Source organism: Cervus elaphus, chromosome X, assembly GCF_910594005.1.
Source record: "Cervus elaphus chromosome X, mCerEla1.1, whole genome shotgun sequence".
Taxonomy (NCBI): domain Eukaryota; kingdom Metazoa; phylum Chordata; class Mammalia; order Artiodactyla; family Cervidae; genus Cervus; species Cervus elaphus.
In genome coordinates this window covers 59,567,135-59,684,368 of record NC_057848.1, presented here as the reverse complement: position 1 = coordinate 59,684,368, position 117,234 = coordinate 59,567,135, and the positions used below count along the sequence as shown (strand labels likewise).

Sequence of the window (117,234 nt, the reverse complement as noted above, 5' to 3'; positions counted from 1 at the left end):
ACTGTGGGTTTGACTGCAGACCATGATAATAAATCAAATGTCAAAATAAAATGGGTCATGTGAATTTTTTGGTTTCCTGGCAGATATAAAATTTATATTTATACTCTACCATGGTCTATTAAGTGTTCAATAACTGTATGTCTGAAAAAACAATGTACATGCCTTAATTTTAAAGTACCTTATTGCTAAAAATTGCTAACCATCATCTGAGCCTTCAGCAAGTCAGAGTGTTAACATCAGAGACAACTGATCACAGTTCACCATAACAAATAGAATAACAATTAAAAAGTTTGGAATATTTCAAGAATTAACAAAATGTGACACTGAGACCCAATGTGAGAAAATGCTGTTGGGAAAATGGTGCCGATAGACTTGTTCGATGCAGGCTGGTCACAAACCTTCAATTTGTAAATAACCCAGTATCTGCAAAGCACAATAAAGTGAAGCCCAGGGCTCCGGCGGGGTCCAGAGTCCGGCATGGCCGCGGGGGGCGACCGTGGCGGGCGGGAGGCGGCCTGCGGGCACGACAGCTACCGCTCGCCGCTTGCCTCCGTTATGCCAGCCCGGAGATGTGCTTCCTGTTTAGCGACAAGTACAAATTCCGGACCTGGCGGCAGCTCTGGCTGTGGCTGGCGGAGGCCGAGCAGGCACTGGCTTTGCCTATCACAGATGAACAAATCCAGGAGATGAAATCAAACCTGGACAACATCGACTTCAAGATGGCAGCTGAGGAGGAGAAGCAGTTACATGATGTGATGGCCCACGTGCACACGTTTGCCCACTGCTGCCCCAAAGCTGCTGGCATTATCCATCTTGGCGCCACCTCCTGCTATGTGGGAGACAATACAGACCTGATTATTCTCAGAAATGCATTTGACCTGCTTTTGCCAAAGCTTGCCAGGGTGATCTCTCGGCTTGCCGACTTTGTCAGGGAACGAGTCGATCTCCCCACCTTAGGTTTCACACATTTCCAGCCTGCTCAGCTGACCACAGTTGGGAAACGTTGCTGTCTCTGGATTCAGGATCTGTGCATGGATCTCCAAAACCTGAAGCGTGTCCGGGATGAACTGCGCTTCCGAGGCGTGAAGGGTACCACTGGCACCCAGGCCAGCTTCCTGCAGCTCTTCGAGGGAGATGACCAAAAGGTAGGACAGCTTGACAAGATGGTGACAGAAAAGGCAGGATTCAAGAGGGCTTTCATCATCACAGGGCAGACCCATACACGAAAAGTAGATATTGAGGTGCTCTCTGCTGGCTAGCTTGGGGGCATTGGTGCACAAGATTTGTACCGACATACGACTCCTGGCAAACCTCAAGGAGATGGAGGAGCCATTTGAACAACAGCAGATTGACTCAAGTGCAATGCCAAACAAGCGGAACCCTATGCGCTCAGAGGGGTGCTGCAGCCTGGCCCGGCACCTGATGGCCCTTGTCATGGACCCCCTGCAGACGGCCTCTGAGCAGTGGTTTGAGCGCACGCTCGATGACAGTGCCAACCGGCGAATCTGTTTGGTGGAGGCGTTTCTCACTGCAGATACTGTACTGAATACGTTGCAGAACATTTCTGAAGGATTGGTGGTATACCCCAAAGTAATTGAGCGGCGCATTCGGCAGGAGCTGCCTTTCATGGCCACAGAGAACATCATTATGGCCATGGTGAAAGCCGGGGGTAACTGCCAGGATTGCCATGAGAAAATCAGAGTGCTCTCGCAGCAGGCAGCTGCCGTGGTCAAGCAGGAAGGGGGTGACAACGACCTCATCAAGCGCATCCAGGCTGATGCCTACTTCAGTCCAATCCACTCCCAGTTGGACCATTTGCTGGATCCTTCTTCTTTCACCAGCCATGCATCCCAGCAGGTACAGAGATTCTTAGAAGAGGAGGTGTGTCCCCTGTTAAAACCATATGAAAGTGTGATGAAGGTGAAGGCAGAATTATGTCTGTAGAGTTGGAAGATAATTAAACAAAAACCACTGTTGGCTCTGTTAACTTAAAAAAAAAAATAAAGTGAAGCCCAACGAATAGAGTTCTGCCTGTATTCTCCTATTGCATATATGGTACATATTATAAAGTCCTTTTTGGATAAATGTCCTACTAATAAGAGACATTTCTAATTATTAAAATGTATACCAATTAATAAGCCATAAAGATATATTGTACAGCACAGGAAATACAGCCAATATTTATAATAACTTTGTTTTTCTTAATATATATATTTTATTGAAGTATAGTTTACTTACAATGTTTCAGGTGCACAGCAAGGTGATTCAGTTATACATATATACATACATTATTTTTCAGATTATTTTCCAGTATAGGTTATTAACAGGATATTGACTATAGTTCCCTGTGCTATACAGTAAACTTTGTTGCTTGTTCCATATCTATTTTTTAAATTAGAAATCTAGCATTCTTTTCATACCAAGTCAAACAACTGGAATCAAGACATCATAAATGTTTTAGCTAGGTAAAAATTCATAAGTTTTCTAAAATATACATTATACGAACTTTTTTTTTTTTTGAAGTAAGAGAAATCATTTTAATATATACATTTTCACTTCAGTCAATTCAACAATGATTTCTAATAGGCATGCAGACCCATTTAGTTTGCTTCAAATTTATTTCTCAACATGCAGCAACCTTCCTAATGAGATAGTTGAGCTGAACTACTTATTCCTAAAGAGTACAATGTACCTTGTCCTCAGAGTTTTATCAACGTTAACATTTTCAAAGAGCCCTATGAGGCTGCTCAATATGGTAGTTTTCCCCTGAAATTTCCTATTTGGAGGATGGCAAAACAGTCTAGGATCTTTCCCAGTCTACTGGTTGCTTGTATTCATATCACAGCATGGCTGGCTAAGAGGTAGAGACTGAATAATATGTAGATAGCCTTCAAGCCCAGCTGAGTGAGACAGCTTCGTTTTTAGAAAGGAAACCAAATCATGAAAACCCTCCTAATAGTATGATTTGTTCCAGGGTTCTTTTAAGAAGGGACGTAATCCTCATGCACAGGACTCTTTGTGGCCTTCTAGAGTTTTCTGCTCCAGCCAGTGTTCTCTAGCCAGGTGACTTATTGCGCTTGCTGCAGAACTGAAAGCATGACGTCTCTGTCTACTTGCATCATTAGAGGTGGTGTTCGTCTTCTCATTTCCGGCCAAATGGATCCGACCACACTTTCAACCCTGGTGGCTGCACGTCTTCTTGAACAATACCAGCTCGATTAATGGCTTGTTCCTTCTCTCTGTCCATGGCCCCACGTGGGGATGATGAGGGAAAGCGGGAGAGTTACTAGGGCCAGGCGGCCGCGTGGGGTCAGATATCACTGTCAGCGGGCTCGGGACGCCGCGTGGGGTCAGAGGTCACTCACTGTACTCCTCCAGCCGCATTAAGGGCCGGAAGTAGATGGGGTAGAAGGCGGCGCCGATCAGGGAGATGAAGCCACCGAAAATGAGAGCAGTGCGCAGGTTCCGGGACATGGCTCCAGCCGGGGTTACCCGGATTCTCCGAGTGCCCCGGACTCTCCAAACCCGGCTCCCGCCGGCTGGGCCGTGACCCCGCTCGGAAGAGGAGGAACAGCTTTCGCTTCCGGGCCTTGGGGGCGAGGCTATACGAACTTTTTGTATATGTGTATACAAAAGCTTTTCTACTACGCTCAGAAAGAACATCAAAAAAAGCGAAACTAGAAAACATAAGTAAATGAAATGGGAGCACTGAATATGAAATAGAAACAGTGAAACAAACTAGATAAAAGTAAAAGATCCTCATATAGTCCAGTTGTTTTTAAACATGGCTGCTGATTAGAAACATATGTGGAGCTTTGAAGAAAAAAAGCCATACTTGGGCATTTATATTTTATCTTATATTCCAAGATAATTCTGATACACATCTAGATTTGAAAAAGTGATTACAGATTTTTCTATTTAATGGTAGTTTTGGTGGTCTAGAATATAATAACCTTAAGTGGAGTAAAATGTATAAAAATTTTGAATCACTATGTTGTACACCTGAAACTGACATTATATTGTAACTTAACTAAACCTCAGTAACAATTATTTAAAAATACACATCAAATAAGCATCTTAGTCTCTCAAAACATGATTTAATTAAACTGCTAATGTATAAGCCATATGTCTGGTCACTGATATGAGTGGCGTGACTCCAGAGGCTTATCAACACATCACTTGCGGATGAGATTGTTTTTAACAAGAACATTGTAAGTTTCTCTTTTACAAGTCCTCGTCCCTGGGCCAGTTTCCCTGCTGCCCCTGCCCCTAGAAAGGCAGAGATCAACTCTCTAGGGCAGAATTAGTTCCTCCACACTCAGCAGCCCTGTTATTCTTGTAGATCATCTTGGAAATAGAAGAGGTGTGGTCCCCAGAAAACTGAAAAGTGAGCTGTCAGTGTGGACTCGGCACACATGCCCTAAGTTGCCTGCCTCACGTTTTGACAGTGATATTGAACGCTGACATTTATTAAGTGCTAACTATGGCTGGCATAAGCCTTTAACCATTTAGTGTTCAAAAATAACCTTATGAATACGGTTATCCTTCCCATTTCAAAGATAGGGGAAACAAGGCAAAGAGAAGTAAAGTGACCTGCCCGCTGCCGTCTAGCTAGAGCCTAGTAAGACTGGCAGCACTTGGCCTGAATCGTGATCTACCGCCTCTCAGGAGGGGCTTCCCTGGCGGCTCAGTGGTAAAGAATCTGTGTCAGTGCAGGAGATGCAGGTTTGATCCCTGGGTTGGGAAGACCTCTGGAGTAGGAAATAGCAACCCACTCCAGTACTCTTGCCTGGGAAATCCCATGGACAGAGGAGTCTGGCGGGCTACAGCCCACAGGATCACAAAGAGTGACACAACTGAGTGTGCATGCGCGCACACACACGCGCACACACACATCCCGCCTCTCAGGAAGCAGGAGCACGAAGCAGCGCGGTGAGTTCGAAGTCAGCTAGTCAAGTCCAAGCTCTGTATCCTAACAGCTGGCTGTGCTACATTTGGCAACTTACGCACCCTCTCTGAGCCTCGGTTTTCTAATCTATACCGGGAGGATATGACTACTCGCTCTGCGCACCTCACCCGTTTGTTGGGATGATCAAATGCGATGTATTCTAAACGAAGGCTTAAAACGACATAGCTCTGTGCAAACGCGAGTAGGTGACACTATTATTTTCGCAGAACCTCACTCGGCAGAGTAGGAGCCCAGCACCGCTGATGAGGGGGTCTCAGCGATCCCGGTCCATGCTCTGGCGACACGATCTGCACTTTGTTGTTACTCTCCGCTTAGGAATCTGTCCGAGACTTGTTCCGGACTTGTCAATTCTGTCTCCACAGCACCTGACTCAGTCCCTGGCCCTGAGAGAAGCCTAGGACATGGTACTAGTTTGTGGGGGTAACAGTGGCAGCGGCAAGAGGAGGAGAGGCCTTAACAACAGCACTTTGAAGGAGACACTTTCTGGGCGGCTACAGCACCAACCTGTGGCCAGCAGAGGGCAGCAGAGACCCTTCCGAAGCCCAGACCGTCTCAGCGCAGGCCCTGGTACCCCGCCAAGGAATCCGTGCATCTCGGACCTTGCTTGAGATTTAGCCTCTCTCTAGGGAGGCCTGGTGTGCTGCAGTCTATGGGGTCGCAAAGAGTCGGACGCGACTGAGTGACTGAACTGAACTGAACCAAGGGGTGAAAATTGCGCTCCGTTTGACTAAAATGTTTCCCGACCCTTTAGCAGTTTGCGAATTTCGGCCTGAAACTAGGGCAACAGGAGTCGTTTTGGTCACCAAGGCCATCCCCAACGTTCGCTAAGCCACCGCATCCATGAGCTCTGAAACTCTCCGCGAAGGGACAGTGGTGCTGCCCGCTTCCTTGCCACAGAGCTCCATGCGTTTGAAAGGTATTATCAAATTTGGAAAGAGTTCCTGGCTTTAGAAGATTGAGAACCGGAAACTTCTTTATTTTTTAATAGTGTATTCAAAGTCCCTTAGAGAGAGCTGCCATCTACATATTATTTTGATGTTCTATAGTTAATAGAAAGGCTCATAAGTCCGCATTGGGAGTCACTTAAAGTGGTTGAATGGATGGTAATTATTTTAGCTAGCAATGGAAAGAAGAGCCCAGCATACTGGTAAAGTGGCCTGCTTCTACTAATTGATGGGCCAGCCTTATTATTTTTTCCATTTGACACCAAAAGGCTGCTGGGACTAATGGCCTTTCAAGAGAAGGCAAAAGCTTTCTATTTATTTACCTTATTCTCTGGCTTTTACAGGGTCCCATTTTAATACCCCTTAATTACTCTATAGCAGTTGAGTGAAGGGGTTAAGAGTAATGGGCTTTGGAGTCAGACAAAACCGGGCTTGAATCCTGGCTCTAACAGCTGCCTCAGCTGGGCCACTTATGCGACCGCTCTGAGCTTTAATTTCCTTATCTGTAAAATGGCAACACTAATTCCTGCCTCGAAGGGTTATTGTAAAGATTCAATGAGATGATGCATCTAAAGCACTTAGCCCAGAGCAGGACCGATGAGTGCTCAGTAAATCATAGCCCTTGATATTACTCAAATATTGTAAGAATGCTAAAACACATGCATGCGCAATTATGAACTCACATTGAGGATAGTCAGTGACCATGATAAAATGCTCAAATCAAACCCTCATAAAGTAATGAGGTTCAGAGGGATGAGGTAATGCCCCAAAGTTGGTCGGAAACTGCTAGAGATGGACCTTAAGTCCTGTCTGTCTGAGGCTAGAACTAAGTTTTTCATGTCAACTTTCTTCTGGAAGGGCAATCAACTCTTCCCTCCAGTCTGAGATGTCTCAGAGCCCTGCTGTAAGGGGCTGCCCTGCATCCCCATGGACATCCATCCTAGAGACCATGGCTCTAATTGAGGCTGATTCCCAGGAAGCCGAATTATTTGTCTAAAGTCACACAATTGGCTGAGCAAGGAGACCTGGGCAAAGAGTAGGAAATCCATTGTTCCTTAGCCTTGACCCTGTAGTTCTGGAACATAGAGTATAATTAATATTCAAGGCATCCAGTCATTCATACATATGGCACTGGGGATACAGTGATGATCAGGACAGACCCAGTTCACTGTCTAGTGGGGAGGACAGACAAGGGGATAGTCAACTGGGATAAACACGGGGTGGCCAGGGCTGTGATGGCTCCCAGGGAGCCATGGGAGCTCAGAGGAGGACAGCTAATCCAGACATTGGTGGAGGTGAGGGTGTGGGCCCAGGAAAGATCTGTTCTTTTTGTTGGCCAAGAGTAACATCAATTGGCCAGTGACACAGTGCTATTTGCATTCATTTTTTGACCATTTACTGAATGAGGTCCCTGTGCCAGGCACTGTGCTAGGCACGATAAGATACAGCGATTACTCAGCCCTGGGTATTGCCCTTCTGAAAACTGGCGTTTTCCTTTAGGAAGTAGGAGGCATGGTGCTTTTCAGTTTATTCAGAATTATCAACTCCCTCACCTTCAGGAAACAGGGAACAATAAGTCTGAAAAATTCATTGGTTGGATTTCTGCCTGGTTAAAACATCTGTTGATTATTTGTTCTTTTTGCATCGCAAAATGTGTTATTTTGTGAGCAGGAAAGTGCACCTGAATTTCTGGAACTTCCTGCACGGTTATAGGTTGTGATATTAACTCATGGAGTCTTGAACACTGAGCTTTGCCTTTTGAGGATGAAATCAAACTCAACATCAGTGATATTAAGCAGACATGTTAGCACTGAGGTTTGTCTTTTGGTTTTGGCTTCCATTTTTAAATTCTAGTTTTATTCCATTTAGAACCGTGACATTTTGCACCATGGCTTTGTTCTACCTAGGTATATAAATTTTTAAACCATATATAAATGGAATCTTGCGACTTCTTTTGGAATTCCAAAGTATTTCTCTTTTCAGTAAAAAAGGCAATATACTCTCAGGGTACCAAACTCTTCTGACTAGAGTTGGAAATGCTTCCAATTTCAATAATTCTAGAAGTTACTGACGTTAAGCCAGTTAGAGTGGACAGATTACAATTGTAGTTAGGTTTGGGGATACAAAGTCTTAGCAAAATGGTTGGGAAATTCTGAAAAATGTATCCCAATTATCTTCCTCAAAGTCCCTTTTCTGTCATTAGTAAGTTGAGTGCAAACTGACAGAAAATGAGAATGTCATGCTATTTTGGCCTGTTATTTCAACGTATTTCACTTTTCAACTTCACAAAGAATATATTCAGAGTATTTCCAATGAAATCCTCTGCTGGTGCCTTCTCAACATGACCAAATCATTACCAGAAAACTAGGTTTTTGTACCATCTTGCAGGATCTTACTTCCCTGACCAGGGATCAAACACGGGGCCCCAGCAATGAAAGCCTGAGTCCTAACCACTGGACCACCAGGGAATGCCCTATAAATATATTCTAAGTGAACGATTCTTTAAGAAAATCTCTGTGGGCACAGGTCATTGTAGATTGTTTCATAGAGATATTTTAGGTGCAAGGAAATGGTCAGCTCCTGCATTCTGATATTATGAGCTCTATGGCTTGATTTTCACCTTTTCTGGAGAATTAGACTCAGATCCGCAATCTGAAGATTCCAGATCTGCATCGACTATGGGGTTGGGGAGGCAGCAACAAGTGTGCCATTAGAGCATCAGCTCTTTCTTCTTTCTGGGACATTGTTTAAAAGTTCCCATGACTAAGAAAAAGATTATTTAGACTTTAAAATGTTATAGAAAGCATGTCATATGAAATTTATCATCCTGTTTCTAAGTGTACAGTTCAGCAGTGCTCAGTATAGTCACAATGTTGTATTGCATATCTCCAGAACTTTCTATCTTACGAAACTGAAATTGTACCCATTAAACAACTCCCCGTTCCTCCTCCCATCTCTAACAGGTTCTATCAAGGGATCGCCACCAATCCTTTATGGGTCAGTGTTCTCACTAAAGGGAATAACTGTTGCAGAAACAGTTCCATCCCTCTCCCTACCCACTACTTGGGAACAAAAGAAAGATTCTGAAGTAGTGATGTTTTCTCTTTTATTAACGCAGATCTCAGAGCTGAGTTCTGTTTCCCACCATCATGGCCCACAAGGGCTAGGAGCAGAAGTTTTGAGACATGAAATGCAGGGTTTTTGTAAAAATAAAAAGTTAAAATTAATTTAAAAAAATTGAAATGGCAATCCACCCCACTATTCTTGCCTGGGAAATCCCATGGACAGAGGAGCCTGGTGCGTTACAGTCCATGGGGTCACAAGAGTTGGATATAAGTTAGCCACTAAGCAATAACCAAGGAAAAAGTTGCAAAGAAATCCCCTTGGGCTAATAGAACATTTTCCTTAGAAAGGGGAGAGCTAGTTTGGAATTCTGACTCTGAAGAATTTCAGGCTGTATGACTACTACAGACTGAATGTGTACCCCCAAATTTATGTTTTGACCTAATCCCCAATGTGGTATTAGGAGGTGAGGCCTTTGAGAGATTAGGAGGCCATGAGGGTGGAGCCCTCATGAATGAGATCAGTGCCCTTATGTAAGAGACCCCAGAAAACACCCTCACTCCTTCCCTTACCTGAGGACACACCAAAAAGATGACTGGTCATGAACCAGGAAACAGGTTCCCACCAGACACCAAATCTACCTGATCTTGGACTTCCCAGCTGTGAGAAATAAGTTTCTGTTAAGCAACCTGTACGTGTGTGTTCAGTTGTGTCTGATTCTTTGCGACCCCATGGACTGTAGCCCACCAGGTTCCTCTTTCCATGGAATTCTCCAGGCAAGAATACTGGAATGGGTTGCCATTTCCTACTCCAGGGAATCTTCACATTTGGAAAAAACAAATGGGTTACAAAATCCTTTTCAATTATGTCAAGCTAGAGAAATAGTTATGGAAAGGGCAGAGATTGTTTATATGGGAGAAAGATGTGACATAAAGATAGCTACTTCGTTTTATCTCTGGAGGGGTTCCTTTGTTTTGTTACACTTGATATTGATTTTTAGAATGGAAAACTGCTTCTACGCAAGTCTCAACTGGCTTTGCAAACATCCTTATTTTGAATTCTTGATAGTTTTTGCTTCCTGAAAAAAGGAAATTGTTACTTTTTATTACTTTTTTAACCCAGGTATTCAAGTGAGTTTCCAGCCCATTGGAAACAATTCCCATTCTTTCAGATCATAAAGTTCAGGAATGGGTGTGTTTAGGGGGAAGGGGTCGCAGCCAGTGAGTCTGAGTGGATCAAGCCCTTTGTCAGTTTCTCAAAACTTTAGAGAAAAATGTGTTTATGGGCTCTAGCCCTATTGGGCCCGACTTTCCAGTTTCAAACCTTGATCCACCTGATTCCACCCCTTCCCCAGCTAGCTAGCATCTCATGAGATTATCAACTGGGAGTGTAGATTAAGCCCCACAGATAATATATGGGGCCGGCCTGTGTATGTGTGCAGTCAGCAAGAGTAAAATACCAATGGTAGTCAAAGAAATGCTTTTCAAGTTAGCTTTTTGGAAGTGAGGGGGAAAGTAAGAAAGGATGGTTCTAGACAGATGATCTGGGCAGGGATTTACTTGTATCAGAGGCACTGGGGTCTTTCAGAGACAGGAGGCCTTTTCTTTCCTCTTTGTTAATGTGGGAAAATTGACTACTGCTTTCAGCTTTATATCCAGGCTGAGGGATTTTCAGGGAAATAACATCAGATTACCCAGGTTACACCAAATGCCAGCCCTCTTGGAATCATTTTTTTTCCCTAAATAGCGTAATTAAGAGTTCAACTCTGATGGTACATATTACCTTCTAACACAGATGAATCTTTCTACAGTGAGCCAAGATAACACCCTTGTATAATGATGCATCACAAGTGCTAGAGTCAGCCTCCACCCAGAATTTTCCCAACCATCACCTAAAAAAGAACAGAGACCTCTTCAGCTTCCCTTCAAACTTCAAGGATGCAGGAACCGTCCTACCTCCCAGCCACTGTCTGTGGGTCTTGCCAATGCCATTAACAGGGAAGCTGGGCATCATCTGGTTAAGGCTAGAAAGCGTCAGGCTGTTTCTGGAATCTCTCTATTCACTTGGAAGAGTGGGACAACCCCATTGGGTACCACGTGGTCAGTGTTGATGTGGGCAACCGTGCTGAGGGAGGGTAAGTTGGCCAATTGCTAAGTAGGAGGGCAGTGAACACAGAGGGTGAAATTTGTCATTTTGGGGAAACAATCTACAGGTTTGCTCCCCACCACTAAACAGCTCTTTTACCATCTTATATGTTCAAGATTCACTGAACAAGTTTAAAAAACAAAAACAAATAAATGTGCTGCGGGGCATAGGTGCCAAGAAAAAGTATAGAATTCCAGGGAGAACAGAAACTTGCTTTGAACCCAGTGCTCTTTGGTGGCAACAAGAGAAAAGGACGGTGATGTCTCCAGACTCTCTGGATTCACAGTAGAAACCCAGAAGCAGGTTCGGAAAAAGAATTCTCTTCTTTAAACCCATGTTCAGTAAAAGAACAGATCTCTTCTTCTCTCTGGAGACGGGCTTCCTGAAAAATAGAATAAACTTGATGAGGTAGCAGCTGGCTTGGTGCCCAAGGAACCCAGGTTTGAGTCTTGACCTCACCGCTCCTAGCTGTCTGACCTCAGGCAAGTTACCTAGCCTGAGCTCCCCTTTCCTCATCTGGTAAATGGGAATACTAATGATACCTATCGCCTACATGAGGTAAACACGTGTGAGGCCCTTAGAACAGTGCCTGGCACAGATAGACTCAGAAATATTTGTTAAAGAGGTAGTGTCCTTATGTGGAGTAGAGTAGAATTATCATGTGGTCACACTGCAGCTAGCTTACTGGGTAAGACCAAGAACAGAAAACTGACCCTGGCACTTACCTTGGCTCTGGGCAAGTTACTTAACCTCCCTAAAACTCCATGTTCCCATCTGTGAATGAGGATAAAAACAGCACCTGTGGTGTAGTGAGCTATGGGTTCTTATTTTACCTCATTTATGTGGTTCTTGCCATTCTCTGCACCTTCTAATGACCTTTGGTTCATGGCGCCTCCGTCAGCCATTCGCCATGGTCACACACTAGACCTTGTCATCACATACACAGGTGGCACCCCTACCATCTCAATTTCAAACCACCATCTCCCGATGTCATTGGCTTAAGCAGTCTTATCACCAGATTTTTACAGAATCTCATCCTCCAATCCATCAACCTCTACTTCCTGGCACCTTCCATCTGCCTCCATTTCCTTCTTTGAGCAGCTTAGATACCATGATCCCGTGTTATGGTCCTTCATTCATCATGCTCACTTGTCAAAATCTCAACCCTGGATAAGCCAGAGTTTGGCTTCTCTGTGCGTTACATTAACCCAACAGCCCTGGTTAAAAAAAAAATCACACAAGTCAGCCAACTGTTCCCACTTAAACTCATGATGTCAGCCTTTATAGCTGACTCAAAATCATTTGATTAGTACATTTCCGACTCCCCACAAACAAGCCTGCAAATCTAGTGGCATCTGTGTCCTTATTCCCCATCTTTTGTCTGCTTTCAATGGTAGAATGTCCCCTCCTCCGAGCAAATGCCAATGCTTCCCCACATCCTTGCAATTGTCTCCAGCCATGAAGTTATTGTCATCCTCTTGTCATCCATCTCTTCATCTCTGTATAGGCTCTATTTTTATTTTTTTTTCTTTCTGGTCACCTGAGGTGGTTTTTTTTTTTTTTTTTTGGAGGCTAATTACTTTTCTGTATAGGCTCTAATATTTGCCTTCTTTAAAAAATAAATAAATAAAAGACCCTCTTCACCCCACTAATCTCTGTAGCTACTACCTTGCTTTTATTCACCTCCCTCAATGCCAAGCTTCTCCAAGAAGCTACTGCCATTTACTATCTCCACTTTCTCAGTTGCCATTCCCTCTTCAACCCACCCCATCCAGCTTTCGTCCACATGCTATTAATGAAAACTGCTCTTAACTACGTTGCCAAAATCTCTGATGCCACATCCAATAGAAATTTCTCTGGCCTTCTCTCATTTGATCTCTCGGAAGCCTTTGACATCGGTGATCACTCTCTGTGTTTGGAAACTTTCTCCTCTTTGAGTTCCTGTAACACCACACACACTCTCTGGCTCTTCTCCCACCCAGGGACTGCTCCTTCTCTGTATTGGCCGCTCAGTTCTCATATCTCCCAACTTCTAAATACTGGCACACTCCAGGACTCTGTCCTCTGCCCTTTTCTCTGCCTGAGTGATCATTCAGTGGCTTGCAGTGTTGTTTTCATACCGAACAGTCTCAAAACTTTACTCAGGCTCTTCGCCACTTCTGAACTCCACACTTACATACAACTGTTGGAGAGAGCCATCTGCTTGCATATCTTATCATCACCTAGAGTGAATGTGGCCAAGGCAGAGTTGTGTTCTCCTACAATCTGCCTCATTTCCACACATGTACCAGTATCCAGAGTTGCTCATGCAGGTAAATGAAAACCTAAACACCCCACATATTAATAGATCTCAAACACATTCACTTCATCCAGCGTCCACGATTGCCATCTGATTCGGGCCACCATCTTGTGCTTCTGGCCTCCTAACTAGTTCTTTCTCCAATGCATCCTCTGCACAGTAGCTCTGTGGCCTTATTAAATGCAAATTGGGTCACACTTCAAACCCTGCCATGTCTCACTGAGTCACTTAGAGGAGAAAATCAACCTCCCACTATGATCCAGAAGGTGCTGTGTCACCTGGCCCCAGTTGACCTTTCCAGGGCTCACTCGGCCCACACTCATGTTTCTCCCATTCCTCACTCACTTCTGGTCTGGGCAGGGCAGCCTCCCCACCTTCATCCCAGCTCTTTCTAAAGCTCCCAGCATCCCTCAGTCCATTTGGGTCCCTGTTCACACATCACTTCATCACAGAAGCCACCCTTGACCCCCTTTATCCAAAGCTGACCTCTGTCTTGCTCTGTTTCAACACTTGGTATGTTTCCTTCAGACTTACCATAACTTGCAAACACTTTATTTTGTCCTTTTTTTTTTTTTTTTGGTGGCGTCTACCTTCCCCACTAGACTAATAACTCTGTGAGAGCAGGGACCAAGAGTTTTATACACTATTGTATATATGTGTATATATATATAAGTGCACCATGTCTGGTAATATTTTCTGTAGACATTGAAGGAATGTACAATGAATCACTATTTCTGCAGATTAAAAAAATCAAGTTCACTAAATATTTTGGCACCAGTTTTGGGGAGTCCCTCAAGAAAGGTCCCTCCAACTATGCTTCCAGTAGATTGCTCTTCTCTCCACATCGTCTCTGCCTCATGTGGGTGTGTGGTACCCACTCGAGAGGACTAGACCATATTGGAGGGGCAGGAGGGGGTCTGCCTTCCTTCAACAAATATTTATCTGGGGCCTAACAAAGGAAATCTTTCAGACTACCAAAATCCTTCCTGACAGTTTTATCTAGCTCACTTCAAAATCAGGTCGATATATGGGAACTCCCTGGCGGCTCCATGGTTAGGACTCAGCGTTTTCACTGCAAGGGCCCAGGTTCAATCCCTGGTTGGGGAACTAAGATCCTGCAAACTGTTTGGCATGGCCAAAACAAAACAAAAATCCCAAATCAGATTAATACAAAATAGATCAAGACTCAAACATATAAAGAGGCTACTGAGTTCCATGCCAAAACTACTCAACCAGGAAGTGATGGCACAGAATCTGGGTGTTTCACAAGGTCCCCTCTCGTTTTCAGCATCAGGCAAGATGGGGAAATGGGCGCTGTGCTCTCTTAAGAGTGTGGGCTTTGAGGGGTGTTCCTGGTCCTCTTTTCACCTAAGAAGTCACCCCCTTCCCACTCTTCATGTCCTGCTGCCTCCCTCTGCCCAGAGCCACAATGGCAGAATAGCCAACAGGGGGCTGTTGGCATAGCTAGGTGCCCATTCCACACTTCCTATTCTCCACATGGCCCTTTCTCAGGGTAATACTGCTCCTTTGCATGCTTTCCAAGTTTCTGCACCCCCTCATCTTACTCAGGATACTGTCCTGGCCCACAGATGGACAGTGAGCCCATATACAGTGAAGCAATCATACCAGTTGCTAGTCTTCACTGCTGTACACTTGATTTAAGTTGGAATTGTTTTTGATGATTTATTTTTAATGTAATTTGTGATGTTGATGATTATGACACTGTGAGAGCAGAGAAATAATTGTACCCCTGCCACTTGCTGGATGATATTAAGCCAAGTCCGTTCACCTGTTTGAGACTCAGTTTACTCATCTATAAAATGGGTATGTTCATTTCCTCACTCATTCAACCTCTATTTACTGCATGCCTCATGTAAGGCACCTAAGATGTCCTCATACATGAATCACAAGGTCATTGTGGGGACTGAGCTCATAGCCATCACCGACACATGGCGTTGCTGTTAATTTGGGCCTATGAGCAATTGAAAGCATCAGGCTTTTGGTAATTCTAAGGCTTACAATTGTTTTTTAATGTATAAGCTCTTAACAAGTACTTAGGAGACTTGGTAATCCTGTCATCCGTTCAGGAAGACTTCCATGAAGCCTGATGAAACTGTACTAAGGCTCTTGGATCAGTCCTAAATCTATCTCGTCACTTGGGCACAACCAATTCCTCATGGAGGGTGATTTGTGACTTGCTTGTTTCACACAACGGCATCAAAAAAATTTAATTTATACTCTATTGGCAGATAGATTTTTACCATTTCCTTTTTTGATGTTCTTTTATTGTTTCTGGCTTCTGCTCACTCATTCATTAGACACATATGTTCTGACCTCCATACCAGGCACTGCCACAGGTGCCAGGATGGGTTAGTACACCCTTCAAAGTCTTGGCCCTCAACGAGTGGACATTTTAGGGAGGTCTATATATTTTGCTCACCCCCACTCCACACCAGACTGTAAAGTGCCAGAGATTCGAGGCTGTGGTGGCAGCTCTTCCCTTGATGCCTCTCAGAGAACAGCTGAAGGCACACGGATGCCCTCCCTAAAGGCACTTTTTGCTGCCTTACCGTGTGCTGACTTACTAGAGCTCATTTCCATTAGAATTTACATGTCAATACATATATGTAAATTAATCCTCATCAGAAATCTGATGAGGTGGACATTATTTTAATCCTCCGTTTATAAATAAAGCTACTGAGGTATGGAGAGGTGAAGAAATGTGGTTAAAGTTCCTGAAGCTAGTAACTAATGAAGGTGGATTCAAACCTGAGCCATTAAGGTCCTCATGTCAAACTAGAGATTGTCCTCATTGGGCGGTTCTTACTGACACCACTTTCAAATTGAATGTGGAGCCCAGAGTCCTAGCCTTTGGTATCAGGTGGCATTTTCTGACTGCAGAGTCCTGGGGTGGCCCTGTGTTCTAGGCTGAAAACTGAACATCCAGGAAAGAGCAGGCTAACCTTCATGAATTTGTTCATTTTCCTGCATCACCTTGGTTACCTCGCTAAATCCAGCTCAGATAAAAGAACTTAATAGAATTGCTTTTACAGCCAAATTAGAAAATGGGCAAAACATTTTACTAGATACTAAGTGCATGGGCTCTTTGAGACTTAAACGTAACCAATTCTAAGGGTAAAAACACTAAATAACAGAAATGAGGGTCATTTCAGTTGCTGGAGATCCTGGTTTTTCTGGTACAAGTTTGTTCTCAGGATGCGGAGACAAGATATCAAAGACAGAAGCAGATACTCACTTTCAACTGCAAAGCTGGCACCGGCAGGTCCACCATCAGGGGGGAAATAGATTTTCTTAACTAGGAAAAAAGAAAATATGATTGGGAATGAAATCAGGGACTGGGTTAGAAAGTGCACAGTAGCCCCCCAAGGAATCCCAAATCATGTGCTCCTCAATTTTGACATCTGACATGTTTTCTTTTATCAGATGCTACAAAAACAGAGACACTTCTGTTTTGTATGCCCTTGGGGTTTTGTTCCCATATTATGGGCAGTGTTTTTGATCAAGGGTTGCCGACTTCCTCAACAGATCCTGGACTGTCAGCCACTGATTCATCCAGTGGATATCAGCATTAGTTGGAGAGTGTAAAGAGTTGGCAACAGTTGAGACTTTGGTGATGAATATTTGAGAATGCATCTAGAACTTTCGGGACTATGATAATGCCTGCATTGTGGCTTCACCATGATGTGCCTGGCATATACTAGATGCTTGCTAAATCTTTGCTAAATTTGATTTGAACTGCATGGGCTTGTTTTGTTTGGGACGCGATGATTTGAGCTGTGTTCTAACCATCCATCGAGACAGGGTTCCACTGTGTGTGTGCACAAGCATATACACACAGTTGGCCTCATTTTCCCCTCTGAATCCAGCAGGAACAGATTTTTGAAAAAGAGTACAAGGGTAGGAATTCTCATAGGTTTCCCAAGCTTGACTTTTTTTTAATTTACTCTTTTTAAGTATATTGCTAATCAAACTCTGCAAATGATGGGATGGTATTTTAATGGGAAATTTCTTTTTGACATTAGGATGGAACACGGCATCTGACTTAGGTAAGCTAGGCTGAATAGGCTTCGGTGTAACATAAATATACTTAGTTTGGAAGTAAAAGCAGCTTCTGGCAATTTCTTTCAGGCACAGACCAGGGAGCTGTAAAAGAAAACTCATCCAAGGTGCAAAAAGCCAGAAGATGAAAACTCAGCCCCAAGAAACTATGAAACATCTATTATTACCAATATTTCATGTGAAGGGCAAATCTTGTAGAAGAGTCACTTGTTTTTTTGGTCAAACTACACTTCAGGCCAATTCTTTCCCATCCTTTTACAAAGAAGGGAGTCTTGTTTCTCGATGGGTATTTTGCAACTAGTAGGTGCTAATTAAATATGTCGGGTGAGTGAGTAAATGGAATAAAACAGTGAATGAACGTTAAGGAGGTTTTCGACTGGGGGAGGAGTAGGGGTCAGGGAGCAAAAGCACCAGACAGCCAGGCACCATGAACGGTCTCCAGGCAGCAAGGGGGCGGCCTCCACTGTCGCTTTGAATTTTAATGTGTGGAGCAGATGATTGGTATAGACGGCCCTTGTTTCTACCCAGGAGTCTGGCATTATTGCAAGTTGCCAACCTGTTTGGGAGATAGTTTTGAGCCTGTAGGTGTATCACTGAGTTCTGTTTTACACATGGGTTATCTGGCAGTTCACAGTAAAGTGAATGCAAGACCCTAAGATTTTAGGCAGCAGCCCATCATTTTTCTAGGGTAAGTTCGAGTCAGCAGACCAGGGTGAATATTCTGGGCCAAGTGCATCTGGCTGGCTATCTATGCAACCCTTTAGTCATTAAATAGTGACTATAGATACAGCCTAGTGAAGATAGATGTTTTGTCCCTCAGAAGCCCCACAGCTGGAGAAGCAGCAATTAGTCTTTCCATCCCATCTCATGCCAACTCACTCTCAACCACAACCAATCAGAAGCAACCCTCCAACCATACTTGGAGGCATTTCCTTACAGTGGGCTGAGCTGGGAGGCAGGTTGAAGAGAAATCCTGTGCTTCCGGCCATCTGGGCAGAGTTGCCATCCTCCCACGAGGCAGATTCCTGAGGATGGGTTAGGCATCTCTCTGGCTGGAGGAGACTTAGGAGGGGCTCATACTTCCCCTCAGGCTGGGGCTCTGGAACCAAGTGCCCAGTGGAAAAAGCATGAGGGTAGCCAGGCTCTGGGAAGCTGGGGCTGGCGAGGGAGGAGAAATGCCACAGCTCGCCAGGCTGAATGGAGGGGCCCCCGGTCAGGGACAGTGGGTACTGATCCATAGGCATGAGACCAGATCCATTCAAGTTGCAGCTGGTGGCGCCATTTGCAAAAGATACTTCCGGCTGTGGCTTTGTCCAAGGAGCAGAGAAACGCCACTGATTTGGAGGCATGTCACTGTCTGGGAAGGAAAGATTTAGAAGACAGGTTTGTTTACTGTTTTCAAAATGGAATTAGCTTTTTTTATGGTTAACACAGGGGCTTCCCAGATGGCTCAGTTGTAAAGAATCCATCTGCCAATGCAGGAGACTCAGGAGATGCCAGTTCGATAAGATCTCTGAGTCAGGAAGTCCCCTGAAGGAGGAAATGGCAACCCACTCCAGTATTCTTGCCTGAAAAATCCCATGGACTTACAGTCCAAAGGGTTGCAAAGAGTCAGACAGAACTGAGCGACTGAACATGCACACACCTACTATGTATGGTTCATATAATGTATTTTTAATGTGAAAAATGTAGAGAAGGTTAAAAAAATCACTCTAAGCATAATATCCAGAGACTATCAGTGTCTATCTTTAGGTGTACTTCTTTCTAGGATGTTTCTATATATGTACACATTGTTTTTCCAGTTGCTCTCATGTTATTAAAATATCAAACATCCTGCTATAGCAACGAATAGAACCAACACCAGCTTTTCAAATCACTGCATGGTATGCCATCAGAAGGCAGTAACATGACTAACAAACACAATACTTAGGCAGCTCAGTTATTCCATTTTTTCAATTGACAGCATTGGAATAAGCATCTTCATATATACATCTCTATATACTTGTCTGACTAACCCCTCAAGGAAACTTCTAGAAGTAGAATTACTTGATTAAAGGTGATTTGTGTTGTTTGTTGCCATTGTTTGACTTTTATTTTATAGCTGGTGTTTTGAATACACTGAAGAGAAGAACCCTTCATAAAGTTTTGTGAAGCCTTTCCTCTTCAGTGGATTCCAAACACCAGTTGCCGGTATCATACAAGTCTGGGGTTGAAATTTCATTTTCAAGAATAGTCTGGGCCATGGGGATAAGAGACTGGACCAAGTTAGCAAAGCAGATTAGCCAAGTAGAGATCGGGGCTAGAGGGGGTCAGTGATGGGTAGGAAAATGGTTGCTTCATGTGCTCAGTCGTGTCTGACTCTTTGTGACCCTGTGGACTATAGCCCACCAGGCTCCTCTATCCATGGGGATTCAGGCAAGAATACTAGAGTGGTTTGCCATGCCCTCCTCCAGGGGATCTTCCCAACCCAGGAATCAAACCCAGGTTTCCCACATTGCAGCCTGATTCTTTACCATATAAGCCACCAGGGAAGCCCAGTTTCTTGGACTTCTTCCTATAGAAGCAAAATGTTCAAGGTGAAGCAGTGACTCAGGTTCTTCTTGTAAAATTCTTGTGGACTAGCTAATGGGGATGGAGTCTCCTTTGGTCTCAGAGACACTATTCAAATTGTGCCTCTAATAGCAGCTGAATTGGAGTTCTCAGAGTCTTGGGCAGCTTGACATGGACGGATGTTTTCCCCATTCTCAACACCCACTCAGGCAAGAGGGGAGGCGGGAGAGAGCCCTGGCAGATGGTGCTTAAAGCCTGGAGGTTCTCATCTATCCAAGATAATGAAGGGGGCGTGGGTGTGGAGACAAATGGAGACTGAAGGGCTGGAGGGCTGGAGAGGCTGTCTGGCCCCCTGCCCTTCCTTGTGCACCTCACCCAGCGCTCCTGAATGTTCAGTTTGCCTGGATCTTTTCTGATAGGTCTGCCCAGTGATGCTGGAGTGTCTCACCCACCAGCACAGCTTTTCACGTAATATAAATGGTAAGGGCAAAACAAGCCCTCACCTACATAGCACAGATATTCTGCTCAACTTTTCACATTGTTCATGAGCGATAGGCAAAGGTTGGCTTCTTTTAATGAGGCCAAGGGCAGTGAAACAATTAGCAAGATTTGTTCCTGAGGATGACTGCTACTTCTGAAAACTGATATCTGCCGGGTAGTAGCAATTCGAGGCAGTTATCTGTGGGGTAGTAGCGATTCAGGGCCCACTGTGTAGCACAAATAGAGTGATTAAGCTGACTTAGGCTAATCACTGTTCCTGCTTCATATTGAATGAGTGTACTGCATGTCCTAAGCACAAATGGGAAACAATGTTTAGCCTCTGACAACTGGGCAGTTTCCATCTGAACTGGCCTTCCAGATCTCATACATAGGACCAGGTTTGGAAGGCTTGAAATGTGGAAGGCAGGGTCCCAGCACGTTTTGAATACTTTCTTTAACTGCTTCACTTTCAGAATCGTCTGACTGAAAGGTTAAGGGGAGTGGGTGGATGTGCCTCTCCAAGGTCCCACTTGGCCACTGAGTGCACCAGAGCACAGTTTGGATGGGAGTATGTGGGAAGACATAGAGAGTCCCAATCCTGAATTCACAGTAACCCAATTGTAGGCCTTGGGAGGCCCAGAAAAGCCACCTTTCCAGGGCAGGCTTGGGTGTGGTGTCCCATGGAGTGGACACCCTGGATTTTGGTGGCCGCTTTCTCAGGCTTCTTGGACAAACTGCTCCAGTCACCACACCCATCTAGTCGGGGAACCACTGGACTGGCTCATGGTGGCCGGTGCAAAGAAGTGGCCCTGGTGATACTTCCTTACCCGAGTTCCCCCTCTTAGAGCCCCAGGCAAGACTCCACGGCCTTCTCAAGCTCCAGCCTACACTAATGAATGGAGTGCAAGCAAAGAACACTCTGGAGATATTTAGGGAAGGCTAGGTTTTTCATATTCTATTTTTTTCCTTCAGCTGTCAGTCCATACTAGGCAGTGTTTATGAAATATTAACCACCCCATATCTTATGATGTCTTAAAGTGGATGCAGCTTTAGCTTTTTTTTTTAAATCAAAATATAATTGGCTTACAATATTATTTTAGTTTCAGGTATATAACAGAGTAACTCAATATTTGTAGAGATTATACTCCATCTATAGTTATTCTAAAATATTAACTATAGTCCCTGAGCTATACATTACATCCTTGTAACTTCTGTCCATAGTAGGTTGTACTTCTTAATCCCCTTCCAGTATTTTGCTCCTCCCCTCCCCCCCAGGCTGGATCTTTCTTTCAGTAGGAATACAAAAGGCTTCCAACCCTTGGACTCCTAATCTGAGCATATAGCCCCTGCCTCTTAGTTCCATCCAGGCCTCTAATATTCATGAAGCCCCTGGTTCTAAGACCAGGTCCTGTTCAGAGAGCACAAGTCCCCATTTCCTCCCTATCCCTTTAGGATGAAAAGGTCAAGCTACTCTCCCACCTTTTAAGCAAACCCAGAGACATCACCCATGCCCACCCATAGATGCTTCTGAGAACTGCAGAACCTTCTAGAAAAGCACCTCTAGGCATCAAGGAGTTTGCTTCTACCCCAGAGGATCCTCCCTATACTCTATCCTTGCATGGTGGCCCTGACACCCTGTTTCAGGCTGGCTTCTGGACATACCAACTTCAATGTCAACCCCTCAAAGAGGCTCCCCCATAACAGCCAATGACACGGAGCACATCCCCTCCCATGGATGGAAGGGGACAATCCGTGTAAAAGGTTTAGCATGGCGCCCAGGACCTTATAGGCACTCAAGAAGTGAGAGCTGCTGCTGTGGTTAACATTATTAATTATTATTTTGGTTTAAAAACACAGCACAGGCTCACATTCACGGGTTTCTCTCCTGGCTTGCAACACTCTACAGGATCAACCAGGAAAAAGCCAAATGGTAACGCGGGGGGCCTGAGGAGTCTCTCTGCCCTCAGCCATCACAGAAGGGAGGGGAGGAAAGGCCAGAGCCAAGGAGCCTGGGAAGCAACGGTGGTGCTTCAGGGCTGATATGGAGGATGGAGTAGATACTGGCTATAAAAGAGAACTTTCCGGGACTTCCCTGGTGGTCCAGTGGCTAAGACCCGCGTTCCCAGTGCAGGGGTCCAGGGTTCCATCCCTGGTCAGGGAACTAGATCCCACATGCCACAACTAAAGATCTTGCCTGCTGCAACAAAGATCAATCTGTGTGTCACCTAAGACCCGGTGCAGCCAAATAAATAAAATAAAAATTAAGGGAGATTTCAGAAGCCTTTGCTCTGTGTGTCAATTCCCAGAAATAATCCATCAAAGGTGGGCAGGAAAGATTGTAAATCTAGAGGAGCTTTTGTTTACTAAGCACTTATATGGGTCAGGCTCTTTGTCTAGCATTCTGGATGCACCTCAGGTGAGCTTCACGGCCATCCAGATGAGAAAAGAGGGAATCAAAGTGGTTAATGTAACTCGCCTAAGGCCACAGAACTAGCAGGTGGAGAGCTGGCTGAGTCTCAGCTTCACGCTTGGCCGGCTCTGCCTCCTATTATCTTGAGAATGCAGTGAGCCGGCGCTTTCACCCACTCCCACAGCTGGAAAGGTGGCAGATGAGCATAACGGGCATAACATTTGTGGCAGCAATTTATCTGCAGATATCAAAACCCTAAAATCTGAGTGGACTTTTTGATGTAGTCATTCTACCCACAATATATTTTAATAATATAATCAATGATGCATGCAAAAGTTGAGCTGCAAGGATATTCAATGTGATATTTACATATAGTGAAAGATTGGCAACAATCTAAATGTCCAAAAATTTTAACAGATTTGAGACACCTATAAAAAAGGATACTCTTGAGGCATAAAATGATGTCTTAGTAGAACATGAAATGGCAGTAAAGATATATATGGTTTATTACCCGTTAAAAAGCCAAGTGACGTTAGGTTGTAAAACTTAGTTTGGGCGCCTAGACGTGCATGTGGTTTTGTGTCCTGAGTGCTTCTCTGTATTTTGTAAAGTTTCAAAACTTAACACATTATCGTTGTGATTAGAAAAAGTTAGTTTTGCTTTTTTTTCCCCCGAAAAAATTAGTTTTAAAGTAAAAACTTAAGAACCCACTTGACTCAGTGAACCTGAGTCATAGCTGTGAAAGGCCACTGTATAATTGCCTGGTTGCCTTCCATCTATCTTTCCTTCCTTCCTTCCTTTTCCCCTGTCTCCACCTTTAATATAAATGCTGCTTTATGATAAAGTTGAAGCCGAGAAACCTCTGAACACACACACACACACATCTTGCCCCATGAAGTTCCCAACTTTGGCCTGACTGATGTGCACACATTAACACTCCCCTCTCTGCCATTTTGGCTGGTGGCACTTGTCTCTGATTTATTCACTCCAGAAACAAAGAAAATATTATTTGTATTAGCTGAGGTTACAATAACACTAGAGACAGAGAGACAGCTTGTGGGGGACAGCTCTGTTTCAGGGCACCCAGTTTGTGTTGGGGGGGAGAGTTTCCTACTCAGTCTCACCCCCTCCTTCACAGCCACCTGTCTAGGTCCTTTGCTGATTAGCCAGGTTTCCTTTCCCAACTGAAAATGGAGATGAAATACAGAACATGTGCTTGTATTTTGAAAATGGCTAAGAGCTCTGTGCATGCGTGTTCAATTATGTCCAACATTTTTGCCACCCCATGGGCTGTATGTAGCTCGCCAGGCTCCCCTGTTCATGGGATTTTCCAGGTAAGAATACTGGAGTGGGTTGACATTTCCCCCTCCAAGGGATCTTCCTGACCCAGGGACCGAACCCGGATCTCCTGCATTGGCAGGTGGATTCCTTCCCACTGAGCCACCTGGAAAGCCCAGTAAGAGCTCAGTATCTAGAACTGAATGATCTGGTTGTGAAAAGCTGCCCCTAATAAGCTGTGGGATCTTGAACAAGTTACTTGATTCGCTGAGCTTCAGTTTCCTTATCAGGAAATGAGCATGGTGCGAGTTAACCAAAAGGTTACTGTGAAGATTCACTAAGATAATTCATGTGCCAGCCCCTGAGTAAGGGCCTGGAACACAGGAAGCACTCAGTAAGTGTTGGCCATTAGAAACATTATTAGTGAGAGTGCTAATGAGCAACGGTGTGGGTGACCTAGAGATTGTCCTACTGAGTGAAGTAAGCCAGACAGAGAAAGACAAATATGATTATAATATTGCTTATATGTGGAACCTAAAAAGAACTTATTTATAAAACACAGACTCACAGACACAGAAAACAAACTTATGGTTACCGAAGGGGAAAGAGGAAATGTAAATTGTGAGTTTGGGATTAACAGATAGACTCTCACAGGGAACTATATTCAGTATCTTGGAAGAACCTGGAAGGGAAAAGAATCTGAAAAAGAATAGATACATATTATATACTCATGTATGTATAACTGAATCATTTTGCTGTACACCGAAACTAACTCAACACTGTAAATCAACTATACTTCAATTTTTAAAATTGAAAAAATAAAAAAGAGAGAAAGAAACCCAGCATTTCTTCCCTGGATTCTGGAGGAGAGGAGGAGACTAGCTATAAGAGACCTAAGAAGGCTCAGGTTGTACAAATACCTTCTCTCAGCAGCCCTTGAGTGAAGGGAGCCAGCCCTGGGGCTGGGCTCGTGGCTGGGACAGGAAGAATACAGGTTGGGTTGTGCACCAAGACAAGCCCCCAGAAATGATAATTTATGAAGCTTCTCCAAGTTACCTACTCTGAAATCACCAATGTCCTTTTAAAAGGGAAATAATTCAGATACTTTCAGCATGTGTTTTCTTTTCTACAAGTAGGGCCAGTATAAATTATACCTAAGTAAATAAAAAAAAAAAATTGGATTTGAAAAAAGCAGCCAGGAAATTCAATGGCATTTCCTAGCCACATGGGCCTGTCAGAGCACCCTTAAAATGTGGGTGAGCCCGCCACGGGAGCCCATGAATGGGAGCCTGTTCTCAGCTTAGCTGGGGCCTCGCTGAGGCCAGGCAGCCTGGGGCAGGCCTGCAGGGGCTGAGAGGATGCTAAGTGTTGGTGATGAAGAGCCGCTTTATGGACTTCCCACCATTTTCGAAGCTGCGTGTAGTTCATAGAACACCTCCAGTTGAGAACCATTGGGGACACGTTTTCTTTCAGGGGGACCCTCCCCAGAGGCAGCAGAGCTCATGAGAGAAATTTGACTCCTAACTGTGATAAGAGAGGCCTTGAAGAAAAGAGGATTTCTCCTTCATTTGTTCAGTCAGCTGGACAAACACCAGCCTAACCCACAACACATGCTTGCAAGGGAGACCTCTTCACAGTCAGGGGACCTGTGAGGCTATCACACGGAAAATGTGACAACACAGGAGGCAGGTAGAGAAGAACGCTGCCTCTGTTTGGCCAGAGAAGGCTATCTTGGGCCAGATACAAGACAGCGTCCAAGCTCCCTTGGTGGGCAGGGGCTTCATAGAATACAAAGCGAAGTCAGGAGAGTTAAGAAACAGGGCAGTGGCCACCCAGCAGAAGCCAGTGGACAACTTGGAGGCTGAGGGGAGGGTCCTGCTGCCTTGCAATCCTGAAGGTTTGAAGGTGGGCCCTCACATCCACTGTAGACATTCAAAAAACATGCCTTGAGCCTTCACACACCACAAAAATTAACTACCACCTGCATGGCACATACTATGTGCCACTTGACATGCGTAATCTCACTGATTCCTCCTTTAGTTCAATGATACTCAGTTTTACAGATGAGGAAACAGAGGCCCAGAGAGATGAAGTGATGAGCCCTGAGGTCACATGGTTAAACAACAGTAAAGCTGACTCTGCCCTAGGGTGCCTGGGTCTAAAGCCATATACCAAATGATACTGTCTCTCCAGTAACCCCCATCAACGACAGACATCAGCACCCTGTGATCCAAAACACAATTTCATTCATTCACTAAATATTTATTGAGTACCTTCCATGTGTCGGACATTAGGGTTGGTACTTGGAAAACAGCCCTTAACAGACCAACAGCGTCTAGGGGGTAGAAGGAGATAAGAAACCCATAAAATACACAATATGCCCCATGGTGACGCACGCTAAGAGAAATAAAACAGAGTAAGACAGTGACAGGGTGGGGACTTCTATGTTTTAAATAGATTGTTCAGGAAGGCCTGTCTGAAAGATGACATTCTAACATAGATTTCAATGAAGGGGAAGTCTTGCAGTTACCTGGGAAGGAACATTTCAGGAAGAGGGGAGAGAGGAAATGCAAAAGGCCTGAGGCAGTACTGTACTTGTCACACACTACAAAGAACAAGGAGGCTATGCTGGAGTGAGGGAGGTGGGAGGATAATGAGATCAGAAAGATGACAGGGGCTCAGGCAAGTGAGGGCCCCCTGAAAGACCTTGGATTTGATTCCAAGTAAGATGAGAAGTTACTGGAGGATTTCGAATAGAGAAGTGATATGGTACAACTTTCGTTTTAATAGTATTATTCTGACCGCTACTTTGAGAACAGACTGAAGGGGAGCAACGGTAGAAGCAGACTGATGAGGAGGCAAAAATCCAGTGGGGAGAGGATGGCTTTTCAGACTAAGGGGACAGCAGTGGAAGTGGAGAGACATGTTCAGAGCTCAGATAAACTTTGAAGGTAGAACTTACAGAATTGTTCAAAGGGTTGGATGTGGGGTATGAGATAAAGAAAGGAGTTAAAGATGACTGCAATTAATTGGAAGGATGCAGCTGCCATTTATTGAGACTATGGACAGAGCAGGGTGAGGGGAAGATCAAGGGTTCAGCTTGGGGGACGTCCCTGGTGGTCCTTCCAATGCAGGGAGTGCGGGTTCGATCCCTGGAAGGAGAGCTCAGATCCCACATGCTTCTCAGTCCAAAAACCAAAACATAAAACAGAAGCAATACTGTAACAAATTCAATAGACTTTAAAAATGGTCCACATTAAAAAAAAAATCTTTAAAAAAATTCAGCTTGGGACCTATTTGGTTTAGATTCCTATTAGCTATGTGAAGTGAAGCTATCAACTAGGCAGCTGTGTAGATAAGTCTGAAATCCAGTCTGGGTAAAGATACGATATTTCATCAGCACATAGGTGGTGTTTATGTAGATGGTATTTAAGACAAAGAGACTAGAATAGATCCCCCAGGGCGTGAATGTAGAGAGAGAAATTAAGATCAAAGTCCTAGGGCCCTTAAATGTTTAAGAGATGAAGCCTTGAAGAGAAGAGGACATTCAGCAAAGGAGACTGAGAAGGAGGGGTAACCAGGGAGACAGGTGGAAAACCATGAGTGTGATATTATGGAATCCAAGTAAAGGAGGTTACTTCCAAGAGGAGGGAGCAATCAAGTGCAGCAAATGCTGCTGATGGGTCAGCTAAGATGAGGACAGAGACAGACCACTTGCTTTGGAAAGTGAAAGTCTCCCACGAGCCTGGATAAGAGTGGTTTCAAAGAGTGATGAGGATGACAGCCTCAGTGGAGCAGATCTGAGAGAGCAGGAGAGGAAGAGGAAAGAGCATGCGTGGATACCTCTTAGGAGTCTGGCTGCGAAATGAAACCAAGAAATGGGACAATAAGCAACCAAGAATTGGTTATATCTCAGGTTTGTTTACCAGGCAAGCAGGAGAGAGAAAATGAGGGACGACAAATTGCTGGTGCTGACAAAGAAACGATTGTCATATATTCAAGGCAATGTGTTTAGAATTAACTCAGAGTCAAATAGCCAAAGTGGACAGACTTAGCTATGCTGAAGAGCCTAGGATTTTGACCCTTCCTAGGAGTCAGATAAAGCTTCTGAATCCCATTGACCACATGGATGGGTTTTTACCCATGCATCAATTCCCCAAATGACTCAAGAGCAGCCATTCCTGCAGCTGCTCTGAAGTACTCAGCACACCCTTAGACAGCACCTCCGTGCTCTCCACCCAGCCCCTGGTCCCCAGCGTTAGCTTTAGTACCTGCTTCTACTATGCTCCCCTTCCACATGTTTCCTGAACTCCAAAGAGTCTCTGAGAAAAACACGTCACCTGATTGGAAAAGTTATTTCTAGGCGAGAAGCAAATTCTGAAAGGCTAAAGAGGTTAAACACGAACTCCCTATCCAGACCCAGAGTCTGACCAGTCAGTGTGATGGCTTCTGAAAACCAGTGAGCTCCTCCCCCACAGGCAGAGGCCCCCTCCTGGGAGGCATGTCCATCCTCCAACGGGAGCAGGGTATTCAACGCATAAGCTCGGCACCTTTTGGCATAGCTGTCTTGAAGTAAGTGTTTCGAGATGAGACAATGCTGTTTAAAAAAAAAAATCACCCCATAGTGTGTGCAATAGACACCCCCAGTGCTGTTAAGGGTGGGGAGAGGGATGCGGAGAGACATTCATTTTATCCGCCTCCCTCTGGCCCGACCCCAGCTCCCCACAGCACCCACTATTAACGGAGAGAAGGCTGGGTGTTTCTACAGGGGACACATATGCCCAAGTCCTTTGGTGTTCTTGCCCTGTCAGACAAAGGTAGTAATAATAATGGTACTCTCATCGCATACTGAGTGTGAACCCAGCATTTAACATAATTGAGGACACAATGAAATCGGTATATTAATTTGATTAAAGTGTCCTTTTTTTTCTTTTTTTCTTTTTTTGCCCACGCCATGTGGCTTGTGGAATCTTAGTTCCCCAACCAGGAATGGAACCCGTGCCCCCTGCTGTAGAAGTGTGGTGTCTTAACCACTAGCCCACTAGGGAATTCCATAAACAGTGTCCATTTTCAAGCGAAACTTCTGAGAAAGAGGTGTGGCTTCTCACTAAACAGCGTGATGTGCCTTTAGCAAATATACACACATCTCAGAACATCAGAACTGTCCTTTGATGATAGCCTGATAGGGAATTCCAGCCCCTCCCTCCCGACATGCTCACCATTCCTCAGCAGGACATCTCCGCTAGGGCTGGAAGGGTTCTGTCCCTGGGGGCTCTTGACATTGCCCAGAGCTCTGGAGAAGTGTTCATCCACCACACTGCTAATGTCCCCTTGGAAATAGGTGAAAAGGACACAGCGGGAATTCCATTCAGTTTTGATAGGGCTCTGTGTGAGGACGGTGGTCTTCGTCACGTCTTCCATGGTGACTCAGGGGAGAGCTGCGGAGCAAACGCAAAATGTTACTGGCACTCTTTTTCCAAGCGGTTTGGCTAAGTTGGCATAAGTGGCTTCCTTGAGGACAATTTGCGCCTAAGGTTCAGGTTCTCTCACTGGGATTCCCAGGAGCTGCGCAGTTGCTGAGCAGTCTTTAGGAAATAAGATAAAGTGCTGAAGGGGTCCTCTCTTATAAATGTGAAAGAGTGTCTGGGAACGTGATTAGAAGAGCATCAGCAAATGAAAAAAAAGGAAAGAAAAAGGACACTGAAGCCAAAGACTGCAGTAATTTGCCAGCTGGGGAAGTGCCTGCCTCCCACTAGATTCCCCTGAACAAATGCACAAGTACTCCAGTAGACCTTGACTAAGCAATCAGTGGATACTGACAATTTGTTGCCCTAGCAAGCCTTGATTTCTACCTTGCCCACTTCCGTGCAGGAGCACCAAACCCACCAAATTCTCCTGCTCTCCCTGACATGGTGATTCATGCGGGATGGGGTCCTACACCCACCCCCACCCCATCTTAGAATTAGCAATTACAATCAACCAGTCCTAAGGCCTCCAGACAGACATACTCTGCCCAGAATCACTTAGAAAATGTCAGAGCTTTAAATCCAGGTCCATATTCTGTTTTATTTCTCTTTCGGCTGCACCGCGTGGCTTGCAGGACCTCAGTTCCCCAATGAGGGACTGAACCCGGACCACGGCAGTGAAAGCCCAGAGTCCTAATTACTAGGCCACCAGGGAATCCCCAGATGAATACACTCGCCACCCAATGCAGCTAACATTTTTCACACCGATACTCTGTTGGGAAAGAGCACTCTGTTCACCAGGCTTCCTGTGCGCCCAGAGCAGTGCCTGCCACCTAGCTCAATATTGAGCAAATGATCCAACAATCATTTGCTGAATTGCCTTCAACTTGGCCTCAATGGGTCCTACCTGTGAGCTCCTTGAGGGCAGAGGCTGTCCTTTTTTGCACCCAGGCAGGGACCAGGCATGCAGACGGCACCGCAGAGAGGCCGTGGCCTCCCTTTACCAGGGAAATAAAAGGTCTGGGGGCTTCGTCACCTCTGGCCATCCAATCCAACTTGCCCAGAGTTCTGGCTAAAGAAATTTTGAATCTAGTCATTCTGATGCATATAATGCAAATGACTAGAGTTGAATAGCCCATCTCCTGGTCTAGTCTCTGAGATCCAGGAGGATGGGGGCCATTTCTTATTCATTTCTTTATCTCTAGCACCTAACACTCAGTAAACAATGGCTGAGTGATGAAATGCCATTTCGTGCAGAGAAGGCACAATGCAAGGAAATCACACCAATTAGGGCTCAGAGGACCTGGTCTTGCCCTTGACTGGGTGTGTGCCTTTGGGGAAATAACTGGGCCTCTCTGGCCTTCAGATTCCTCTAGGGTAAAATGAAGAGGTTGGGGTATAGGAATTCTGCAGCCTATTTTATTTTTCTGCCAGAAGTGTCAGTCGATTATCATGGGACCATTAGGAGGGAATCTGGGAGTAAGCAGAGGACCCTTATTTAAAAGTTCTCCTTTCAGAATCTTAGCCCCAGTCACAGCTGGATTCTGTTGTCTCTAGAAGCCTTTGATTCAGCATGTCAATCTGTTTCCCCCTGGGTGATAGACATGTTAAACATCACCAGGCACCACCCTAAAAAAAAAATGAATCCACTGTATTCTTATTTCAAAAAACATAGGAACCACCACTTTGAAAAACCATCCAGCGGTGTCTTCTAAAGTTAAACGTACGCTTACCATAAGACCCAGCAATCCCACTTCTAGGCCACATATAACCAAGAGAAACGAAAACAGATGTGTGCACAAAGACTTCTACATGAGTGTTCGTAGTGGCTTTGTTTATAAAAGTGAAAACAGCCCAAATGTCCATCACCAGGAGAACAAATAAACGAACTGTGACATTTTCATACAATGGAATGTTCTTCAGCCATAAAGAGGCACAAACTACATCCACCCAACAGCATAGATGAATCACAAAAACATTAACCTGAGTGACAAAAGCCAGACACGAAAGACTGCATATTGTATGACTCCACTTACATGAAACAGGCACAAATAATCTATGGTGATAAAAATCAGGACAGCAGTTGCCTTGAGGTAGAGCTTGGAAAAGGGTGAGAGTGGACTCACAGGGGTGCTGGAAATGTCTTACATCCTGAAGAGGGTGAGGGTTACATATGGATGCAGACGTGTCAAAACTCATCAAATTGTGCAGCTCAGATCTGCAAGTTTCACTGAAGGCAAATTATTCCTCAGTGAGAAAGCACATGATATCTTCAGATACTTGGGACTTTGAGCAATAAAGCAAAGGTGTAATCCTTGAGCACGTTATGACATAAGCCAAAGTATAATCTCACTTATCTGTGGAATTTTCAAGAGCCAAACTACAGAATAAAATGGTTGTTCCCAGGGCTGGGGGGACAGAACCAATGCTGTTTAAGGGAATAAATGTGCAACAAGCAGTGAACAAGCCCTAGAAATCTACCACACAGTGCAGTGAATCTAGACAATACGGCATTCTAATCATCAAACTTGCTAAAAGACTAGCATTTAATTATTTGAACCAATAAAAAGAAAGGGTAATGATGCATCATGATAAGAGGCGTTAATTATGGCCGCCACGATGGTAATTGTATGACAATATATAAATTTATCACATTAACATGTTGTGCATGTTAAATCTACACAATGTCATCTATCAAATATATTTCCAAAAAATAGCAAATCAAATGAATAATAAAGCGATGGTATTATGAATGACCAAGTAATGATAAGCATGGACGCGACCTTTTTGCTAAAGCTGCAGTTCACAGAAGACCTATTCTGTCCCAGAAGCTCCAAATATATTTTCTCCAAACTTTACAACCCTCAGACTAGCTATTATCTCCATTTAAAAGATGAGCAAATCTGGGCTTAGAGAAAGAGGAAATCAAGGGCCCAGGCCATGCAGCTAGGTGGTGGCAGAGCTGAGGTTTGAACCCAAGTCTCCCTGACTTCGGTGTCTGGCCTTTTCTCACCATCCCTTTCTACCTGTCGGGGCAAACAGTCCCTTCCCCTCCATGGGACTCTCATCCTGATCCAGTCCTCTGGCTCCCAGTCAGACCGGCAGAAGGTCTGTCCGCACATTCTCATGGGCGTCTCCTGGAAGCCATCACCGGCAAGGGCAGCTTAGCACCTTTGTGGGTCTTGCCCTCTTACCCTCTTGCCAGTGGCCGGTGCTCTAGCTCAGGTATGACCCAGCCTGCCACCTCTCTTTGCTAAGTCTCCCTGAAGCCATGAGAAGCAGCTGGCCGGACCCCTGAGACATCAATGCCGTGAAGCACGCTCCTAACCTCCCTGTGCAAAGACCACAGGCTAGTTCCATAGAAATAGAGCAGATCAGAGAAGGCTGTCTCGGTCCCCCTCACCTGGGGAGCTCAGACCTCACACAACTGCAGATCCTGAACAAATCTCAAGTCCTATGCATGCCCCTCTTTTCCTTGCCAAACATATGGACACATACTCTAAAGGAAAGCCCTGGAGTACATCTCTGGATCACAGCTCATGAGCAGTTCCCCGGCTGTACTCAGACCTCAGGGGATGAGGGTCTGTATTCAAGGGCTATTCAAATCTCTCAGTTGTTACCCGGTTTAATCCTTTACACAATCGCATCTCACTGAACCTCTGGAGTGACTTGAGCGGTTTCATCCCCACACGAACCCTCCTTGAAGGCTCTCTTTCCTGGGGAAGTGAATTGGTGGGGTGGGTCTGGCTTAGAATGAGGTGCCGCAAAGCTGGAACCGAGGGTAGGACTTTCCTAGCCAAGATGCTGCTGTATTGGCACCTGGCTTTGTAGCGAAAGTTTCTTGCAGACAAAACCCTTGGCCTTGGCCAAGCTTTGCCAGCTGTGCAGTTCAAATAGTGTAATTACAATATTCCCCAGTGCTCAGAAATTTAAGACACCAAGTAGGCATCGAAATACTGCCTGGTCTTCGGCCCAAATATTTTGGGCCAAGAGGAATGCAAGAGCAACAGTCTGGCCTCCATTCTACCAGGATGCCTACCTGCACACGCTTACCACCCTTCTGGGAAATGGTACCCAGCACCCCTGGGGTTGGGATGGGGAGTCTGAGAGGTTGAGTTGTCACAGTGATCACTTGGAACAAAGCCCCAAAGGCACCGGAAGGCATCTCCTTAAGCAAAGCATGTGATGCCCCCTACCACCACCACCTCCCCCCAGCCCCAGTTCCTTCTCAGTTGAATTCCCATCCCTCCTGCCTCCCCCAGAGTTCCCACCTTCTCTCACCTTAATTCTCGACCATCGGCGGCGGAGACACAGCAAGACGCTATGGCCGGGCGAAGGTGTGTTTTGCTGGCCGGCGCTGCCTGGCCTGCTTTAGAGCAGCTCAGCTCTGGTCCGAGCAGGGCCTGGCGATCTTGTGCCCTCCCCTCACTAACTTTCTACCCCTCTAGCTGAGCCTATACGAAGCATTTCCTGCTAGCTATCTATTAAGAATGCAGAAAATGTACTCCAACAAGTCAATCGGGTTGGGCACCTGCAGGAATGAGGAAAATAGGTAGTTCTTTTTTTATTTCTTTCTTTTTGCATTAAAAAAAAAGCGCTTAGTGATATTGTCTCTTAAAGTGGGCAGCCAGTTGTTTGCCTGGAAACCAAACACAGAGTAGTAGCGTCTTCAGCATCAGTGCTGGGGCTGGAATCCAACTGATGGGACTTTCAGTCTCCGGAACGGAGAGAAAGTTTGACTGGTCACTAGTTTCTTCCTCTTTTCCTGTGGGAAGAGAAAGGGAGCCCAGCCCTCTAGGATTCTGGACTTTCTCAGGCTTCCATGGGCCCAGAGGGATTGAGGACTTCTCCAAGCCTGCAATAGATGAAGCAGTTCAGGACTCCAGCTTCAGGCTCATAGCAAAGGAGGCCCAATCCACATTCTGAAAAATCTTCAATAGCACCATCATTCAGACCCCAAAGCCTGGGAGCCGTTCTTTGCTTCTCCCATTCTCTGTTTCAACCATATTAATTTAACAGATATTTATTAAACATTTACTATATGCCAGGCACCATTCCGGGAGTTTTGTTCCATAGTGAACAAAACAGACCAAATCCCTGCCTTCGGGGAATAATAAATACGTAACATGTTTTATATTTGCCTATAGTATATGGACTTGTCAGGTGTCAGTAAGTACTATAAAGAGAAATTAATCAGCCAGGGAATAGAAAGTGTCTCATTTATCTAGGATGTTCATGAAAAAATGTTCTGATGAGGTGACATTTGATCAGAACCCCGGGTCGGGGCGGGGGAAGCATGTCAATACCTGCTTGCCTGATATCTGGGGGAACATCTAACACAAAAGGTGGGATCACACCCAACCTGTTCACAGAAGGGTGAGGAGGCCAGCATGGCCAGAGAGGAGGGGAGAGGAGAGATGGGGCCATGGCACAGAAAGCCTCCTCGGCCATGCTTAGGCTGTGGACTCTTCCTGTAAGTGAGAAGGAAACCCGTTGGAGAGGTTGGAGGAAACCATCAACAAATCTTGACACATAGAGCATCAAAACACATTCCAATCCCATCCTTTTCTTGGTCACCTCCATCCTTTGTCACCACCTCGGCCCTGCTCACTCTCCTGAAAACCCCCATCATTTCTCTGCAGGACCACAGCTTCAGAACTCAGTACTTCCACCTTTCGCCCTTCTAATTCTTCATTCTTCGCCCCACGACAGCCACAGTGATCATTTGAGGATGTGCATTAAACACTGTCACTCCTTGTTGAAAAGCTTCTAGTGGTTGTTTTTTTCTGACCTTGCCCAAACCTTGCTCCACTCCAGCCCCACTCACTGCTGACTGGTCCTTGACCTGGGATGCTTATCCCCCAGACCACCTCCTGACTTTCCCTCCTCTTCAATGAAACCTGGGCTCCATCACTGCCTCCGAGAAGCCTTCCCTCACCATCCTATCCAAGCCAGCAGCCTCTCATACTCTCTGTCCTCTTCTCCCACTTCCTATTTCTTCAGGGTACTTTTCACCTCTGGATGTCATATTGCAGAGCTCTTTGTTTATAGTTGGTCGCCCCTTCTAAAATCATGCCTGGTATATGTATTACTAGGATTTCAGTATATATTTGCTGAGTGAATGAGTGAGTAGTGAGGGGAGAGAGAAATTATTCAGGTATTCACACAAATAAATAGACGACCGCAACGGTAATGAATCAGTATCTGGTGCCAGGCGAGGCTGTGATAAGGATGCCTGAATTCATCAGTGAAGGCCAAGTCGTCTTCCCTGTGCAAATAATGCTCAAGCTGTGATCCCAGAGGCTGAGAAGGAGTTAACCACGCAAAGAGGGGAGAGGTGACTGGTCCAAGCGGAGGAAACAGTATGTTCAGCAGCCCTGTGGTGGGAGGGGCCTGGCACATATGAGTCACAGGGAAAAAGGTAGGGAGACAGTGGCAGGGAGTGCCTTGCAAGGTGAGCTGGAAAAGTAAGCAGGAGCCAGAGGCAGCAGGTCTTTGCGAGCCCTATGGAAGAACACTGTCTCCTTCCTAAGAAGAAGAAGAAGCTATTAAATGGTTTTATGGAGATGTGTGTCGAGAATGGGGAAGGGGAGGGAGTCAGAAGTGAATCAAACCCACACCCCCGATAGTGAAAGTGCAGAGTCCTAACCACTAGACTGCCAGGGATGTCCCCAGACATGCATTTTGAAAACCTTGGTCCGACTGCAATATCAAGAAAGAATGGAGGGAGCACGTGGCCGTGAAGAGATCACTTTGTGGTCTAGGGTAGAGAGGCTGGTAGCTGCATCTGGGAGCTGAGGTGAAAGCAGAGAGAAGTGGATGGATTCAAGATGTATTTAGAAAACAAATTTGATACTGGATTGGATATAGGGAATGAGGGGGTCTCAAAGATGATAACTCCTAGGTTTGGAGGGTGCATAACTTCATTGATTAGTGTGCCTTTCAGAGCTATGAAATATTGCTAGTGTGTCTTCTTTAGGAGAGGAAATCAAAGATTTCTGTTTGAACATGTTGATTTTGAGGAATTTTTGAGCTGTCTAAGAAAGGATGACAGTAGTCCATAGGCAGATAGGTCTGAGTTGGAGATAGAAACATGGAAGCTAATGTTATATAAACCGTCATTAAAGCCTTGGACTCTAACTCACCCAGGAAGAGTAGAGACTCAAACATAGAAAAGAACTAAAGCACTCTAAAAAATTAAGGGAAAATAAAAGAAGCAAGACCTGTTCATGTAACTGCAACCTTTACCAGTCAGGTGGAAGTGACGAACGAACATACATTACAGAGAAAGAATGGCAAAGGAGAGAGGATAAACATCACAGGAGTGTCAGGACCCTACAGCCCAAAGAGGACCATGTTTCAAGATGGTGGAACCCATCACCTGGGTCCCAGCTGCTGAGATGTGGGAGAATCTGATGCCTGAAAATTGGGTTTAGTAACTTGGAAGTCATAAGTGATTTTAGTGAGAGATGCTTGCTGGAGTGATAAGGCCAGAGGCAGGCTCCAGTGGGATGGGAGAAGAAGAAAGTACCCACAATGTGAAGAGGAGTTTGCAGGAGTTTGGAGGTGAAAGAGAGTGGAAAGATAAAGCAGAATCCAGGAGTGGGAGCATCAGGGCTTGAATGACTTGGGATAGATTTCAACATGATCAAAGACCAGTGGAAAGGATCCAGTTCAGAGAAAGAGATTGAATATACCACAAAAAGAAGGTATTGTTAATAAGAAAATATTAGAGAAAGCAGGAGGAGAGAATGGGATCAAAGTCCAGGTGGAAAGATGGGCTTTAAATACAAGGAAGGACTGTTCTGTTTTCAGAGGAGAAAAGGGACAAAGAATGGTCCCAGACATACATAGTTTATAACTTTGGTACCTATGGTTAAGTATTTATCTAGTTATTTTCAGTAAGAGAGGAATTGGACTAAGATGTAAGAGATCTTGACTTTTGTATAAGTTCTTCCCCTAAATAGACTTATAGCCTTGGAGAAGTTCTTTCTCATTTCTTTGCCCATTTTTATTTATTTATTTATTTATTTAGTTTTTTTTTGTTGTTGTTGGTTTTTTTTTCATTTATTTTTATTAGTTGGAGGCTAATTACTTTACAATATTGTAGTGGTTTTTGTCATACATTGACATGAATCAGCCATGGATTTACATGTATTCCCCATCCTGATCCCCTCTCCTACCTCCCTCTCTATCCGATCCTTCTGGGTTTTCCCAGTGCACCAGGCCCGAGCACTTGTCTCATTTTTAAAAGGAGAGTGCTCTATTAGAAGATCTCTAGGATTTCTTACAACTATACTTACTCTAAGTAAATCAAGAGAATGTGAAATTCAAATAGCACAGTGGTAAAGAATCCACCTGCCAAGGCAGGAGACACAAACGATGGGGGTCAGGAAGATCCCTTGGAGAAGGAACTGACAACCCACTCCAGTATTTTTCCCTAGGAAATCCGATGGACAGAGGAACCTGGCAGGTGACAGTCCATGGGGTCACAAAGAGACACGACTGAGCACAGCACACACACACATACATTCAGTGCTTCCAGGGGGCCAGCTACTGCATGAAACAATTCATGTGCATTAAACCACTTAAATAATTCTGCAAGGTTGGCACTATTATTATGCAATTTCAAAACGAGTAAACAGAGCCACAGAGAGGTTAAGAGCTTGTTGGAGCCAGGCAGTCCGATTCTATAGGACTGTACACTAAATCACTGTTATCTGACCTTTCAGAAACAATAGGAAATTTCTGGAAATTATACTCTGGAACCCACATCCTGCTTACACAGGAATGGAAGAAGGATACTGGAGAAATGATTATGAATCTTCCAAATAGAACCCCTGAAAAGCTCAGAATTCGCAGGGCTTAGGAGCTAGAGTGAGTCATGAAACAGAAAGTAGAGAAGATAGGTAAAGGTCTGCCAAAGTGGCTGGGCCATTCTCCAACTCTGTGCACAGTGTCTTGCTGTAGTGTTTAGCCCTGGCCATGGCCAGTGAGAGCAGCTTTCTAAATAAAGCCCTTCTTGTGCATATAAAGGGAGCCCAGCATTGACTCCGTGGTTGGAGAGATCAGTGGGGATTGTCCAGGTAATTTGTAGACCACCATAAGGCGATGGAGAACAAAGGACATGTTGGAATAGCAGTTAAATCCTCTAAACCCTGATACATCCATTAAGACACTTTCCCCACCTCTGATTGCCACCTGTTCCCCATCCATGCCTCATAAACAGGAATCCTCCTGTTGGCACATCCTAACTGTTCACCCGCACAGCTCTGTCACATCTGAGAGAAAACGTGTCCGGTGAAGAGTGATTCACAACTGCAGAAGACTACAGATCAATTTACCAAAATGTAGCCATCTCAGTCCTTCACATGAATGGCCTGTCAGTAGACGTTTCAGGAAAACCAACAGCACAGTGGAGAAACACTAGAATGAACAAGAAAACAATTGACTTCTGAGGGGATAGTTCATGTGGAAAATGTTTTAAAAATTCTACCTTACATCCTGAGAGACGTCCAAGAGAATACTGCATTGCCAGAACAAAATTAGTCTGCTAAGAACAACAGCTGAGATAAAACAGGTCCATCACAATGGGCATAACTTGAAAATGGTCTTAGTGGCATGGAAGCCAAATCATGGAAGAACAGTAGGACAGACTATGGAATACAAAGGAGTATTTCATATTTTTTAAGGTTCCAAATCAGCAGGGAACAAATGGATGAATCAGTGGATGGTATCAAGACAACGGGTTATTCATGTGGAAACAAATTAACTTAGAGGCATATCTTAAAGTTCAGTTATCCCCTTTCTCTCCCACTTGAGTTTCTTGATCTCTATTGGATCATTTCCATCATTATTCAGATATGCCCATGTATCTCCCATTTTTAACACCTCACCCATCTCCATTTCCATTCTTTTGTTCTTTGAAGCAACATTTCTTAGACTTGTGGTCCATGATTAGTCACTATCTCTACTTCTTACCTTTCCTTTCCCTCCTAAACTCAGTCCAGGGGGGTGTCCATTCTTACCACTCCAACATATCCGCTCTTGTTGAGGCCACCAATCATCTCAACATCACTAAATTCAGAGACATCTCTCCGTCCTTGTCCTGCTTGATCTCTTACAGGTGTTTAGCAGGGTTGATCACTTGCATTCTTCAAACATCCTCCTCTGGGTTTCCATGGCACCACTCTTTCTTGTTTTCCTCTGACTTCACTGCCTCTTTTTTTCCAATCTCCTTTGTTCAACTTCTAAACTTTGGGTTGCCTCAGGGATTGCTTAGTTTTGGGCTCTCTCCTTTGATTCTATAATCTCTTGTTTGATAATCCCACCTCCAGAGTCATAAATATCTTCTATGTAACAATGACATTACATTACTTTGCCAACAAAGGTCCGTCTAGTCAAAGCTATGGTTTTTCCAATAGTCATGTATGGATGTGAGAGTTAGACTATAAAGAAAGCTGGGCACTGAGGAATCAATGCTTTTGAACTGTGGTGTTGGAGAAGACTCTTGAGAGTCCCTTGGACTACAAGGAGATCAAACCAGTCCATCCTAAAGGAAATCAGTCCTGAATATTCATTGGAAGGACTGATGCTGAAGCTGAAACGCCAATACTTCGGCCACCTCATGCGAAGAGCTGACTGGAAAAGACCCTGATGCTGGGAAAGATTGAAGGCAGGAGGAGAAGGGGACGAGAGAGGATGAGACAGTTGGATGGCATCACTGACTCAATGGACATGAGTTTGAGCAAGCTCCGGCAATTGGTGATGGACAGGGAAGCCTGGCATGCTGTAGTCCATGGGGTCGCAAAGAGTCGGACATGACTAAGCGACTGAACTGAACTGAACTGACACAAATTTACATCCCTAGCCCAGACGTCTCCTCTAATATGCACTTCAAACATCATATGTTGAAAACTGAGCTCTGAATTCCTTGTGCTCCAGTTGTTTCTTATGTCTTATGAAAAGTAAATACTGGAAGAGTTAAAGATAGAAACATAAAAATTAAACAAACTACAAAAAGAATGTGTGGAAACGTATATAGGGGATATATTACAGTAAGTATCGTTTGAGATGGGGGAGGTCTTTCAAGCATGCCACAAAGCTCAGGAGGTATAAAGGGAAAGATTTTTCCACTGACACACAGAAAACTCCTGCATACCTAAAACAAACATAGAGTTCCAAGACCAAGGACAGAGACAAACTTCTTGCAGCACATATCACAAATGGCTTCTATTTAGAATAGAAAAAGAACTACAAATCTTTGAGAAAAGCCAAGCAAGTCAATAGAAAACTTGACAAAGGATATGAAGAAGCAAATACAAGAGGAAGAAACGTCAAGAGCCAACAAGAGAGAACAGATGTTTCACTTCCCTAGTTATTAGGGAAATACAGATTAAAATGAGATCCCACTTTCAACTATCAGATTGGCAAACATTTTAAAGATGAACAACACGTAGTAATTAACAAAAATATGGGGAAACTGCACACTTTCACACACCACGGTAGTGAGTGGTGGTATGAGCTCAACATTTTTGGAGAGCAATTTGGCAAAATTTAAAATATGTACATGATTTATGATGCAGCATCCCTCCTTTATGAAATATATTTTAAAGAAATACTAAAAGATATTTAAAACTCAACTGGCATTTCACACAATGCTCTGATTTATTACAAGATAACTACAGGTCAACTGTGATCGTTTGAATGTGAACACTGTTCATCTGTGTAAACCTCCAGAGAGACTGATAATAACTGTTGGTCTTTGCTTAATTTAAAAACAAAACAAAACTAAAGCAAACTAAAGAATGTCAATCTATAGAGAGGTACAGTAAAAATTCCCTTTTTATCAGATGGGTAGAGCCTGTAGCTATTAGATAAGCAATGGTATTCTGCAGGTGTGGGGGAGGGGAGACAGTGGATAGTTATCCAAAGTATTTCTTAAAAATTTATTATAGTTTATGGTAGGAAATGAAACACATTTGTGTCACCCCTCTTTTCCTCTTTAATAAGTGAACTGCTTCCCATAATCTAAATTCACAGTTCAGAAATGGTTGTTATTCAAATCGCTTCCTACCATATTTATTTAGTAAAGCTAACACCTCATGAAGACTGCATTATCTAAAATCAGTGTTTCATTGCAATGCTTGGCAGCACAGTGGATGTGTTCATTACAGCTGTGTTAACAATCAATGTTGATCACCACGTGACCTAGTTTCTCCCGACGCCACCAGAAGAAGTGCCCTTCCTCTCCTGTTCTTGGTGTGCCTGACTTAACGCATCCTTGCAGCGCATATACTTTCCTTATGAAGCTTTTCCTGACTCCTGCCCCCTCCCCCACCCTGGAGACGGGATCAGGGTTTATTTGTGGCCCCACTGCTTCCAGGCCAGCCTTCTATCAAGACTGGCTGCACCAGCAGCACCTGGGAGCTTGTTAGAAATGCAGAATCTCAGGCTCTACCCCAGACCTAGGGAATCACACTCTCTGGGGGTGGGGTCCAGTGTTTTAACTAGTTTTTCAGGTTTTGCATACTAAAGTTTAAGAAGCACTGACCTGGGGTACTTGACCAGAGCCTCATCAATCTCTGGGTACAAATGAAGTCACATTGACGTCACTGCCCAAATGACACTAGCTCCCTTGGCTACCCACATCTGCGGGACTCTCAGATCCTTTCCAGGTCTGCTCCTTTCTCCCCCCCCAAATATTTCTGGGAGTCCCTAGGGTGTGTTCACACATGCACCAGAGTTGATCAGGACGGCTGCTCACCCCCGCTGTGCCTGATCTCCACTGCTGCTCAATAGGAAGCTTTTTTGAAAAAATAATTTGATTTATCTATTTTTGGCTGTGCTGGGTCTTCGCTGCTGTGCGGGCTTGTGGCAAATAGGGGCTTCTCTAGTGGTGCTGCATGGGATTCTCACTGCAGTGGCTTCTCTCGTTGTGGAGCATCGGCTGTAGGGCACGTAGGCTTCAGTAGTTGTGGCACCTAGTCTCAGGAGTTGCAGCTCTGAGGTTCTAGAGCACAGGCTCAATAGTTGTGATGCATGGGCTTAGTCGCTCTGAGGTATGTGGGATCTTCCCGGACCAGGGACTGAACCCATGTCTCCTGCATTGGCAGGCAGATTCTCTACCGTTGAGCCACTAGGGAAGCTCTACAGGCATCTTTTAAGCTGACAGTTCTACACAATCCACTTAAGAGCTAGTTCAGCCCCTCAAGTGAGCAAAAGTACAACTGTGCTTTGGCCTAGCGGAGTTAGACGTGGGTAACGGCTGGTCACAACATAAGGCTAAACGTGTTACCTGCCCCATAACTTGCACTGAGCAGTTGAATTGCCCAGCCAAAGGTAACTTGCTTGCATCTCTCCAACTGAAACATCCTACTGAAGTGTTTCGACCTGTAAGTAGCCCCTCCTCTCTTGCACATCCATTTCTCTGCAGCATACCATCTGCATAGTGTCACACACACTATGTGTGTGTGTGTGTGTGTGTATGTTCATTAAAAAAAAAAAGACTTCCAGTTCTGGTCTGACCTGTTAGAAATTTGAAAATCACCACTGCATCCTAAAAATAAGTAAAAAGCTACAAACTTAAAAATCAACAACTCTTCTTAGATTCATAAGACTAGTGAGGTCACAGGGCAAACTGCTGCCCCCAAATAGAAGAGACTGACAGGGGAATACAGAGAACCACAATTTACTGGAGCAGAAACCACTTAGGAAAGTGGTGCTGGGGCAGGAAAACCTGAACTGTAATCAACAAATTGCTGGAGGATCCGTATAGACAAGTCTGAGAGATAAGATACTCCAGGGGACCTAGTCAGCAGTGAGTGTCCACATTTTATGAGTTTAACCTCCAGGAATTCGACCAGGTTCTCACAGTAAATATTCGAGAAAAATTCCCTTGTGCTTCCAAAAGGGGGAGGGGAAAAGGAACCATTTTGAAAAACACCAGAGCACTCTGGGTTTTTTTTTAACAAGAGAGACAAGAGAGACTAGTTAACCAGAGCCTAACCTACTAAGGTTTTTAGTGGAGCCTAACTGACCTGAGAGAAGGGAAATACTCAACTCTAGCCCCCTCTAGCCTTCCTATCCCACCTAAGGAGGGAGAAAAAGCTGAGAAACACTTGTGAGTTCATATTCCAGAGGCAAAAGTTCACTAAAAGTCTGAGACCTAATCCTCGGACTGTAGAATGCCCTCCCTTCCCCAACACCTTATCTGCATATCACTAAAGTTCTGTGCATCAGAGTTCCTTTCATCTCATACATCGTATCTAAATTTCATGAAAAAATTCCAAGGCATACTAAAAGACCAAACACATATTTTGTTTTGTTTTTAAATGATCCTTTCAGTACAGAAAAAAATTTAATAGATTTCAACACATCTTCATACACATTCATTCTGAAGCTTTTATAACTGCAGGAAACTCAGAATGGAAAAGAACTCCCTTAATTTGATAAAGGGCATCTGTAAAACACTGACATAATAATAAATAATACATCAAAAAACAAATTTGAAGAAACAGAGCAACCATCAGAACCAGATGTTGGAATTATCAAACCAGGAATTTAAAGTGACTGTGACTAAGTTGATAAGAGCTCTAATGGATAAAGTAGACATTGTGTCAGAAGAGATGGGCTCAGTAAGCAGATAGATGAGAATTCTAAGAAAGAATCATAAAGAAATGCTAGAGATCAAAAGTTCTGTAACAGAAATGAAGAATGCCTTTGGTGGGCTTATCCAAAGACTGAATACAACTAAGGAAAGAACCTCTGAGCTTGAGGATATCTCAGTAGAAACCTCTAAAGAAAACAGGAAAAAAAGAGTGGGAAAAAAAACCAGCAGAATATCCAAGGACTGTGGGACACCTACAAAAAGTATAATAATACACACATAATGAGAATATCAGGAGAAACAAAGGAACTGAAGAATTATTTGAAACAATGATGATGTCCCCAAATTAATATCAGACACCAACCTACGCATCCAGAAAGCTGAGACAACACCAAGCAGGATAAATGCCGACAAAACTACATCCAGGTGTATTAGTTTCAAAGGACAGAAAATCTAAGATAAAGAAAAATTCCTGAAAGAAGCCAGAGGGAAAAAAACACCTTACCTGCAAGAGGTGCAAAGATAAGAATGATATCTGATTTCTCAGAAACCATGCAAACAAGAAGAAAGTGGAGTGAAATATTTAGTGCTGAGAATAAAATTCTACCAACCTGGAATTCCATAGCCTGTGAAATTATCTTCCCAAAGTGAAAGCACAATTTCTTCAATCTTTGTTTGTCTAAGAAGGTCTTCACTTCTTTTTCACTTTTGGATAAGTCATTCTTGATTCTTCTCTTGCCCTCAATCCCTACTCTATCAGCAAATGCTATCACCTCTCCCAGAGAATTATGTCCAGAATGAATGCAATCATTTCTCACCATCTTTACTGCTATTCTCCTAATCGGAACCACCATCACCTCTCACCTGGACCAGTGCAACAGCCTCTCGGGGCATTGTTTGTCCTCTCAGCAGTCAGCAGGATCTTTCTGAAGCAGAATCAGATCACATCACTCCTTTGCTTAAAAGCTCCAAAAGCTTTCTTTTGTATAGCCTGTTTCTGACAGCATGTCTTTGTGTGTTGGAAATTACTTAATAAGTAATAAGGGACTGATGTTGGGATAACAGAAACTGTGCTGGTTAACACACCGTTTTTCTAGTGCGTTAACATTTTAAAGTGATCTGTGGCAAACATCCTCACTATTACAAAGGCCTGGCCAATGTACAAAGACCCTAAGCAAAAAGCAGGAAATCTACAGACAGACTTTCTATGAGTACTAGTGCGCCTGGTTTAGAGCTCTCCATAGAGGCTGTGGTCTTTTCTGTGGTAAGCTATCTGTCTAAGCAATGAATACAGATGAAGATGCTGCAAAGGCATTTGTCTCATGGTAAAATGGCAAATAAAAAGGCTATGCCCTGGATTTCACTGGTGGTACAGTGGATAGGAATCTGCCTGCCAGTGCAGGAGACATGGGTTCGAACCCTGGTCTGGGAAGATCCTACATGCTGTGGAGCAACTAAGCCTCTGTGCCACAACTATTGAGCCCACGAGCTGCAACTCCTGAAGCTTGTGCATCTAGAGCCAATGCTCTGCAACAAGAGAAGCCTACACACTGCAATAGAGTAGCCCCCACTCATTGCAACTAGAGAAAGTCCACGCACAGCAAAGAAGACTATGTTCTGATTCATTTTATTTAATTTCACTGTGTGTCTGTGTGCTTAATTATGTCTGACTCTTTCTGGCCCCATGGACTGTAGCCTGCCAGGCTCTTCTGTCCATGGGAGTCTCCAGGCAAGAATACTGGAATGGATTGCCATTTCCTTCTCCAGGGGATCTTCCTGACCCAGGGATTGAACCCGGGTCTCCTTTGTCTCCTGCATTGCAGGCGGATTCTTTACCACTAGAGCCACCTGGAAACCTGAGGATAGTCTTTTTTAGAAGTGAATGCCCTCAAGAACTCATGTCTTGTAGAAGGAAGCTGACTCAGGGATTAAGACTGTGAAGGATTAACTGGCTGGGCTACAGAGCATAAATGCCATCAAGGCATAACTCTACTATTACTATAATTGGAATTTTGTGTGTTAGTCACTCAGTCATGTCCGAATGTTTGTAATCCCATGGACTGTAGCCCACCAGGCTCCTCTGTCCATGGAATTCTCTAGGCAAGAATATTGGAATGGATTGCTATTCCCTTCTCCAGAGTCTCTTCCCGACCCTGGGATCGAACCCCAGTCTCCCGCATTGTAGGCAGATTCTTTACCATCTTAGCCACCAGGGAAGCCCATTAGAATTGGTATTGCTTTTTTAATGTTCTGGTTACCATGTTCCTTGGGTTTTGAGTGGTTTGCCCTAACATTACATTTCCCATTGTTGATTGTTCAGTCGCTCAGTCATATCCTATTCTGTGACCCATGGACTGCAGCACGCTGGACCTCCCTGTCCTTCACCATCTCCTGGAGTTTGCTCAATCTCAAGTTCATTGAGTTGGTGATATCATCCAACCATCTCATCCTCTGTTGTCCCCTTCTCCTCCTTCCTTCAATCTTTCCCAGCATCAGGGTCTTTTCTAATGAGTCAGCTCTTTCCATCTGGTGGCCAAAGTATCGGCCCTATTATTTTTAGCACACATTTTCTGCAGAATGTGAAGTTTTTCAGAAGCATTGTTATAACATTAATAGAAACATCTGTATTTATATAATCAAAACTTCTTACCATCTTCATCCCCCACGTTAGATCTACCTCCAAAACATGTCCTGAATCCAATCACTTCTCACCTCTTCCACAGCTACGACCCAGTCCAAACCACCATCTTTGCTTCCCCGGACTACTGAAATAGGCTCCTTTCTTCTTTCTTCCTTCTAATTCATTCTCTATGCAGTAGAGGTCTCTGAGGAGATCCCTTTAAAACACAAATCAGGTGGCACCAACGCTCTGTTTAAAAATCAACTCTCTGCGTGGGGGGAGGGGGGATAAATTAGGAGTATGGGATTAACAGATGTACAACATCGTATATAAAATAGATAACCAACAAGGACCTACTACATAGTACAAGGGAACTATATTCAATATCTTGTAATAAACTATAATAGAAAAGGAGAAAAGAATATACATATATATGTAGAACCAATCACTTTGCTCTATACCTGAAACTAATGCAGTATTGTAAATTCACTATACCTAAATCAAAACCAAGGCCAAAAAATGTAAAAGAAAATATCAACTCTCTAATGGCCTCCCATTATATTCCAAATAAAACCCATTCCCTTTCCTTGGCTCTCAAACCACGCTTAGAGTCTTTCTGTTTGTTACTCCCTCTTCCTGGAACTGTCTTCTCCAACTCTTCATCTGGCAGGCCCTTTCTTATCATTCAGGTACTGGCTTAGATGTCATCTTTCCAGTGACCTTCCCTCTTTACCACACTAAAGAATTTTCTCCCCACCAAATCAACTCTAGCACATCATCTTGGTTTTACTTGCTCCCAGTATCTACCATCTGAATTCATCTTTTAAAAATATATGCATTGTCTATCGACCCTCCAGATTCCCCTTGTTTGCTCCTGTATTCTCAGACCTAAAACAATTCTTGGGCCATAGTCTCTATCTACTGAATGAAGAGATTAACTAGTACTTTTGAAAGTTGTATAAGAAAACTCCTGATTACCTGGGACTCAGACATAAAAAGTTCTAAGCTTTACAGACCTGGGACTCAGACATAAAAAGTTCTAAGCTTTACAGACCTGTTCTTGTATTCCATGGATATCCTTGAACTCTCCTACTCATTCATTTGAAGAGGTTCCTTGACTTCACTATTGTCCCTGTCATCATTCCGGGCGATTTCAACACTGAAGTGGAAATGAAGCTCAGTATCTTGGTATTAAGGCAGTGAGTTTTTAACAGAGATATTGGTATATATGGAAATGAAATAGAGTCTTCCCACCAACTTGCCCAAACCCCTGCTTTCTTGCAGTGATACTGGCCTTTGCATTTGAATCTGGCTCTTGTTTCTTCATTTTCATTAAAGATGGAGCTACTTCTCCTGTTTAGTGATGATGGGCGTAGTCAGATTGGAAGAGACCTAGTCTGTAAAGAACAACATTTTGGTAAAGTTTCCAGCTGTCTGCAGGGCTGGTAGAGAGAATAAAATGACAGGGAAGAAGAGTGTCAGGAAGTCAGAGAATGAGATGAAAGGGATTTTACAATGAAAATATTCCACTGTTCATTTGCAAAAGACACTTTATACCCAGTAAGATTTCCAGAAATGAGGATTCCATAAGCTCCCCAGTGAGAGGTCAGAATGCTTAACCTATCTTAGCAAGGCCTTTTGCTATAATTCAAATCCAGTTTTGTATGAAGATGAAGAAAAACAATGTGATAAAACTGTAATAATGAAATTTTTCATGTTCCCCAATAGAGATTAACTCTAACCATGAACCTTGTGTTTTCAAAATCTTATCTCACTGGTGTTACATTACAGATAACTGTTGCCCTACTTGAAGTTCTTCACATTTTTCTAAAAATGTGGAGATTCTCACAGAACACAACATTCTTGATTATGATTCCCAGCCCTGAAAGAATATTTGATTGTCTATTATGTGGGAGAAAGCTGTGGCTGTTACTGAGTGTGTAGGCAGCTGGGTTTTGGGGGGGGGTGGTAGATGGGAGGAGGGGGATAGGGAAGGCAAATAAACAAATAAAATAATCTGTTGCTATGAAAGGGGTTCAGCAACAATAGTATCAAGGGAGACAGGAGGGTGGGTTACAGAGGGTCAGGATTTCTAAGCAGGTGATACCTGATGGGAAGGGCAAACTCACTGGGAAAGACCCTGATGCTGCGAAAGATCAATGGCAAAAGGAGAAGGAGGCAACAGAGGATGAGATGGTTGGATGGCATCATTGACTCAATGGACATAAGTCTGAGCAAACTCCAGGAGACAGTGAAGGGCAGGGAAGCCTGATGTGCTGCAGTCCACAGGGTCACAAAGAGTCAGACGTGACTGAGGGACTGAACAACAATACTTAGATAGCCTGAAGGATGAGACCCAAATTGGCTGGGGAGAGAACATCCCAGGCTGAGGCATGTGCAGAGGTCCTGGGATAGGAATAAGAACCCAAGGTGATGGCAGTGTGAATGCGATGAATCTGGAGAGGATAAGATCACTCAGAGCTTTGTTTGCAGGCCACAGTAAGCAGTTTGAACTTTATTCTAAGTGTTACTGGAGCATTTTATTTTATTTTGTGACTGGAGCACTTTAATAGAGACCCATCAGGGCACTGTGGGCAGTAAATGTGGTGGAAATAGACATGGGATGAAGTGTTCAAATGTTGGGTATATTTGGAGTTAGAGCCAACATGGCTTGGATGTGGGAGGTGGAGAGAGAAAGCAAAGATGATTCCTAGATGTGGAATTTGGAGAGTTGGGCTGCTGAGGTGGGAGGACCAGGGGGAGAACAGGATAATTTGATATTGAAAATCACCAAGAATGATGATGAGGTAGTGGTAAAGCCAACAAACCTCTTCAAATGAATCAATGAGAGTGTGCAAGTGTATCCATAGAATAAATTCATTCATTCAACAAATATTTATTTGAGCCCTTATTAAGGGCAAGGCACTGTGCTACCATGGGCTTCCCTAGTGTCTCAGCAGTAAAAGAATCCACCTGCCAGTGCAGGAGATGTGGGTTTGATCCCTGGGTCAGAAGATCCCCTGGAGAAGGAAATGACAACCCACTCCAGTATTCTTGCCTGGAAAATCCCATGGACAGAGGAGCAAAAGAGTCAGACATCACTTAAGTGACTAAACAACTGTGCAAGGCTCTAGAAATGGTACTGATGGATCACTGCCATATTTGCTTTTCTCCTCCACACCGCACGGCATGTGGGATCTTAGTCCCCTCAACCAGAGATCAAACCTGTGTCCCCTGCATTTGGAGCTGAGTCTTAACCACTGGGCCACCAGGGAAGTCCTGACTGTCACATTTTTTTTTACTGTCTTATCTCAACATAGATTACAGCTGCCTATTGAGGAGGGTTCATGCCTACTGCTGCCTTTATTCTCATTGCCCCTTCTGTCCCACTTCATCTAGTATATTAATAGATACACATTGGCCCAATCTATACTTATTAATGGACTGAATCAAATGAAATAGATGCTACAGTGAGTGTAAATACACCAGACCAATAGTCTAAACTACTTGTATCTTAATATGGTAAACAATATATCCCTAGTAAAAAGCATTAAAATGATATACACATTTTTATTACTCTAATCTATATAATTTCTTAAGAATCTCCTGAAAACCAAAGCTTATTTTATTGGAGTATAATTGTTTTACAATATTGTGTTAGTTTCAGCTGTACAACAAAGTGAATGTTCCACGTATATATATTTTCTCTCTCTTAAACGTCCCTCACACCCCACCCCCAACCCACCTCTCTAGGTCATCACAGAGCATTGAGCTCAGTTCCCTGTGCTATATAGCAGCTTTCCACTAGCTATCTATTTTACAGGTGCCAATATGTATATGTCAGTGTTACGCTCCCAATTCATCCCACCCTCTCCCATCTTATTTATTTAAAAGATAGTTTTGTGAGTTCCCTGGCGATCCAGTGCTTAGGAGTCCATGCTTTCACTGTTGACCCAAGTTCAATCCCTGGTTGGGGAACTAAGATCCCATAAGCCACATGGTATGCCATGGCCAAACAAAAAAAAATTTTTTTGTAAAAAAAAATATATAGTTTTAAAATCATTTAAAAAGAGCTCAATATATATTTCAAGCTTTAGACATATAGTTGAGTATAAAGAAATATTTTAGAATTTATTTTTGACTGAACGGTGTCTTTGTTTCTATGCGTGGACTTTCTTTACTTGCAGCCAGTGGGGCTACTCTCTAGTTGCGGTGTGTGGCCTTCTCATTTCAGTGGCTTCTCTTGTTGTGAATGGAGCACAGGTTTTCAGTGGGTATGCTCAGCAATAAGAGCACTTTGGTTTAATCACTGAGGCATGTGGGATCCTCCTAGACCCGGGATCAAACCCATATTCCCTGCACTGGCAGGTGGACCTCCAGTCAGTGAAGCACCAGGAAGGCACCTATGCTCACCACTGTCCCACCAACACGGCACAGGCAAGTCCCTCAAATTTTAAAATAATATTTCTTTGGCTGTGCCGGGTCTTAGTTGTGGTACTTGAACTCTAACTGCAGTGTGTGGGATCTAGCTCCCTGACCAGGGATTGAAACTGGAACCCCAGTATTGCGAGCTCAAAGCCTTAGCCATTGGGCTGCCACAGAAGTCCCTACAAAATTTTACATTAAGATGTTGCAGGAAAAAAAAAAGATGTTGCAGGTGTATCCTGATTATTATTAAAGCCATTTCTATAAAAAAAAATCAGGAAATGGCAAATCAAAAAATGTTTTATTCACAGAAGTCCCTACAAAATTTTACATTAAGATGCTGCAGGAAAAAAATAAGATGTTGCAGGTGTATCATTATTATTACTAAAGCCATTTCTATAAAAGAGCAGGAAATGGCAAATCAAAAAATGTTTTCTTAGAGCTTTACTCTTCTGACATTATCATTGCTATTTTAATAGAAATGTTACAGAGGGTGCAAAAAGTAGAATGCTGGCAGCAGAAAAGCCACCTTTGTGTTGCTAAACTTTTTTATTATTTTTCATTTTTAATTAAATTAAAAACTGTCTGAGCTTTCTTTATCTAGCCTAGGACCACTGGTGCATCACTGGTAACAGCACAGATATGCCACGGATAACTAACAGCAGCCAATGTGCTGACGTTATTTGAGTGTAATATATCTAGCACCAGTATCCTCTTGGCTCCAAATAAAAATTAAAATGTACACAAGTGTCTAAAAACAGGCATGCAGTGTGCAAATCTGAGGCCCAACAAGGAAAAAGTAATGTTTAAGAATACTGACAAAGATCCACAAAGGGCACATGTATAAGCCTTCCGCTGTTGTTCAAGCCATGGCACTGTTCAAAGTAGTTAACAGCACTTTTCGTTTCTGGCTACAGCTCATGTCTTATGGGATCTCAGTTCCCCAACCCAGGCCACAGCAGCGACAGCACCAAATCCTCACCACTAGGCCGCCAGAGGACTTCGAGCAGCACTTCTGGACATTATTTGAGAAAGGTGTATTCAGATTAGCCAACTGCCACCTTCTCTCCAAGCCTCAGCGTCTCCAAATAATTTACATCAGGAAAACAGATTCCATTCTACAAAGGAAGAAGGTGGTGGCTTCCAAATTGGCCAGATTTGGGCACTTATGGCTTGAGAAAAAGCCCAGTTACTTGAGAAAGAAGAGATCCTTGGAACAAATTACTCCAGTTTTGCTGTTAGGTCTCTTTAGGAAAAAAGTAGTAATGATTTCAGTGATTTCATTGATATTGGCAAGATCAGTAATATTCTTACCTTCTAACATGAATTTTCAAGTTTGTTCCTATGTAAAGTACTTGTAGACTCAGAGGGCATGGTGTTCAAGCCTTTCAAAGGCACTCCTGAAGCAACTTTTGGTTTGTGCACTCAGAGTTGAATACATTATGATACTTATATATACAGTTTTAAGAAGCACTACTCCTTAGAAATTGTCAGGGAATTGTTGAGCATTGCTGTGCTTATCACCCACCCTTACATTTTAATTTTCTTTTAATAACAGGATGTACTGCTGCTTAACAATAAATTCCATTTTCAGGACTGTTAAAACCTGATTACTTGGAAAACAGGTGGGTGCTTCATGACTCTTAATGTCTGCTCACCAGTATCACCTCATAAATTATTCACCATTTTGCAGCTGTTGGTGAATTTTGCTTCCAGGATGTTTATGTGAAAGAGTATGAGTATTTGATATAAACCAAATTAATGAGCAGGGGAAAGAAGTTAGAATGAAAATGGCCTCCTAACAGTCTTAGAGCTAAAGTATGTTGTAGTTATGTGTTCCATTGTGTACAGAAAAGAAAGCATTCTTTCCTTTTTGTTCAGAAAAACAATTCTCCACCAAATTACTATAAACTGTAGTAAAACACAATAAAGTGTTTAAATGCTTCTGGCTTATCTTTAAAAGGAACACTATTTTGGTTTACAATTTTTGTTTAACTTTCTTCACCTCTTTCACTGATTTGTCCCTGGTGAAAAGGCTGAAGATTTTTAACAGATCCCAGACATGAACAAAAAAATTCTCAGAAAGTTGGCTTGAAGTACAAGTCTTTTCTGTCTGAAGAGGGTAATGATTACACTGACAGACGGTATGATGAAAATGCACCAATGCAGTTTATTTTAATTCTAATTTATGAGAATAACTTCTTAAGTGCAACATCAGAAGTCAGTCATCAATACTGAATTTGGAAAGCGCAATCAAGAAAAGAGCCACATTTTTTATTGGAACTACACAATTTCCATAGTACTAGGTACCACGATTCTAGAACAAAACCAAAAACAAAAATCTGAAATATGCGTGAGAAAAGTTCTTAAACTCCAGGAGATGCACATGAACTGCCCCAAACTGGATACAAAAGGTTGTGTAGTGTATGCACAGATTTTTCTGGGGAAAGGTCCTGTAACTTGAATCAACTTCTAGAGGTGTCCAAACAGTAAATGGTAGAATTCTAATCTCCTCCATTTCTTCAATAATGGAAGCTGTGGACTTTGGGAAGTTCACCTTTGCACATTTAAGAGTCAATTTTCATGGGAAGAGGGTAGAAAAAAGTAACCTGTGAGGACTGGGGAGCGAAAAACTCTGAAGAGTTCTTTACCTCATAAGTTTTAGTAACATGTTCTGGTTTAGAGAGGGGAAATGGGGATATCAGTGGTAACATCATAAAGTGGACGCAAGGAGACACCTACAGGGATTTTTCAAGTCCTTAAAAAAAACCAAACGTTAGTATGAAAAAAGCAAGAGCAAGAATTAAAAATGCAATTTAACTTGAGTACAATTTTCCATTTCTGCATATCAACAACTTTCTTTATTTCTGAATGTCACAAACTTCAATCAGAATACTTTAAAAAATATTATTTTGCATGCACTTAACAAATCTGACAAAGGACAAGGAGCAAGTTAACTTGCATTATGCTATGGAGTTTAAACTGAACAGCCAATGAACACATATTTAAAATCATTAGGTACAGATAACCATGAACACTTCACTGCATTAATCAGATGGCATCCTACCTCTATGCACACGCTCATGTAATACTACGAGTAATTACCCTGCAGCAGAGGCAAAATGGAGATGGAATCTCCCTAAAAAGCAAGTTTAAGGGATTAAATAGTGTCGTCATCATCATCATCACTACTGAGAACAAAGCTGCTGCCTGTGGACAAGGGCCCTTCCTCCTTAACATTCCCTAAACCACCCACAGTCCCTCTCTCATCAGAATCTTCAAACAATTTGTCACTGGAATCGTCATCAAACAACTTCTCATTGGAATCATCATCTTCAAACACCTTTTCATCTATGTCTTCATCTTCCTTTACATCTCCATCTTCCTCATCTTCTTTTCCGTCCGAATCTTCAAATACCTTTTCATCTGCATCATCTTCTTCGTCCTTTTCATCAGCATCTTCAAGTTCCTTTTCTTCTGCATCTTCTTCGTCCTCTTTCTCATCCGACTCATCATCAAATACCTTTTCATATGCATCTTCCTCTTCTTCCTTTTCATCTGACTCTTCGTCAAACTCTTTCTCAGAGCCTTCTTCATCAAACACTTTTTCAGAGCTGTCATCTTCGAATTCTGATTTTTCAGACTCATTTTCTTCTAACTCTTTTTCCGGAATGTTTTCATTAAATTCCTTGTCGGAGGCATCTTCCTCAAAACCTTTCTCAAGGCCATTTTCCTCTAACTCTTTTTCAGAGCCATCTTCAAACTGCTTTTCCGAGCAGTCTTCAGACTCTTGTTCTGAGTCGTCATCTTCAGAAGCCACCTTTTGGGGGCTGGCCTCCCCCTCAGACTCCTTGCCGGGGCCTTCTTCTTCAGACTCCTCCTCATGGCCGTTCTTGTCAGGATCTGTTTTGAGTTTCTTCTTTTTGGATTCTCTTTCAGGGACAGTCTCTTTTGACTCTTTGTTAGGATTACCCTCTTCACGCTCTTTCTCAGGGCTGCCTTCTCCAGACTCTCTCTCGGTGAAGTCTTCTTCACGCTCTCTCTTGAGACAGCCTTCCTTAGACTCTCTTTCAAGGCAGCTCTCTTCAGATTCTTCTTGGGGACCTTCAGCTTCTTTTTCAGGGCCACCTTCTTGAGCATCTTTTTCAGAAGCAGCTTCTTCAACTTCTCCCCCATCTTCCATTTTTTCAAACTTCTTTTCATCTATAGGTTCTTCAAATGCCATTTCAGTTGCGGCTGCTTGAACATTTGTTTGAGATGTGCCAGGGTGCTCAGAAAAATGCCTAACTCTAGAAGGCCCTGCCCTTTCTGGAGCACGGATGGAATTTGAACGCTGCAGGCCTCTGTTGGCCTCAGGAGCGTTGAGGAAAGCCTCCCATCCTCTCAGCCTTTCCTCCCTTTCTCTTGTGGTCTCCTCCACCTGTGTACACATGGAAACTGCTGTTAAGAGATGTTTTAGGCCAAAAGAAGTAACAACGTCTTGGAACATTTCTAATATTGCTGACAGTACTCTGATTTTATAAGGTATCACTTCTGGGAAATGAAAGCAATTCCCTATCTTCACTTTCCAAACTTTACACCTTAACTTACTAGCACTGACCTTAAGATCGTTTAAATAAATGCCCAATGCCACAGCACTGCAGAAATACCTCATCAATTAAAAAGTTAATCATTGAACTGTCTGTACTTCATAAGACAGAAAAGAAGAGAAACACTTTAGCTTAATGTGTTCTTTCCCTATTGCTGTTCTGAGCAAGCTCAACACTTCAGACTTATAAACTGAAAGAATGAAACATTTTTCTTTCCATACTCTGAATGTAAAGGATTATTTAAAAGTACTGTTACATTAAACAGATTACACATAACCGAAAACTTACATGAAAAACTGCTAGATCAGTATCTGTTGGAATGAAAGAGTTCATGTGCCCTTGACAGTTGCAGAACTCACCTGATAATCTGTAGTTCCATCCCACGCTTGGGCAGTGATTTGACGCCCACCAAACCACCTTCCATTGAGGGTTTCAATACAATAATCAGCTTCCTCTGGATCCCTAAAGGACACAGAGGCCACACCATCGGGGTGTCTCTAAAAAAAAACAAGGAAGATGAAAGAAGGAATGAATGAGAAAACTGAAAGAGAAATATATGCACGTGGCAAAGTAGGGAAGTAGTATTCTTTCTGATCATTTAAGCTAAAGATTTTATGTATGAAGTCTTTCTTTCCATTTACTCCAGCCAGTGACACGCAGCTAGCTACTTCTTTAGCTTAACTTTGTCTAGCAAAAACCAAGCATGATATCCTTGGAAATGTTCCTGCTCATAACTGTATCAAAGAAGAAGCAGACAGCATGGTTGTTAAGAATGTGGGCTGTGAAGCTGAACAGCCTTGGGATTAAATCCTGGCTCTGCCATTTACCAGCTAAATGACCTTGGGCAAGGTGCTCAATCTCTAAACTCCCTCATCTGTAAAATGGGTAAATAAATAAAAATGGGTAAAATAGCACCTACCTATCTCAGGGGATTGGGAGGATTAAATGAGATAACATGTAAAGTAACTGTAGTTTGCAATCAATAAGTGATGACTCTTTTATACTTTCACCTGGCCATATACATACTCAAGAGTGATGATAAAGGAAAATAACCAAGTCTATCAAAGTCTTGGCTTGTAATCCACGTTCATCTAATTGCTGCTAACAGATCACCACCACTAGAGAGCAGACCTACTACATAAAAACATTAATACAAAAACTTGGAGGCATACTGACATTTGGTAATAACTTATTAAAATGGAAAAAAAAATGCTTTAGGAATCATTTGTTCAAGCCACGAACTTACATCAAAGAGAAGGAGCTTCCTAATTTGTCCAAACTTTGAACACTCTACTCGAAGGTCTTCTCTGATTTCATTCAACACCAGTGGATCATCCTACAAAAAAACACTCAATTAAAAGGGGTTTTCCCCTTTATAAATCCTGAGAATGAAATTAATTGCTCTGACAAACCAACAAACAAAAGTTTTGCTTAAGGTTATTAGCTATGTTTGCCTGCAGTCTACAAAATTAAAAAAAATCAAAGTCGAAAGAAGTTAGACTATCACATCTGCTGCTACTACTACTGGTCTGCCTGGCTTTAAGGTGGGGGGATGGACAAGTATGGTAGGCAGCAATGAGAACATGCAGTGGCAAAGGAGAGTTGGAAGGAACACGTCAGTGAAAATCCCAAATAATAGCAGCTGTAACAGGTGAAGTCCTGTGGCACATATTAAGTCAGAGGCTGCTAATTCTTATGTTCTGCATGGGCATTACAATGACTGTGAAGATGAAAAATCTTTGCTTTGTGCTTTGCATAGATTCCTATTTACTAAAATGTTGCAAGGGGGAGACATATATCCTTTTCATTGACTGAAATGAAGTGAAGTGAAAGTTGCTCAGTCGTGTCCTACTCTTTGCGACCCCATGGACTATACAGTCCATGGAGTTCTCCAGGCCAGAATACTGGAGTGGGTAGCCTTTCCCTTCTCCAGGGGATCTTCCCAATCCAGAGATCGAACCCAGGTCTCCCGCATTGCAGGTGGATTCTTTACCAGCTGAGCCACTAGTGAAGCCAAGAATACTGGAGTGGGTAGCCTATCCCTTCTCCAGGGGATCTTCCCAACCCCGGGATTGAACCGGGATCTCCTGCATTGCAGGCAGATTCTTTACCAACTGAGCCATGAGGGAAGCCCTTCATTGATGGAGTGTCCTACAATTATTCTTTGTGCTTCTGAGATTCTATTTTAACTCATAGGGTAAACCTCCCTTATAAGGATTCCTGTTCATCTTGCCTCCTACCACACTGCAATAGAAACACACAAATTAAGGAGCTGCTGTTAACCAGACAATAAAAATATGTGCTTAACTACTGCTTTCTTGCAACTATGTCTATTAAGAATACTCAAACACTGCTGCTTCTAGTGGTCTTGAGTCCCCCTCCCCCAACAACAAAAGGACTTAAGATTTCCTGTGGGAATTAAATTTTTCTTCAAGTTCCAAAGCATGAAAAAGGCTCGTAAAAAAGTTACATTATCAACCTGAATTTCAACTACATACAAACAATACAAGGATATCCTATCTACTAATTTCTATTGAAGCAGACCTAAACACTTTTTAGGAAACATTTGAATCCTCACCAACTAAAGAGAACAGCAAAAAATGACAAGTGGCTTCTCCTTCTTAAAGTTTGTCAAAAGGCAAAAATAAACAACTGGTAGGCAGTTACTGAAATCAAATTTAAAATTAAAACTGTAAAAATCCCATAAATCTGAGGCTTCTAAAACTATAGCTGGCAGGACTCTGGATTTCTCCCACTTATAAAATCTAACTTTGGAGAATATGCCAATTTGTTTTATATAAAATTCTCAAACCTGAGAGGAATGGGGAATGGAGCATAAACTCCATACTCATTTAGTAAAGCCATGGGGTGGCTTCTAGTGATGTGTGTGTGGCAGGTAGTTCCTATCAGATTGGGTGCTTTCTGAAAGCAGGAATCTCCCTTGACTGAATTTCAAATACCTCACAGAACACAGCACAGTCTTTTCACACAATGAACAGTTGATAAAAACTTTTTCAGTTTGATAAACTGTTCCTAATAACTCTATTTTCTTTACCAAAGGAAATCAGGATTATATTAAAAACAAGAACTGTTTCAAAATATTTGACAAATTTAAGCATGATTCCACAGTAGAGGGAGGGGTGCATTACTGTCTTTCTTTTTTAAGAACTTTTTTATTTTTATTTTTGGCTGCATCAGGTTTTAGTTGCAGCATGCAGGCTTAGTTGCCTGGTGGCGTGTGGGATTTCAGTTCCCCAACCAGGGACTGAACCAGCGTCCCTTGCATTGGAAGGCGGACTGTCAACCGCTGGACCACCAGGGAAGTCCCTGTCTTTATTTCTTTATCAAAGTCTCAGTGCCCTTCCTAAAAGAACATAAAATTTCAGCCAAAGACTTCCCAGACTCCTGTTTTCATTTTTACCAGCTTGAAAAACAAATGTGTCTCTACTGCTATAGTATCATGAGACTTAAAGATAATAACCCCTTCCCCTGGTTAAGTATCTTTAACTTAGCCAAGCATGAAAATTTTCCAAAGACAGCTCTTTGCAAGCAACAGACCTGAGACTAAACTCAAGACTGTTAAGCTGAAACCTTCCGTGTTCAACACATAATTTTTTTCCAGGGTGGTGCTTTGTTTTCCCAGGAAAAAACCGTATTTCTCATTCCTTTCCAATCTAAACCTATACAAGACAGTCGCCAATAACCCCATGTGGCTGCTGAACCCTTGAAACATGGCTTGTCCAAATTGATGTGGGCTGCAGATGTGAAGTAAATATCAGATTTTGAAAATTTAGTACCAAAGGGGGAAAAAAACAATGAAACATAGCTTATTAACATTTTTATGGTATACACTAAAATCATAATATTTGGATATATTGGATTAAAGAAAATTCATTATTAAAATTTACTTCTTGTTTCATGTTGTATTTATACTGTGGCTGCTAGAAAAATTTAAGTTACATATGTGGCTCAGATTAGACTTCTATTGGACAGCCCTGTTATACACAATGAGAAATCCACCTCTGCATCTGAGTTTTGGTTTTCCATCTCTTAGTATTCAAATTTGCCAGGCATGATTTTTTTTTTAAATAAGGCTTTGAATTAAACACTGAAAACCCCTTAAAGTTACATTTAAAATACTAGCCTTCACTGTTCACCCTGATACCAAAAAGTATTTCTAGGCATTTTGCTTCTAACACTAATCTGCTGTTTGGACATACAGGCATACCTTGGAGATACTGCAGGTTCGGTTCCAGAACAGCACAATAAAGCAAATATTGCAATAAGGCAAGTCACACAAACTGTTTTGGTCTTCCAGTTATGTTACACTATACTGTAGTCTATTAAGTGTACAAAAGCAACATATCTAAAAAAAGATATGCCTTAATTAAAAAAATACTGCTAAAAAATGCTAACCATCACCTGAACCTCCAGCCAAGTCATCATAGTAACAAAGATTACTGATCACAAATCACCATAACAAATAGAGTAATAACAAAAAAGTATAAACTACTGCGACAATTACCAAAATGTGACAGAGAGAAAGAGAGTGAGCAAATGCTACTGGAAAGATGGTACTAACAGGCTTGCTCCACACAGGGTTGCCACAAAAACTTCAATTAAAAAAAAAAAAAAAAAAAGGTTCAACCCCTGGTCAGAGATCTAAGATCCCACAGGCTACATGGTATGACCAAAGAGGAAAAATAATAATAATAAAATAAATAAATTTAAATAATGACATGTGGCTATAGTCTACCACACTGGACAATCTACTACAGTGGACAGGCCTATACTGATACACTTTCACATTCAGGCCTACGAAACACTGAGCAAAAACACAGAAACTGCTGACAGGCTCTCATCAAGCTCGGCAGGCCACACAAGCCCAGGTAGATGGGCAAACAAAGACGGTACCAAGGGTTTCTCTGCCCAAGAACTCTGAAGCCCATCACTGCCCTCCCCAGCCTCTGTGGCACAGCTGTCTGAAAACTTTCCTTCATTTGCAAAGATGCTCAAGAGAAAATATTCTATTCACTGAGTGAATGAAAACACTCTGCCTTGTGAGTAAAAGAGGTTTCATTCATTCTTTCACTTCTTCAGATGAATGTTGAGGGCCTTCCGTGTGCTAAGCACTGGGAATATAACAGCAAACCAGGTAGAAAGTGCCCTGCCTCTCATGGAGCTCATATTCTAACAGATGAGATCCAATAATTTCAGATAATAAATGCTATGAATAAAATAAAACCGGTTAATATAAAGGCTCTATAATTCCAAAGTTATACTAAACCAATCAAGATTTTCTTTTTTAAACAATCAAGAACTTACATGCATAAAATTTCTATGCTTAAAAACGTCCACTGGAGGGAATTTGTAGGAGTCAAGGAAGAATAAATGTGCTTTTGGGAGGAAAGATTATTTGTTACGCTAGGAAAAATTAAGTCTGCCCAGGGTGATAGCTAGACGTAAGTGTCTCAATGAGCAAGGCAGGAGGCAGAAACAGGTTAAAGGTAATTACTCAACAGACTTCAACTTGCAGAGAGCCCGGATACTTAATCAATTCAATCTACATTTATGTTCATGTTCAAGTGTTAGGAGTATAGAATGTTGTGAGTCTAAGGTCTCCAGTCACAGAAATTAATAGGTCACCTAACTAAAAAAAACAATTATATGCCAAGGAAATAAAATGTAGATGAATCACAGGGAATTCTGGAGTTGCACCAAGTAGACTAGATACCATGATCCATTTATACATGCCTTTCAAAGACCCAACTGGGAGGGACAGCATTTCAAAAAGCATTTAGTGTGCATGTGAACACGTGTGGGGGTTTTTTGGCCGTCCTTGCAGCTTGAGGGATCTTAGTTCCCTGACCAGGGACTGAACTTAGGGCTCCCAGGAGTGGAAGCTCAGAGTCCTAACCATTGGACCGCCAGGAAAGTCCCTACATGCATTAAAAAAAAAAAAAAAAAACATAGTTCATTATCACTGCAAGTCTAAACTGGCTCTGTTGTATTTCAAGATTCTTCAGGATTCGAATTAGAAGAGACACCACACAGTACTAATAGACCACATGTATCTTCTCAATGACCTCAAAAGATACAGCCTCCATAGATGCACAGTAAATCCTATCACCTCACTATTTACAGAGAGAGAGTTTCACAGACCATTTTGGAGCTCTCTCAAAGGGGGGCTAAAATGATATTGCTACTCTGATTCTGTCTCAGTGCACAAAAGGAACAAGAGTGGGCTTTGGTAGGAACAAGAACATATGCAAACTGTCTGGAATTTTACATTAGGAACATTGCTTTCTTATGTGTAACTTGTTATCATTAATTTCAGAATCCAGGCAGAGAATAAAGAATTGTTCTTCCATGAATGATCCCATGAGTCTAGGCCAAAACACACAGAAAAGAACAAGATGCAGAATGTAACACAAGGTACCCTGATGACAACTAATATTCCTTAATCCTCTCTAGTAGCTCTGCTTCCTTTATTCACTTTTATTTGCTGTTCCTAGAATCGTCCATGGACATCAAGTATTACGAAGTCCTCCTGATAGCCACTAAAGAGTTTTGTAAAAATTAGATTCTGAAAAAAAACCTCCACTACTCAAATGTCGGGGACTGTATTTCACTTGGAGAAGGAAATGGCAACCCACTCCAGTATTCTTGCCTGGAGAATTCCGTGGACAGAGGAGCCTGGTGGGCTGCTGGCCGTGGGGGTCGCACAGTCAAACACGACTGAAGTGACTTAGCAGCAGCAGCAGCAGTATTTCACTAAGCTAAGGTTTTTTAAGGATCAAACTTTCAGCACTAAAGTGAGGTTTTCATTTCCAATTGTGAAACTGGTCCTCCCCACCAAAGTAAGCCTGTATTGTTGAACTGTACTTAACATCCACAAGTGACTCACAGAAATCTTTTCAAGACTATATTTTTAATATAGCAGCTGCCATTTGGGGCCACAGTATGGGTATTAGACTGGTTTACTTGGGATATGACTAAAAGAACACTGGACTAAACCTGGGAAAATCTGAAACCTTCAATTGATTCTTGGTTCCATTTTCCAACCATGACAACTCGTGAACATGCAGGATGTGACATGAGAAAGATGTGGTGAGGCAAGCTTTGGGTTCTCTTGAAAGAAAGAATATCTGTGTTTCTAACTGTACTTCTTCCTACCTCAAAATCCATTGGATGAAACATGTTTTTGATGATGACAACTCGCTCATGGCGCATTCGGGATGGGCCAGCTCGTCTCTCAGGTCTCCAATCCAACTGCCTAAGGAGACAAAGCAGGAACAAGAAGTTGTGAATTTCATTTCAGACTTGTTGGAGAGAGGAAAAAACCAGCTATAAATACAATCCTTTATTGAATGCTTAATAATGATTATTATTTGATTCCAAAACAATGTGTATTTTAGTCACAGTTACTGCACAGTTTTCTGAAATAAAAATAATGGGCAGGTGAAAGATGGACCCAGTATCTGAAATGCTCAGAGTAAGTATATTTTTCAGAACTGCTGTCTGGTTGCAAACATTCCAATGAGACTCCTGGAAAATTGGTAATTATTTAGTATCTACGACTATCTAGGAAGAGACATTTCGAGGCCAAGGAAATGTTCAAATTGTATTAGTTTCTAGGTATTTTATAATTATAAAGAACAAACAACTGCACTGAAATATGTAAAACTACTCTGTTACAATCTTAAATCTTACTGATTTGTCTATAAAATGCTTAGGTATCTACTTTATTCCTATAAAAACTATTGGCATCACAACTAAATTCTTTTATAACCATTTTACCATTAGTTTAAGCATAGTGTTAGAAGCTTTATTTAGAATTCACCATGATCTAAGTGCTCATCATTTTGGCTCATTTCTTAAAACCAGTATATTTCAAAAAACATTAAATAAATTAATAGAAACTTGATGACATGTGTATATTATATACAACCACATAGTACACGAAAAATGATAAAGCTTATAATTTCTAAGTTCTAACTCCTACTAACTAGTATAAATGTAAAAATTTAGCTCCTGGTACGCTGATTCCATCCACATTAAAAATGAACTAATGGCTCTCATATATAAACCTGAACCATCTTATTTAATTTGATATTCAACATTTTCTGTAGAGATGGCTTTATTTTATTTAAGTCCCTGTTGTATTAAAAATGAACACCCCAGAAAATGAAAAACACCATCACTGCCAAACATCCTATTACACAGATTACTGAAGGCTTCTGAGGATCTAATTAAAGTTAAAAAAATTTTTATTTTATATTGACATATAGTTGATTTATAATGTGTTATTTTCAGGTGTATAGTAAATGAAAATTCTTTAAAAATAATCTGCAGGCATATTTGATGGAACAAAACTATGCAGTTATTACCAAAAACATACTCTAGAATATTTATACAAAAACTTTCAAAACGGGAAAAAAAAACACCAACTTTTGTTGCATAGACAGCTTTTTCTTGTAGTCTTTGCACTTCTTCTTCTTCTTTGAGGCGTCATATTCTCCCTTCAACTGAAATTTTGCCACCTCGACGTGTAACTTGTAGCCTCTAATTTCATCTTCATCCAAAAGTTTTAATGCCAGATCCACAGATTCTCTCTTTGTAAAGCGAAAACAAATTACAATCAGTAAGTTACAAACTGAAACAAAACTTTAGGAGTGTTTTAGATGAATGATGACTATACACAAAATAAAAATTTAAATGTAACTACCTACATGGGAATAAAGAACTCCAGAATGCCTATCAGGAAACTTGTATTTAAGTCACAATTGTCCCCAACCGGTTATATGAAGCTAGGCAAGTTATTCAAGCTCCCTGAGCCCCAATTTCTTCATCTATAAAATGTGAATGGAAATGCCTTCTTTGCAGAGTTCCCGACAAAATTATAGTTATACCATTACTGGAATTGCAGTTTTGCCTTTTGGAGTCTCAATTTCTCATCTGTACAATGAGGCAAATGGACTTGCGTGATTTCTAAGGTGCATTTCAGTTTTAAAATTCTAAAAGTTTCCTACTTTTTTAAAAGACTAGATGACTGAAGAAACTGGGAATAGTTTGGTCAGCCTTTATTTTTTTTTGTTCATCAATTAAAATGTAGGTCTGTGATATACTAGGAAGATGATTATCTGACAGCTTGAGCATTACACACATTTGTGCATTCTGGGTCCTATACAAAGAGGGCCGTTGTCAGCTCTGCACTGATTCAAAGATCTGAGGAAAACTCAAAAGGACAACTGAAATCAGCCACACAATCAAATATGGATCCTGGAACAATTAACTATGTTATTCTGGAACTCAATTCACTGGTTTGGTAATCTTGTACTTTCATGGATCATAAATTTTATATATAAAGTTTATATATAAACCCTATTTTTCTCTTTAAAAAATTTAAAACCCAATGAAACCCCCTAAGACTCTTCACAGATTTTTAGTAAATCCTGAAGAACTTATTAAGTGTTCAAGCTCCTTACGTTTGAAAATTACATAAATATCTTCCTATAATGGTCATAGTCTTGTATGATCCCCATCATGTTCAAGAACAAGGTCAAAAACCTATCTTTCCCAATGCTGTCAGCTTACTCTTAGCCTCCTCTGATTTCACTGAAATGCTGTATACTCACAACACACTCGTGACGTTGGTACTGTTATTTTAACGCTTTGATTTCACTTTGTAATTATTTTCAGGTTCCAAGACATATGTAATATGCCATCATTGTGCCCATTTCTTTTGTACCCTGCAATAATGCATAGTAACACATGCTCCTAAGGTGATAGGTGTTCCAAAATTAATGGCTGCCTTGACACTGAACTTTCCCCTGTGCAATTTATGGTACCATGAATACATAAAGTTGTGCAAATGTCTGTTAATACTACCCTCTCTTCTCTCATTCAAAATATATTTCAAAGCACTAAGCCTAAATTATCACTTCCTTTATGGTTTAATTCAGGGGTCAGAAAACTTCTTTTGTAAAGGGCTGGTGAGTAAATATTTTAGGCTATGTGGGTCATGGTCTGTGTTGCAACTATTTAACTTTGCTATTGAAATGTGAAAGGAGGTATAGACAAATGTATAAATGAATCAATGGGGGCGTGTTACAATAAAACTTCATTCACAAAGATAGGCAGTGGGCAGAAGTTTGCCAAACCCCGGTCTAACTCATTCCAATGGGAGAATAAAATGTTACAGACTTTTTCTTTGTGGATTTTTTTGAATGTGTTCTGCCTTGATTACATGCATACACTCCTAAAGAGATATTTGTAGCAAGAATTCTTTTAAGACAAAAGAAGCACCTCTGTCCTATGACTTGCGTAATACCTTGACTTGGTAACATAGTTTCTTACAAGAGCAAGTAAATAACTTTATCAATGTGATACACACAAGCACAATCAGAAACAAGAGTTTTCTTCCCATCCTGTTTTGAATAGCCCTCACCCTTGGTTATCAACTATACAAAATTATAGCCCTGGTTCCTGAGCTGAAAATGGAGATAGAAGAAACTTACACGACCACATAACTAACCTTCAAATAACAGCAAAGTCCATCTCCTTTAAGATTTCCTTGATTATCTTTGTAAAGCTTGACCTTAAATTCTTCTGTTTGAGGATCTCTCATAATAATGCCAAACTTCGACATGAGCTGTATAAACTCATCCACTGTAATGTCTGGAGGCAAACCTGTGATGTTAAGGAAAAAAAATTATAAAGGCATCTATAACAAAGGTGAGGGTTACTTAAGTTTCTACTAATCCAAAATCTGTAATTTGGATGAGTGATGAGTGCACCAAAATTTTGGTTTTCTAAGTGTGTAAAAATCTCACATCTATAGACTTGAAGAAATTTCATATTTTAATGTATTCAAATATACATTAAAATCATGCTTTGATTAGGCCTTGTATCAACGAATCTGAAGGGGCAAACTGCTGAGTTACCTAAAGCCGTCAGAAAGGATGGCATGCAGTTATATACACGTACTTTTTCTTAGTTTTATTAAAAAACAACGTATTCCTCACTAACGTAAATAGCTGAACAAATAAATGACACAATGATAAATAACAGAATTCAGAGAAATGGAAATCTAAAAATAACTTTGTGAAAAACCTCAAAATCAAATATTTTCTATTCTAAATGTGGTTAAAAGGTATACATACCGGACACATAAACATTTGTATTTCTGTCTTCTTCAACATGAAACCATCCTAAAAATAAAAATCAAGTAAATAAATAAAACACATGCAAGAAAAGGTAAGAGTCCCATTATGAAATCCTGACAGTGTGGCAGTTTCTCAAAACTTCCAGAAACTTTTTCTTACCCTTAGAATAAGACAGACTTAATCAAATCACTGGCTAGTTTTCAAAGTATTTGGATCTTTGGACAAGTAATTCACTTCAGAGCCCTGTCTGAAAAAAGATGGCTAGCTTATCTTGGTTCTTTATGAATCTGATACTACCTTAAAAAAAAAAACCTTACCATTGCTCTGACTATAAGCTGGCATAGGTTGCTTCTGACTCCAATCTACTGTGTCAGACCTGGCCAAGCCGAAGCAAAATTGACTTGTTTAATTTAATTAGAAGTACCAAAAAAAAAAAAAAAAAGCAAACCAACCATATAAACAGAACTTTAATCTCCTAATAAGAAATACTGTTCTGCAAAGGAAGAAACTGAGAACTGAACTGAATTGAAACAATCCGCTTGATGCCTACAGGTTAGTGGGAGAGTCAACACATGAACCCGAATAATAATAATAATTAAAAATACCCGTCTTATGATTCTGTCAAAGTTCTAACTCTCCAAAAAGTAAATACATATACACATACTCATATTTTTAACTTTTATATTCATGTTTTGCAAGCTAAATCTACTTGCCTGATTCAGCCTTTCTCTTTTCTCCCTTCTTTTTCGGATCACTGGGTTCAGGGGGTTGTCTTTGCGGAGGTTCTTCTGCAGGCCTAGCACTGACCTCTTGGACACCTTGGACACTTGCAGTAGAACTAGATGCACCATCGTTAGAAAAGCCGTAATTGGCCTGATATGTAGCAATGAAATCTTCAGTGATCTAAATAAGAAGTTTAGTGCACACACACACAGAAATTAAAAAATGATTTCCTACTGTGAAAAGTCTACACTGTGTTAAATAACAGTATATTCAGTTATACAATGTCACATTTGAGTGTTTCTGTGGATAACAGTCATTAAAGCATATATGAAGAACAGTCACCTACGTAGAAAACTGCCAAAGAGAATAAAAAAATTAAGACATGGGTACTTGGATTATCAACACAAAAGTCTGAGATACTATTAAAGGCATTTTAAGTGACGTTGGCACCTTTCCTAGTTGTTTCAATCGTAAATTACTATCTCTGTAGTCTACTTGACTAAGACTACAAATATATATATCAAAGGAAGTACCAGATAACAATAAACAGAATAAAAACCAACAGTCAACTAATAACCTAACAACAGAATCAAATTTTCTTTTATTACACAGATGAATATAAGTGTATGCACTCTAAATATTTAAATACCTGTAGGCAGAGAACACAAAGACTAGAACTCTGATTTGATGTATAAAGGATGGGGCTAACAATTACAAAATTAAAAGCTATTTTAACACCATTACGAATTAAATCACATTATCATTTAATGTCAAAACAAATCAAGAACAAATCCAACTCACATCCATCGTCCTGGCTCTTAAAGAAAAAGACACAATTGCACAATGAAACAAATGTAGTTATATCTTCATAGCAGTCAATGTGAGGAACACATAGGAATGAGGAAAATTTAAAACTTGGAAGTTTGAAGTGGTATGGGTTCCATAACATAAAAAGATAGAGCCAAAAATTACTCTAATAGCAGATGACTGTTGAAGTACTCAGAAGGCTGAAGAAACCAAATCTGCACTCTAGCTGGCACCACCAGTAACCAAGTGAAATGTTATGTTTAACAATTCAGAGGGACTGGAACATACACACAAAAAATGGGAAATAGTTGAAATAAATAATTAAAAAAATAACACTCAAATTACACAATGCAGACACGGTTTGCATCACTGGCTTGCAAGTCTATTGGTGTGTGATAAGAATCCTGTTTTCCACGTGTACCACGAGACTTTGATTAACAGGGTACTCTGATCAAAAAGTTTACAGAACCAAGTTTAACATCGGTCATTTTACTTCCAAGCTTAAACAGAATGCTTAACAATTTACAGGTACTCTAAATAAATACGCACAGATCTTTTCCATCCAAATTCTGTGCTCTTCCTGTCATATTCCTATAGTGATATGGTTCAAATATACGTGTCTAGGACCAACTTTAGTAGGGAAGGAAAAAAGATGCAAAGTTCAATCAGTAAAAATTTACCAATTTATCAATTTCTTTCAACTCAAGAAGTTGCATTTTGCACCTACCACATCAGTTAACCATCTGAATTCCCAGGGTAAGTAAGATTGAGACTACTCGAGACTAACATCGATTGAATTTGCTCTTGGTGTTTTTCCTCTTTGCAATAAAAAGCAGTCACTGACAAAAACCAACTGCAACCGTCATAGATAAAATTAATAAGGCATAAAAAGGACTTAAGAATTACATTACATTGAAGACATCTCCCTAAAGATATCCGTTCCTTTATACGTCGGTTCTGCCACAGATAAAACAAAAAGAAACGTCACTAGCCAGAGGGGCTCTAACCCAGGACCTCAGCAAAGAAAACGTGAAAGGAGCGCCCCGCGAGGCTGGCCAGGTGGGCCCGCTGTGCAGCGGCGCCCGAGCGACTCTTACCTTGGGGAACCAAGCCTTCTTGTCGAGGTCCCACTCGTACGGGGTGTCAGTCGGCTGCTGCCCGAAAGAATCGGTTTCTGCACCGGGATCTTTCTCGGTGTCGTCGTCCTTGGTGTCTCCGTACAATTCTTGCATTCGCAACTGCTCATCAAACTCGTCGTTCGCATCCAAGTTGTTGCCGCTCATGTTGGCCACTTAGCCTAGAGGCAAGCTCCGGTCGAATGAAGAGGCCGAGCTGATGCTGGAGGGGAACAGAGAAAAGGAGGTTGGCCACACTCAGCCCGCTCCCCACCGCCCCCCGGCCCGCCTCCCCGCGGCGCCCCAGCAGCCCCCGGGAAGTCAGGGCCACTCGCCGGCCGCACCGCCCCCCCGCTCCGCCCGCTGCCCGCCCGCCGCGCGCGCGCGCGTCGCAGGTTCCGGCCCCGCCGCGCCACCGCCCACCTGATTCGCCCCGCCGGGCCTCGCAGCCGCCGCTCGATCCGGGTCGAGGCGGGAGCGCGCAGGCGCGCCGCCGCCGCCGATCGGGTCTGAGGCAGCTGCGGCTCCCGCGTCTACGTTTGGAAACCACTTTGGAAACCCGAGGCCCGCTCAGGATGACACAGTCGCCATTGTTGGCGCGTCGCGACGTCGCGGGTCGCGCCGACACGCCCCCAGTGGCGTCAATAGGGGCCGACGCGGGCCAGCGGCGTGGGGCCCCGGGGGCGGGGCTCTGGGGGCTGCGCTGCAGCAGAGCGGTGATGCTCAGCCGGGCCGTCCTGGCGCGGGGGCCGCGGGGAGCGCAGGGCCTGCGGCCTCTTGGGAACGCTGGGCTCCGCGGGGTCCGCAGCGAGCCGGTAGCCCAAAGGCGTGGGAAGATTCCCACTCGGCCAGCGCCGGAGCAGGCGTCGAAGCGGCCGCCATCTTGGGGGAGTGGACGGGGCGGGCGGGACAGGTCGCGCTGCGACAGAAAGATGCGCCTCCTTCTCCCGGAGGCCCCTCCTCCGCGTGGGAAACAAGTCTTTAACTTATTTCGTGAAGATTTCCCTAGGAGAGCCGGGTTAGCCCGAGCTCCTAGTACAGGGTCTGGTGTATAGTGTGTGTGTGGTGAGTGAATGAATGAACGAACGAATGGCGAGTGGAAGGACCAACCTTCTCTCCAAGCCTCTGCTCCGTCCTTTATCTTTGCGGTACCTTCCTCAGGCTGGAGATGACTCTGGAAAGGAAGGGCAACAGTTGCCTGTCCCTTGTTCTCCATGATTCAGACTTGCTCAAGCTCCAAATCTGATAATGTTACAAATATGTTACACTGTAACAACCAGTGTACACACCACCTTTCAGTTCAGTTCAGTCGCTCAGTCATGTTCAATTCTTTGCGACCCCATGAATCACAGCACTCCAGGTCTCCCTGTCCATCACCAACTCCCGGAGTTTACTCAAACTCATGTCCGTCGAGTCGGTGATGCCATCCAGCCATCTCATCCTCTGTCATGCACTTCACCTCCTGCCCTCAATCCCTCCCAGCATGAGGGTCTTTTCCAATGAGTCAGCTCTTCGCATGAGGTGGCCGAAGTATTGGCGTTTCAGCTTCAGCGTCAGTCCTTCTAATGAACACCCAGGACTGATCTCCTTTAGGAGGGACTGGTTGGATCTCCTTGCAGTCCAAGGGACTCGCAAGAGTCTTCTCCAACACCACAGTTCAAAAGTATCAATTCTTCACCGCTCACACCACCTTTACTGGCCCACTAACGTCGTTTTTTGATTTTTTAGGGAAAAAGTGCATGTAATAGAACTTGCATGCATATTTATAGTATAGATAACATGAGTTTTATTAGGCTCATATAAGTTTTGCTAAATATTTCTTTTAGGATCCAAAAATAGTATATAGCTGTTTTCAGCAATGAGTTTTTGGGCTTCCATTTCGTTCCTGAGTAGGTTCACAGCACAGGTGATAGTATACTAAGCAACCCTGCTGCACGTGACTCTCTGAGCGCCTGCTGTATCCACAGGCCCTTCTGAGCAGGTGGCCAAAAGTTTATGTTTAGCTCCTGTGTGACCCAGTTGGAGGCCTGTGAGGTGACTTGGTAGGGTAGCCCCGCATTCTAGACTGTTTGTCTCACTGAACCAGTAAGCCTCTCCCAGGAAGAGGGGTGAGTACGTAATGGGGGCATGGTCAGAGTCGTCTTCTGTGGCCAAGTTCTGTCTGGGTGAGAGAAGCTGAGGCAGTGATAGAGGGTCATTGAGTCACCACTGTAGTGGAGTTGGGAGCTAAACATGCTTGTATCTATGATAGCATTCTGTTTGGCCATTGGGCCCCACAGTTTCGTTGTTCCTGTTTTAAAGAATTCTATTGTCCCTGTGAGACCTGGTTCCTGTTTTTATTTCCTTGTGGATTCCTGGAATTAAACCCCTAGTAACTGAGTTAATCTGGAAGTATCTCTTTATAACCTGTTCCCATCCCCACCCCACCCCACCCCCGCAAGATTTTTTGCAAGAAATAGTCCAGGTAACAAGCAAAAGCAGGGAGGGGTGGGTCCTTTGTTATTATACAGATAGCAGGTGCCTCCTGAAACTCCAGGACTGGAATGTAGATAGGCTATACAAGGGGCTGCTGGACCCAGGAACCCAGTCAGCTGGCTTCTCCCTGACTATCCTCTTCATCCTTCTCTTGTTCTCTGTGAAGGGTGATCTGTGCAGTATTCCTGGCATAACAGGCCACCAGCTTCTTGGTGTATAAAAATTCATTAACCCACAGAAGCAGAGATTACCTGGCCAGAGAAGTCACCTACGTGGCCTTTCTGGAAAATGACTACCTAATCTTTCTGGAAAATGACTGAGTTATACCAAACTAGAGGTGTTTTTTTTTTTAATGGCCCATTCAGGCTCACTCTGTTGGGGGCTTTTCCTCTCCCCACTTTCTGTAATCCCAAGATTTAGTGCAAATAAAAGTAACTTCTTTTGACCAAAAAAGTGATGGGCCCCCTGACTTAAGATGGTTATAATTGCAGAAATTATTTAAACCCAAATTTGCTATTGTCAGTAGGAATGCCAGTGTTCAATGTTTTGTGGTACTATCAACCTCAATGACAAAGTCTTAATCTAAGTTTGTGACTTTGTTTTCCTGCTTTGTGGCAGGAAAAAATTATTATGGTCCATTATTCTAAGTCTTGGGTCAGGGCAGACTCTGAGCAAAATTGAGAAGTATACAAAATTTATTTTTCATGTGTCCTTCCCCCACTGCACCCCCAATTTGGGACCCTGTCCGAAAAAAAAAAATAAAAGAAATATCCCATAGTAACTTTTCTGAACACAATAGTCAGTGTGAAACAAACTGTGGATTTCTTGTAAGGTTAGCTCTGACAAAGATAATCTGTTTTTTTTAAAAGACCACCCCCTCCAAAACAAAAAGCAAAGCCATGAATTTTAATCCCAATTAAATCAGTTTCTATCAGATCCCTAAGTTACCTAGGGATTACTCAGGATGAAAAAAATCAAAGTTCTTCGAGCTCTAGTTTTATCAACTGCTAAAAAGCTTGCTTAGCTTTTATTATCTGATACTTTTGTCAAGTTATTTCTAAAATGTTATCCTTAGGAGAGGAAAGGTGTAATTTTTACCCAGAGTAAGGAAAATAGTAAGATATTTTGGAGTTTGGGGACTTGAAAATACCCTTTGGAGTTAAAATGGGTTCTCAGTGATATTCAGTTAGAAGTACTGTTTTTAGAATATAAAGGTACACAAAGTCATTGAAAACTTTATTTCATATTTATTTTTCTCCCCACTTATTACACCATCCACCTCAAAACAATATTAAGACAATTCTAACACCCCCTACTTTAAGTAAACCAATTTTGCTTAAATGTAAACTCTAGTGTTAATATTATATCCCCTTTACAAGCCACATCTTTAAGCAAAAATTCACAGTTACACAAGCCATTTAAGGAAAGCTCAAAGCTATCAAAAGCACACCCCAAAGTCAAGTTTTTTAAAATACAAATTTAACTATTGACAGTTAAAGGCTTTAATTTGCCCCAAGAAAACATTTTCTGAAACCACAGATCTAAAACTGACACATCTATTGACAAGTTTTTTGAAATAACATTTATTACAACTTTATAGTGTTAGCAAGTAGGAACAGAGGATAGAAAATCAGAACCTTCCATCTGATTTCCAAGAGCAGAGATTAGTTAGGTCACACTCTTATTAGAGGACTTAGGCACACATCAGGGTTAAGATAGTCAAGCAGAAAGATGATCTGATAACAACTAAACACCCAGGTGTTAGGGATTTCACGTGGTACTTCTGCATTTTTTAGAAAGAGGGCACTGCTTACCAGAAAGAAATGAAGTTTCTTAAAAGATGAATTTCAGATAGTGACAACCTCGCAGATTTTTTGACAGGGATCCTTCTTTGGAGCCCTCAAATGACACTAAACATGGCCAGTGATTCTGCCTATGAAGGAGATAGGTTCTTCACGGTATCTGTGAAAGATAACTTTGCCCAATTATCAGTTAATGGGAGGTGTAACTCCAGAACTACCTTAAGTCAGTAAGTGCTGACCTAGGAAGGCAAACACCCAGTCCCAGATCCTTACATAACACTGACCCCTCAACGCTGTCATTGCCAGTGCACAACTTTAGTTCCAATGGAATAGAGATTAATGGAGAAGGGTAGTCAAGAACAAATTGTGTGAAATTTTATTTTTTAGGACTTCATTTTTTAAAGAAAATTGCAGAAGAGATGTTTTACCTCTCTTTGATCCCTGTTTCATATGCAAAGTATAATCCCTAGATTTACACCACATAATAAACACAAACACAGTTTTATGTAAATCACAAGAGTATATGAGAAATTATAAGCATCAGAGATGTGATGGAAACATATTAGGTTTTTAAGTGCCATGTGTATTTCACTTCACCTCCTATTTGGCCTCTGACATAGACAAATGTGTCACTATACCTAGTGAGGCTCCATTTTATTTAGAAAGCCCAGTAACGTTAATGCTTGTACATTGATGAAAACTATGATTTGTCCGATCCTTCCCTCCTAAGATTTCACCACAATTTACAAACCACTGAAAGTCCTGACACCATATACCTACACATAGCTCAGAGTTGAATAGACACTCTGGGAGGAAAAAATACCATTTTTAATTGAAAAGCTAGACTCTGTCATCTTCCTTCTTCACACTGCAGCCAGTGAATAGGGACACACTAATTTCAGACATCTGAGTGCTTGCAGCACCCGGGACCCTTCCCATCACTGCTAGGTTGTCAAGAGGGGTATTAGCAGCAGGAGGGTCAGGCACCCCTGCCTTGCAACAGCATAACTGAGCTTTAAAATGCTGCTGGAAGGTATTGCTCAGCCAGTAAAGAGCAAAGGGGTTTACACAAGAATTGCTGAAAGCCAGAATCCGAGAGATGATGGTGACAATTAAGTGAACGGTAGAGGAGTCCATATAGGTTTGAGAAGTGAATGAGTGGTAGAGATACAGAAGATGATTTGGCAACCAGCAGAGAGCAAAGAGAGCCACCAGCACCAGAACTGTTCTGGCAATTCGCTTCCGGGATTCAATCTATAGAGAGAAGAAAAATGACAGCAACAACAACCAGAAACCAAGAACCCATTGACAAAACAAACAAAATACCCACAAAAAGAAAACATTGAGCTGGCAGAGATTTTAAAAAGCCATTTTCTAGATTAACTGAGAAATTTATAGTTAACAGGCTGGTGTCTCTTTGCACATGCAAGTGTGGGAAGGCAGCCTGTGGCTATAGAATACAGCACGTGAATTGACATAGTAACCTGTGATGTTGGTCTCTGATTAGCTCTAATTCAGACTCCTACCCCTGGTTTTGAGATACTCTAGGGTGTCTCTAACTATCTCAAGGAGTGTTGTAGAACCATTGAAGATTTAATTTTATTAAGAAATAAATGCTGTACAAAACTGTTTTAACTGCATCAGCAGAGGCTGACTAAGTTTGAACAGTCTTATGGGGATTGTGAAAGTTGACAAACTTGTACCTAAAATTGTTTTTATTTAATTTTTTTCCCTAAAATTGTTTTTAAAATATAGGAATTCTACCCATATAGCCCAAGGAATAAAAACCAATGTGCCATCCTTCATATATGAAAATAATCCTACCTACACTTCTTAATAAAAGAAATGACCCAAATGAAGTGAAGACATTGCCTGTAGTCACAGATAGAGCAAAAAAAAACTGTTCACGTGGGCATGAAAATGCAACTTTATAAAATGGTGAATAAATTTAAAAAATGGTGAATAAATAAATAAAATACAACTTTAGCCTCCTAAGCACCACTATTGAACCAACTGAAAGGACTAGCTTGAAAAAAAAACATTGAGTTCTCCATGTACTGGTCAAGAGGTGAATGAAATCATCTCCTACCCAAGAAAGATAGAAATCCTGTTGGGCTTTTTTTTTTTTTTAATTAAGTGGAACAATGTTTTGCCAATATTCTTTTTATCCATTCATATTTATGAGAGGCGAGCACACCTGGGTCTTGCAATGGTCTTAATCAAGCTCCTGTGAGTCACTGTGTTCTTTTGCCACTGGCACTGGGTCCCTCGAGACCTCCCCTCACCAACCAAAGTCTGCTCATCTGTGAGGAGGTGGTCTGCATTGAATAATGTTATGGCTTCTTGCCAGTTCTAACATCCTGCGTTTTTCTATCATTCTATTATACTTTCTAAAACAAAAGATGCTTCACTTTATAGTCTCACCTTGTGTGATGTTTCTCACGGTTCTATGGGGGTGATTTTTGACTTACCCCAAACTTCAGCTGCCCCTTTTCTAATAATAGCGGTCCTACCATTTACTGAATATTCACTATGCAGTAGGAACTATGTTAGGCATTTCATATATATCATCCAGTCCTTATTTCATTTTATACATGAGGAAAGTGAGGCTCAGAGAGGTTAAGTAGCTTGCTCAAGATTGTTCAGCTGGTATGGAATTAAATCCTGGGTCTGACAGACTCCAGAGCCCATGATCATAGCAAAAATATGATACTGCTATTGTATTTATTGTCCAAAGGTGCAAAAGGAGGCATTTCCCTTCTAAATACATGCATGAATCCTGATGAATACATACCTGCTTGCGGGCATGGCTGTGTTCCTCAGTAGGTATGTTCAAGGTGCTTTTGTAAAGAGTTCTAGCAATCAAAGAGTAATAGACAGAGATGATCGAGAGTGGAATAATGTAGAATACTAAGAAGGACAGCAGAGAATGTATCTCTTGCAGGAGCCTTTCAGAAACAGGGTAAGAGGCACACGCTTTAAATGTTACATTTTTGTCAGGATCTTGAAAAGTATATACATTTGAAAATATAGCCTCCGGTAGAGCAATGATCATAGACAGGATCCAGATGCAGCCAGCTTTGGCACAGGTCTTCAGGATGGCATTGGGGGGCTGACGCTCCAGGGGCTTCACAACTGCCTTGTATCTAGAAACACATAATCACAGCAAAAGGCAAAATCAATATCAAAATGACAGAATTTAAAAATTAGAAGTGACCTTAGTGATCATCCAGTTGTAACTCCTATCCAAATGTATATAACCAAGTCAACATCAACCAGCTGAAATTGGCTAGGATTTCAAATACACATAATACATCCCAATAATTTTTATTTATGCTAATCACTTTTCCCTTTTATTCACTGTTGAGATATTCCAGATTTGCAATTTATATGATTTTCTTGTAGATCCTCTATTTAGAGCAAATAAATGTTTTTAGGCATGATTTTGTGTGTGATGGAGAGTAATTCATTACCTGTGTATTACCTTAAGTGTTCTAAAAGACTTCATTTTTAAGTAAGTGACTGATATTAAATCTAATTCTCCTTTCTTTCATGAGTGAGCAGTCATCAACCTTACTAGAAAAGAATTCTATGAGTTTATGCAGAAAAGAGGAGAGGGTTAATTTCTTCCCTGTTCAAATGCTAATTTCTTGCCCAAGCCAATCTGTAGGTAGTTTCAGGGCAAGACAAGGGTGAAATCGAAAAACCCTATACCCATGCAAAGATGCCTCCTTATTCTGACAAATCTATCTCAAAATCTATAGAGCCTTTAAGTAAATCTGTCCTCAAACAGAATATAAAACCAGTCAAAGAAAAAATTTCATAAAAGACACAAGGAAAGCTTTTCTTCCTCTCAGATCCTGGAATCTGAAGAAGCTTTTCCTTCTGGTACTGCCAGACATTGATTACTTACCGGCTTCTTGCAGGCTTTTTAAAGCATCATTTTAAACATTTGGAGCCTCAATTTTTTTATGCCTTCACAGTTATTATTCTACAATAGGCACACAGAAAAACACAGTTCTTAGGCTGAAAATATCCTAACAGAGTCCAAACACCCTGACTGCCAGAGGTTCTCACACGCTTCATTCATATAGCTCTAAAAGTCAACTGGGATTAATTTATGTCTCTGGAAACGAGAATGTCATTGAACGCCTATAGAAAAAAACAAATACAATTAAGTCACGACATTATACTGAGTTACCAGGAAGCCGAAAGCCTCACCGTTTCTTCACCATTAATTAATTTGATTCATTTCAAGTAAATTAGATGCATGTGTCTTTTTTACCATTCTTCCGGTAGACAGTGATGTATATGCGGTCAATTTCACACCTATGCTGATGTTTTAATGTTGACAATATTGCACCACTAGGCTGCACTAATGTATAAAGCATAAATTGTTTTTCTTTTTCACCTGGAACAATTTGCCTTAATAAACTGAGGGGAGGGGGGAGACCGTTCCGTATTCTTTCAAACAAACAATTACAGTTCAAAGAAAATAAACGATCCCCGAAGCACACAGTTTCAATCTCTCCTCCGATGCTAACACAGAAATGTTAACATTCTGGTATCAACTTTTATTTAAAATGCCTCCCGATTTTCCAATCTCACATCCAGGTTACAGAGTGTGAGAAAAGCAACAGAGTAGCCAGTGAACACTACATACAAGCTTTCCTTTCTTTTTGTCTAATTTCACATCCTGGCAAATAGAACTGAGAAAAGAAACCCACCTGTCAGCACTGAGAATTGTTAACGTGAACACTGATACACCGACAGAAGTGAGCCTGATGAAAGACAGCACCTTACATCCAATTCTTCCGAACAGCCATCCCTCTGCCAGGTAGTGGGTTGCATCGACTGGCACACAAGTTAGCAGAAGTAAAAGATCTCCAAAAGCCAGGCTGGTGATGAAAATATTGGGAACTGTTTGCATGGATTTGGTCTTGAAAAAGACTTTGATGAGAATAGCGTTTCCAAGGATGCCCACTGAAATGATCACGGCATAAGTGATATAGATGGCACACAATGCTTCTATTCCTGGAGAGTTGTCTCCGGTCCTTCTTTTATTTGTAGAATCATTAGGGACGACGGAGCTCAATGATTCTGTGTCATTTGTGGTTGAAATTAAAGTCTGATTAGGTGACTGAGGCTGCCTTTGAGACATTTCTTCTAAAGCTTATGCCTTGAATATTTCTTCTGCTCAGTTCAAATGTAGTTGACTGTCACGTCTAGTGCCTACGTCTAGTAATGAGATGGTAGAGGAACAGAGCAGAGTGGCAGGCAAATCCAAGACACTCAGATACTCCTTTCCTTCAGTTGTTCTGTGTCTCCCAGCATGCTTGGCTAAATGCTTACAGATCTGGCACTAGAGGGTGGGAGGTGGAGGAGTTTTATTGACGTTTCCATGACAGAAGGAGGGGGGTATGGGAAATGCTCTGCAGTTGCTTATTCTTTCCTGTTGGGGACTCTTAGGACTACCCAGGTGTTATTAAATAATAGTCATTGTTTACTAGAATCACTCTGCTTCCATATCTAGCCATGAAGATCTGTATGGATTTTGTCAATTTTCATCCTTTTCTCTGCATTCAGCAGGTGGTCTAGTGCTCTCTTTTACAGGAAATAAACATGTATGTCCCCTGAAGCACAAACTTGAATCCACTCCTCCAGGTTTAATACCAGAGAGGTGCTGAAGCAACAAATCATGTCACAACCAAGGAGGGATAATTCAGGTGACCTGGGCTTATCACCTGACTCTGACGCATGGTAATGCCCAATCCTGCATATTACCAGGGCCCTGCTACACAATATCAAAGCAATCTTTAAGAGATGCCAAATCCAGGCAAACCACCGGTTGCTTTGTCTCTAAATGTCCTAATAAAACACCATTTACTGTTTGACTTGCTGTTTTAATGCCATGCATTTTTGTAAATGTTGTTTAGGGTTTCTCCCTTTAGAAATGGTTAAAAGGAGCCTGCCTAGTTGCAAAATAAAATAATGGAGAACACAGCTCAAGGTTCTGATGCAAAAGGACTTGTAAGAATGAAAATCATTCTTTTCAAGTGAGGGAATGCCTCAGGCTATTCTAGAAGTTATGGGCATGTAGATAATATTTACATTAACCCAAGGAAGCAGAAAATAAAAGCAATCCTCTTAGTACCAGCAAGAAATGCCCCTTGTTACAGAAAATGTATGTGATTTCTGTGTGTATATGAGGGGCGGGGGGTTGTTTGGGAGTGGGAGGCCAGCAGTTTAAAGGCATTGGATAATATTAACCTGCTCAGAAATATTCTCTGAAATGATCAAACTCAGAGGATAATCTCTCAGCTAGAAGAAACTTTTTGTAAAGACAGTAATATATTTGGTTATCCAATGAACAGGAGTAGCAAACAAAGATTGCTTTTATACCGACAGAATAATAAGCACGATAAAGTCTACAGGGAAAGTGAATTGGTTGAATCAAATCAATTATCTGGTTAATTTGAACAACCTAAACCACACCTATTCTCCACCCCCTTATGAAATTATCCTCACGGCTTGAATTACCCAGTGAAATAACTGTTTTTGATGGGAATGAGGAGGGGGGATGTTTGGATAAATCCAAACCCCTGAACTTTGATGTATATACCCATAAGTAATTTCACGCACTGGGCTGCCCCTTTAAGATCTGCTCTACAGAAAATGGCTCTCCATTGTATCATTCATCTGTTGATGGACATCTAGGTTGCTTCCTTGTCCTGGCTATTGTAAATATTGCTGCAATGAACACTGGGGTAGATGTGTCTTTTAGAATTGTGATTTTCTCAGGTATATGCCCAGCAGTGGGATTGCTGGGTCATATGGTAGGTTTGGATTTCTCAGGTGGCACTCGTGGTAAAGAACCCACCTGTTGATGCAAGAGACATAAGAAGACCCGGATTCGATCCCTGGGTTGGGAAGATCCCTTGGGGGAGGGTATGGCAACAGCCCACTCCAGTATTCTTGCCTGGAGAATCCCATGGACAGAGGAGCCTGGTGGGCTCCATGGGGTTGCAAAGAGTTGGACACAACTGAAGTGATTTAGCATGCAGCATGGCAGGTTTATTCCTAGTTTTTTAAAGGAATCTCCAAAATGTTCTCCACAGTGGCTGTATCAGTCTACATTCCCACCAACAGTGCTAGAAGGTTCCCTTTTCTCCATATCCTCTCCCACATTTATTGTTTGTAGATTTTTTGATGATGGCCATTCTGACTGGTGTGAGGTGATACCTCATTGTAATTTTGAGTTCCATTTCTCTAATAATGAGTGATACTGAGCATCTTTTCCTGTGTTTATTGGCCATCTGTATGTCTTCTTTGGAGAAATATCTGTTTAGGTCTTCTGCCTGTTTTTTGTTTGGATTGTTTGTTTTTCTGACATTGAGCTGTATGTGCTGCTTATACATTTTGGAGATTAACCCTTTGTCAGTTGCTGTTTTTACAATTATTTTCTCCCATTCTGAAGGGAATAATACTCAGCTATAAAAAGGAATGAATTTGAGTCAGCTGTAGTGAGGTAGATGAAACTAGAGCCTCTTATACAGAGTGAAGTCATAAAGAGAAAAACAAGTATTGTATATTAACACATATATATGGAATCTAGAAAAGTGGTACTGATGAACCTAGTACAGAATGGACTTGTGGACACAGCTGGGGAAGGTAAGGGTGGGAGGAATTGAGAAAGTAGCATCAGCATATACACACTATCATGTGTAAAATAGTGGGAAATTGATAAATAATGCAGGGAGCCCAGTCTGGTGCTCTGTGATGACCTAGGTGGGTGGGATGGGGAGAAGGGAGGGAGGCTCTGGAGGGAAGGGTTATATCTGGTGGCTCAGATGGTAAAGAATCTGCCTGCAATGCAGGAGACCCAGGTATGATCCCTGGATCGGGAAGATCCCCTGGAGAAGGGAATGGCAATCCACTCCAGTATTCTTGCCTGGAGAATACCATGGACAGAGGAGCCTGGTGAGCTACATGGGGTCACAAAGAGTTGGACACGACTGAGTGACTGACCCTTTCACCTTCACCCTTTCGTGTGTGTGTGTGTGTGTGTATACATATATATATATTTGTGTTGGTTTCTGCCATACAACAACATGAATTAATCATAATTATATATACATATATATTACTTATTATATGGCAAAAAACCAACACAAAATTGTAAAGCTGTTTTCCAACAATTAAAAAATAAATAAATACATAAAAGAACACAGCTCTCTATACTGTCCACATCTTGTTCTCACAAAGCTAATGATAAAAATCTCTTTGGGATTCCTACATAGCATTTAGCAGACAGCAAACAGTATCCCCCAGTTCACACCTCAGTTGATGGCTGCACAGCACTCTTTAGTAAGAAACAAACCCTTGTGTGTGAGTTTTAAAATTATCTGAATTCCAAAGATCTCAGGCACACTTGCCTCGGGCTGCAGCCACCAGTGTGTCTTCCCCCCTTCCTCTGCCCTCTGGTCTGAAGAGGTCAGGAGAAAGCAGGATGTCCCGGGTGCTGCTGGTGTTTTGGGCTCTCTAGAATTCCAGACTTCAAGCAGATCAGAGATGGAAGTGATCTTAGAGACGATGACATCAAATCCTCAGTTTTTTTTCAGAGGCAAAAATGAGGTTCAGAGGGGGACAGTTTCTCATGCAAGGTCACACAAGCATTCTGTAGCAGAGTAAACATGAAAATAAGTTCCCTTTGGATTCTGAAGATTAAAAATCAGTGACAAGTGCTGAAAAACCCTTAGCTCCTGACGATGAACCATATTCACTCATTCACCTTGTGGACTTAGGTTTTCCATCTGTTTTGTTAACTAAAGAATAAGAGATCTCCAGGCTAACAAACAAATCATGATAGATACTCTAAATGCATTTACTTATGCTTCATTGATTATGCCAAAGCCTTTGACTGTGTTCAGTTCAGTTCAGTTCGGTCACTCAGTCGTGTCTGACTCTTTGCCACCCCGTGGACTGCAGCACACCAGGCCTCCCTGTCCATCACCAACTCCTAGAATTTACTCAGACTCATGTCCATTGAGTCAGTGATGCCATCCAACCATCTCATCCTCTGTCATGCCCTTCTTCTCCTGCCTTCAATCTTTCCCAGCATCAGGGTCTTTTCAAGTGAGTCAGTTCTTCGTGTCAGGTGGCCAAAGTATTGGAGTTTCAGCTTCAGCATCAGTCCTTCCAGTGAATATTCAGGACTAATTTCCTTTAGGATTGGCTGGTTGGATCGCCTTACAGTCCAAGGGACTCTCAAGAGTCTTCTCCAACACCATAGTTCAAAAGCATCAGTTCTTTAGCACTCAGCTTTCTTTATGGTCCAACTCTCACATTCATACATGACTATGGGAAAAACCATAGCCTTGGTTAGATGGACCTTTGTTAGCAACGTAATGTCTCTGCTTTTTAATATGCTGTCTAGGTTGGTCATAACTTTTCTTCCAAGGAGTAAGGATCTTTTAACTCCATGGCTGCAGTCACCATCTGCAGTGATTTTGGAGGCCTCCAAAATAAAGTCTGTCACTGTTTCCACTATTTCCCCATCTATTTGCCATGAAGTGATGGGAGCAGGTGCCATGATCTTTGTTTTCTGAATGTTGAGTTTTAAGCCAACTTTTTCACTCTCCTCTTTCACTTTCATCAAGAGGCTCTTTAGTTCTTCTTCACTTTCTGCCATAAGGGTGGTGTCATTTGCATATCTGAGGTTATTGAAATTTCTCCTGGCAATCTTGATTCCAGCTCGTGCTTCATCCAGTCCAGCATTTCTCATGATGTACTCTGTATATAAGTTAAATAAGCAGGGTGACAATATACAGCCTTGACGTACTCCTTTTCCTATTTGGAACCCGTCTGCTGTTCCATGTCCAGTTCTAACTGTTGCTTCCTGACCTGCATACAGGTTTCTCAAGAGGCAGGTCAGGTGGTCTGTTATTCCCATCTCTTTCAGAATTTTCCACAGTTTATTGTGATCCACACAGTCAAAGGCTTTGGCATAGTCAATAAAGCAGAAATAGATGTTTTTCTCAAACTCTCTTGCTTTTTTGATGAACCAGCAGATATTGGCAATTTGATCTCTGGTTCCTCTGTCTTTTCCAAAACCAGCTTGAACATCTGGAAGTTAACGGTTCACGTATTGTTGAAGCATGGCTTGGAGAATTTTGAGCATTACTTTACTAGCATGTGAGATAAATACAATTGTGCAGTAGTTTGAGCATTCTTTGGCATTGCCTTTTTTGGGGAATGGAATGAAAACTGACCTTTTCCAGTCCTGTGGCCACTGCTGAGTTTTCCAAATTTGCTGGCATATTGAGGGCAACACTTTCACAGCATCATCTTTTAGGATTTGAAATAGCTCCACTGGAATTCCATCACCTCCACTAGCTTTGTTCGAAGTGATGCTTCCTAAGGCCCACTTGACTTTGCTCTCCAGGATTTCTGGCTCTAGGTGAGTGATCACACCATCGTGATTATCTGGGTTGTGAAGTTCTTTTTTGTACAGTTCTTTGTATTCTTGCCACCTCTTCTTCATAGCTTCTGCTTCTGTTAGGTCCATACCATTTCTGTCCTTTATGAGCCCATCTTTGCATGAAATATTCCCTTGGTATCTCTAATTTTCTTGAAGAGATCTCTAGTCTTTTCCATTCTATTGTTTTCCTCTCTTTCTTTGTACTGATTGCTGAGGAAGGCTTTCTTATCTCTCCTTGCTATTCTTTGGAACTCTGCATTCAAATGGGTGTATCTTTCCTTTTCTCTTTTGCTTTTTGCTTCTCTTCTTTTCACAGCTGTTTGTAAGGCCTCCTCAGACAGCCATTTTGCTTTTTTTTTTTTTTTCATTTCTTTTTCTTGGGGATGGTCTCAATCCCTGTCTCCTGTACAATGTCATGAACCTCCATCCATAGTTCATCAGGCAGTCTATCAGATCTAGTCCCTTAAATCTATTTCTCACTTCCACTGTATAATCATCAGGGATTTGATTTAGGTCATACTTGAATGGTGTAGTGGTTTTCCCTACTTTCCTCAATTTAAGTCTGAATTTGGCAATAAGGAGCTCATGATCTGAGCCACAGTTAGCTCCCGGTCTTGTTTTTGCTGACTGTATAGACCTCCTCCATCTTTGGCTGCAAAGAATATAATTAATCTGATTTTGGTGTTGACCATCTGGTGATGTCCATGTGTAGAGTCTTCTCTTGCATTGTTGGAAGAGAGTGTTTGCTATGACCAGTGCCTTCTCTTGGCAAAACTCTATTAGCCTTTGCTCTGCTTCATTCTGTACTCCAAGGCCAAATTTGCCTGTTACTCCAGGTATTTCTTGACTTTCTAATTTTTCATTCCAGTCCCCTATAATGAAAGGACATCTTTTTTGGGTGTTAGTTCTAGAAGATCTTGTAGGTCTTCACAGAACTGTTCAACTTCAACTTCTTCAGCATTACTGGTTGGGGCATAGACTTGGATTACTGTGATATTGAATGGTTTGCCTTGGAAACGAACAGAGATCATTCTGTCATTTTTGAGATTGCATCTGAGTACTGCATTTCAGTCTCTTTTGTTGGCTATGAGGGCTACTCCATTTCTTCTAAGGGATTCTTGCCCACAGTAGTAGATGTAATGGTCATCTGAGTTAAATTCAACCATTCCAGTCCATCTTAGTTCTCTGATTCCTAAAATGTCGACATTCACTCTTGCCATCTCCTGTTTGACCACTTCCAATTTGCCTTGATTCATGGACCTGACATTCCAGGTTCTTATGCAATATTGCTCTTTACAGCATCGGACCTTGCTTCCATCACCAGTCACATCCACAACTGGGTGTTGTTTTTGCTTTGGCTCCATCTCTTCATTCTTTTGGGATTTATTTCTCCACTGATCTGCAGTAGCATATTGGGCATCTACAGACCTGGGGAGTTCATCTTTCAGTGTCCTATCTTTTTGCCTTTTCATACTGTTCATGGGGTTCTCAAGGCAAAAATACTGAAGTGGTTTACTATTCCCTTCTCCAGTGGAGCACATATTGTCAGAACTCTCTATCATGACCCATCTGTGTGGGTCACAACAAACTGTGGAAAATTGACTGTGTGGATCACAACAAACTGGAAAATTCTTCAAGAGATGGGAATACCAGACCACCTGACCTGCCTCTTGAGAAATCTGTATGCAGGTCAGGAAGCAACAGTTAGAACTGGACATGGAACAATAGACTAGTTGCAAATCGGGAAAGGAGTATGTCAAGGCTGTATATCATCACCCTGCTTATTTAACTTATATACAGAGTACATCATAAGAAATGCTGGACTGGATGAAGCACAAGCTGGAATCAAGATTGCCAGGAGAAATTTCAATAACCTCAGATATGCAGATGACACCACCCTTATGGTAGAAGGTGAAGAAGAACTAAAGAGCCTTTTGATGAAAGTGAAAGAGGAGAGTGAAAAAGTTGGCTTAAAACTCAACATTCAGAAAACAAAGATCATGGCACCTGCTCCCATCACTTCATGGCAAATAGATGGGGAAATAGTGGAAATAGTGACAGACTTTATTTTGGGGGGCTCCAAAATCACTGCAGATGATGACTTTAGCCATGGAGTTAAAAGATCCTTACTCCTTGGAAGAAAAGTTATGACCAACCTAGACAGCATATTAAAAAGCAGAGACATTACTTTGCCAGCAAAGGTCCATCTAGTCAAAGTTATGGTTTTTCCCATATTTATATATGGATGTGAGAGTTGGACCATAAAGAAAGCTGAGTGCTGAAGAATTGATGCTTTTGAACTGTGGTGTTGGAGAAGACTCTTGAGAGTCCCTTGGACTGCAAGGAGATCCAACCAGCCAATCCTAAAGGAAATCAGTCCTGAATATTCATTGGAAGGACTGATGTTGAAGCTGAAACTCCAATACTTTGGCCACCTGACATGAAGAACTGACTTCTTTGAAAAGACCCTGATGCTGGGAAAGATTGAAGGCAGGAGGAGAAGGGCATGACAGAGGATGAGATTGTTGGATGGCATCACCGACTCAATGGACATGAGTTTGAGTAAACTCCGGAGTTGGTGATGGACAGGGAGGCCTGGTGTGCTGCAGTCCATGGGGTCGCAAAGAGTCGAACACAACCGAGTGACTGAATTGAACTTTACCCTGTAATTCACCCACAAAGCATAACCATGTCTAGTTAATTGTTTGTAGTTCAAGTTGCAAGGCACTTAGCCTGAACAAAATGATTAAGTCCCTTTTTGTTTGTCTTTAGTACACAATAGGTCAATATTATCATCCAAGGTTTTCAAAATCAACTTCTTGGTTGTAGATTTGTTGTGTAGTCTCTCAGTTGTGTCTGACTCTATGCGACTCCCTCAACTGTAGCCCATCAGGCTCCTCTGTCCATCGGATTCTCCAGGCAAGAATACTGGAGTGGGTTGCCATTTACACATTGAACAAATAATTACCGATTTTCTAAAGTTAGCTTTCATGGTTTCACTCAAATTCATTTTTTTTTTCTTTTCAAATTCATTTAATGTTAGGAAAATCTTTTAAAAAATCTCCATGGAACTGGGAATCTAAGGGTGCTGAAGAAATCTACTCTACCTCTAAAGTGGTGGTGAGAGGGATTAGAAGACAGTTGCTCAAGAGAGGCTGCAAACTTGACTCTAATGTCCTCAGCCATCGTTAAACAGGAAAGGGGCTCTCACATTTTGGTTTGCTTCAGAATCGCCAGGAAGGCATGTCAAAACAGAAATTGCTGGGTCTCATATCCAGAGTTTCTAATTTGATTGATCTGGCGTGGAGCCTGAGCATCTGTGTTTCTAACAGGTTCCTGGGTGATAACTGATTCTGCTGGTAGGAGACCACACTCTGAGAATCACTTAATATGATAAAAATTAAAATAATCCAGTTGACCAGTTGAGATCAAAGAGAGATTTCTGTGGGTCTTTATTAAAGAAAGAGGAATTCTGGACTTCCCTGGTGGTTCGGTGTATAAGAATCTGCCTGACAATACAGGGGACACGGGTTCAATCACTGGTCTGGGACGATCCCACATGCCCCAGAGCAACTAAGCTCGTGTGCCACAACTCCTGGGCCCACTTGCTGCAACTACTAAAGCCAGTGCGCCTAGAACCTGTGCTCTGCAACAAGAGAAGCCCCACTCAACACAATTAGAGAAAGCCTGCACAAAGCAACTAAGACCTAGCACAGCCAAAAATAAAATAAATAAAAATCCATGTGCCACAATGAAAAGATCCTGCTTCACACAAGGAATATCCCACGTGCCACAACTAAGACTTGACATAGCCAAATAATTTTTTTTAAATGGATAACAAACAAGGACCTACTGTACAGTGCAAGAAACTCTGCTCAATATTATATAACAATCTAAATGGGAAAAGAATTTGAAAAAGAATGGATATATGGTATATGTATATGTATATATATATATATATGGTATATGTATAACTGAATCACTTTGCTGTACACTTGAAAACTAACACAACATTGTTAGTCAACTATACTCCAATATAAAATAAAAAGTTAAAAAAGAAAAGATAAATTAATTTTATAAAAATAAGAAGGAATTCTGTGATGTGATGGATACTTCAAAAATCCTCCCTATGGGAGGGAACATATGTATACCTATGGCTGATTCTTGTTGATGTTTGATGGAAAACAACAAAATTCTGGAAAGCAATTATCCTTCAATTAAAAAATAAATAAAAAAAAATCAAAGTGTCTGATTCTTTGCGACCCCATGGACTGTAGCCTACCAGGCTTCTCCGTCCATGGGATTTTCTAGGCAAGAATACTGGAGTGGGTTAAAGTTAAAAAAAAAATCCTAACTATCTCAGCCCTAGTTCACATCTAGTGAACCATCGGGTACCTGTGCTCAAATTACTCAGGATTCTAGGGGTGATCTTCCAATGGGAGAAAGATGAAACAGTTTAGATTTTGGCCTATGACTCAAGCTCAAATTCTGTCTGCATATTTGAGAAGTGAAAAATGAATAACTAGAACTCTCAATCTGTAAGTCTCCAACAACAGAGGTTCTCCTCCCCACTTTTTTAAATCTCTTGGGCTGGGAAACAGGATGGATTTCTTTGTTATTAATTAACTGGGTTAGATCAACTTAAAGAGGACAACTTTGACTTGTGGGTGTATTTGGATCTATGTAATAGGGATTCCTGTCATCACAGAGTTCTCTGATCTCCTTCATAATTTCTTGCTCCAAAACATAATCAGTCTAATTTTATATTTCAAGGGGAGACTACTATCCAGAGTGGCCTCTTCAGAGACCAGGTTAAAAAAAATACAAATTATGAAATGGTGGGCTCTACAAAGAGCAGAAATTCCACCTGAATCTTTAAGTGGAATTTTTTGTTAAAGCAAATTCTTGTCGTGGTTAAACATAGTGGCTCCTGAAAAGTGAACAACCATGTAGGCTATTCAGATTTTGATGCCTTTCTTTGCCTTGATCACGATACTTGTCCACCCAGTCAGTTCAGTCATTTCAGTCGCTCAGTCATGTCTGACTCTTTGTAACCCCATGGACTGCAGCAAGCCAGGCCTCCCTGTCCATCACCAACTCCCAGAGTTTACTCAAACTCATGTCCATTGAGTCAGTGATGCCATCTAACCATCTCACCCTCTGTTGTCCCCTTCTCCTCCTGCCTTCATTCTTTCCCAGCATCAGGGTCTTTTCAAATGAGTTCTTCACATCAGGTGGCCAAAGTATTGGAACTTCAGCCTCAGCCTCAGTCCTTCCAATGAATATTCAGGACTGATTTCCTTTAGGATGGGCTGGTTTGATCTCCTTGCAGTCCAAGGGACTCTCGAGAGTTATCGTTATTTCTCCTGGCAATCTTGATTCCAGACTTGCCTGCGTGTGTCCAGGAGTCTCCAGCGGAGGCATGAGTCAACAGTGGCCTGCTGTGGGGTCAGGGGCACTGAATACAACAGTATGGGCATAAGTCCTTTTGAAGGAGGTTGCCATTACTGCCGTTACCCCTACCATTTAGAGCCCAAAATCACTGCAGATGGTGACTGCAGCCAGAAAATTAAAAGACACTTGCTCCTTGGAAGAAAAGCTATGACCAACCTAGACAGCATATTAAAAAGCAGAAACATTACTCTGCCGACAAAGGTCTATAGAGTCAAAGCTATGGTTTTTCCAGTAATCAGGTATGAATGTGAGAGTTGGACTATAAAGAAAGCTGAGCACTGAAGAATTGATGCTTTTGAACTGTGGTACTGAAGAAGACTCTTGAGAGTCCCTTGAACTGCAAGGAGATCCAAACAGTCCATCCTAAAGGAAATCATCCCTGAATATTCATTGGAAAGACTGATGCTGAAGCTGAAGTTCCAATACTTTGGCCACCTGATATGAAGAGCCGACTGATTTGAAAAGACCTTGATGCTGGGAACGATGGAAGGTGTGAGGAGAAGGCGATGACAGAGGATGAGATGGTTGGATGGCATCACTGACTCAATGGACATGAGTTTGAGTAAACTCTGGGAGTTGGTGATGGACAGGGAGGCCTGGTATGCTTCAGTCCAAGGGGTTGCAAAGAGTCGGACATGACTGAGCGACTGAACTGAACTGAACTGAACTGAATTTAACCCCTACCATAGTTTGGCCTCAGTCCAAACAACAGGGAGGGAGCACAGCCCCACCCATCAACAGAAAATTGGATTAAAGTTTTACTGAGCATGTCCCCACCTATCAGAACAAGACCCAGATTCCCCCACAATCAATCTCTCCCATCAGGAAACTTTCACAAGCCTCTTATCCATTAGAGGGCAGACAGAATGAAAATCACAATCACAGAAAACTAATCAAACTGATCACATGGGCCACAGCCTTGTCTAACTCAGTGAAACTATAAGCCATGCCTTGTAGGGCCGCCCAAGATGGATGGGTATGGTGGAGAGTTCTGACAAAAAGTGGTCCACTGGAGAAGGGAATGACAGACCACTTCAGTATTCTTGCCTGAGAACCCCATGAACAGTCTGAAAAAGCAAAAGGATATGACACTTGTCCGCCCACACATGCCTCATATTCTTTGCTGTGGTCAGTGTGAAATTCTCAAATTGTAATAGATGGAGGCAGTTTTGCATCATACAAAATGTTTAGGCTTCATATATCTATATATATATATAGATATATATATATAGATATATATATAGATATTATATGTGCATGCTAAGTCACTTCATCATGTCTGACTCTTTGTGATCCTATAGACTGTAGCCTGCCAGGCTCCTCTGTCCGTGGAATTCTCCAGGCGAGAATACTGGAGTAGATTGCCATGACCTCCTCCAGGGGATCTTCCTGACCCAGGGATTGAACTCCCATTTCTTACATCTCCTGAATACACACACACACGTATACATATACATATATGTATATACATATACATAAATACACACAATTACACACACACACACACACATAATTTCGGTCACATTGCACAGCATGTGGAATCTTAGTTCCCTGACCAGGGATCGAAGCTGTGCCCCTTGCATTGGAAGCACAATCTTAACCAGTAGACTGCCAGGGAAGTCCTAGGCTTCCTAAATATTGAGGTACAAATTATGAAGTAATGAATTTATCTCTCAGTGCATTTCTGCCTCTCAATAACCTTCTCCTTTTTCCTAGAATTCTCTCACATACCCTTAATCACGTGTCAAGTCAATAAAGGCCAGACACTTACCATATGGCCCCGCAATTCCACTCCTAGGTATATCTACCCAAATAAATGAAAACATATGTCCACACAAAGACTTGAATGCAAATGTACATGGAAGCATTTTTCATAAAATCAAACTGGAAACATCAGTTTCCAGTCTATCAGTTGGAATCAACTAAACGTCCATCAGTTAGCAATCAGGTAAACATAATGTGACTTATCCATATCGTGGAATACTAATCAGAAATTTTAAAACAACAATATTATTTTCAAATCCAATTGATCAATTATCAATTTTACTTTTTTATGAGACAGAAATTACCGTTTTGTAGCTATTTAGTTAGCAACACGAAACCCTTTCATGATCTATCATCTGTAGTGGGAATTGTTCCACATAAAAATGGTGACTCTTACAAATTGGAAATTATATATTAAATGCATTTGACCATTCCCTCCTTGACCTTTACCGTAGGATTGGAATAACTTGGGAGAGTTAGTTTTCTTACAAATTAGCACCTAACTTTTCATGAGTTCAGAGTGGCCACTGATCCCAAATAAGAATAAACTATTAACATATGTGACAACAGAGATGAATCGCAAACATACTCAATAAAAGACACTAGATATTCTGTGTGTGTGTGTGTTAAGTCGCTTCAGTCATGTCCTACTCTTTGCGACACCATGGACTGTAGCCCACCAGGCTCCTCTGTCCGTGGGATTCTCCAGGCAAGAATATTGGAGTGGGTTGCCATTTCCTTCTCCAAGGAATCTTCCTGACCCAGGGATTGAACCCGTGTCTCTTAGGTCTCCTTCATAAGCAGGCAGATTCTTTACCACTAGCGCCACCGGGGAAGAACAGTATTCTGTATGATTCTTTAATATGAAATTTTTAGAGAAGACAAAGCTGTGATGAGAAAAGGCACATTAGTGTTTGCCTGGGTCTGGAGGCTGGGGCAAGGATGACTGCTAAGGAGTCCAAGGAAAAAACTGAGGCTAATGGAAGTGTTTGTAATGATGTGGTGTGATGATGTTTGTGTAATGGCACACCTTTATTAGGGCTTCCCAGGTGGCGCTAAGTGGTAAAGAACCTGCTTGCCAAGGCAGGTTAGACTTAAGATACATGGATTTGATCCCTGGGTAGGGAAGATCCCCTGGAGAAGGGAATGGCGGCCCACTCGAGTATTCTTGCCTGGAGAATCCCATGGACAGCAGAACCTGGCGGGCAGCAGTCCATAGGTTTGCACAGAGTCAGACACGACTAAAGCGACTTAGCACGTGCACACATACCTTTATTAAAACTCAAATTGTGCACTGGAAATAAGTGAGTTCATGGTATGTAAATTGTACCTCAAGAAAGCTGAAAAATGAGAAAAAAAAATAGGAAGTCCCAGGCTGGGTGCTGTTGGGGGATAGAGATGAGTAGGCCATTTCCTGCCCGAGGGATGGTGATGCAGAGGATTTAAGGCCGCTCTGGTTGGTACTGCTGCTGCTACAGCCAGTACCAGACTGTGCTCTGCGGCCTTCTGCCAGGACTAGGGCTCCTGTTTGAGGAGACACAGAAATGAGTAGCACAAACCGCTTGTCCTCAAAGAACATGATGAGGGAGAGGAGGTAAGGACACCACCAGGACACCTGAATTTCTCGGGCACGTACAGACACTTGTCACACAGGCTGTTTAGCTTCTTGCAAAGTCCTGCACCTCAAGTATTTCCTGCAGCCCCTAAGGATGGGGGTCTTAGCTATCGTTTGGGACTTAGATTGTCCTAGAGTCGGTGGCAATGTTTTAGCCCTTCGAGGTCTTTTCTAGTGTCTTCCCTGTGCTCACGAACATTAATCATGTTCGTGATTAATATATTGCCATCAGTCCTGTGGCTGCTCCACTGGGTGCCCCACCCTCTGCCCCACCGAGCATAGCAGTCTGGCTCCAAGGAGCACAACTGATCTGTGAGGTGCTGCCAGAATCACAGGGTAGGATAAGCATGCACGTTAAAAATAAGGTCTTCTTAAATCTTAAAACTTCTCATTACAAGAAAAAAATGTATGCATAGTGACGGACATTATCTCAAGGTATTGTGGTGATCATTTCACAATATATCCAAATATCAAACCATTATGTTATATACTTGAAGCTAACATAATGTTGTAGATCAATGATACCTCAATAAAAAATGTCTCTCATCTTCCAATATCCAGATTACAATGGCACTGACACCACCCTCCCCCCCCCCCCCCGACCCCGCGCACTCATGTTTTTCTAGAAAGGATTCTAATGGTTCCTTAAATCTACCGGAGAATCTCTAGGGTTGTCTCCCTATATACATGAATCAGTCCTCTCTTTATTTGTTTGATCTGGTCCCCTAAATTTTTGGCAACCTAATCTTGACTCTTGAAATGGACTTCACAACTATTCACATCAAGGTGGTCTCACTTGCCGCTCTCGGTTGACTGATTCAATTCTCCCTCATTTACAAATTAGCACAAATTACAAATATGAGGAGGTTGCTGAATCCAGGTAGTGGTTCTAGAGTCCTTGAAAGTGAAAAAGGTAGCTTGAAGCTGAGCCCCCAACACCTGGCTCAAGCTCCATAGGGGTATGAACTGAGAGTTGAAACTGAATACATAGGTGAGCATCCTACGGTCCCAGGAACGGAGATAGGAGGATGTCAGAGTCTGAGAACGTGACAGGATCCGCACTGCCCCTCTCACAGGCCAGAGGAAGTGCGTTAGCATCCGGTACAAGAGTCTAGTGACTTTCCTGGGCAGGGTTTACGACGAGAACATCTGTCTCTTGGGACCAGGTCCATGGCATCTTTACTACTGAGCATTAAAGTGCAGAGAACCTGCATAACAGAATGTCCCATGTCATAAGACAAAGCAAATATCAACCCTAGGAACATAAACATAAAGAGGAGCTAATAGTTGTGAGTAATAATGATAATTTGAAGCTCTGGAGAGGCACGTAAATAATAATAAAAGGTAGACCCTGAACTCCTGGCAAGCAAGACAGACCACCATGGCTTTGTAAATACAGGATGGTGTTTCAGTTCATGTTTTCTTTCTTTTGTTGCTTCTCAGATGCTCTTCCTCTCTTCCACATTATCCACTTTCTTTCCAGCAGAGCGCTGTGCAAAATAGCTCCCTGCCTCACTTGCCAAGAGTAAGAAAGAGCAAGGAGACCAGATCCTGCCATACCAGGGGAGGGGAGAGCATGTGATCTCGGCACCAGCAGGGGTAGCGAGGACTCTGGGAGCTCCTGGCACATCTGGCCTTTCCTCTCCAGAGCCCACCTCACCCAGGAGCTGAATTTCCCATGCAGTTTGTTAGACAGACCAAAGTTCTCATTCTTCCTCCCTGTTTGGAATTCAGACACCCCTGACAGATCCTCAGAGGCACTGGGCAGGCCCACTTCAAGCGGTGTGAGGTGGAGAGAAGGTTCTGTGTTCCAGGCTGCCTATTTGGGTGAGGGTGTGGACTTACACCAAATCTCTGAGTCTCATAGCCCTTAGCTAAGTAGGGGTTCATGGTGGATATGAGGTTGGGGAGTAAACATCCCCAGATTAACCTGAGGTTGGTTAAGTGAAGCAAGATGACAAAAATGCTGCCAAAGCAAGACTCCTCACAGCACCTCCACATTTCCTGTCTTTAAGAGTATGTAACAAGCCTGCGTTAGTAATATTTATGCCAGGGTAATGAAATGAACTGTTTTATACATCTCTCTCTCACACACACACACCACAAGTTTGAGGGCACATCAAAAAGCAAAATTACTTACATACTCTCAAAGATGATCTCTTGGAAGACTTTCAAAAGATTTTCTGATAACAATAGTCCCCAGTATGGAAGGGGGAGAAGTTGAAGAGCCTGAAACAAGATTTGCCAACACAGCCACTCTAGGGTCCTTTAGAGTCCAGACTCCACTTCTCACAGGCTGGCGTGTGGAGCTGTCTGTCTCACCTCACTGCTGTGTGTCTGCAGTCACTCAGTCATGTCTGACTCTGACCCCATGGACTATAGCCTGCCAGGCTCCTCTGTCCATAGGATTTCCCAGGTGAGAACATTGGAGTGGGTTGCCATTTCCTCCTTCAGGGGATCTTCCGCACCCAGGGATCGAACTCAAGTCTCTTGTGTCTCCTGCATTGGTAGGAGCTGGATTTGTGTCTTTACAGAGCCTGGAGCCAGGAAACACCTTCAGCTTTTCCATTTTCCCAGAGTTGGATCTCTTTCCAATAGAAGCAGGTGGGCACTGATCATTAGGGGATAGGTCAAAAGTCAGCTTCCCCTTGCTTGCTGGGTGGAAGACAGCCCCAAGGGAGAATTAAAGGGAGCTTTGGTCCAGAGAAAGCAAGTTAACAGTGGAGGAAATGTTGGTACCCTGTAAGGTCTTGGAGCTTCACTCACAAGCTTCTGCTGCCATGTGCCTGGGGTCTCTGCAGACCCCTGTCCTCTGAGATTGAATGGAACTGGAAATAGCTTTGGCTTTTCAGTTTTTCCAGAGTCAGATCTATTTCCAACAGAAGCAGTTGTGCACTGATGAAGGGCCATGGATCAAGAGACGTCCTCCCCTTAGTAGATGGTTAGGAGGAAGCCCAGAGGGAGACGTGGTTGGATGGCACAGACAAGGAGATTTGGTGTTAGGCAAAAAAAAAAAAAAAGTGGCAACAGCAGGGACAAATTTGCTGCCCTGTCCACATTAGTGCTCCTTCCCAAGAGTTACCCCTATGAGAGGGAGGCTCAGTGTGAAGACGCAGCCTGGGAACTCTGATATTGTTCCTCTAGAGTGTGGCAGCATCAGTGAGAACACATTTTGGCTTTGAACCAGCGAGTGTGGGAGATCCCTTTTCTGGGCCACAGCAGCTGTGTTCCTGCCTGTACAGAAGCAGGTGCCTGGAATTACTCATAGCATTTCTATCATGTTCCAGCTTAAGCTATGTGGAAGGGAGCAGTGTGGTCATGATTTGTGGTAGAAAATTTTGCATCAGTAGTGATCCTTGCCTCATGTGCTGGGCTGGCAGACAGCTCAGGCTGGTTGGCCAGAGGCTGGCCATGTTTAGGGACTTCTAGAAGTATTTTGTGGGAAGGTGGGAACAGAAAGGGAAACACTGGTACCCTGGTCCTACCTGTGCGACCTCTCTGGGCCTTTTCTTGGGCTTCCCTGATGGCTCAGATGATAAAGAATCCGCCTGCAATGTGGGAGACCTGGGTTTGATCCCTGGGTCAGGAAGATCCCCTGGAGGAAGGGAAAGGCAACTCACTCCAGTATTCTTGCCTGGAGAATTCCATGGACAGAGGAGCATGGCGGGCTACCGTCCACAGGGTTGCAAAGAGTCGGACATGACTGAGCAACTAACCCTTTTATGTTCATATAATTATTTGGAGTTGCTATTCAGAAATATGCTGGAGATGGGAAGAAAGCTAAAACTTTCCTTCCCCAGATATCCTTCAAGCCACCTCAAATACTTCATGAGGATAAAGCAAAATTATGTGTGTAATGTGTTTAATACAGTACCTGGAACATAGTAAGTGGAACTTTAATAAAATATAAGTATATGATTTGATCTACAAAGACTTGATTTATACAACCATAATCAGCAGTTCGTGTTAGATTTACACTGATTCTTAGCTCTCACACCATCACAGCATCATCTCGAGAGCTGTTAAGAGATACCTGTGCCTAGGCCTCAGGCCCGGAGGCTCTGAATCAGTTGGTCTGGTCTGGATCCCTAAAATCTGTACTTTTATTATTTTTGCTGCACCGCACTGCATCTTAGTTCCCTGACCAGGGATTGAACCTGTGCTCCCTGCATTGGCAGCACAGACTCTTAACCACTAGACTGCCAGAGAAATCCCTAAAACCTGTATTATAAAAATCTCACAAGCTGATTCCTAATGTGTGACAAGGGCTGGGACCAATATTAGGGCCTGGAAATGTTGCTAAGTCTGGAACTTAAGGTCAAATTATCATCACCTGGCAAGAAGGGAGGCCTGAAGACCCTTGGAATGAGTTAGGGCCTTTAAAAGTAGGGTTGAGGGGAATGGTAAATGACCACATTGATCAAACTACAATGTGGATGGTTGTTACCTTTTCTTTTTGCTTATAAAGATATAGCATGAGGGATGGGATGGGGAGGGAGGTGGGAGGGGGGGTTCAGGATGGGGTACACATGTAAATCCATGGCTGATTCATGTAAATGTATGGCAAAAACCACTACAATACTGTAAAGTAATTAGCCTCCAACTAATAAAAATAAATGGAAAAAAATAGAAAAAAATAAAATCTAAAAAAAAATAAAGATATAGCATTATGACAATAGACCTATAACTACAATGTTCTTACTCATGCTTTTCCTAAAGGAAATGCCACATCATAAAACACTTTGGGAACTCACTGGTTAATTGAGTGAATAATTCAATCTTCAGCAAACTAGAAGCAGCATGTGAAAGTGAAAGTTGCTCAGTTGTATCTGACTCTTTTTGAGTCCATGAGATTCTCCAGGCAAGAATACTGGAGGGGGTAGCCTTTCCCTTCTCCAGGGGATCTTCCCAACCCAAGGATTGAACTCAGGTCTCCTTCATTGCAGGCAGATTCTTTACCAGTTGAGCCACTAGGGGAGCCCAAGAATGCTGGAGAGGATAGCCTATCCCTTCTCCAGATGATCTTCCTGGCCCAGGAATCGAACCAGGCTCTCATGCATTGCAGGCGGTCTCTTTACCAGTTGAGGTACCAGGGAAGCAGAATAAACAGAAGCAGCATAAACATCCTTTTATAAAATTTCGACTTTGAGCTCAAGACGTTGCTTGGCAAATACATTTGAGAATATATGTATCTTGTTTATTTCTGGGTTCATAGCATCTATTCCAGTGACTTTATGCAAAGTAGTGAAAGTGTTAGTCGCTCAGTCGTGTCCAACTCTTTGTGTGACCCCATGGACTGTAGCCCCCCAGGCTCCTCTGTTCATGGGATTCTCCAGGCAAGAATACTGGAGTGGGTTGCCATGCCCTTCTTCAGGGGATCTTCCTGACCCAAGGGTCAAACCCAGGTCTCTTGCATTGCAGGTGGATTCTTTACCACTGAGCCACCGAGAAAGTAAGTTCTCAGTAATTATTTGTTGAATGAATGAATGAAGGAAGGAAATGAACATGGCTCCCCAGACTGATCAGTGGAACTGAGCTCAGCTGCTAAGACATAGTCTAGCTTAGGAATGCATACATGTGAGACAAGTCTTTTGTCTATATTAGTAAGTTAATGTTAACTTAGTAAATTATTGTAACTAAGAATTTTCATATGTGCTGCACCCTCAGAAGACTTCAGTGAGTGAAGAGGAGGTAGAGTTATAACTCTGAGCTGGTATATCAATAGTTCTGATACTTCCTCCTTGAATATGTGCCACTAGATCAGTGAAAGTTTGCATCTTGATTATTAAAAAAAAAAGTTTGGTCACAGTATATAGAAAATACCAAGGAATAGTAAAGCTAGTAAAAAAAAAAAAAAGCTAGCAAAATTAATGAGCTAGCAAGGTTGCAGGATACAAGAGCAACACACAAGATTCCATTGCATTCCTGTATAACGGCAACAAATATGTGGAAGGAAATGAACAATTGTTGATGTTTAGTCGCTCAGTCACGTATGACTCTTTTGTGATCCCATGGACTGTAGTCCGCCAGGCTTCTCTGTCCATGGGATTTCCCAGGCAAGAATACTAGAATGGGTTGCCATTTCCTTCTCCAAAGTAGCAACAAACATGTGGAAGGAAATTAACAATACAGCCATTTTTTTTTTACAGCCATTTTTTAAATCATTCTGAAGGAAATGTAACACGTAGGTATAAATCTAACAAAATGTGTATAGGATATCTGTGCTGAAAATTTTAAAATGCTGATGCAAGAAATCAAAGATTTAAATAAATGGAGAGATACACCTTGTTCATGGATTGGAAGACTCAACATAGTAAAGATGTCAATTCTTCCCAAATTGATCTATACATTTAAATGCAATTCCTGTCAAAATCCCAGCAAGATGTTTTATACCTATAGACAAGATTATTCCAAAATATATATGGAAAGGCAAAGGAACTAGAATAGCTAAATCAGTTCTGAAAAAGGATAAAGTGGAAGGGATTACTCTACCTAATTTTAAGACTTAACTATATACCTACAGTAATCAAGGCAGTATATCAATAGTTCTGATAGTTCCTCCTTGAATATGTGCCACTAGATCTATGCAACCTTGCATCTTGACTATCAAAAAAATAGTTGGGTCACAGTGTGTGAACAATAGACTTATAGATCGATGGAATAGAATAAGGATCCTAGACTAGATGAATGCAAATAGGTTCAATTGATTTTTTATGAAGACCCAAAAGTGATCCAATAGAGAAAGAAAACCATTTCCAATAAAGGATGCTAGAATAATTAGACATCCATATATAAAACCAAAATGACCCTCAACCTAAACCTCACACCATTTACCAAAATTAACTTCAAATGATAACAGATTTAAATAAAAACAAAATTAATTTTAAAAATGCAGAAGAAATCGTAGGACAAAATCTTTGATATCTAGGGCTAGAGAAAGAGTTCTTAGGACATAATGCTAAAACCTTGATCCATAAAATTTTTTGAAATTAATAAATTAGACATCATAAAAATTAAAACTTTTCCCTGGAAAGATCCATTAAGAGAGTGAAAAGATCAGGTAGAGACTGGGAGAACTTATTTATAAGATGGATTCACTTCCCGGGGCTGCCATAACAAATCATCATAAATTTGGTGGTTTAAAACAGCAGAAAAATATTCCCTCACAGTTCTGCAGGCCAGAACTCAAATATCAAGGTATCAGCCTTTCTCTGAAGACTGTAAGCAAAGAATTCTTCCTTGCCTCTTCCTAATTTCTCATGGCTGCTGGCAATCCTTGTTGTTCCTTGGTTGCAGATGCATTGCTCTAATTCCAACTTTCTTTGCCACATGGTGTTCTCCTTAAGTGTCTGTGCCCAAATTTTCCTCTTTTTATAAGGACATCAGTCATTGGATTAGGGTCTGTCCTCCTCCAGTATGACTTCATTTTACCTTGATTATATCTGTAAAGATCCTATTTCCAAATAAGCTCACTGTCATAGGTACTGGGGTTTCAGGGGGAACACAAACCTACAACTTAAATCATATATTCAACAAAATCTCTGTATTCATAATATAAAAAGAACTCTCAAAACAACAGTAAAAACACGAATCCATCCAATCATAAAACAGGTAAAAAACATCAGCAGATATTTCACCAAAGAGAAGATGTGTGGCAAATAAGCATAGGAACAAATGTTAAATACCATTAGCTACTGGGGAAATGCAAATTAGAACCACCAAGAGTTGTTACTACACACCTATTAGAACAGTTAAAAATTAGTGATACATGAAAAGATGCTCAACATCACTCATTATCAGAGAAATGCAAATCAAAACCTCAATGAGGTACCATTACACACCAGTCAGAATGGCTGCTATCCAAAAGTCTACAAGCAATAAATGCTGGAGAGGGTGTGGAGAAAAGGGAACCCTCTTACACTGTTGGTGGGAACACAAACTAGTACAGCCACTATGGAGAACAGTGTGGAGATTCCTTAAAAAACTGGAAATAGAACTGCCATATGACCCAGCAGTCCCACTGCTGGGCATACACACCGTGGAAACCAGATCTGAAAGAGACATGTGTACCCCAATGTTCATCGCAGCACTGTTTATAATAGTCAGGACATGGAAGCAACCTAGATGCCCATCAGCAGACGAATGGATAAGGAAGCTATGGTACATATACACCATGGAATATTACTCAGCCATTAAAAAGAATTCATTTGAATCAGTTCTAATGAGATGGATAAAACTGGAGCCCATTATACAGAGTGAAGTAAGCCAGAAAGATAAACACTGAAACAGTATACTAACGCATATATATGGAATTTAGAAAGATGGTAATGATAACCCCATATGCAAAACAGAAAAAGAGACACAGATATATAGAACAGACTTTTAGACTCTATGGGAGAAGGCGAGGGTGGGATGATCTGAGAGAACAGCATCAAAACATGTATATTATCAAGTGTGAAACAGATCGGCAGTCCAGGTTGGATGCATGAGACAAGTACTCAGGGCTGGTGCACTGGGACGACCCAGAGGGATGGGGTGGGGAGGGAGGTGGGAGGGGGATCAGGATGGGGAACACATGTAAATCCATGGCTGATTCATGTCAATGTATGGCAAAAACCACTATAATATTGTAAAATAATTAGCCTCCAACTAATAAAAATAATTGGGGGAAAAATTAAAAAATAAAAAAAAGAAAGAAAAAAAATTAGTGATAATACTTGGTGAGGATGTGGAAAAACTGTATCACTCATGTACCACTGGTGGGAATGTAAAATGGTACAGACACTCTGGGAAAAAGTTTGGCAATGTCTTATCATTTTTTTTTTTTTTGTCTTATCATTTTAAATGTACACTTACCATACAACCCAGCAATCAGACTCTTGGGCATAAAGAAATGGAAACTTATGTCCACACAAAAAAGTGTTCACTACTGTTCATAGCAGTTTTACTTGCAATAGCCAAACACTGGAAATAATTCAAATATTCTCCAGTGAGTAATGGTTACACACACTCTGGTATATGGTGGAACACAGTAAAAAAGAAAGAAAGAAAGAAATGAGCTATTGACACATGCAGCAATTTGGATGGATCTCAATGACATCGTGCTTAGTGAAAAAAATTATTCTCAAAAGGTTATATACCGTATGACTCCATTTATACAATACTTTAAAATGACAAAACTTCAGAGATACAGAACAGATTAGTGGTTGCCATGGGAGAGGGATGGGGGTTAGGTGCAAATCCAAAAACAGAGCACCAGGGAGTTACTTCGTGGTAATGGAAACAGTTCTGTGTCTTGATTGTGGTGGTGGTTATACAAACCTATGCTCGGATAAAATTACATAGAGCTATACACACATAAGTGAATGCAGTTTTAAAAATTGTGGAAAATGAATAAAGTCTTTAGTTAACAATGTTATACCAGTGTCAATTTTCTGATTTTGATATTGTACTACAGTTATATAAGATGTTGCTGTTGGGGGAAGCTGAGGGCAGCGTGTGCAGATCTTTCTACTATTTTGGCAACTTCCTGTGAGTCTATAATGATTTCAAAGCTTTGTTAATCGTCTGAATACCAGGTGTGTGGATTCCATTAAATTATCTTCATCATCTTTGCAGGATCATCAGAGTTATTATAAGCTCTGTGTAGTAATAATAAAAATTTATCAAGCACTTAGTATGTGTGAGCTACTGTGCTAAGCATTTTACATTCATTATCCGATTTGATTCATGCTCTAGCCAGAAGAAATGGGTAGCATCTTGTCACCTACCTTTTATAGATCAGGAAACTGAAAATTGGAGAAATCCTGTAACCTGCCCCAGGTCACAGGGCTTTAAGTGGCAGAACAAAGGCTAAATATGGATCTATCTGACTCCAAAAGTGTGTGATGAAAAGCACAATGCCATAATGATGCCAAAATGAAGCATATGTCAGTTGTGGGGCCAAAATGAGACATATGTCAGTTGCCTTAGTGTCTGGAACACAACCAACATCCCATGACCTGCAGGCTTTGACTATCATCATCTTCACCATCACAGATGACCCCCAACTTACAATGGTTCAACTTTAGGAAGGTGCAAAAGCGATGTGCATTCAGTAGAAATCTTACTTCCAATTTGGAGTTCAATCTCTTCCCGGATTAGGGATATGTGGTAGGAGACTCTCTGTGATGCTGAGCAGGGGCAGCCCCCACATCTCCTCTCTAGCCACATGATCAAGAGGGTAAACAACCAATATACTTACAGCCACTCTGTACCCCGACAACCATTCTGTTTTTCACTTTCAGGATAGTATTCAATACATTTGAAAAAATCATTTAATTATTTTTTACGGGACACCACCTCGAGTAGCTTATGAGATCTTAGTTCCCCAAATAGGAATTGAATCTGCACCCTCGGCTGTGAAAGTACAGAGTTCCAACCACTGGATAACCAGGGAATTCCTAGAATTCAATGAATTACAGGAAATACTCCACATTTTATTATAAAAGAGGCTTTGTGTTAGATGATTTTGCCCATCTGCAGGCTAACATAAATGTTCTGAGCGTGTTTAAGGTAGGCTAGGTTATGATGCTCTGTAGTTTAGGTACATTAAATGTATTTTGGACTTACTGATTTTTTTTGAACTGATAATGGGCTTATCAGGATGCAACCCCGTTGTAAATGGAGGAAAATACGTATTTACTAATTGTGGCCTTACCTTTAGTATTGAGAAACATCTGGTCCTTATGCTTAGGGCAATGTGAATAGGGCCATAAGAAAGAAGTCAGATTCTCATCTGTAAAAATCATCAAAATAATGACCTCACAGGGTTATTGTGAATTTTGTGTAAAATTAAAGGTGATAATATACATGAAGAGTGCTTTGTAAACAGCAAAGCTCCTCTGATGCCAGCTGCATTGTATTTTATTCTATTACTTTACCTAGAGATTGGCAGCTAAAAAGCTTTTTGCCTCTCAGCCATGCCACAATCCACAAGCTCATCACCCTGCTCTCTCGCTGTGTGTTTCTATGGCATCAATCACCATAGTTTCTAGACTCTCTGACAGAAATATTAGGTGAAAGGCAGTTTAACGGAAGGAATCGGTGAATTCGATTCAGAGAACTCCATCCTCTCCAGCTTGAAGCAGAGTTTAGCTGAGCAGCAGGTCACATATCCACTGTTTTTCCATTCATTGCTTCCAGATTCCTTTTGCAAAGCTTAAAGGGATGAACTTAGAGTTTTAAAAATTATTATTTTATTGAATTATAATTGCTGTACAACATTATATAGGTTAGAGGTGTACAACATAGTGACTCACAATTTTTAGCTATTATACTTCATTTATAGTTACTATAAAATATTGGCTATATTCCTTGTGTTGTACAATCTATCTCTGTAGCTTATATTATACCTTAAACTAATGCACGCATGCATGCTAAGTCACTTCAGTCGTGCCCGATTCTTTGTGTTCCTATGGACCATAGCCTGCCAGGTTCCTCTGTCCATGGGATTCTCCAGGCAAGAGTACTGGAGTGGGTTTCCATGCCCTTCTCCAGGGGATCTTCCTGACCCAGGGATCGAACCCAAGTGTCTTTATGTCTTCTGCATTGGCAGGTGGATTCTTTACCACTAGCGCCATCTGGGAAACCCATTATCCCTAATGGTTTGTACCACATAGAGTTATTTTTGAGGGTTTCAATAATTGATAGGTTTCCCCCAAATCATCTTTCCTCCTAGTATAGAATTTCACAGTTGTCCCTCTGCATCAGGGGTTGGTTCACTATAACCAGTGAGTAGAATATGGCCTCCCATTTGTTTTCATATGGCCCTTGAGCTAAGTGTTTTTGTCTTTACTTTTTTTAGGACTTCCCTGGTGGCTCAGACTGTAAAGTGTCAGCCTACAATGCAGTACACCCAGGTTCAGTCCCTGGGTCGAGAAGGTCCTCTGGAGAAGGAAATGGCAACCCACTCCAGTACTCTTGCCTGGAGAATCCTATAGATGGAGGAGCGTGGTAGGCTATAGCCCATGGTGTCGCAAAGAGTCAGACACAACTGAGTGACTTCACTCACTCACTTTACTTTTTTTATAGCTTGAATAAAAAGTAAAAAATAATAGAATAATATTTCACAACATAAAAATTACATGAAATTCACACTTCAGTATCCATAAATAGACTTTCATTGGAACGTAGATACTCTCATTGTTCAGACAGAATTGAATAGTTGTAAACTGAAAGTATTTCCTAGCTGGCCCTTTACAAATGAAGCTTGCTGACCCCTGCTCTACATAACAAGAATATCAATCATCCCAGATAAACTTATTTTCAAAACAGGAACAGACTCACAGACATAGACAGCAGACTTGTGGTTGCCAAGGGGCGGGTGGTGATGGAGGAGGGATAGATCGGGAGTTTGGGATTAACAGATGCAAACTATTATATGTAGGATGGATAAACAACCAGGTCCTAATGTATAGCACAGGGAACCATAATGGAGAGGAATATGAAAAAGAATGTATAACTAAATCACTTTGCTACACAGCAGAAATTAACACAGCATTGTGAAACAACTATACTTCAATAAAATAAATTTTAAAAAGAAGAACATTGATGATTCATATTTCTAACCAAATCTATCTCCCACACTGTATCACAAGCTTTTTATAGGGAAGGACCCATTTTTTTCCCCTCTTTGTATCCCACAAGTTGCCTGGCACAGTGTTTTACTCATACTAGACAATTGATGAGTGTTTTTTAAACAACAGAACTGGATCAAATTTCCATAGCACCTGGGTTTCTGAAGTGTCACCATGCAGAATTCTTTATACCCAAGCCATTCCATTTCAGTGCTTGAGGTCAGTTGTAGAGATGCTACAGGTAAAACAGTATTTGCAATGGATAGCAGGAAGAGTCAAGAATTATAGTTCTCTTTCAGTGTTTGTTGTTTTTCACTCTTGGAGAGGACTTTCTCAATATAGACTTTCTCAGAAAACCCCCAACCATAAAAAAGATGGATACATTAGACTACACAATAATAAAGAATTTATGTATGGCAAAACCACCTAAACGAAGTTAAGAGATAAATGAACTGGGGAGAAGAATTAATATCAGATAAATAGCAAAGTTCCCCAAATGAATAGCTTTCACAAATCAATAGGAAAAAAGACCAACAAGCCTTAGGAAAATAGGTGAAGATGAATGCACAGTTTACAGAAGAGCAAATAAAAATGGCTATTGGCATATGAAAAGATACTCAGAGGGGTCCTAAGTGCAACCCTGGGTCATGGCCAGTTCTTGCCCTTGGGAGGCAGTGGAACCTGTGAGAAGTCCAGCACGAATCTATCCTCCCTCATCTTCATCGCTCAGGGCATTGGCATTTCGTTCAGCAGTCCTTAACACGCACCTGCTACAAAGCAGACACTGTGCACAGTACTTAAGTGCTTATCTTTTTTCCCCTTAAATTGAAGTAGCATTTATACCCACCACCTATCAAAATAGAGAATATTTTCATTGCCCTGGAAAAATTTCTTATACTTCTTATACTTCTTTCCAGTCTATCTCTGCCCCAGACCTTTATTTTGATTTCTATCACCATGGATTAGTTTCACCTCTTGGAGAACTTCATATAAATGGAATCATATAGAAAAAAAGAAGATGCTCAGCTTCAGTAATAATAAGAGAAATGCAAATGTAAACACCATGATATAATTTTTGCCACCTGTAACACTGACAAAGCTTAATGACACAGTTCATTCTTGGGGAAATAAGCACTCTTGTGCATTGCTGATAGAAGCATACATTTTCTCTGTATAAAAACAATCATGCCTTAAAAAACAGAAAATAAAATATGTATACCTTTTGACCAAACCGTTTCACTTCTAGGAATTTATTCTGCAGATATACTCATATATGTGTTAAATCATTTACACACAAGGTTAGTCATCACAGAACTTTTAAAATAAAAGCAACATATTAGAAACAAGCAAAATACAAATCAATAGGTGACTGGGTAAATAAATGATACTGCATCTATAAATAGAATACTCTGTAGTCATAAGAAGAATAAGGAAGGACTTTACATAAATGAAAATGATAGAATTTTCAATGTATGTATATCCTCTTGTAAATTCTGAATTTATAGCATGTAATGCATTGCTTATACAAAGGAAAATTTAATTTTTTAAAATGTATCCATTTCTTGTTTCTTGATGGTGGATATTCAGGGTTTGTTTCATTGTTATTCCTTAGAAGTATGCTAGACATTTCTATCTGTTCAGTAGTTAATAAAACTTATCAAAAATGAATGTTTATTTTGAAAGGTAAGGATTTGTCAATTTAGGGAAGACTTTTGAGGCCATTGGTCACGAATGGTAAAATTTGAGTCTGGGACTTTGCAATGAAAATCAAGGTTTGTGGAAATATAAACACATTTTAATTTAGTCACAGGCACTGATGGTGATGAATATAGGCAAAACTTCTCACTTATAGTGAATCATTAATTTTGACAATAGAAGTGTAAATAGGACCATAAATAGAATTTCCAATTATTCTGCAATGCCAAATATGTCAGATAGGATTTAGTTATGACATATTTATAATGAGGGGTATTTCTTCCTTATTTTCTGCACCTTGTTCTATGCAGTCTAGTATTGATCATGAGACAATGAAGGACTCTGTTTCTCTTCGGGTCTGTTTTGGTTTGTTATCCTTCCAGACAAATGTCAAACAAATTGGGATTTTTTAATGGTCACTTCATAAAGTAACCAAATGAGAAAAATTCTTTCTTCTCTGAGTGTATTGTTTCTAGGGATGAGATTTGATTGAAAGTTCATCCATATGCATACAAAATTAAGTGTTATAATAGCAATTAATTTTGCTTATACTAACTACTGGGTCTGAACATCCTCTAAGTCCCATGTAAATCTTTAGTATCCAAATAACATACTATATGATTTTAAAACTCTAGGAGTAGTCAAGTCAATGCTTTCCAATGACACTAACAATATCACACTCTAGTTCAAGTGTTATTGCTTATTGGCGGTTCTGTCTCCCTCACTGGCTTGGGAGCACTGTAAAGGCTGGAATCATGTATCTTTTCATCTTTTTTTCCTTCTGTAGATTCTCATAAGCATTGTCATAGAATAGATGTTCAGTAGGTTGTCAAATGAATGACTAAGTCCCTTCTCCCTATTGTTGTCGGCCACATTTTAAAAAGCTAGAGTAGAGACTTTGTTGTGCAAGTTTTGGAGTCGAAGTAACAGGCAGAGGATGAACAGGACTCCCCAATCGTGTTTTACTATCCCTCTGAGCCCTTGACCAACCATGCCCTAAGTCATATGGTCGACAACTACTGGTTCTCAAAAAGAATCAAGCATAAGAACCCCAAAGAATAGAAACCCCAACTTTGAGTCACTGTACTCGTGTTGTTGTTCTTGTTCGGTCACTAAATCGTGTCTGACTCTTTGTGACCCCAAGGACTGCAGCATGCTAGGCTTCCCTGTCCTCCACTATCTCCCAGAGTTTGCTCAAGTTCACTCGTGGCCCCCATACTAATTTGTACCTTGTTAATTTTATTTTGGTCTTTGCTAGTTGGTTCACTTACCAACAGGGATAAAACAGGTCCAGACAACATCTAATAGAAAAGCTTAGAATTCAAATGAATTTGCTTATGGTTTAGACCTCTGTTCACTTGTTTAATGAAAATTAAATGCTTAAATTTTATCTGAGTACATGCTTGCAACAGATTCATCACTTTTATCCATTTTGGTCTTTAAATCTCTTGCTACTCTAGAAACCAGGAGCTGGCAAACTACGGCCCAAGACCAGTCACTTGTTTTTGCAAATAATGCTTTATGAGAACACAGAGACACCTGCTTGTTTATGCCTCTGGCTGCTTTCACAGCAAAGTTGAGTAGTTATGGCAGAGACTGTATGGCACTCAAGCCCAAAATATTTACTATTTGGTCCTTTAGAGAAAACTTCTCTGACTCCTGCTATTTCTGCATGATCATATGACAAAAGATCTAAAGGAGGGTACATTGCTTCAACATATAACTAATATTTAACCAAACTTGAATATGTGCCAGACACTAGGAATTAAAAGATGATGAAGACCCTGAATAATGTTTGTACAAGACACACTTTCAGCACCCAGAAAAGTACATATTCCCATTCCAGATGACAAGGTAAACAACGGTGCATTTGCAATCTAAATGTTACAGTGAAAAGCCACCAGACAGGATGAAGCTCTGAGGCAGGTTAATCTGCTTTGCCTTTCACAGAAGCAATTATACACTTTCTAGAAACCTGAAGAAATTCATTCCAGCAGAGAAATACCTAACTCAACCAACCAATGTGTTAGGAAACCCCTTGGACTGAAAGTAGGAAGACTTCTAGCTCTATAACTAATAAATGATAATAGCTAATACACAAAGCATTTATCATATGCCAGGCATATCTATTTGGAAAGACCCTGATGCTGGGAAAGATTGAAGGTGGGAGGAGAAGGGGACGACAAAGGATGAGATGGTTGGATGGCATCACTGACTCAATGGACATGAGTTTGAGTAAACTCTGGGAGTTGGTGATGGACAGGGAGGCCTGGTGTGCTGCGATCCATGGGGTCGCAAAGAGTCGGACACGACTGAGTGACTGAACTGAACTGAATTGAACTGAGGCATATCTATGGGCTTTCCTGGTGGCTCAGACAGTAAAGAATCCGCCTGCAATGCAGGAGACCTGGGTTTGATCCTTGGGTCGAGAAGATCCCTCAGAGAAGGGAATGGTTCCCCACTCCAGTCTTCTTGCCTGCAGAATCCCACGGACAGAGGAGCCTGGGGGGCTACATTCAGTGAGGTCACAAAGAGTAGGACACATCTGAGTGGCTAAGCATACACACACACAGGCAGGTATATTAACTTGTCTAATGCTGATAAAACCTCTATGTGTTGGGGATTTTACTCATTATCCTCACTTTACACATGAGAAAACTGAGGTACAGAGAGGTAAAGTAACTTGCCCAAATCAGACAGCTTGTAAGTGGGAGTAGGTATTTGAACTTATGTGGTTTGACTTTGAAGTCTGTGCTGTTAGCCACCCACACTGCCTTTAACTGATTCTATGACTTTGGACAACTCACTCAATCTCCCTGAATCTCAGTCTCCTCATCTGTAAGATAAAAATGTTGGTTTTGATCTCTCAGATTTTTAATGGCTATAATATTTCAAGATTCTTGCTAATAGACATTTACATGTACCTAACACTGTGGGAATTACCAAAGTAATACACATATTACTCATTCACTCAATACATAATTAATGTATGTCTACTATATACCAAACTGTATTCCAGGCACTAGAGATACAGCAGTGAACAAAACAGAAAAAAAAATTTCCTGCTCTTCTAGTACTTGCATTCTATAGAGTGCCATAATAACAAAGAAAAACATTTGTAGAGCAATTACAGTGTGCCTGACATTATGCTCTGTAATTATGTGGGTCGTTGCTTCTTTTACTCTTTGCAGTGGTCATGAGCCCTATGGTAGAGATGAGAAAACTGAAACTTGGAGAGGTGAGGTACTCACCAAAGGTCACACCTAGTAAGTGGCAGAGCCTGGTTTATTCTATTTGCAAAGTTCATATGTTAACTGTTGTTGCATTACTTTCCTTATAAGGACTTTCTAACCGATGAACTTTCTAAGATACAGTTATAGTGAACTGGCTTAAAAAGAATCTCTTGGTATTTTGATCATTTTTTTAAAAAGTAAAGCAAGAGTAATGGTAGGAACTTAATCTGCAAAGGCACATCAGAAACTCTGAGCTGATCAGCTAGAACATAAGGATTCCTATTTCTACAGTGACCACTGGGCCTCTTGAGAGGAATCACAAAAGGAATTTAGAGATTGCATTTCCTTTACAAGGATTAAAATTCTGGGACAAAGTAGAAGGCAAAGGGTGCCCTAACCTCTGGCTGGGGAGTCAAGAAGTCCCCACGATGATGGAGGACTCACACTCTAAGGAAGAAGATAGGAAAAAGAAGGGAAGGAAGGGTAGAAGGGAGAGAGAGAGAGAGAATATTCTTGTGTCTTTGGTCTCAACTTTGAAGTCATCCAAGAATGCATGTGGACCCAGGGTGGTCTCAATCAAAAGCTCTCTAGCGCAGATCCTAAAAGAACTTCTAACTCTACAAAGTGTACTGCCAAGCAGGGAGTTAACTCGCGCAATTTTGGTAGCAAACCTGTGCAAGGATTCAGAGCCAAATTTTGTGCATGTCCTAAAGTTTGGTGGGAACTTAGGGAACAATATTTGCAAAATCTGAATGGATTCGACCATTCCTCAGTAGACTCCAGAAGGTCTTTGGGTCTTTAGTACTTGCGATTATATAGCTAAAATCAACAGCTATATAACTATTCAATGAATTAAAAATATTCCAACATATCAGCCATTATACAAATGTCTTATAATCAATTGCAACATAATGGATCCAATTGTCTGGATAGGTCCAAGGATTTGGCTCAGTTAATAGTGTGTGTGTGTGTGGTGGGGTAGAGTCATTCAGGTTTGAATCAAAGCTAGGATTCAGACATGCTAAATTCTGTAACTTCACTGAGCTCTCCACTCTATCGTGCCATCACTTTCTCTCAGTTCTTTACTCCTCCTATCATCCCTTCCTTGTCCAGCTTAGGTTCCATGAACCACTATTATAATCACTTCTTTTCAACTCTCTGGTTTCTCTATCTCTCTACCTTTTCTCCCCGTCTCCTCCCCGATAGTATTTACCTGTCAAAAATCCAACTCTGATTGAACTCAGCACCAGAGCCACTAAATGTGTTTGGAGATAATCACAGAACTGGGAGACCTGCCTTCACTTTCAGTTCACGATCACCAGTGAAAGCAGTGCAAGTCGCTGTCGTGTCCAAGTTTTTGGGACCCCACAGACTATACAGTCCATGGAATTCTCCAGGCCAGAATACTCGAGTGAGTAGCCTTTCCCTTCTCCAGGGGATCTTCCCAACCCAGGGATGGAATCCATGTCTCTTGTGTCTCCTGCATTGGCAGGCAAATTCTTTACCACCAGCATCCCCTGAAAGTGAAAGTGGGAGTGGCTCAGTCATGTCCAACTCTTTGCGACCCCACGGACTATACAGTCCATGGAATTCTCCAGGCCAGAATACTCGAGTGAGTAGCCTTTCCCTTCTCCAGGGGATCTTCCCAACCCAGGGATCAAACCCAGGTCTCCTGCATTGCAGGTGGATTCTTTACCAGCTGAGCCACAAGGGAAGCCCAAGAATACTGGAGTAGGTAGCCTACCCCTTCTCCAGCAGATCTTCCCGTCCCAGGAATTGAATTGGGGTCTCCTGCATTGCAGGCGGATTCTCTACCAACTGAGCTATCAGGGAAGCCCAGTATCAAAAGGCAATTAATACCATTAGGCAGTTCTGGTACATTTTCCTGATAAATTCATTTTATCACTCTTCAAAATATTGATTTCACATCTCTCCTCTCTCCTCAAACCTGCTATTCTTCTCATTCTCAACAGATAACCTCACTTTATACTTCACTGAGATAATAGAAACCCCCATACAGGAATCCCCTCCTTCTTGCAGTTATCAGTCATTACCCACCCCTTGCAATACCTAGTCTTTCACTGAAGACTTCAGTACCTGAATTACATCTCCTCAGCCCAAACTCTTGATATTTGTGGTGACTTCAGCATCTAAGTATAGGATCCCTCCAACCCTCTAGCTGCTGCTCAGATCCATGACCTCCTTTCTCTTTTTGTGATCTTTCCCTCCATTCCACTTCAGCCTTTTGTCATTTGACTTTTGTCATTATCCAAATATTCACCAAATGCAAAATTTTGACTTACAAGCATCTCTCTGATTGCCACCTCCAACCCTTCCAGCTCACTTTTTCTAGTGCCCCTATGCCAACCATTCTTTGACTCTTATCTAGACCTCCAATCCATTAACCCTACCACTTTTTCACCAACCAATTGAAACTCTCATGGCTTCACTCTCCAGCTTAGACTCTGCAATCCAATACTATGATTACCCCCTTGCATATATCCTCAAAGGACTGATGCCTTTCTCCCACCATCATTCTTGCCTGTCAAAACCTCAGTGTTAAACCCAATTTTCCACCTATTCTGAGCTGGTTCCTGAGCAGCTAAAGCTGTCTAGAGGAAAGTATGCAACCATATTAACTGGTCTCACTTAATATTTTTGCCAAGACCTCAAGTGGGCCCTTAGTTCTGGCTGTCTGTCTTATTGTATACATGTCTCTACTCAAGCCACTCTTCTACTCTCCCAGACGATTATTTCACAGCTTCTTCTCTTAAACCTCCAAAACTCTCTTTACTTCTTTACCTCTTGAAAGATAACTTTTCTTTTTATTTCATGAGAAAATAGATATGATAAAAAGTTTTATGTTTCTACCACCAAATCTACCAACCTACCTACCTCTACCCTTGTAATTAAGTTACACATAAACAAGAGGCCAAGCTCTCTACCTGTACACTGGATCCCATCCTCCCTTGTCTACTGGAGAATACAGCTCCACATATACGCTCCCACCCTCTGCATCATCAATATTCTTCTTGTACTGGATTATTACCATCAGCATACAAAAATGTGTTGTATCATTCATCATAGAAAAGTCAAATATCCTTCAAGCTGTCACTGTTTTTCTCTTCTCTTTACACCAAAACTCAAGAGTTACAGAATTTCACTGTCTTCAGTTACTTCCTCCCATTCTCTCTTGAATTCACTTAAATCAGGATTTCACCTCCACTGGTCGACCAAAATTTCTCTTAATAATCTCACCAATGACCTTCATGTGACTTAATAGCTCACTTCTCAGCCCTCATCTTAGTCAGCATCGAAGACACTTTTGGCACAATGGCTCCCTCCCTCTTGATATACTTGACTTTCTGGAAACCACACACTTCTGGTTTTCTTCCTATTTTGGTAACCCCTTCATTTCAGTCTCTCTTGCTAGTTCCTCCACATTCGTTCAACTTCTAAGTTTTGGAGTACTCCAGAGCTCATTCCTCAGATTATTTTTCTTCTCTGTCTAATGTTGTATCAGTGCCCATAGCTTCAAGTGCCAGCCATCAGTTGATGACTCCCAAATTGATGTCTCCAGTTATGACTTCTCCCTTGGGCTCCAGACTCATCTCTCTGACTGCTGTCTCTTCATTTCCACTTGGTTGTCTAATATAGAGCTTGAATTTAACATTAAAAAAAAAACTCTAGATTTTTCTACTAAAATCTATTCTTCTCCTAGTCATTCTCATCTTAGTTAATAGTATCACCATTTATCCATTTGTTCAGCCCAAGAGCTGAAGAGTCATCCTGGGTTACTCTCTTGCTTTCACCTCAATCCATCAACAAGGCCACTCAACTCTACTATCCAAGTCATAGCCAATCAACCTCCTTCTCACTTTCTACAGCACCATCCCAGTCCAAGGTACAATCATATCTCACCTACCTCCTACCTAGTTTCCCTGCTTCTTCTCTTGCTCTTCTGCAATCCATCACCTACAGAACAGCCAGACTGATCCTTTATCAAAGAAAAGGCTTCTCATTGCTATTAGAATGTAATCCACAGTCTTTACCAAGGTCTGTAAGGGTGATCATAAACTTCCCATGCCCACCTTTCCAGCTCTGACTCCTATCTTTTTCATCAGTGCTCCTAGCATGTTTCTCCCCCAGGGATTTTTGCTCATTGTTCCATTTCTCTGAAACTTTCTCACATTCTTTTAGGTCTCTTCTCCTCACAAAGGACATTTTTTGGGCTAACTTGGAAAAATAACTACTTCAATTCCCTCTCACACACAACCACTCAGGGACCTCTTAACCTATTTTATGCTTCCTCCTAACAGTTATCTTTTTCTGAAATTCTATTATATATTCTATGCTTTTAATTCTTCATTATACGTCTTCTCCCTTAGAACAAAAACTCCATGACAGGAAAGGAGGGACTTTGTCTATTTCACATTATCCTGAGATAGAGCCCAGAACAGTGCCTGGTGTGTGTTCAGTGAATGAATGGGCTCATCACCAAATCCACAATTCTGCCTTCATCTGTACATGCCCTCTCCTTTTTCCTGATACAATGAAGACTATCTCCTTCTTTCAATGAAGACCAAACCCAGGTTCTTGCAAGCTGTAGCCCAACTCTTCTTACTCAAGGATAATGATGACAATAGCAACAACAAAAATAAATACTTATTGAATACTTTCTATCTGTCAGGCATTGTTGCTGAATGCCTTATATACATTACCTTATTTAATTTATTATCTTATTCACAACATCCCTATAAAATAAGTACTATTTGTTATTTCCATATTATAGAAGAAGAAGTTAAGGCTCTAAGAGATTAAATGGCTTGATTGTGGTCACACATCTAATATGTGGCAGAGCCTGAATTCAAATACAGATTTCCTTTCCTAAACCCACACTACAGGCTGTTCACTCTGCTAACCTGGGAAAAAAGAAAAGAAAGTGAAGGAAAACAGCAGTGGATGAGTACAAACTATTACATGAAAATGCCTGAAGATATCAATAATGTTTCTCCAAACTTTCTCCCACCCCAAATATAATTGAAAAACCCAGGAAATAACTATATTTCAGGTGAAAATAAGGCCACCTTTACTTCCTCTCAGTCACCCATATTTTCCTTTTTTCTTTTCCATGCACCACTCACTAGTGCCACACTGGTGTGATATTTGCCCTTATGTAAATTTAGAATCTTGAGGTTTCAATACTCAGTTTCCTAAAATATCAAATGAATTGCAATCTTATTCTGCCTCTCAGGGTGATCTTTGGTGCAAGAACTCCCCAGCCCTGCTCCCCCATCCCAACATCTAGCTAGGCTGCATAGGAAACTAGTCATCAGCTCACAGTCCCATGCTGTTAGACGAATTCCTATCTGATCACATTGCTCCCTGGCCCTCCTTTTGAGTGTAGGGAAGTTTGGCCTGGGAGAGAAGAATTAACCAGGACAAAGGTGGCTGGATTTGGATCCCAAGGACTCGAGGCTAAGACAGGGAATTACCCAAAGCTCCCAAGAGTAGGAAGAGGCAGAAGCACCAGTGCAACTTGTGAGAACTGAGACTCAAGCTAGGGAAACTAGCGTAGTCACTATACTCCCATAAGCAAAAGTGGGGTGGAAAATGGGACACAAGGATGAGAGCAGAATGAAAAGAAGATTGGGAGCAGGTTGAGAAGGCCCAGGACTGCTGAGTGGTCCTTACAAACACCTTAGCTTAGCATTCTGAGTGCTCCCGCTTCTTTCCAGGCTCCTCTGTCACCATCCTCCCCCCACCTAACAATATGAATCCCAGAAGCTCTTCCGTACCTCTGAGATTTCTCACAGGTTGTTCCCTCAGCCTGGAATACCTTTCTTGTACACCTTGGCCCACAGAAATCAATTCATCTTTCAAGGATCTACTTAAAAGTCACCTCCTCCATGAAGCCTTCCTCATCCTCCTCAAGCTAAAATTAGTCACTGCATCCTCTATGCTATCAGTTTTACTTGTACCCTTCATGGCACATAAATTCTGTGTCATATTGTAGTTATTTGTGAACATGTCTGCATCTCTCACTAGTGTGTAAGCTCTGTGAGAGCAGTTTTGTTTCTTTCTTATACCTAGCTTCTAGAGGACAGGGAGTTTTTAATCTTTGTCCTGTTTATCTTTGTGTCCTCAGGGCCTGGCAAAGGAGCTGGCACAAAGTGTTTACGGAATGAATGAATGACTGATGAATGAGGAGTTAATGAATGAATACCAGAGAAAAACTACAGCATATAAAATACTAAACCAGCTGGCAAGGCAAAACAAAAACAAAAAGACACCCCATTTTATCTATACTCCATCTTTTTCCCAAAAGGACTTGACATGGCTTGAAAGTCACATATATTTA

The 117,234-nt window shown here is 41.9% G+C and overlaps 5 protein-coding genes across 6 annotated transcripts; 1 reads left to right on the top strand and 4 right to left on the bottom strand.

The window, feature by feature from the left end:
• The first annotated feature begins 477 nt into the window (after window positions 1–477).
• LOC122689568 (adenylosuccinate lyase-like) lies at window positions 478–1,987 on the top strand. The gene is given in 3 exon segments (XM_043896131.1): window positions 478–547; window positions 550–1,249; window positions 1,251–1,987. Coding segments are annotated over 3 exon segments (1,464 nt in total). The 3' UTR covers window positions 1,945–1,987.
• Window positions 1,988–2,506: 519 nt separating this feature from the next.
• LOC122690173 (small integral membrane protein 20) lies at window positions 2,507–3,586 on the bottom strand. Its single transcript, XM_043897199.1, has 2 exons — window positions 3,366–3,586; window positions 2,507–3,237 (listed from the first exon to the last, which is right to left on the bottom strand). Exons 1-2 carry the CDS (start codon window positions 3,472–3,474, stop codon window positions 3,143–3,145), a joined length of 204 nt encoding a protein of 67 aa, XP_043753134.1. The 5' UTR covers window positions 3,475–3,586; the 3' UTR covers window positions 2,507–3,142.
• Window positions 3,587–9,005: 5,419 nt separating this feature from the next.
• On the bottom strand, window positions 9,006–48,250 carry VGLL1 (vestigial like family member 1). Of its 2 annotated transcripts, XM_043897197.1 has the most exons (7): window positions 47,966–48,250; window positions 47,004–47,128; window positions 33,965–34,538; window positions 29,438–29,656; window positions 18,438–18,857; window positions 16,677–16,736; window positions 9,006–11,503 (listed from the first exon to the last, which is right to left on the bottom strand). In XM_043897197.1, exons 4-7 carry the CDS (start codon window positions 29,637–29,639, stop codon window positions 11,460–11,462), a joined length of 726 nt encoding a protein of 241 aa, XP_043753132.1. In that variant the 5' UTR covers window positions 29,640–29,656; window positions 33,965–34,538; window positions 47,004–47,128; window positions 47,966–48,250; the 3' UTR covers window positions 9,006–11,459. The 2 variants fall into 2 exon arrangements, with proteins under 2 accessions (XP_043753132.1, XP_043753131.1); XM_043897196.1 differs by lacking the exons at window positions 47,004–47,128; window positions 47,966–48,250 and having other exon boundaries at window positions 33,965–37,048.
• Window positions 48,251–53,485: 5,235 nt separating this feature from the next.
• On the bottom strand, window positions 53,486–70,369 carry HTATSF1 (HIV-1 Tat specific factor 1). Its single transcript, XM_043896587.1, has 10 exons — window positions 70,162–70,369; window positions 69,721–69,961; window positions 67,807–67,996; window positions 67,091–67,138; window positions 66,463–66,617; window positions 64,377–64,540; window positions 63,102–63,201; window positions 57,172–57,261; window positions 56,285–56,422; window positions 53,486–55,756 (listed from the first exon to the last, which is right to left on the bottom strand). The coding sequence occupies exons 2-10, from the start codon at window positions 69,904–69,906 to the stop codon at window positions 54,497–54,499; spliced, it is 2,331 nt and encodes a 776-aa protein (XP_043752522.1). The 5' UTR covers window positions 69,907–69,961; window positions 70,162–70,369; the 3' UTR covers window positions 53,486–54,496.
• A 4,421-nt stretch (window positions 70,370–74,790) lies between these two features.
• BRS3 (bombesin receptor subtype 3) lies at window positions 74,791–79,317 on the bottom strand. Its single transcript, XM_043897766.1, has 3 exons — window positions 78,743–79,317; window positions 76,810–77,161; window positions 74,791–75,269 (listed from the first exon to the last, which is right to left on the bottom strand). Exons 1-3 carry the CDS (start codon window positions 79,174–79,176, stop codon window positions 74,856–74,858), a joined length of 1,200 nt encoding a protein of 399 aa, XP_043753701.1. The 5' UTR covers window positions 79,177–79,317; the 3' UTR covers window positions 74,791–74,855.
• Window positions 79,318–117,234: the final 37,917 nt, after the last annotated feature.

Bases quoted from the DNA above. Each gene is read 5' to 3' on its own strand.
- LOC122690173 (XM_043897199.1), bottom strand. From the start codon at position 3,474: ATGTCCCGGAACCTGCGCACTGCTCTCATTTTCGGTGGCTTCATCTCC. The intron at 3,238-3,365 runs GTGAGTGACCTC...CCATGGACAGAG, and splicing joins AATGCGGCTGGAGGAGTACA to AGAAGGAACAAGCCATTAAT.
- VGLL1 (XM_043897197.1), bottom strand. From the start codon at position 29,639: ATGGAAGACGTGACGAAGACCACCGTCCTCACACAGAGCCCTATCAAA. The intron at 16,737-18,437 runs GTAAGGAAATGC...CTTTTTTCCTAG, and splicing joins GCCTCCCAGCTCAGCCCACT to TTAAGAAAATCTATTTCCCC. The intron at 11,504-16,676 runs GTGAGTATCTGC...TCTATTTTTCAG, and splicing joins TGCCAGCTTTGCAGTTGAAA to GAAGCCCGTCTCCAGAGAGA.
- HTATSF1 (XM_043896587.1), bottom strand. From the start codon at position 69,906: ATGAGCGGCAACAACTTGGATGCGAACGACGAGTTTGATGAGCAGTTG. The intron at 67,139-67,806 runs GCAAGTAGATTT...TTTTATTTTTAG, and splicing joins AAAGAGAAAGGCTGAATCAG to GATGGTTTCATGTTGAAGAA. The intron at 55,757-56,284 runs GTGAGTTCTGCA...ATGTGTACACAG, and splicing joins ATGGAACTACAGATTATCAG to GTGGAGGAGACCACAAGAGA.
- BRS3 (XM_043897766.1), bottom strand. From the start codon at position 79,176: ATGTCTCAAAGGCAGCCTCAGTCACCTAATCAGACTTTAATTTCAACC. The intron at 77,162-78,742 runs GTGGGTTTCTTT...ATGTGTTTCTAG, and splicing joins ACAATTCTCAGTGCTGACAG to ATACAAGGCAGTTGTGAAGC. The intron at 75,270-76,809 runs GTATGTATTCAT...TTCTCTCTATAG, and splicing joins ACAGCCATGCCCGCAAGCAG to ATTGAATCCCGGAAGCGAAT.